Source organism: Vanacampus margaritifer, chromosome 15 (assembly GCF_051991255.1).
Source record: "Vanacampus margaritifer isolate UIUO_Vmar chromosome 15, RoL_Vmar_1.0, whole genome shotgun sequence".
NCBI classification, from domain to species: domain Eukaryota; kingdom Metazoa; phylum Chordata; class Actinopteri; order Syngnathiformes; family Syngnathidae; genus Vanacampus; species Vanacampus margaritifer.
Genome location: NC_135446.1, coordinates 8,339,045 through 8,480,999, shown reverse-complemented (window position 1 = coordinate 8,480,999; position 141,955 = coordinate 8,339,045). Strand labels below are relative to the sequence as shown.

The window sequence follows — 141,955 nt, the reverse complement described above, 5'->3', positions numbered from 1 at the left end:
TTAATTAAAATTAAAATATTTAATTGCCTGATGACCTAATTTTTAATAATCTTTTCTTTTCTCTTTTTAAATAATCTTTTTTCAAAAAAGAATAGATTATTAAAAATTTGGGTGTCAGGCAATTAATTTTTTTTATTGTAACTAAAACGCATGACTTCAATAGTTAACTCATGATTCACAAATTTTATATCTGGTCTAAATGTACATTATTTTCCCCCCTAGGTTTTCATATTCTTGTTAACAAAAGTGGGAAAAAATGTTAAACTAATAGAAATATTTAAAATAATTTTTTGACGTCTACAGCCGTCAATAGCAGTAAATGAGTTAATTATTTCACTTTTTTTTGTCCATTCACATTTCTCCACCAATTAAATCTTATAAATAGTCGCAAAATTAATTTCTTAATTAAATTCTCAAATTTAGAATTATTTACATATTGACGTCCCCCCCCCTTTCACAATTCGTCCACAAATTGTTCCACTCATAAACATTCCCACATTTTCACACTAGTTATGTCGTCCTTCCATATTCCACATTCTCTACCAACCCAAACCTTTCTGAATCAAATGTTGAGTTCATTCAGATAAGGTGGCATTCTCAAAATTTCCACATTGAATTCCCAAATTAACTCATTTACTGCCATAAATTCATTTTTAAAAAAGGTTATTAAAAATTACCGGCAAGAGGCGATTGAAATTGTTAATTGTAATTAATCGCATGACTTCACTAGTTAACTCACGATTAATCACAAATTTTACATCTGTTCTAAATGTACAATGAAAAAAATTATATGTTTCCATAGTCTTGTTAACAAAATTGTGTGTGTGGGGGGTGTTAAACTAATAGAAATAGTTCAAATTAATTTTTGACGTTTATAACCGTCAATGGCAGTGAATCAATAAAAAAAAAAAGAAGAAGAAAAGATTATTACAAAATTCAGGGCATCAGGCGATTAAAGTTTTTAATTGTAATTAATCGCATGACTTTACTAGTTAACTCGCAATTAATCACAATCTGTTCTAAATGTACAATAAAAATTTATAGGCTTTCATACTATTGTTAACAAAAGTGGAAAAAATGTTTAACTAATAGAAATAGTTAAATGAATTTTTGACGTTTATAGCCGTCAATGGCAGTGAATGAGTTAAAGTGGAAATCAACCTTAAACGTTTTTTGACAATAACATGTTATATGTGACCTCACTAGTCTGAACATGACATTCTGATTAATATTACATTTGTGGAATATGAGTCATGAAACAAAATCCAGCCATTTTTATCCATCTCAGGGGGCGGCCATTTTGCCACTTGCTGTCGACTGAAGATGACATCACAGTTGCTCAGGCAACAACCAATCACAGCTCACCTGTTTTCTGAAGCTGCACTAGGATTGGTTGTTACCTGTGACCTGAGCAACTGTGATGTCATCTTCAGTCGACAGCAAGGGACAAAATGGCCGCCCCCTGAGATGGATAAAAACAGCTGGATTTTGCTGCTTAACTCATATTCCACTAACACAATATCAACCAGAATAGCATATTTAGACTAGTGGGACTGCATAGAACATATTATTGTCCCAAAAAAATATTGGGTTGAGTTCCCCTTTAAGAACTAATTTACATATTTAGATCCACTTTCTAGTTTCATCCACTTTCCTTTTTTTTTTTGCACAGGTGCCATCAGAGACCTGTCTGTCATGCTGATGCCTGTGTGCGTTTTCATCTCGTGCCTGTTCTACGTCATGTTCGCCAGCCTGATGGGCGTGGTCCTGTCACTTCATCAACAAAGCCCAGCGTACACAAGAGGCAACCAGGCCAGGCCACCCCTAAAGAGGCGGGCGGTGGTGAACGTGCTAACCGTGGTGGTGCCTGCCGTCATCACCTACACGCCCGTTTGCGCCTTGCTCCCTTTTCTTTTTTTGACCATCCTTGGTCGCCTGGAAATACAGCCAGTGATGTGTTACGCGTATCAGTTCTGCCAGTTGTTTCCGAGGCTGGGCGTGCTCATAGGGCCTTTCTTTTACATGGCCAAGGCAAAACAAATCTTTTGCGTGAAGGGGAAGATGAGCAGTGCACAGAGAATTGTGTCATGAGCATTTACATTGTGCAGATAGAATAGCCCCAAAATAAAAGACTGCAATTTGCTTCTTATTTATTTTTATTTTTTTGGGGGGGAGGAGGCTATTTTATTCCGCTCTTAAAATCATTTTAATTTGTTTTTCATTATGTTGTATAGTTTAAAAAAAATAAAGTACATTCCTACTATATTAAATACAATTATAGCTTTTGCATTGGTACACCTAAAGAGAAACTTTATTTTATCAATCAAGGAGTTTTGTTTGTGAATACGTTCCACATTTACATTACTTTTATATGGGGTTCAGTTTCGATTATGACATTTGTTTTGAAAATTCCGTAAGATCAATAAACGTTAAAAAGAAATGTATATCTGGTGTGTTTGCCTGGCTAGTTAATGTGCAATTATTCAGGTAGGCCTATTGCAATAAAATGGGAATACACCACTTGTCTTATTGTGATTTAATAAATCAGTGTGATGCAGGAGGTTTGTTTGTTGTATTTTATAGTTTTGCCCAGAAAAAAACAAAACAGCATGAAAGGAACTCAATTCCTACAAAAAAAAAGTACTTTACTTCCAAATTGAACTTCCTCTCCTTACAGCAGAAACATCAACAACATTTAGCACATACAAACAAGACGCGTTTGCTTCGGATAGCGGGTTCGAAGCCAAAGTTTTTTTCAAAGCAGCTTTGAAAGCCACGTAGCATTGTTGATTTTACACATTCTAAAACACAAGGCAACACAATCACATTATGCTTTTCAAGATTAGAGGACCCAGTGATTGAACCCGAGAAGTTTGCATGAGTTGGATGGAGGTTTTTCCTTCCTTCTTTCTTCTTTTCTTTTTTTTTTTACTCCCCATGATGATTTGTTTAAAATTCTCCAAATGTCTTGTTCTTTCGTCTAGCAATGTGCTGCTAACATTGAATGGCCTTTTCGACTACACGCAGTGTTTCAAAGTGACCTCCTCACAAATAAGAACAAATGTGCACAGAACCATGTTGCATATTCTCAGTAGCAAATTTGAGATAGGCTGACATTTTCGTTCACAAAAGGCTGTTGTGGTATTGGGACATTCAGCAACATACAAACAGACCATATATTAAATAAGTGGAAAGTAGCATCCGGACAACAGAGAAATTGCTAACGTGCTTTTCAACCTGCACTTTGCACAACTCGTCTGTGAGAAAATGCTCAGTAAACATCGTCCTACTAAATACATATTGGGCTTTCAAGTCTTTTCCCATATATCGATTATTTTTATTATGGCCCCTTCTGAAGTGGAAACTTCCAACCCGCCAGCAAATCTTCACATAACGGCAAATTCTCTACAGTAAGTAAGTGATATATCATGACAGTATAATAATCCAGCGGTGCTCAAACATTCCTTTACAGCACATTCACCTAATGCATTTTCTTGAGACCAGCTCCAAAAGTCTTTAAAGTTACATTTCACACAATAGTTTTTGATTTTAACCGCTAATACGGTGCAGTTAATAAATTAGAATTACCCTGTGCACTCATTTTTTAACGTGAATTGGGCCAAATATGATATTAAATAAATACAATTTCACCAAGGGGAGTCATTTTATTATGCTACATCCCAATAAGAGAGTTGAAAGGAAAATTTTGTTAGCATTAGCGTGAAGATGCCCAAGTGACTCACTTTATTCTGATGTGTAGAAAGAAAGAAAAAAATTGTTCCATCTTGGTGACAAGAAATTAATTCAATATAAAAAAAAACTAACTATTGGAATAAAGTGGACTGGGGCAATTACAGCTGTTTATTTTGAAAAATATAATCGTATATAATTTCATGTACAGTAAAAAAATTGTTTGTTTTTTTTGCTAAATAAATCTTAGTTTGGTATATTGGGCAAAGTATGGGCATTACAACTATTTTTAAAGTCAATTACATAGTTATTAAAAAATAATATGTCATCAAGGGAAACGAAAATATTGTTCAATTTGTTCTGATACAAACCCAAAAGTTGAGTTGCCTGCAGATGGCCATTAAAAAGATTTTTTAAACATGATATTAAATAAATATGAAGATAAAGGGGAGCAAAATATTAGCGTATTATGATCTGATATACCGCCAACAAATGGATTTGCTAGGTACATTATGATTCCAAACTGCATGCTTCTAATAACTTAACAATAGTTGAAGCAGTTGAAACGGTGCAATAAATCTCAAATGATGTGGTTTGGGTTTTTGTGAGGGTCATATAATAACAATAATAAAGTGATTGATGGTGGGTGGGCTGTAAATTAAGGCCTGAGGCATCATGTCCATATTTGCATAATGAGAAGAGTCTTGAATGACTCCACCAAAGATGATGAAGAAAGAAAAAAATACATTTGGTGATGGACACGCTGTAAAAACAAAAAAAACCCTTAAGTTTGTTATCCAGCAGCACTGCAAGTCATCAGTTGGAATTTTTTCCCATAGTCAAGCCATGGTAGCGGGGGGAAAAAAGTGACATTCTGTCTTTCAATCCCACCGGAAGACACATTCACGCCAAGTGCCGAACTCAACAATCGGGATGGTTTTTCGACGACTCTTTCGGTGGGGTTGGCTAGTGAGGCCGAAGTGGGGGCTCAGAAAGGCCAGTGTAATTCGTCAAAGTCCCCTGACTGGCCCATGTTTACGTCAGTCTCCAGTAAGCTCATGATGACCGCCATGGCCGCCTCATCGCTGCTAAAGCTACTCAGGCCCGGTAATAGAATGCTGTCCAAGTCCAAGTGCTGGGACGGCTCGCCTGGGACATGCAAAAATACACACCCACAGGTCGGGTTTAATGTTACCTGTCTGGATACTATATGTCCACAAAGGGATGCTTACTTCTTTTTTATTATTATTCATTTGCATTATTTGCAGGTTTTTATTTAATTTTCCCCATGAGAATCAATGAAAACTTACTTACTAGGATCCACCTAACACTTTTGCATAATTAATAGTCATATATATCATGGCAAAAAAACATATGCACATTTGAGTCACAAAAAGTTTTCCTGAGACATTACATTTTTTTCTCATTTCGCCCAAAAAAAAAAAATATACATTATAGATTTTTACTTTTTATATTGTCTATTCAGTTTAAAATATATATTTTTGCATTATTAAAAATGTATATATTTTTATATTTCATATTTTTAAACAATCTAGTATTTGTGTTTTTATATGCAATTAAATGACTTTTTTAAATATTTGTTGAAAAAGTGTTTTTTAATTATTCTCTACTTCTTTTTTTTTGATTTCTTACATTCGTTTTCATTGATAAATGTAATTTCATCATCAGGAGATGAGCATTTTGTCTTTTCACAAAGACTGTATCTTAGGTAACTAAAAAACTAAATTAACATAATTGTCATTTTTCCTCTTATATACTATTAATAGCTACGATGTTCCTTTTCTAACGGGTTACCTGTCATTTCAGAAATGCTGGGAACTGCCTCTGTCTTCGACTCGGATGAACTTCCTGCTTCGTCCTCTCGGCTCGACAGCTGTAAAACAACAAGTATGAATTTTCGGCATTGGTTTTCGGCATGGCATTAATTCAAATCACTCACACTTCGGCTTGCTTGCGGGGATTCTGCTCCACTGTGGGCTGCCCCAAACGGACTGGACACACTTGATGGGGATGAGTTTGCCCTGTTCACAAATATGGAGAAACAATATAAATATTCTGCATATGCATGCACGCCTTTTTGGATGAAACGAAAATAACCTAGAATGTCCAACTGATTCATGTTTTTTTCCCCCAGTACTTATGTCATAAACTGTCAACAGAAAGTTGCAACAGAGATGCAGAGAGACTGGAAAAGTCACTGAAAGGCACTGAAGGGGATTTTGCCATTTAGCTCCTTGTTAGAGAAGTTGTGGAAAAACTACAGAATTATTTCAAAGTTGGCCATTCTAAAATTTAGAGACAGTGTAATCGCCTGTAAAGGTTAAAGTGCTTAATTTATTTATTTATTCATCCTGAAATGTTATCCGAAAGCCAAACATATCTAACTTAAGTGTCCTTTTGGAGTTATTATATTACCTGTAGGAATCAATGAGTTCATTTGCAATTTGTGTCCCGAGGCTGCCTGCGTAGATCATTTTGCCCACTCCACTTGTGAGGCCTGGAATAATCGCTAAATGTTTTGATTCCTCTGTGGGACAATAAGAAACCATTTTTAAAAAAAGATCAATAGAAAGCGCACGGTATTTTAAATGAGATTATTTCTGTTACCCTGGGGACCTTTGGAGCAGCCTGCTGCCTCATCATCTTTTGTGTGACTGGGCCCCCTGCTGGTGAAAACAGGTAGTTCATGGTCAAATGGTAGCAGTGTGATAAGAAGGAAAAAACAAATGTAAAACTGTGACGTCAAAACTTACGAGACAACCCGGTTTAACGACACGACAAACTCGACTTCTTTGGTCCACGGGTTTGTGAAACTAAACCACTGACTTTGGAGTGAAACGTAGGGGCCGTATTTTGTTTTGAACTTGTAGCACTTCGTCTCCAGCTTCTCTTTGCTGCGCAGAACTGCATCGACAACGGACAATGTCAAGAAATGTGCAAATACTTGCAAGTGTTCTCATGTTGTTTTTGACTGTTTATCCTGTGCAAAAAAAAAAAAAACTGTTAAAAGCGCCTTTTCTAATGTTAAGTGTGCACTTTGGCTCAATTTAAAATATGGGGAAATTGCTGGAGTTTGGCCCAGTGTTGCACTGATGATTCCGGAAAAGCACTGAGTGCAAAAACAGATTATTTGTCAAAATTGGAACTTTACTTTGAGTTCAACTGACATTTAACTTAAAATCAACAACAACTGGAGTTAGCCTAGTCTTGTTCTCAGGGGTTCAAAGTTAGTTCCATGTCCAAAAAAGTGGTTCAAATAGGCTATGGCTAAAAAGCTCGGAGAATACTGACTTCATTTCGTCAAATAGTGACTTAAAAAACATCATGTTGCTTTTTAATGCCAAAAATTGAAATGTAATCCACCATGCTCCATCACCTTGCCTGTGTTTTTCTGCCAGGTGTTGCAGGTCATCCTGGTGGAAGTACTCATAAGAAGACGTGCCCAAAATTTCTTGCGGGAGATAACCAATGACAGTCGTCGCTCTGTGGCGGAAACAAAGGAGGATTTAAATAATAATAATAATAATAATAATAATAATAAAACAGAGTTTGTTTGTGCAGGTTATTTATTGAGGGGGTATCTAGCATGGATTGATTGAGCCTCCAACATGTCCACATGCACTCATCAGTCAGCCACGCATATGGGAGAAGCCAATTCACTGTACTTAGGTGGTGAAATTATGTCCAAGAATAGAGGATATTTTCATGTGGCCGCCATCAAGTTGCTCCCTCTGAGAAACAACGGCAAAGACACAAAAATATTATTTTCTCTAGGAACCCTTGACAAAGTCACACATCTCTGCCATTGCTTTCTCAGTGGAACTCTGAAGTCAGGCTCATGACAACAAAAAAAGCTAAACGGGCCACCGAGTCCAGGGAAAATTTGAGAAGAGAAAAAAGGCAAACTCACTGTTGCTCTACAAAAGTGAACTTGCCGTCGATGGCACAGCGAGTCACAAACTGGGTGGGCTTGACTTTGACGTCTTTGGGGGGCTGGTGGGACGCGTGGCCCTGCAAGCGGCACATGGTCACCAGGCAGGTGAGGCCCGAGGCATCCTTCTCGGCGTCGGCCTCTGAGTCCAGGTCACTCCTGGGCCAGCTGCGCATGTAGCCGGTGCAGTGGAGGGTACAGTATCTGCTCGAGTCTGGGGGCACACAGTTGACAACTTCAACTACACTCAAATGGAGTATTTTGTAGCTTTCAAAAGTAATAATAATAATAATAATAATATTTAAAAAAACGTTTCTAAATGATTAAATACAAGAACATTGTACTTAAAAACATGATTTACTATTTAATTCAATGATTCTTTCTCATACCACTAGAGGGAGCCCGGGTACCATTCCAGATCCTCAATTTACATTTTTTAAATGAGCAAATGTCAGTATTGTCTGATATTGTTAATAAAAATTAATAAAATACCGATTAAAAATAATATTATTGTTTGTTATTTTAAAATATTGTGAATATTTTTTATTTTGAAATAGAATATTGTCATTGCAGTGCACAAATGTAGTTTTCACACACACACACACAAAAGATAAATTAATAATCATCATGATCTTTCCACTCCAACATTTGTCACCTATCAATACTATTATTTTTTATCATTGGTTGCATGTATTCTTTTTTAAATACGATTTTAGAATTGTGATAATTTAGGTATTAACAATCAATCACATAAAATTACAGGTGCTCTATTTCAACATTTATCATCCATGATTGGTCAACTATTGGAAATGCCTGCATGAGGTATTACAGTGCCCCCCCTCCCCCTTTAAAAAAAAACTATATATATATATACATATATATATATATATATATATATATATATATATATATACACTAGTAGTAGTACTATGACACTTTAAATCATTATTAATTGTATATATTGAACTTTTCAAAGTAAGTATTCAATAATGATTTAGGTAGGGAAAAAATAATTTTCTTTTATAACGGATTTTAAATAGCCTACTGTACATGCAACAATATGTAGATTTAGTACCACTATCTGCAGTTCTTATATTTCCCACTAGATGTCGCTGCCTCTCCTTGTCCGTGCCCAATTAGAAGTATGTCCTGTCGTTTCATTAAACGCCTTCTCGCTCGTCTTTTTATTTGTGGTTATACAATGCTATAACACTGACCTACTTCCCGTGTTCCTTCCTCTATTCAATCAACGCAGCCCACATTGTACAAAGTTAGGAAAAAGGAAACATCATTTATGACGAGTCTACATTTATCGGTCATTGGCTGCTTTCTTTCCACTAATCACTTGTGTGGGCTAAATTGTATGGTTGGGACCTTTACCTTGACTTGGTATTGCAAATACGTGTAAGTGCAGACAATGAACACAACATTCAGAATTTTAGCCTGACAATAGTTGCATATATTCAAGTCCATGATTGCTTCTTTTCAAACTAGTTCATGAATGGCCACGGTGGAAAAGAGAGCAAGGTCAAGAGAAGAGGTTTGATTTTATAGCGTCAGTGAGCTCCTCAATGTTTATTTCTGTCTTGCCTGAATCACAACAACAGCTTGAGCTGCTTTCAGCTGATGTGTTAAGTCAACGGGTGCAACTTTTCATTTATTCTTTTACATCTAAATCAGAATGTGTTTCATCAAGAGTGATTTTTTTTTTCACCACACCATCCCTTTTGGCAATACATAGAAAAAGGTTCAATGAGGTCCTTCTAAGAAAAGTCACTCCACATTTCCTGCATTCACATTGATCATAGTTATCTTTCTTGGATATTATAGTTGAGCCTTCTTCATGTCACAATTTATAACCATTGTACAGCCACTTTATAAATGCCGATTACATATGCTGTGCAGAATTCCAGGATATGAAAATCGCCCTTACAGAATACATTATTAATAGAACAAAATGTATTCCCATTACTCCATTCTACTAAGAGGTGTGCTTAATAATGGTGAGTTCTAATTTTAAAGATTAGTTCTTGTTTGTTTGTTTGTTTATCAGTCGGCATGTTTTTATGTGACACCTGTCCATGGACCTTGGCACAAAAAGGTTGGGGACAACTGTGCTAAAAAAAATCAATCAATTGACTTTGACTCATCAGCACATATTCCAAAACCGACTACTGGTAATCTAACGCATTACTTTTTCCAGTCAAGCAATCCCACAGCAGTTACTAAACTGCACACGCAAAATAGATTTACGTCAACTTAACGGTGGCGTCGGTTTTTCAAAGAGTAGTAGTACCTTTCCCCACCAAAGGCGATGGAGAGGGATTACAAAAAAGTCTTGTTTTTAACTCATTTGCTCCCAAAAACGTATAGATACATTCTATTTTAAGTATTACCAGTGTCCCAAAGATGTATTTATACGTTTTAATGTTGTTTTCTTTATGCTAGACCGTACAGAAGGCTTTGATGCAGCCTCTCAACTGCAGAGAATGGTTGAAGAAATGGTAGTTATTACAAAAACGGCCAGCAAGTGGCAGCAGAGCAAAAGAGATCAACCAGGGTCATGTTGAAACAAAGCTGTTCTCACCACAATTTGAAATAGATTTGTGAATAATGATGAAACTTAGCTATATTCTAATGCTAATTGCTGCAAAATAGAAACAGATAGAAATATGCTTTTTTTTTCCTGATGAAAGAAGAGACTCTAATCTTTCTTTTGGGTAGGTTCCATGTTTTTATAGCAATAGAACACAATATTCTGTGGGCCTTGCAAGATCAGTCAAAATTGAGTAAAACAGCCAGGAGTGAAGGGGGTTGCTTCAGTGAAAATGGCTGCAAGTAAATGAGTTAAATAAAAAGTAATTAAGGTATGTTAATAAGGATGTCTTTATTTTATTTTTAGTACAAACAAATTATATTTTCATTAAAAAATGCCCTTCCAATTACGTAACAAAACCTGGTGTCATTTTTATGTGAAGCAGGGTCGTTTGTATCTGCTAATGTACCTTTCTAGTAATCTAATTTAGTTCATTTTAAACTCAAGTAATCAGTAAAGTAACTAAGTTACTTTTTTAAGTAAGTAATTTGTAAAGTAACTAAATTACTTTTCAAGATAACCGTGGTAACACTGACTGACCAGACTACAAAAAAATTTCAGACGTTCAACCACTACTTTAAATTTAATTAAGAAAACTCATGGCATTTGATGGCAACAATGATGATTTTTATGCTATCTTTATTATGAATCTTTTTCCATCTACGTTGACCCACCTTTCTTAATGGAAGCAGTGGGTAGTGTGCGCTTGTCCTTGTGCTTTCCCTCCACTCGATTGTGCTTCATGCGGCAGAAGAAGGAGCGTTTGGCTCCGGTGGACAAGTGAGACGCCGTGACGGGCGCGTCCGTGTGGACGGGCACGCCGGCTGTACACACAAAAGTGCACATACAACGTTCCATTCAGCGCTCCTCCCACGGTGGACTTGACTCATCGTCATGACGACAGACTCACTGGCAGCATCGATGAGGCGTTGCTGGTGGTTCAACTCGGACGACGACAGCTGCTCCTTCACCTTGCTGATGTCTTTGTGGTGGATGAAGTCAAACAGACTTTGGCCTGTCAGCTCCACCTGTTGCCGCAAACAGTGATACATTCATTAGTGCTGTTTTGGTTGAGCGCAAACAAAAATGCATCTGCAATGGAGAGCCAACATATTGTGTTTTAATTAAAGTGATGTTTTGTTTTATTGGTATGTTTGACTGTATATATACTGCAGCTCAAAATAACACAATAAACACTCAAGTGATTATAAGTAGATGAATTAAAAATTACATTTCAAATTCATTTATTTATTAAGAAAAATGATATTTCAAATAGAGTAGAGAAATTCATATAATATATGAATCAATTTTTTTTTACACAAAAGGTTCCACGTCCAAAATTATTATTATTATTATTATTATTGTTATTATATGAATAGGGTGGAATGGAAAGCAACCATTATAATTTTTAGGGGAAATAATCACATTTAAACTTTTATCATGCAAACGATATAAAAATATCCAACATTTTCCGTATATCTCATTTTATTTTTATTTCATTTTCTGTGTAAGAATACAGAATAATAATTAGGGGCGTCAGGGGATACATTTTTTTTTATCGTAATTAATCACATAGCTTCGAATCTGTTCTAAATGTCCACTAAAATATTTTATATATTTTTTATATATTTAATATTTATATATTGTTTTCATACTCGCGCTAACATGAAAGTGGAAAAACGTTAAACAGAAATATGGCTGCATCTTTTAGTCATTGATACAGTAATTTTATAATAATTCATAAAATTTAGTTAAAATTAAAAAAGATGTACTGTACTGTAAAAAAACACAAGTGTGGTATTGATTTGTGTTGAGGTCATTCTTTCTGCCACTAGATGGCATCATTTCATTTGTAAGATGTTGGGGAAAGCTCAGTGCATTTATCTTTTCATATTAAGCTATCTAATCTTTAACATGAAGTAAAATGTGAAATTCTGCTCATTTTTAAAATTGTAAAACACAACTTGACCCCAGTCTCCACAAATATATGCATTATTATTAAATGTATTACTGCTAAATTTTGACGTGACGTAACTGCTGCGTTGCGACTGGAATTTCCTCAGTAAAAGCTTTCCAAGTCCTTAACTGCACATTTAAAAAAAATTGTGGCATTAAAGGAACTTGAAATTAACGCACTCATTTTTACATTCCTAATAATAATAAGAGTCTAATGGTTTTGACATATTGTCATTTGTTTGTCAACACTGAAAAAATGTCAATGTTTGTTTTGCCAACATGAACATGCACCCACCCTGCTGAAGTTGAGGATCTTGCAGACGGATTCGGAGATAAACAAAATTTTCGCTCGGTCGCAACTTACAACTAACAGGAAACCGTCTGCAACCTGGAACGGACACAAAGATGAACATCAACAAAGAGATGAATCGGGATTTGTTTTTACAATGAGAACAGATGATGTCAGTGAATTGAAGCACTAACCCTGAGTAAAAGGTGCCTGAGGTCATCATGAGGGAGGATGGAGGGCTTGCAGGCGGCATCGGCGAACGCGCTGCCTGACCCGGCTGGAAAGAAATGAGGGTGAAACTAAAATTCCCAGGAATTGCTTGTGGCGCAGCGTACCTTTAAGGGCTTTTAGGTGCTGCACGGCCTTCCGCAGCACGGTCAGTTTGTCCAGTTTCCGTGTCATTGGCTGACAGGCGGGAATCATGGCGGCTAACTCGTCGATGAGGTTGTTCATTTTGTCTCGCCGCCGCTTCTCAATCTGCCGGTGAGGTTGCCTGGAATACATACACAGTACATCTTGAGTAGAAGTAAGGAAGTGTTTTGCCCTTTATACAAAAGGCAATCCTATTTTAGTTATGTTGCTATTTTAATGCACAAGTGCCCCCTCTGGTGGCATCTTGGTGCCAAGAAATCAAAGTAAGTTAACCCCTTCAGATCAGCATTTTTTCTGCTGGACTTTTTTAAAAAATTTTTTTTAATGATTTTGATTCTTTTCCCACATAAGAATAGCATGGACACTTTTTTTTGGGGGGGGGGGGGGGGGGTTATCTCATGTTTTTATTTGTTATAGTGCAGTGGTTCTCAAACTTTTCCCCCTAACCAGCGCAAAGCATTTCTGATTGAAGAAAATAAATGAATAAATAAATAAATAAAACCGAGTGCTGTGCCATCATTGTCTGATTTATTATTAAAATTTGGAACACTATTTGTATTTATGTGGTCTCTACTATTTGGAAATAAAAAGATAAAACTAAATAAATAAATAATTTAATTATAAATAAGATTTGTTCACATACAGATTATTATCAACATAAAGTGTCATCTTTTGGGATCATAGTAAAGCTCTGTTCTAAAAAAGAAATAATTCATTGAATTTTATATAAATAAAGTGATTGACAGGTGATTCTAGGTGGCATATGACAAGGTGGGTTAAACCATTCTGGTATGGGGGGGGGGGGTGATGCTGGGTTTTTAGGACACTGAAATTCAATTGCCTACTTAAGATGAAATTCATTTTATGAATGTATATATATATATATATATTAGAAATGTTTACATGTACTTTTTAAATACATTTTAAAATCTTATGTGACCGCCAGGATAGTAAGGCTGTAATGTGTTGCAAACTTACCGTGCTTATATGTATCTTGTGATTGGTTAGCTAGGATCCAATCATGAACCAGAAGTGTTGACATCATGCAAATGATGTGTTTGTATTGTTTTAGACACGCAAATATGTCATGTCCACTGCAATCATCTATGGGTCCGAATTAAGGCATTAAGACAAACAGTCCTTTGTGTAAAATATGAGCCCTGGCTCATATTTTGGGTGGGTTTAAAAAAAATACCTGAAGCATTTAATTTTGGCTTGCTGATCATCTTCTGATCTGTAAAACAGAAGGGAAAAAATAGCTTTGAATGGTTTCGTTATAATAAGAGTATAAAGTATGAAAAAGAGTCATTCCAGAACCGTTGATATCTGAGCTGGATGAGCCAAATTGTTTATTATCCATTTTTCTTAAAAACACGCCAAAAATTGTCCTCCAATTCTGGAATGGCCCACAAATAATTCAAAATTTACCTGTCGGGGTCTTCATTCATTTGGAAGTCCAGACCCTGGCTGTTAGATTACAGAACATCTCAGTAAGTATACTGTCTGAGCAATCTTTTACAATTTGTGTGATTGTACTGGTCGCCTTACTGCACAAGGGCGTCCAACATGTCGTCCACATCACCCTTGCGCTTCCTTGGCAACTCGGCGGCAGGCAGCAAAGTGCTGGCTTGGCTCGGCCCTTCCTCCTCCGCGTTGCCACCTAGCAAACACACACACACACCAAGCTTGAGTCAGTGTGGGCAGCCTCCCGTGTCTATTAATAACACACAGCGGTTTAGAGGTGCAAATGGAAGCGACAAAACAAGTGGCAAACAAGCAGTAATATTATGTTAGTCGATGATTGAAGGAAAATGGCCGCTCGATGACCAGGTTTGTATTTCTATGCTGATACTTATGTTACTCTCTGTATAAATAAATGTAAATGTCGCACAAGAGCAGAAAATACATATTAAATATTATGGCAAGCCACTATAACTGTAGCATGGGCCAAAATATACACTCAAAAGTAACCCAATTATGCATCAAAAATGGACCAATCCACTTTATGGGTCAGTTTGACCCAACTTTGAGTCAAGAAATGTGTCTTTTAGTGTAAAAAAAAAACCTCATAAATATTGGTCAGATGCTTTACTTGGGTCAAGAAAATGGGTCATTTTGTATAAAACAACCCAGAAAGTAGAGGATCGGTCCATTTTTGACCCAGAGTTGGGTTATTTTTTTACCCAACTGTTTTTAGAGTGTAAGAGCATTAAAAAAAACTGTAGTAAATAATAATTCAGTTCAAAATTATTAATTATGCACTGAAGTATTAGAAATTTTACCTAAAGAAATGTTTAATAATAAATAGCGCTTAAAAATGCAAATATAGTCAACTTAAGTTACCGGTAAATATACGTAGGTGATAGGTGATTCTTTTGCATACCACTAGAGGGAGCCTGTGTACCACACTTTGAGAATCACCGCAGTAGACAATTGCCAATAAAAGGAATAAATAAGGCAATAAAAGTGAAGTCAGTCTAAATGTACTGTGTGTATATTAGAATAGCTTTAAAATGTAAATATGTAAATAGAATAAAATATGTCAAATGACAGGATTGTTTGTATTTTTTTGTAATAGTGCATATTTAAAGAGTGCCAAGAATCACGATGGTTCAGTGTACTTGTACCGCAAAATATAATTCCATTTTAAAAAGCACATTAAATAACATTAAATTAAAAGTAAAATTAAAACATGTGTAACACATTGTCAAGAATTATTGTAATTTAGTACATTTGTTTGACAATAAAAAATTAAAAAAAATCGGGGGTGGGGGCGGTGGGGTCCAGGGATCAAAAGTTCATGGAAAGAATGTTCTGATTTCTCCACACTGTTTAGTTTCCTGCTAGGCTAGCCCAACATACACCTTCCTTAAACACACACACACACACACACTGAGCTCTGCACAGCTGTCACGTGTTGTACTAGGTGTGAGCTAGCAGCACTTGCTAAAGGTTTGTGAGCCTCAACTATGCGTCAGTCCAGAAAGCACGTGAAGGTAAATTGGGTTTGGGCTATCATCTTACCTAAATCTTATATCACGCTGTAACACTGACCTACTTCCAAACTCTCACACTTTTCGGCAAAAAAAAAAAAAGTCTTGCTATGGAAACGTTAACCTTGGCTGACCCATACCCCCCCCGCCCCGCCCCCCTCATTCATCCCACCGATAACTTCACCTGCAACCAATCTAGCACAGATTATTTTCACTTTTCACCACAACCAATGACATGATTCTCATTAATCTCTCGTTGGGAATTTAGTGGGTCATCAGTGACGCAAAAAGAAGAACGTGTGAGCTCGCTGGCTCGCTTTCTTCCGCCCACTACGCCATCGCGCGCTCACACTGTCACATCCTGCGTCATCCGCCGTTTCCCTGGAACTCCACGCCAGCCAGGCTCAAACGTGCCGTGGGGACGAGCTGCCATGTTGTGATTGTAACGAGAGAGGAGAAAACACTACACGGAGCCAAATACACACAGCAAAACCCAAAGGAGATCATGCATGATATGAGCCGACTTTATATTGGGGATTATCACATCCCACATGGATAACTACAAGGTATTTGGTGGTGGGAGTCAACTAGATCTTTTTTCACTCACATTCATTATTGAAACACTCTCACACACACCTGAAATAGTTTTTGCTCAAAGTACACGTGAAATGATTTTACTGAAACTACTAATCTCATGCGCACCAGTTATTTTAGTTAAGGGTGCATTGTGCCGTTTAAAAATTTAATATTAAAGCTTTTTCAACATCACGCATGCTCCACCAATGCCCAGATGAGTACGAAAAGCCCTGACTGTTCTACTCCGACTGCACCTATCAGCTTTTATCTTCCCTTTTCCAGTTTCTTTGGGCAGGGGCAGAGTTTTGCCTACCTCATTTGAAATCACGTCTTTGTTTGTCAACCGTGGCTGTCGCTTTAAGATCGTGCACGTACTCGCACGCGGCTGACACAGATGCTGCAGTTGCGCTTTGGGCCAGAGGTGGCAGCCATGAGTAAAAAAAAAGGGACAAACTTCACAAAGATCCTTTATAGAAAAACTAATGAAAAAAGACTAAAATTACTTTTTAAAAAATGAAGCATTTTCGAGAGGGGATTATAACTTATAAAAACTAACAAACCCACTCTGGAAACTAATCAAAACCAACTAAATTAAAAAATGAAAATTCCAAAATTATTATAACCATTTGTTTTTTTCACTCACATACACAAGTGAAATGCTCTCATACACATTACTGAAAGGTTCTCATAATGATTTTTTTTTTCACTCACATATTTACATACACAAATAAATCGCTTTTTTTTTTTAAATCGTTTTTATGCCGTTTTACTCTTTCAGTTTTGAGATTCCCCCCATGACTCTTCACAGAACAACAAGCACATGTTTCTGAGGAAACCTGTGCAAATGTGGTGGAAACACATTGTAACCTTTGTCTCATTGTTGTCCCAGTATGGAGACATCGCAGAAACATTTGGTACACCCCACTGCATTTAATGACAACAACTCATACGTTTTTTAACATCAACATTGTGCTTCCTGGTATTATTAGAATGGCATTACAATCTCATTTCAACATGTCGTTATTAACTTTCAGGGACAGAAACACTGTGTGTGCGTGTGCGTGTGCGTGTGCGTGCGTACGTGCATGCGTGCGTGTCCTTCTACCGGAGGGAGCCTTCAGCCTTGACACATACAAAGTACAGTTTGTTCTAGGTTATTTCTGGGTGACACAAACACCAGCAAAGCCTTTCTACATGGTAAAAATGTCTTGCAAAAATACTTTTTAAAAAATTAAAATTAAATTAAAAATTAATCCCATGCTCAGTAATCTTTAACTGGGTCCACTGTAAAGCCTTTTGAACACATGAAAAACAACAACACAAGGCGGGGAAAAACACTGCCATAACATTAAAAAAAATAATTATTTTTTGAAATATTTTTATTAAGTGTTAACAATGTGTTTCGTTTTAATCTAATAGTGCTAGTTTCACTTTTGCACTCCCAAAAATATCTTCCTAAAATGTGTGTGCTGTTATTGAGCTACAAAAGAAAAAAACAACCAATTTAAAATACGTTCAAGTGTGGTTCTAAATGTTAAGGACATTTGTGATATTTTCCATCAGAAAGAGACCTTTCTTTTTTTAAGGAAAAAGTTGGAAAATACAGTTAATAGAGAAAACATACTGGTCGCTTAGTCAAGTGACGTTTTTGTGATTTAATACTCAGAAAATATGAAAGGGAAAAAAAACAGCCTCTTGTTAATAGCATTGCGGCAATACATAGCAATATGCATTACATGACACATTACTCCACTAATAAGTTTATATTGAACTTGGCTTGTTCACACACACAAAAAAATGGTTTTATGTATTATTATTAGACAATGTGTTTTTAAAAATATATATATTAGTTGTAGTGATAGTAGTTTACTGTACTGTATACTTTAATAATAAAAAATATCATTCATAGTCCTCATAGTTTGGTAAATTTATTGAAAAATACACACTTATTTTGTATTATATTTTTGTTATTATTAAATATTAATGCTTGTAAGACAAGATCGTCATGAGTTTTTTTCTTTTTTCTTATATTAATTATAAAATGCTGTAATTTGACTTTTATGTGTACGACTGTATTCTGTGTGAAGCACTTTTTCTCGGGGTTGGAGAATTCAAATCACAACTTCAATGTTGATTTATTTTACTGCCAAATGTATACAAGTGAACCTAAAGATGGAGGATTTTCATTACATTAGTCTTTATTTTTCACTATACTCTTAATCGAAAGCCATTACAAAATAAAGATGTCCCTATTTTAGGAGTCTAATCTAAATATGCACTAATTAAACCATAAATACTTGCTGCACCCACAAATTGTATATATATATATATATATATATATATTTATTTTTATTTTTTATTTTTATGAATTGGTTCTCGCGACGTTTTACAGTTTCTTGATTTTGTCTACCTCTATTGGCGGAAATGAGGAACTGCCGCTCAACTGATCTACTGACCCACTTTTCCCCGTGCCGCACGAGACCAACTTAAGCCCCTCGTGGACCGTTAGATAAAAGTATAAAAAAAATAGACTAGTAATTAAAAATAAGTAAGCGCGATAAACATCAAACGATTCCTCAGTGGTCGATTTATCATATTTAGCCATCTGATAAGGACGTTGTGTCGTCATGGTTACACTCACGTGCCGACGTGAGGTATGTCGGACGAGCAAAGCCACCACCCCTCCCTCCCAAATAGATGGTGCGTTCCGTGACTACTGAGAAGTCGGAAAGTTCCATTTAGCAGCTTCCAAAGAATACATAGTTATAGTTTTAAATGAGGGAAAGCGTTCATAGTAAACACTTGATATGCTGAACACCAATAGTATGAAAACTTATCTTTAAATTGGTAGCATTTCACATTTTTTTTGTTTTGCTACGAAATTGCTTCACACGGTGTTTGGTTACATTTTATATAATATATGCAGATGTGTGATTTAATTTGTGTAGAATTTGTTCATCTCTATGACTTTGGGGTAAATTAATGAAAGTGGAATTGGCGTTCCGATGCACTATTCCTAGGGAAAGTCATAATTTCGAGTGTTATAGAACGCAACACAAAGTCAAGCTTGTAGTACGGAATTAATGAATGGGTAAATTTGCCGGTTTATAACCGGCGTTTTTGTTGTTATTGTAGTTTTTGTTTGCGGTAACTTACACGAACGACGTCCAACTAAAATCAACACATTAGCTATTTTAAAATATATTATTGTTTTATGCCAGTTGTGGCGTTGAACACCACTTAGTTTCCTGCTCCCCAAAATAAGCGTCATATTAATCCGAAATAACGTCGTAAAGGTTTACACTTTGGCAATTAAAACTATTCCAAAGTGTTGAAAACGACACATGAGGGATAAATGACTCAAAGGTTATGGTTGTTTATACTGGGGTGCCCCTTACCTGCCAGGCAGTCCGCGGAACCCCCGGAGCCTCCGTCCGACATGGCCGAGCGAGAGGAGCCGATGTCCGGGTGAGGGCTTTACGGTGCACCGCGGCGCATGTGGAGGAGCCGAGCGTGAGAGGAGAGAGCAGCGAAAAGCCGGCGACTTGTATAATTGACTTCATTTTTGTCTTCCCCTCCCACCCTTCTTGCGTGTGTGCTTTTTTTTTTTTTTTCAAAGGAGGCGGTGTGGGTGTGGAGTGAGGTCGAGAGGGCCAGAAACGTGAGGGACGGGACAGCCGCTTAAACTCGTCGGCGTTCTTTTTTTTTTTTTTCCGCCTCCATTCATACCGATCGCAATGACGTCACCACTGTGCCATTCACTGCATACTTACGATTTTACATAAGAATGCTTTTTAGATTATTTAAGATTTTTATATTTGTTCCACAGGTAGATATTTTGTAATATTATGCGCATGAAACGCAATTTAAAAATCCGTATATTTACATGTTGATTAAATTTATTTATTATTACCCAAACTGTAAGGTGCTGTAATGATAATCAATAAACGTGATTCATTTAAATTAATCTAGTTATCCAAATTAATTTGAGTTTATGTGTGTTTACGTGCTTCGAGCTCTTCGTCGAATGCAGCCTCGCTGAATGAGAGGTCTCGCTCTGCCCTTTCTCCAGTCAAAACTCGCGCTCGTATTTTTGCCTCCTTTTACGAGCATAACTTGTTCTGTGGCAACGCTTGTAACTTAAATTACTTTGGCTTCAAATATTTTTTCCCCGTTGTCTGTGAAATGTGCTATATAAATACAATTTGCGTACTGTGCTTGCATCCAAAAGTATTGTCAGAGTGATGTATCTGTCCTTACGGTGACGATCTTGGTCCCTCACCTACATAGTGTAATTTGAGACCTTTGTACGAGACTTTACATAAGCGCGCCGGCTGCACGTGCCAGGCGGGCACGTGTTGACCTATATATTATATAACTTGTATAACTTTGACTCGTTAACCCATTTAAAGGGAAGGGCGTCTGGAGAAAGTACTGCGGCGTCATGCACGTTCGCCAGTGGAAAAACAACCACTCATCATGTTGTTGATTCAAAGATGAGAATGCACGTTCAGACATTTCAACTTGTTTTCCGCTTGAATAATGTAGGACATATTATTAGATTTTAAGTAACCAAAAAGAAACGCATACAATAGAACAACAATTCGCTATTACTCACCATGTAACAATGTCACCATGTCGCCAAAACTCAGATTTCTGGTTCAGTTCAAGGTTCTCCACACACACATATGACGTACAGTGACTCGTTTTATGCACTTGCCGGCACAATATTCGGTACACTATCCGATACAGGAGACGGAAGAAAGGTCATAATACTCAGTTTTAATTGACAATTACCATTACATGTGCTTCTAATATTTTATTTACCTTATTAGTACACAGAAGTCCAAATTATTGTTGTAATGTAATGTTATGCCACTACTGTACAGTATAACAAAAAAAAACACTATCATCACCAATGCATCAAAACATACAGCACTTAACTTTAAACATAAAACCTGGCAAAGCAACTATACCCCCAAAAAGAGTTTAGCATATTTGTAAGCATATTCCCCTTTTAAAAATGTATTAAGCATGACGTGACATTTGCACCAAAATATTTTGACTGCATTTTACATTAAAAAATGTATTGAAAGCTCATTTCAATACTTATTTTATTAAGTGAGGTCAACATTTTTTGTTTAAAATAACGCCTCTTAGCATATTTTTAGTAATAAAATGCACTAATAGTTCATTTTTATTGTATCATGTAAAATTATTATTTTTTTAAATGAAGCTCACAAATCAACTGCACTGTTAGCATAACTTGTTAGCATATTGTTCAAGTAACTGTACAAAATGTTAGCATATTTGTTAGCATAGGTTGGCATATTACAATTAAGAAGCGTCTCATATTATTCCACGAAATGATCTGAAACAAACGCCCGCTTCCCGAGCGCTGTCACTTTAAGTTTTCATTCATGCTAAACTACTTTCCTTTTATAATGGGTCACGACCTCTTTTGTCTGAAGAGATGTGCGTCTTTCATGTTTGTTCCACCCGTGTGTCACTTGCACGTGTTTTCCGATCAGAGGTATGCTAATTGGTGAATCGTCACGCAAATATTTCACCTGATCATTTTGCACCAGTACACGCTGTTCAATGTCGTTTCAAACATGATCCGTATTGTTATTAATTCTAAAAGTTGACAATTGTGGGGATATTACAATAGAAACTCAAAACACTCAATTTGTTGAATTGATTTTTTATTTTATTTTGCCATGTTATCAACATAAAAAGTTACCATGTGAATATATTACTACCAGTTCCCGTGTGACTTTTCACTGGGCTACAAGAAACAGTATATGAACACATCATCACACATATAAACTAACAACATTGTCCTGACTCTTCATGGCGATGATTTTTTTTTTAAGGTGATGTGACCAACAAACACATAAAATAAGACTCGTTTGGTCCTGTACTTACTAGTATCAAGATGTTTTATCAACATTTGTACCCATATAGGTCCTCTTTTCACTCATCACAATTCTTACAGTATATCCCCTTACATTTTCGTAAATATTATATTTTCATGGGACACCAGTGAACAAATGACACCAAATTTAACACACCTGCTCCCCATTCACACCTGGCGCCTTGCGATACTAATGAGTTACATGACACAGAAAAGACGAAGTGGCTCATTGGGGCCCAATTCGGACAGTTTCACTCATGGGTGTACTCACTTTTGTTGCCAGTGTTTTGGATATCAACGTCTGTGTGTGGAGTTATTTTACAAAGCAGTACATCTACACAGTTATACTAGCTGTACGCTGACTACTTGTGTAATTTCTTCAGTTGCTCCATAAGAAGGTAGAACATGACTTTTAGGATCAATTTTGTGTTTACTTAGAACACATTACCTAAAATATTCTGAAACTGAGTTGAAATGTATCATAATTATATTCAAAGGGGGTAAAAAGGAAATGATTAAGATTTGATCCAGGGACATACAAATAATAAATAACACTAAATATAAACATCGTAATCTATACATTGCTTACTGTACTGTATAACTTCTGCATTATTTCAACTGAATTAGTTGACGAGATCCTCAATTCTTTCTGAAAGCAGTAGCACCATCTTGTAGTGAAAATGGGAACAACCGCAGTATTTTTTCCTCTCGTTTCTTTCTTGTACAAGACAGTCAATTTTTAACACTATCTGCAGGTATGTGAGTGAGATTGTTTATGTGGTTCATGTTAAGGTAGTTTGAGGTTAAGTGCATCAAGCGTGAGCTACATCTGGATTCTTAGTCACATCACAAAATGTGATGATCTTTGGTAGCTTTTTTTTCTTCTTTTCTTATACGAGCTGTGCAACTTGGATCAGAAGTAAATTCAAAGATTAATTGAATATTTTTAAAAACAAGCTTTTGTTTAATACATATGGTGTGTCAAAATGCCATGAATGAAATTACTGGTAAATTGAAAGGTGTTTGTTATATTAATGTGTTGTGATTGAACACGCTATACACAAACAAGGCTTCTTTGTCTACTGTTTGCTTTGACGCACATCATTTTATGACGATCCTTTCTTATCTATGCCATAAAAAATACTGTCATTTTCTGAAACTTAACTGCTGCTTCATCAACTTTATTGCTTGTTTCTTACTCATCCGGGCTTTTTTTTTTGTCTGTAAAGCTGACCTAAATCCCACGTTCCTTTTTATTTTGTTAATTTCTTCCTTTTTTTCCCCAAAGAGCCAGCTTTGTCAACTTTTCTCAAAAAATCTTTCAAACTAATTGGGAATAACATTGATACAATATTATTTACCAGCTATATGTGAAGGCACTTCAAAGAAGGAAGTGATTGACTGGACCTCGTCTTGATTCAAATTCAAATGGCGGCAATATTGTTGAGCTCAGCGTGTAAAAGGGACGTGACACACTCGACACTTTCGATCTGTGGGGTCATCGAAGGAAGCACGAGGAAGATTCCAGCATGAGTTGCTCGGTTTTTAGGTGATAATAAACCTGTACTTGTATATGAAATAATGGAATTACATCCCTCGGTCCTTAAAGCCACTGTTTCCTCGAGCCTACTTTATTTACCCTGTAACACCTAAAGACTACCCTTATACACTCAGAGGCAACTAAAATCCCAAATCCTCAACTACAGTCCACCATTTATCAGTTACCAGTATATATATATATACATATATATATATATATATATAATGTATTTATTTATCCTGAGATATTTTCAATATGAATGAGAAATACCCTATTTCCTCAAATAGTGGCCTTGCATAGAGGCCTCTATTGGGCAGTAAATCCCAATAATGTTGCTTGCCGTGGGAAATGACCCAATATCACTTAATTGGTCTGAAAACTGATTTATTCACCACAAATGAAGCACCTTTGCTCGTCTATCCATTTCAGTTATGCATAAATGGCAGGCAGAACAATTAAATCCTCCACTATACAGCAAAAGGTTCAATTAAACCTGTGATCCCAACCTGCCCACCCATTGCCATTCATACAACAGACTACAGTAACGTATGAATAACTAAAACCTGCACTCTAATCCATGACTTCCTAGAGATGCCACAAGGTGGCGACAAAGCACAACTTTTCTATTTGAAAGGGCTTTCTTTGGCTTGTCAAATGGAAGGTTCTTTCCTCATCAATATTGTTTAATATTGTTCCTTGGTACCAAATTGCCAAAAGATTGCACCAAAGCACTACTTTTATATTAGACAAGGCTGTGAAAAGCAAGTTTTTCAGCAAATAAAAAAATATAAATTCCAGAAAAAAAACTGAATTACATTTTACATTCACATATTTCTGAGTAAATTGAGCCGAGAGCATCATTATTCCTTTATATCGCTTTTTAAAAAAACATTAAACATATGTCTTGTCGCACCAATGTGCAATATTACTGATTAAAATGCATATTTTTAATTTTTTAAATTCTTAATTATATACAAAGTTGACATCAAATTATTTCTCTTTAAACTTGTCTGAACGTGCGCTTCTACGAACAACATCGATCGCCTCAAAGGGTTACCAGTCTCATGCTTTTCTGCAGGGGAAGGTGTCTACTTATTGAAATATAAAATATATTAAAGCGGAGGCAACTATTTGAGGAAATTATAATGGAGGAAGTGCAAAACGCTGCGCATCATGCTGAAACCTTCCAGAGCGTATGTATGTTCAGTAGCAGGTACTTTTGGTTTTGCACACAAGCTAGTTTATAGCAACCAGTGTTCAAACTATCAAGCAGTGATTGGCACGCCTGTGACGTGACGCATGCACGTGCGTACGCTATGCGGACTTGAGCTGGCCTGAGAGCTGCGGGCTACACGCGGCTCGTGTACAGCATACGACGCAAAGCGACCAGAGGTAACGTGGTAACTCCTTCATTAACGGCAGAGCTTAATAACTTGGTGTGGCGAGGGCGGCATACAAGTCGACTGAGGGGCGCTTCGGCCATCAGCACCGGCGGGGGCCTCCAAGGGCCCGACCCTGTTACGTCCGAGAATGTCTTTTTTTTTTTTTTATACTCCCTGTTGGAGGCTGTCAGGCCTTCCCTGGCTTCATGTATGTGGGGATGGTGCCTCGTTGAGTCAGGCCCTCGAAGCGTTTGTAAGTGTAGTTCAGGAACACCCAATCCTTGGACTTGAAGTCTGGTTCTGTCGCATTGGCTAGCACAAAAAAACAGAAGCATTGAGGTTGACAGCAGCAGTAAAGTCATTATAAAACTGAATTGGAAAGGTGGAAAAGGGAAAAGGTTTCAGACCTGGCTGGAGGATGTCTGATTCCGGGAACTCATCAAAATTGGAGGTGTCGTCGATGCTTTTTATTTCAATGGAAATGGCCGCGGGACGTTCTCTGTTGAGAAATGCGTTATTATTCAGAAAGAGTAACAGGAGGGCGAATATATGTCGTTCAAGTAAAAAGTACCTGATGTGCTCCCAGTCCACGGGCTCGAAAAACTGATGGCTTTTGATCTCCTCCACGCTGCCTGCCCCAACTCTGTTCTCAGCATCTGTGCAATACCTGAAGCACAAAAACAGCACACCGATGGTAACTACATATGAAATTTGGAAGTGGCTGCCTCTGGTTCTAAAAGCTCTGGCACTATAAAAGTGATCTAAATTTAAATGTTTCTTAATGTCTCCAGATTTTTCCAAAAACTCAGCCGGTGGTTTTGAATTGCAGCTGCTGAAAAGATTAACCTGGCTCAGACCCACAAAGTTTGATCATTAGTTGAACATCCTTACAGAATATCAAACAAGGGTCCTGTATTTTTACTTAGCATTTCAGTATGTTATATCATTTAAGAAAAAGAACATATTAAGATGATTCATGTAAAATGCTTCACAGGAAAACCACACACAAGCAAAAAAAGCTGCCATCATTAAGCCAAAATCTATTTAAGACTTTATCACTGGGGAAGTCTATTTTACAATTGCTTGTGCCTGTTATCAGTGTGGTTACTAACTCATTCACTCGCAGCCATTTTCACTGAAGCAAATCTCTTCGCTCCCAGCTATTTTACTGGATTTTAACAGATTTTGTAAGGCCCACAGAATATTGTGTTCTATTGCTATAAAAAAACATGGAACCTACCAAAAGAAAGATTAGTCTCTTCTTTCATCAGGAAAAAAAAAAGGATGTTTCTATCTGTTTCCGTTTTGCAGCAATTAGCATTAGAATGTAGCTGAGTTTCATCATTATTCACAAATCTCTTTAAAACAGTGGGGGACAGCTATTTACAACACGGCCCTGGTTGATTTCTTATACTATGCTGCCACCTGCTGGCCATTTTTGTAATAAGTACCATTGCTTCATGCATTCTATTCAGTTCAGAGGCTGCATCAAAGCATTCTGTATGCTTTAGCATAAAAAAATAAAATAAAATTTAATGTATAAATAAGTCTCTTGGGAGCATGGTAATAATTAAAATAGAATGTATTTATACGTTTTTGGGAGCAAATGAGTTGCCTAACATTTTGTTCAATAACACTTGCAAAGAAACACTTTTCTGTCAGCACTCACATTCCCTTAAGTCCCTGTCATGCCATCTTCCAAAAAATATCGTTCTGGTAGAGGTAGAAATTTAAACAATTGTATTAAAGTGCTTTTGTTTTTCTTTTCATTGTGAACAAGAAAAATATATACATTTAAATGTAATTTCTGACTGGATGACAACACACAGCATCATATTCAGTCGCCATCCTTAGAAAGTCAAAAGCTGTTTTTAGTACTACTATATTCACTACTGTTTAGGTTTTCCATTTGCAATGTTATATATTGCACATACCGCAGTATCAAGTCCTTAGCTCTCTCCGAGATGGGGACTTCGGGTGGAAACACAAGGGTCTCCTTCCAGTTCATCACCTTCCTGTACGTCTCCTGCGGCGTCTCCGAGCAAAACGGCGGATAGCCTGAAAGGAACCTCATCGTTTTACACACGCCTGCAGTCCATGTCTTTTCCGTGTGCACCAAATATACAGTCTTACCTATTAGCATCTCATACATGATGACCCCCAGAGACCACCAGTCACACAGCTTGTTGTAGCCTGTCTGCATGAAGACTTCCGGGGCGATGTAGTCTGGCGTGCCCACTGTGGAATAAGCCTGAAAATCACAGTGACAACACATTAGGACCCCAGAGATTTTTCTTAAAGGGGAAGTCAAACATTTCTTGACATTAATATATGTGACCTCACTGGTCTAAACATGACATTCTGATTCATATTTTATTTGTTGAATATGAGTTATGCAGCAAAATCCAACTGTTTTTATCCATCTCGGAGCGCCCATTTTACCACTTGCTGTCGACTGAAGATGAGATCAATGTTGCTCAGGTCTAAGATAACAACCAATCACAGCTCAGCTTAAAAAAACAGGTGAGCTGTAGCCAATCACAGCTTATGTCATTTTCACTCAACAACAAGTGGCAAAATGGCCGCCTTCTTATATTGATAAAAGCTGCTGGATTTTGCTGCTTAACTCACATTCCACTAACACAATATTAACCAGAATATTATAACAGTGGGGCTGCATAGAACATATTAATGTAAAAAAAAAAATATATATATATATATTTTTTTTTTAATTGGTTCACTTCTTCTTTAAAGGAAAAACTCTGGACACCTCTGGGCTATACTAAATGATGGCATTACAGCATACACTCCAGCATACAGTCAATTGAGGGAAAGGTCTACTAAATCCAGTTAATTAGGTCTCCAATATGGCCAGTTACCACATTAATAGTTGTATGTAGTATATGAAAAAACAAAAGCTGTACCAGCTGCCGCCGGTTTTTCTTCCAGGTTTCTGCTTTCCGCTTAGAGTTCATGTTTTGAAAGGCTACAGAAACAAAGAAAAAAAATAGAACAATAAGTCTCATTTACAATAGCTTCCAAAACTGCATCAAAATGAGAAGTGTGATGCTAACAAAAGTCACTGGGTGGGTTGTGTGTCAGGTTTCTGTAAAATTCTGTTCGGTGGGCCTTTTTCAGTCCAGTACACAAGCCAAAATCAGACAGCTTCACGTGCCCCTGTGAAAGAAAAAAACAAAAAACATTTAGGTGACATCCATGAGTGCAAACACCTTGCAGAACAACATAGCGTCAGATCTCAGATATGATACAATGACGCAAATATATGAAACATGTGTGGCATCTACCCACCCTGGAGTCGAGCAGCAGGTTGTCCGGTTTGATATCTCTGTGGATGAAGCCCAGCTGGTGGATGGAGTCGATGGCCAGGACCGTCTCGGCGATGTAGAACTGGGTGGCCTCTTCGGACAGGGTGTCCTTCTTCATCAGCAGCGTCATCATGTCGCCTAGCAACAAGTTTACAATGTCTTATTTCTGGACGTCTTATCAAACATTTAGATTTTTCTCATGTTAAAATGTGTAAGTGTAAATGAACACCTCCAGGTAGAAATTCCATGAGGAGGTAGAGGTTCCTCTTGTCCTGGAAGCTGTAAAACATCTTCACCACCCATGCGCCGTCTGCCTCCACGAGAATATCCCTCTCTGCCCGGATGTGAGCAACCTGCAAAGGAAAGGAAAATTAACTCTTAACTCAAATGTAATACAGCAGGAGCAGCTTGAAATTGTTTACCTGTTCTTTCTCCAGCATGTCTGCTTTTCGTAAAATCTTCATGGCATATATGTGCCCCGTGTCCTTTTTCTGCACCAAACGCACCTATCAGGAGACGCACGAGCAACAGGAATGAAAGGCAGCAGCAACAGATTCCACCCCCAAAAAATAAAAAAAATTCTTAGTATACCTCTCCAAAAGCACCACGTCCGATGACTTTAAGGGACTCAAAGTCATCCAAGCCCAGCCGCGTCCTCTTCAGCCTTAAAAACTCTGTCTCCTTGCGAGCATGTTGTGAACGCCGCATCACTTTCTGCCAAATGAGGAGAACACACGCTCAAGATGATAAGCAACAAAAAGGCTTGATATAGACGTTAGATATTTGAGGTCTAGCAGTACTTAAAATATGCAAGCATGCTTTAACTCAAAAGTGTGTAGCAATGTTTGCAAATGCAAGTTTTACCTCCTCATCTGGTAAGCCCTCGTCATCCATGGCCTTCTCCAGCTTCTTTTGCCTAGCGACAGAAGAACAAATAACGGTGGGAGATGGATTTAATTCATGTTTGAATCCGAGACTAAAAGAAAATTTGTACAAGAACAATTGCTTTAATTTAATGTGAATAAAGTCAACTTTACTTTTAAAAAAAATTATTATGAGTGTGACCCTTGTGAGGAATAAGCGGTTTGGAAAATGATTGGATTTTTATTTGCAGGAATAGTTATAGATATATATATATAGATTGCCTTCTGGAGGTATTCACATCGCACTAGAGGTACGCAGGCTCACTCTAGTGCTGCAAGAAAGAATCACAGAATTAAATGTTCACATAATGTTAGTATCTTGAACTTTTTTTTTTTTAAATACTGTACAGTACATTTCTTCAGTTCATTTCAATTGTATTTTAAATTTTGTTATCATTTAGGTACAATTATGATTCGCATTTTATCCGCAATACATTTTATTTGAATTATTATTTAAGTGCAGTTTTTTGTCCTATATTTAAGCATAGTATTTATGTTAAACCGGTTCAAATGTTACAGTGGCTTACATACATCGTCTCTCGATAGCGTCAATTTTCACCTCTACTATCCTTTCAGATGTTGAATAAATGAGAATAAAATTTGGGAACAGGGAGGGATGGGTGAAGGAAAGGTTGTAGATCCTGACAAAGAATCTCTTTACTGTTGTGTTCGCGCATACAAGATCATCTCTGCGGTAACGTGATCATCCTTTGTTTGCAACCAAACATGCAACCATGTGTCGGGCGGCTTTGACATTTGACGCTGTAAGCAACAGCGACATCTTGCATTCACGGAGTTGCATGGTAATTGTTTGTGATGCTTCGGTACTTGTGTAAGTTGAGAGCCAAGAGTGTGTCGTTAAGCAGAGGGACAGGAGGGGTCGGCCTCACCTCATCTCGCGCTCCTCGTGCTGGGTGAGCAGCGTGCTGTAGAAGTTCTCCAGCGTCAGTTTGGCTACGGTCACCCTCTCTCGGGTGTGGTTGCTCATGGGGAGGGCGGTTGCAGTCCCTCCTGTCATGGCCATGCTATCCTGTCAGAAACACACAAAGAAACGAGATGTCAGTCCATGGTTCAAGTTATGACAAAAAAGAGAAAGTGTGAAGAGAAGTAAAAGAACAAATAGTGGTTTACCAACTGTATTTAATCGCAGGTTCACACTCGTATTATGTTGGGATTAAATATGACTTGTCTGCACAGTCAATAAAGGTTTTATTATGGAACATATTATTTGTACTTTCATTATTTCCTATGAGAAAATTTGAGTGGACCGGCATGGATTGCGTTCCGGGCAGTGGTGACATTTTAACAAGAACAGACAATGCGGCAAAGAAGGAAGCGGGTGGACATGTTCCATATGGTACATCATCAAAACGTTCCGTCAGGATGCCAGCAAAAAAGTATGAGTGGTCTTGATTAGATCAGAGATTTTTTAAAGGCTCTGCAGGCCAGAGATAGGAGATCATGTTTGGTCTAGTCCCGGCCACAACAAACTCACAAAAACAAGAAACTTCCTGATTTGCTTTGGGGAACAAAACAAAAAAAATATGTGAGCTACTGTCGCTCGAATAGGGAAGTTTGTAATGGGTGGAAAATAGGAAGTAAACATGGATGTTTTGATGCTCTATTTGAAATAACTTCTCTTCTAAAATGGTATGCGGTCCAAATATGTTTCACATTACATTTGGTGTGATGTTTCCATACCATACGTAGCATAGACAGAGGCAGACTCATGCACACAGTCCACCCTTAGAAGGACTTTAAAGAGACCTGCCAGGAAACTTTCCATTCCTGAATGAATGAGTCCAGTCATGACACTAAGGCGAGGAATGGGCTACACACACATGACTAATAAAAGAAAAAAAAACAGTTAAAGAGCAGAAATCATCATTCCTGTTGAATTAACAATGGCGATCTGTTTAGTTTGCAAATACATAAACCATAACCTTTGTTCAAATTAAAAGATGCCACATAATGCAAGAAATGTGTATCAAATCTTATATTACAGTGGTACAATAATGACGTACAAGGCCGCTAAATGGAAAATCCTGACATTTTGGATGAAAATGAGGCTTTTTTTTTGTAAATTACTATTATTTGTTGTAGTCTACATCACAATAATAGTCATTTCTAATTTGGTTATTACAGCTATGCTATGTGAGAGACACAAGTGATAAATTATTATAAATGCTCCATTTAAGACTACACATGATCTTTGTATAGGCAGAATTTCTGATAGGAAGGAAGGAAAGCAGATTTAAGTGATGGGTAGGAGGATGCAAGGATTAAAAAAAAAACAGGTGTCACAATAGAAAGGAAGGAAGGTTTCAGGAAATAAATGATGTAAGAATAAAAAGCAACTAAACTGAGGGAATTGAGGAAAATAAAATTACGCCAGGGGAAAAAAACTGTAGATGTAATATAATGAAAATAAAACCTACTTTTAGCCCATCAGGTATAGAGACATAATTGAGCTCGCAACCAGTATTGATGCCTCCTATTTTATTTTTAGAGTTAAGTCATTATTTAAAGGGTTATCTCATGCTTGCTGTACTCCATTTGCGCCAGTCTAACAGGTTCCATTAGCAAACACAGTAAAAATAGCCAGTACTTTTTAAAATAGCATGGACTCAACCTACCTCCGTGTCCTGCTCCAGAGTCAATTATTGGCTGGGCACCAGCCCCACGACCCAGGAGAAACAAAAATATACAATGATAAAGCACCCTTTCTGCCTCAAATGGGGGCAGAAAAGGCTGGAGGGTCCAGTTATTAAGCTAACTGTTACCCTTAACGGGAAACCTCTATTCAGCTACACTGGAAACATAGCTGATATCAAAACCAAAACATGGCTCACTTCTGCAGCCGCAGACAGCAGGCGAACATTAAATTATTATTATTTTAATTAAACTGTTCTTCATTAGTCCCCCTCCGGCGTCTGAGTGCAGCGGCTGTCCAGTTTATACGGTGAACAAATATGAAAAGGTAGCTTCAGCTTCCAAGCATCGTCGGGCTCATCAGTCGCTGCAGTTACGCAATGGCGTAGCTTTGGAGTGACGTCAAGTCAGACCAATCACAGGTGGAGACAGTGTAAATGGCCAATCATGCGGGGAGGATTTTTGAAGATGACAAGAGCGTCAGCCAATAGGGAGTTTGGATCCGTCCCTTCGTTTGGACGCAGATTCATCAGACTGGCTTGCGCTCATGAAAGAAGTCACTTGTTTCCCAGCATTTTTTTCCTTGTTTTTGTTCGTTGTTCCGGCATCATAATTGTATTTTCTTTAAACAAATAATCATGTTTTAAATTACACATTTTCATTGAAAATATACCTATATCCTTCAAGTTACGAAGCGATTAAGGACAATAAAAGCCGGTGATTTGAAGATTCACGTTGCAGGCTTTTTAATGTCTAACGTAAGAGTGACGCAACGAGGGATAATTTGCCATAAATGGCAAATGGAAAGTATCTGTATTTGGCCAATTTCATTCCTTTTTAATACCATGATGTCAGTATGCAGTGATGAGAAGTGGGTGTGACCTGCTGACAATTTATTCTGGGTGTGGTGCTGAACGCAGAAGGGCCTTTAAAATAAGTCTAACGTCAACACAGCCCACCGATCTATGATGCAGCTTCTATTTTTAATTTTTTAGCTAATAAACTCTGCGGCCTTGGGGCTAACTTCAATTTGTTATTGCAGGTGCCTCAAACATGATCTACATCACTCTTCTCCTTTTCCAGCTTGACATCTTCCCCACTGCTACTTATGTACTGCAGATAAAATCCAAAGTTAGGAAACCTAAATTAAAAAATGTCCCTTACTTCCTATTTTTTTCCTGAGCGGAAAGCATTGCTTGTAAGCGCACAATAAATATCCTCCCTTTTCTTGAATGTTACAAACTACAAAAAAACACTTTTGGATAAACACAATTGTTAACTCAAACTTTATTTAACCCAAATGCCCATTAGAGCAAAAAAATCAGCCCTCCAATCGTAAATATTTACACAATTAATTTACAAAACATACAAAAATGAACTGCAGCCATACAATACTTTTTTGCCCCCTCGAGTAAACATTTGAATTAGTCTACCAGTATGAAATTATCAAATATGGCTTTTTCCACCCGACAGACAGATCCACCATGGGTTTTGAGGCATGCATCTGAGTGTTATAAATAATAAGGTCAGTAACGTGTAAAACGGGACCATTTGGAGCAGGTCAGGATTCGACAGAAGTCTGGCTGGGCGCTCCATTGCGGGTGCGGAGCTGAGACTGGGCAATGTCCGCAAGGGCGCTCTGGATCTTCTCCAGCAGCATGTCGCCTCGGGTGACCACCTCTTTCAGACGGGCCGCTGCCTCGTAGTTCTCCTCCTCCAGTTGCCGCAGACTGGCCGCCTGATGAGGAGTAGCACGATTGTGTCACAATCTTTCAGTTCAGACTGTTTGTATGCCATTAGATTTGTGTTGGCGCAGAAAGCCAGTGGACAAACTAGAGATGAGGAAATACATGATATCACATCAAAAAGTCTAAAATAAAACATGAGCTCATGCATGAGAATTCCAGGAAGTAAAAAGAGGAAATACTCCAACGGTTAGGCATTCAGCAATTAGATGGAAAAACAACTCATCTGTCCTCGACCTAAACGGCAACAAAAAAAAAATGTTGACTATAACCAGATCAAGAGACTCATTTTGACAATTACTGTTGATATTTTGGAGCATTGTGCTAAATAATATTTAACTCAACATTGATGGGGTTTTTTTTATGTTCAAATATAGAATTGATTGTTCAATAAAATCTTCAAAAAAACTCAATACAGTTCTACTTACAAAAAAGTAGCCTATGTTAACATCACGCTTTTCAATTGTATTATTTTTGCATGGATGTCTTCAAATAATAGCAGTGACGTCAGGGCAGGCAAAGTAGGCACAATTGATGCGTTATTGAGACATTGACATTTTTGGTTGTGGTGTACCCACCATTGTTGTTGTTAACTTTTTGTTTCAATCAATTGTTTGAGATGAGGAAATCACCAGTAGGGATGTAACGATATCCAAACATCACAAAACTATATTGTCACGATACGATAATTATCACAATATTGTTTGGAGGCTGGCGATACAAAAAATAGTCACAATATTGTAAAAAACAACAACAACACAATATTGTGCTTTTTTTACATAACAGCAATGCCTAAAAATCACCTACAATCTCTAATAAGACTTAATAATGAGGCACTTACTTGCAGGCTACATCGAGTTCCTCCACATATTGACTCGGTTCACAAACATATTACGTTCGTCTTCATCTGATCATTAGCGTGGATTTTAAACATAAAAGGGCCAAAACATGCCTTGTGAAAATTAAACTGCACTAAAAAAAACTAGCCACCAGAGGGTGTTAGAACTGCACATAATTTTTTTTAAACAGATATGCTGCTTTTAATATCGTGACATGACGACAACGATATATTATGGCTGTCGCGATATCACAATATTGCGGTTATCGTTACATCCCTAATCATCAGCGCATCCTTCTACTTAAATGTCCTACTTTCATGATATGACATCACTATAGTGTGAACTTTTTACATTTGCCATTATTTCACCTGAAAGCCAAATATCCCTAACTTTTTATGAGTATTGTAGGTTTGAAAGTGACAACATTTTGGTGATTGTCATAGCTCAATTAAAAATGACTCATTACCTCGTCTATCCTGCAGGCAAAAAAATTGCAAAATGATCCTCCTGAAGGCACACCGCTACTGTGCTTTCACCAACCCTGTCCACATAGCGATTTAGTCAGTTTCCCAGTAGAAAAGTCATTCATGCAAATAGGCAGATCATTATGCAGCCTTTTTAAGTCGCTGTATTATTATTATGCGAACGTACGTACGCACAGTGTATTCGTGAATTCAAAACGCACTGCACAGTACGGCGGTAAGATAACGCCACACATTTTCACACCGTTCTTTTGAAGTAAAACGTCAGCTTTTGAAGGATGGGAGACCGACGCCTTAGTTACCGGATCTTCAGCAAAGTCGGGGACAAAGAATTACTCATACTTTTCACAAAGAAGGGTACATAAGGAAAGATTGGCTGTGTGGATGTGCTTCGATTAACTGGCTGTTTCATTGTACATGATGTTTGGCATTGCTATTGCTAGCTTGATTTTGTGAAGAATTAGGCTGTTTTACTGGGAGATATCCATTTTATTACATTCTTTCTAGGCGTCCGGGCAGGTTTTATAAATTGAAATAGTCTGTTTTTCATTGTGTGGCAAATGGGAGGCGGTGTGCACTGCAACGTGTTTACCGTGACTGGCAGAACGTGCACTGGCTGTGACGGTGGCCCAGAACTTTAGCTGAGTGGTAAATGTTGAGCTGCCGCACCGGAGGCGGTGGGTACGAATCCTGCTCAAAGTAAAATTAATAAATAAATAAAAGATTGCGGAGCAAAAAAATTTAAGACTTCAAAAGAGAATAATGTTATTGGCTTTTTTTCTACCCATACAGAGGAGGCATATGTTAAAATAGTAAGACTATATGGCCTCTTGGAGTAAACTCGAGGTCGGGCCGAGTATCCTCTTCTTTTGAAAATGAAAATATGGTCACCCTAGGATACGTTGTACTCGCCTACCAACACACAAATTTGTAATTGGTGTGCACGTCTCAATTTATGACTGCCTGCCAACCCAAAAGTAGCGCTCACTGCACGCCACTGAATAATAGTACATTTATGGGGGGGTTTTTCCCCCAAAAAAATATTCTCCAACCGCCCATTGATATTTAATGGAAACTTTTCAGAAATATTCCACCCATTTTCAACTCATTTCATGTTGTCATTTGAGAAATAACAGTCCTCAGAAAGAAAGAAAAAATCTTGTTTTTAACAAAAATGAGAAAAGTCCAAATTCATGACTTAAATAGAATAAATTAAGCTCCCTCTGCTGAGTTAAAGCTACGAATTTTTCATCTCAAGTATTTATGAATATCTGGAAAACTTCCGTGTCCGGTCTCCATGTTTATCTTATGCAAGTGAGGCTTCCTCCCACGTTCCAAAAATATGCTGTTAATTTAAGACTCTAAATTGCCCATAACTGTGTGGGAAACGCCTCTCCTTATTGTCTCTGTGTACTCATTTTGTCAGAAACAAAACTAAAGGAATAACCCGTTGTTGATGTAAAACCACTGACCTGCAGAGCTGCCGTGGACTCCTCGCTTGGCAAAGAGTCAATTAGCACGTCCACATCTTTGGCTGTTCTGGCAATCAGGGCTGCAAACAGCTGAGCGTATTCTAAATGTGGAATATGATAATTGTTCATTGCTTGATGAAAAATGAATTGGGAGAAATCTAAACAAACCGACAGGTGGAAAGTGATGAAGACCAACACACTTTACTGCCCCAACCCCTTAATTTTTTGGTAACTTTAAATATTTATTTTTCTGACTATTTTTCCCTTTAGCAGCAAAACAGGTGTATCCTTACAGTTAACATGATGCCGTAAACATAGCACTGAACTAATCTTTTTTTAATTAACTTATTCTCTGTTATCGGATTACATATAAATGTAGAGCTGAGTAAAGGCAACGTAGAGCTTTTGGAAACCGTAAATTGAGCACCTTCAGTTTGGTTTGCAGGCTGATCATTGTTTATCGACGTCTGAATGTTATTGAAAGAGGCAGGCGGAGCACATTGTTGCAGGACCCCGATAGCGTTACAAAACTGATCTGCAAGCTACAAACACAAACACATGGGTTATTAAAACATGTTTTTAAATCTCGTATACATCGAATATGTGCGTAAATACTTAGCAATAACGTACCGAATTGACAGCATCTTGTAACTGCGTTAGCCTATCCGCCATTTTTAGTCTTCTTCGTTTAATTAACAGTGAGCAAAAAAACAACAACGATTGAACACAACGCTGCCACCCTGTGGTCCACTAATAGCTAAAGAATATTATTCAAAATATATGCAATTGTTTATTTATTTTTAAATTACTTAATAAATAAAATAGTAAAACACAGAACAATGTTTCATTATTACTTTCCATAAGTTGACATTTTGTCACCAATTTATTTTGTGAGTCGTATTCGTAATCACGCGAGATTTCACGAGATGTGTATGCTGCCAAAATCGGAAGATTCGACAATAGTATGGTAGAAAATTGTCGTTTATAATCCCCGTTTATCATTTCACGACTCGGTTTTACACTAACGAACAAAGTATGTAAACCTTGCCACCGCGACGCGACTTTGTTTTGAACGTGATCACTCGTAATAAAACGAGGAGCCACCTTTTGTGACCCATTTATGTGGACGAGTTTGTGGCTGTAGCTAATGCTAGCTACCGAACATCAACAGGAAGTAGCGGACGAGCCAAAAGCTAATGTCTTGCACTTTGAGCTCTCCAGGTAATGTCCATCGTGTTTATTCCACCTAGCTAGGACCTTTAAGGACCTTAATATAGAATAGATCGCCTCGTTTATATTTCGAGATTCTTAAATTTGCGTGACAGCTTCTTTCCTTAGCTTAGCATTTTAACAACTGTCAATACAAATAATGCTTTTTAACAAAGCATTAACTGTGGCAGCACGCGAAGCGTCTGTTTTGCTTCATAATAGCTGAATAAAGATGGCTTATTTTCTTCTTAATAGGTTGCGTTACGTTAACATTTAACTTAGGCTACGATGTATCCAGTCTGTTTTGACAGAAGGTAGTGACATATATAACTATATGATCTAAGAATTAAAGTTGTAAAGACTGACCTGGTTTTATTAACTTCTGTAATCCTAAATTCAGTTTTAGAATAAGTAGGAAAATATAAGATTCACAAAATAGACTTTGAAAACAATACATAATAATAATAATAATAAAAGTCAAAATTGCATAAAATAAGGCATAAACATTACACTGTAATTTTCCAATTAAGTCAGCCCTGGAATGCATGTTAAATACTTCATTGTACAGGAGTCATCTATTTATCTATTAATTCTTTGGCGGCGACATAACCCAGAGTTGTACAAAAGTCAGAGCGTGCTAACTAACGCAGTAGTTAAGTCAAGAGACAAGACAAGAAAGAAATTAGAGAAGATTTCAAATCTAGTGAAAGCTCATAGTTTCTAATAATGTGTTGTATCTCCTCAGACATGAATTGTACTTTGGAGAAAGTCCTGGCTGATGCCAAATCATTGGTTGAACGGCTTTGTAACCACGACAACGCCGCAGAGATTTTAATTGAGCAGACGACATTTCTCAACAAGCGGGTGGATGCCATGAAGCAGGTAGAGCGTTTTGCTTAGGACATAATGACTGGATGAAGAAGTCTATCATCCCTGTTAAGTCTGTTTTGTTGTTTTTATTTCCCAGTACCAAGTAGAGATTGACACACTAAACCAGGTTGCACGTCATCGACCTCGATCCAGTCTGATCCTGGGCATCCAACAGGAAAATCGTCAAATCAGAGCTCTCCAGCTGGAAAACAAAGGTTTACATGGGGTAAAAAAATAAGCCATTTTATTATTATTATTTTGACTAACCCTGCTCTCACTATTTGTGCAGAGCTGCGGACGTCATTGGAGGAACACCAGTCCGTGCTGGGGCTCATCATGAACAAATACAAGGAGCAAAAGGGCAGGATGCTCATGGCCAAGAAGGGGGATGACCCCACCATTGTGACACAACTGAAGGAGCAGCACACAACGGTCAGTCAAGGTGAACTTAGCCCTGCCAAACCCAGAATTCTCATGTTTTAGTTTTCCTTCACAGGAACTCCAAGCACACGCCGACAAGATCAACGAGATGGCCTCGGTGATGAGGAAAGCGATAGAGGTGGATGAGGGACGGCTATGTCAAGATGAAGAGAAGATTAAACGGCTCGAGGTAAAAGCGAATGACTATTTCTCTCTGAAACCGAAATAATAGCATAGTCGTGTTTCTGTGCTGTAGCTGGAGAACAAAGGACTGAGAGAGCTACTCGGAATCAGTCGCGAAGCATTCCTGATCCTGAAGAGAGAAGACGCATCAGAGAGCACATCGCTCTTACCGGCACTGACCAATACTGACGTTAGCTTAAAAAATTACTAGAGTGAAGACTTGATTGACCATCCACTACCATGTGTTTGGGATGCACCAGTTTTCCCATGCATCCACCTCAGCCTAAATGCCAGTGCATCTACTGTATCACCCTCCTCCAGAGCTGCATCTGAACAATCACTTTGTCATTTTTTTTGTACTCCTTTTAGGTATGCCAGTGTGGCGAGCAAAGCCCGTGGCACTTGCAATAACTTGAAAGTGTGAGTGAGATTAAAAAAGTAAGATAGAATAAATATCTAACTGTCAAATACAGTATTTTCTCTTGGTTTTTAATTGGATTCTACTTTTTTCACAGCTTTTCTTATCAGACACTATTATAACAAGCAAATTTAAGAGAAAACAACTGGACTGAATGCAAGCTATCTGTTGGAACAGATGAGAATAAGTTAAATAAGTTGTGTCTCTATGAATGAAAAATATCAGGAATATTTGTGTGCAGTGCTTTACAGTGTAGTGCAAAACGGTATTTGAAATCACAGGACATATAGATTACTATACTAAAGTGAGAAAAAAAAAGCCCTCTCAGGGCTTCTTCACTTAGAAGCATTGCGTTTTGACAAATAGATACTGAATAGCCAGTTTGAAAACATGATTAAGTGTCCACCCCCATCTGCATTTTACTGAGCTGATCATTTTTGTCCTGCTGATAAGTTGTTAAATGTTTAAAAATAATAATAATAATAATAACCAAGACACACAGGAACAATTATAGTAACTATTACAAGCTTCAATCAAAACAAAATAAGTAAATGCTGAATTTGTATGCAGCTGTATGTGACATCATCTTGAAAATATGTAATTGAAAGGCTGTGTGACGTGAAATTGAAAAATAAGCATGAATTATATATATATTTTTTAAACTATTTAATTTGACGTATAATACACTTACGTAGTATAGTACTTATTTTGTATTTAATAGCATGTCAATTACAAGTACATTAACTATAAATAGCGGACACAAAAATAACATTAATTGCTTCATTATTTATAAATAAAAAAAAGATGAGAAAGTTTGTTTTGCGCAGCCGCCTAATAATCAGTGGGCGTTTCGGGCCAAAATATCGCGCGACCTTGGAAATCTCGCAGAGGGCGCGTTCACAGACCTCCGCTAGGGTCGAAGAGGGGCAGAGCGATCACAAGAACGTTGAAGTTGTCAAGCATGTCGCTTCTTCGCCCGCGGGTACTACTTTCACGAGAAAAACATAGGCGAGTTCGAGGTTACAAATGACTGACGGCAAATTTCGTGATCACGGTTTGCTCTGTAGTAAAATTAAAGGAGATCAACAATGTTTCGGTCGATCTGCTGGCTGTTGATGTTGCGTTCAGTATGTGAAGTTCAAGCTCAGGAAGAAAGTAAGTAAAGTAACTAGTCTGTTTTTAATATGCTATTTTGTATTATGGTCTGTAAATAAATTAATAATGTAATCTATTGTAAAGCGCCTTATTGTGCTTGTGTTACTGGTTGTTACTTGTAAACAGTACGTTAAAAAATGCAAATGTGAAAATATAAACTGTATACAGGATTGAATTATATATGTATGTTTTTTTAATTTTTTTTATTTACAGTATACAGTGTGTACATGCATACAGAAAACTGTTTGAAAGTTTGGGGTCACCCAGACTATATCGTGTTTTCCATAAAAACAACTATCGTATACAATACCAATAGATATGAGATAGAGATGACATTTTTTTCTGAAAAAAAACAACAAAACACACAAACACACGCAGAAAAGTACTGCCCTTAAGAACATGTAGACAATTTAGAATTAATGTTTATGTGACCCCATACTTTGGAACGATAGTGTATAAAAATACCTTCTTTTTTTTCTCTTCTTTTTTACAGTGATATAAACAGGTGTATATGTAGGTTAATATTCCTCCCACAAACAAGCCCTCATGACTCACGTGCTTCCACTTAAATCAGAATGGAAAAAAATTAGCAGAGCTGGAGTCTGACCTGCAAAATGTCAGCCGGAACAAGGCAGCTTGTGCAGAGAATTATCTTAAATTCTCCATGTTCTTCATTCTTTTTAAATGAAGCCCAAAGAGAAAAGTTGCATTAGTATGGTGTCGCTCAGCAAGTCAGTCAACTCATTATATTCAAACCTTTTCCCACAGCAAATGTTCATCTGACCTTAGATGTGCTGGCTCAGTGAACTTAGGATAATTGGAAAAGCAATGAGCTATGATTACAGGGAATTAGCAGTTTATTTTACTGTGTCTGATGCAATATTGTCCTCATTTACCCCAAAGGAGTTAGAATTCTTTAATGTAATTGTAAGATATGGACTTAATCCAATGACCGGTTAGCACAAACTAGCTTCTTTGGTCTGTCTGCCCTGAAGTGACACATGATGTTTTCCGCCTCCCTCCCCTAACGGCAATCATGTATTGGCAGAAACTCTGTAGTCGCATTTTTCACGGCTTTCATGTTGGTTAATAAGGTTTGAGATGGCCAAGTGCATACCGCCGACAATGTGATTCTTGTGCTGATGACTCGGACTGCTCTCTTGTGACAGACAGGGTCGTTTTTCTGCCGGGAGCCTTCCAGAACGTCAGCGTGTCGAAGAACGAGACGGTGCAGGCCGTGGCCACCAGGATCCCCGCCGAGGTCGCTTTCGCCACCGTGCAGTTCCACACGCAACGGCACAACGTCACGCTCTCCTACAGCACCGTAAGGCGATGACTATCATTTTGGGTTTTTGCTCCAACTGATTTCAGTTTCTGTCAAGCATTAAAGTTTGGTTCAATGCATTTACCGGACATCATCCGTCCACAAAGTGGGTACATGGATGTTTTAGTACTTGAATTGTTTTGCTCTGACCAACCAATGACAGGACAGAAAAATGTTGTGAGGTGAATATGAAATTTGAAATCTGGTTCAAGTCAAACACTCCGTCGTTGCTAATACTGCATATTAACTTTAAGTCACATTTGTCGGCACTGCTGATTCTAAAGGCTCTAGGCAGGTTAGATTAACATGGCAACACATAGTGGCTGAATCTAATTGGACAAAAAAGCCCACATTAACATCCATAAAACTGGAAGCAGTGCACTAAGTACAGAAAGTGAAAAGAATACACTGTTTGGAATAGATGTATAAAATTTTACTGAACAAATTTTAAAAAATTCTGTAAAGGCTGGAATGAGGCCCACTAGCTAGCATACAGAGAATCCAAACATGTATGCAACAGTATGGAAGTGAGCACAAAGAATGCCTTTACTCAAACAAAGCGCGTCTTCTTCTTGTAACAAATGGTCACATGCCGAGAAGGAAGAAAGAACAGCGCTGCATGTCTCTCATTGTTGTCTTTTCTTTACAATGTCACATTTCTCTATTTCAGCTCTGACGGGTTATAATGTTACTTGTAAAAATAACACAGGACATCAATCCGCATAAACCATTTCAGATAACATGATGTCCTGTTAAAGCAGTGTAGAAAATGAATGAGCATGACTCTTACATCAGCAACCAGATGATGAAGAGCGCAGCGGTCATGAGGAGGGTCCGACGGGGCGAGAACCCGGCGCTGTCAGTGCCACAGCTGCTCCCAGGCCGGTTCCAGATGGTTTATTTTTAAGGCGAAAGGAAAACAAATGAATGGGAATTTGTCGGGGGTTGAAAATGTGTGTTGACGCAAATGAAGGTCAGGGCTTTACGAGGGGGGAGAGCAGACCTTTTAAAAGGAAGTCCACAGGGGATTTTTCTTAGATTAGATCTGGATGAACACATTCTCCACAGCTCTAATTCAGAAATTGTGACATAAACTAGAAAATGACTCTTTCAAGATTAACTGCTACATTTAAAATCGATGCTAATTTATGTTCTGGTTCAATTAAAAAAAAACACCACCAGATGCTATTTCATTCAACCAAAGCGAATGGGAAAATTATTTCTTGTGACTTCTGTAATCACTCAGCACCTCTGTGGTGTATCGGATAAATTCAGTGGAAACCAGCAGATCGAATGGGTATTTTCTAGCCATTGCGGTGCTGCCAAAACAAGGCGGGCCCTGTACAAAGCCGGGATTGTCCCCCACCCCCATAGTGGGAATTGTCGTCTGTGGGCAAGCCGAGCGCTGCCGGGCTGCTCACACAGTACTCGCTGCTCACTCAGGAAATATGCAAACTGGCCCAAAACTGGATGATATTTTTGTTGTTTTTTTCTAATGAATCAAGGTGCCACTCAGAATGCCACCAGTTGCCCATCCCTGCTGTACAGTATTCCCGTGTGTGCAAAAAAATAAGGCCTGACCAATATGGATTTTTTTTTCTCCGGCTGAACATTTTGATCACTGTTTAACTCATTCACTGCCATTGACGGCTATAGACTTCAAAAATTCATTTTAACTATTTCTTTTAGTTTAACATTTTTTTTCCACTTTTGTTAACAAGAGTATGAAAACCTAGATTTTTTTATTGTACATTTAGAGCAGATATAAAATTTGTGATTAATTGTGAGTTAACTATTGAAGTCATGCGATTAATTACAATTAGGATTTTAATCGCCTGAGGCTCTAAATTTTTAATCTTTTGTTTTTCTTTTTAATTCATTCACTGCCATTGATGGCCATAAACGTCCAAAATTCATTTTAACAATTTCTATTAAAACCTATAATTTTTTTTATTGTACATTTAGAACAGATATAAAATTTGTGATTAATCGTGAGTTAACTAGTGAATTCATGCAATTAATTACGATAATAATTATAAATTATAATCGCCTGACGCCTTCTAATCCTTTCTTTAAAAAAAAAAAAGATTATTAAAAAATAGGGGGCGTCAGGTCATTACATTTTTTAATTGTAACTAATCCCTTGACTTCACTCACGATTTAAAAAAAAAAAAGGAAAAGATTATTGAAAATTAGGGGCGTCAGGTGATTAAAATTTGTAATCTTAATTAATTGCACGACTTCACTAGTTAACTCACGATTAATTACAAATTTTATATCAGTTCTAAATGTACAATAATTTTTTTAATAGGTTTTCACACCCTTGTTAACAAAAGTGGAAAAACCTGTTAACCTATTAGAAATAGTTTTAATTATTTTTTTTACGTCTATAGCCGTCAATGGCAGTGAATGAGTTAATAGACTGATTCATTAAAAAACCTATATACATTGAATGAAATGACTTATTTTTGGCCTGGACGCTTATAACAAAAGATTTGAATTACAGCTAGATACCCCCCTAGGATGGGACACTGCCCTTTTAGCACTGGCCTGTGCACGCCACTGACTAAAAGATAACATTTTAGGACAAAATTTCCTCTGGCAAATTTTTTGTTTCACATCAAATTACTGCTACATTCCAGTAAAGTTATAAACATGCTTGATTAATTTCCATTGTTATTTGTGTTAAGACTCCAGTGTTTGGTCTCTCTTCAACGGCGGTGGACACGGGCATCCTGTTACCTCTCCTGCCGGGACAAACATCCTTCACTTTGTACCTGTTTTCTGCAGATGGGAGCACAGTCACAGGCACGGGCGTTATTCTCCCTTTCTCCAGCACAGGTACGCCATCAACATCCCTTTTCACGTTTGGCTGTTAAAAAAGAAAGGGGAAGGGGGGGAGTCTGATTTTTGTTCCGCGTTGCATAAGATGTGAGGAAATTGCGTGTTGTCGTTTGTGGTTCTGCAAAATCAAGGCTGAAGCACTTTCACCATAAACTGAAGTGAGTCTGTTCATCTTGATTGTTGTGTGTGTTTTTGAAAGGAGGAAGCTCCAAATGTTGACTGATGGGTGTTTAGTGATCATGTGCCTGCCTTCCCGTATGCAGCAAGTCATCCTGACATGGCGCAACTACTGAAATCCCTCTTTTCCGCCTTAGACCCTGTACCCGGCGGTTGTAACATGGAGTTTAACCTGAACGTGGACCCCAACATCTACCTGCGCTATAACCTCTTTGAGACCACCATTCAATTCGCGCCGGCCAACCTGGGATATGAGAGGTAACCTCACAGCTTCCTGTGCAGCAGCTGACAGCTCACACGTGCGTCATCTTAAGCTTTCTTTTCCTTCTGTAATGGTCTCATGTTTGGCCCCTTTCCGCCTCCACCTCCTCCTCCTCTAACTGATTTTGTCGCTAGTATTCACTCCAGTTTGTCAGGAATGTCAACTGCCGCGGCTTGTAAAATCAGCTTTTAGTCGGCTGGTGCGCCGTTTTTTGAAGCTCAAGGAAGCACAATGTCAGATTGTTTTGTCACTCTGTGACTACTACCTATTCTTCTCTCTTCAGTTCACACTGATGCCATTTTAATGGCAGAGAGCATGCATGACAAATGCTGTCTGTTTTCAGCTCATTTACAACCAATAATGTGACATTAAATGTTGCAATAATCAGGGAAGCAAAACACTTAACATTCTATGCATTTCCAAAGCTTGTTTTTTCGGCTGTGATGACCACCTGTTGTTGACATGTGCTGATCAGTTTTGCAATTCTTCAGACGAGGCAAGGTAGCTTTCAATCAATCGATCGATCAATCAATCAAACTTTATTTATATAGCACTTTTCATACATTAAAATGAAACTCAAGGTTCTAAACAATTAAAACATCCATAACACAATAGAATAATAAATAATACATGGCGGGGCACAGAGAAACCATGTGAGGAAAGGCACCCACGAAACACTGGAGGTAAAACCTAAAAGACAACAAAATAAAAACAGTTAGACTAAAAGAAAACAGAATAAAAGGTAAAAACAAAGCTAAAAGACAATATGATAAAAGCGTTGTCTATATAGCACATTTCATACGCAAGGCAACTCAAAGACACAACACCTAATAATATTTAATAATATTTGACATCATGGATTTAAAAACATTGACATGCTGGGCTGACTTCACCTCATTTGCCAGCTTGTACCATTTGTGTGCGGCATAACAGCTAAATGCCGCCTCACCGTGTTTGCGTTGAGCTTTGGGCTGCAGACGTCAGAACCCGCCTGGGTTTGTATTCAATCAACATTTCTATCATGTATTTAGGACCCAAACCATTCAGTGATTTGTAGACCAGTGGCAGAATTATTAAATCAATTTTACGTTGTTCTTTAGCCAATGTCTACTTTACTTTTAGGATTTACTCAATGGTGCTCTACTCAAACGCCTTTTCTTTAGATTGAAAGGCGGGTTGATTTTTAGACCATGAATGATTATGGTTATTTATTTATTGTTATTTAGCGCATCACTGATCTAGGATCTTTGGAAAAAAAGTTAGGGCAGATGATGTTTAATTGTACTTGTCCAGGGGCAGCAGCCCTCCATCCTGTGACACGTCCACGGGGACCGACACGCGCTGGCGGCTGCAGTACGACATCTATCAGTACTTCCTGCCCGAGAACGACCTGTCAGAGGTCAGCCTCTTCCGCGGTGTCCAGGCAGTGGCGGACGTGGATGGCATGATGGAGAGCGGCAAACTTGTGCGTGACCCTGACGCGTAAATACTTCAAGTGATTCCACGTCCACGTATTGAAGTCTTCTTTCTGCCCCCCCCCCGGCCGGGCCCTGCAGATGATGACGCTGTCCTCGACAGACATGAGCACAGTGATGTTTAGTTCCATCCCCGGTCAGGGCGTCATTTACTCAGTCATCGTCCGAGACCCCGTCCTCAACACGTCGGCTTCTTACGTCCCGGTCCACACGTACGCCTGCAGCTTTGACTCCAAACTGGATGGCTGTCAATTGCTGGGTAAGTGTTGAAACCTTTTTGCAACTTGTTTTTTTTTTAAGTTTTTTTTTTAATGTCTTTTCAGGAAAGATAACTACAAAAATTTTCTTTACAATCACCGGCTTAGCAGGACTGTTCGTCTGCTTCTTTGGGCACCGATTCTTCAAATCTGGTGAGTGCTTTGACTTGACTGTAGCTTCATTTTAGAATGCAGTCAACACCCGCCCATTAGCCTTTTGCCAACCACAAGTTCTCATGTTATTGTTTTTTTTTTTGGTGCTAATATGCTACAAGATGGTGCCATAGCCTTGGCTAATAAGGAACTCAGTTGTGGCGAGTCTTCACCGCATGCGCATGTACAGTAAATACACTTTTCAAGTGTGTGTTTCTCTTTCTCGAGTCTTTATTATTTATTTAAGGGTTTAAAACCAGTGGGCAGTATTTTATTTTGAAATGGCTTGGTCAGAACCATCAAAAGCCCAAAATGGGTCACAATACTGCCTAGGAGGTAATGATATAGACAATTCTAAACTTTTTATTTATTTTTTTGGAGGGGGGGGGGGGCAATGTGGTAGATGCCACGGACTTCCAGGTTCCACACATCAGCGTCGTTCCCGGCCACTGATGGCCGCGTTCCAACACTCACACCCCTACTCCTGCGCCGCCCACTACACACATCACACACTCGCACCCGTCGACGGGAACGCGCAACCGAGGGGCGCAAAGGCAGAAGCGCAAGAACTGGGACGCGGCCCACACGTCGCAAACAGGAAACGGAAACAAAAGCTGATGTGTGAAAACCAGGAAGTCGGAAGTCCCGCCTCCTCCGTTGTCCTCTGTTTTTTGACTATTTGTGACAGGGCTTGGTCCCAATTCCCTGCAAATTAAGTACAGTACATCAAATTTCTACAACAACAAAACGGACTGAGGTTTTGCATAAATATTATGAATATTGTGTTTAGTTGAATTCAGTCCTTATTTTGACATATCTCGCCAATGTCATATGTTCTCCAAAATATCTATTTGGTCTTGGAAACATAAAAAAGAGAACAATAAAACTGAAAGCCATGAAAATAATTCTGAATTCTTCTGAATTTTGAAGAAAGCTGTTGTTGCGCACATCACCATGGTAACCACTAAAACCACCGTCAGTTGATGAATGACTTCCCCATGCGTGGATAAAATCATGTCGTGCTAATGAACCAACGTTTGCCGCAGTTGACCCGAAATATTTTCATTCTCTCATGCGGTCCCCTTCATGTGATGTAGCAATATATCCAAAATGAACCCATGATTATCCATCCATTTGTCTCATGTGACACTGTTTGTCCAAGTCTCCTCTATGTTATTGTGGATCTCATATCAGCCCTTCTGTTTGTTTCTTCTATCATCCAGAGCTGTTCTGCATGGGCTTCAGCTTTTTCGCCTTCTTCTTCTTCGTGCTCATCACCAGGACGACAGGATTGGATTACGACAGTGAGTTGTTCCGTCCATTTACACCTCAAAGACTGCGGGGCGGCGCGTTATGAACGTGTCACTCAACGCTTCTCGCAGTCCGGCTGGCCGTGTCGGCGGTGATCGGCGTGGTGGGCGGGGTCCTCCTAGTGATGAGCTGGTGGCGCTTCGGCTCGGTCATGTCGTGCGCGGTGGTGGTCGGCCTGATGCTCGGATTCCTGGTGGCCGCCACTGTGCTCTTCACTCCCCTCGGTAGGAACAAATCCCCCCCAAAAAAAATTAAAATCCTCGTGGCACACATGAAATCACAGTGGCAAACGGACTGTGTATGCCAATCAGAAGCCTGAAGAAGGTCATTTTGTAAAAAAGCACAATAATGGAAAATCAAAAAAAGTAAACAAAGTTGAATCAAAATATTTGGTTCTCCTCCAGGTGACCTCGATGTGTTCAGGCGCTCCAATGCCGTTTTTTGGGTGACTTTCTGCAGCATCATGATCATCGTCCCGATCTTCTTTATGCGCTGGCCCCGAGAGGTAACCCGGCGGCGATGTCATCGCTGTTGCGATTCAAGCATTTTTTCCCCGATTGACTCAAGTAGCCGCGTTCACTCACCAGGGTAACATCACAACGTGCGGCGTCATCGGCGCATACGCCGTCATTCTGGGGGTGAACGCCTACATCTACACCAGCCTTTCCTACATCACCCTCAACATCCTCAAGCGCTTCCTCAACAACAACTTCAGCGCCGCCTTCACCGACGTGCCGTTCCAAACCATCGGTGAGCTCATAAATGTCAAACTAATAAAAACTAGCGGTGTCAAAATTAGCGCATTAATTTTGGGTTAATTTAAAGTTCCTTTAACGCTACTATTTTTCTTTTACGCGCGATTAATGACTGACCGCCCCTTACTTGGAAAGCCTGCACTGGTGGAATTCCAGTCGCAATGCAGCAGAAATGTCCACGTCAAAATTTAGCAGTGATAAATTTCATAATAATAATGCATATATTTGTGGAGACTGGGGTCAAGTTGTATTTTACAATTTTAAAAATGTGCAGAATTTCAATTACTTCATGTTAAAGATTAGATAGCTCTTAATAGGAAAAGAAAAAGGCACTGATCTGTCACCAAAGTCTAACAAATGAAATTATGCCATCTAGTGGCAGAAAAATGACCTCAACACAAATCAAAATCACACTCGTTTACAGTACATCTTTTTAATTTAAATTTTATGAATTACAAAATTACTGTATCAATGACTAAAAGATGCAGCCATAATTCTATTAGTTTAACATTTTTTCCACTTTTATATTAACAAGAATATGAAAATTTAGAAAAAATATATTTTACTGTACATTGGAACATATCTAAAATTTGCAATTAATCATGAGTTGAATTGAAGTTGTGATTAATTACAATTAAAAAAATTAATCGCCTGACACCCCTAATAAAAACCAAAGCAAAATATTTTCAAAAAAAAAAAAAAAAAAACTAACCCACTCTAAATTAGCTCAATTTGAATAACAAAATCCAAACATATTATCTTGTCCAGACTTCATCATGATTACAGTGTGGGTGGTGCTGTGCGTCACGGGCATCGTCCTGCAGCTGTACCGGGAGCGTACGCGGCCCTTCTTCCCGCCCAGCCCGTACCTCATGTGGCTGCAAGAGCGCGAACGGCGCAAGACCAACGTGCTGGACCCGAGCCACCACTTCCCGCCGTTGCCCAACCGTCTCTTGGCCCGAGCACGGCAGCTCACAAGGCGGATGGAGCCAGCAGGAGAGAGCACGCCGCTGCTGCTGTAAAGCCCTGCGGACGGACACGTTCGTCAGCCTCATCGCGAGCCGCAGCGGGACTGACCGCTGGGTTGCGTTCAAGTGCCATGTAACGTCGGCCGTCAAAGTTGCGAGGAAGCCATGGGGGGTTGTTCCATGTAAAATCAACCCAGGACAATTTCAAAGTTCAGATAAAGAGTCTTTGAAGCTTGGGAAGTTTGTAGCAAAACAGCAAACGTGCCAAGGCAGAACTCGTGGTCAGGGGGCGGAAGAACGAACAATCTGGAAATGAATGAGCGATTCGAGGATCTTAAATAAGTGGCTGCTTGGAATGTAATGTTTTGTATTCTGGTATTTTCCTTCATTTCCAGCTACACCTCAAAATTTGAAGAAAATCTGAGAGGTGAAGGGGAAATTGTTGGTTGGTTTTACATAGTTTGAACCTGCTGTTTTGTTTACCATGCACAGATGAAGAACAGCAGCACTGAAAATGACCCAGAAAAAAACTGAAAGAAACGACAGATTGTTTTAATAGTTTAAAAATAATAATAGTGACAGTGTAGCTTTTTATGCTTTGGTCACAGCACTTTTCTGTTTGCACTAAAACACAAATTGGCACATTTTCTCTCAGCACTCTTGCATGGTTTTGAACCGAGTCTTAAATTTTAATTTACACAAATACTTAAAAAATGCACTAGAGACAACTTTAAAGATAAAAAAATGGCTGAGGTCCTGGTTATGTCAGTGAATAACAATTACTGACTACTTGGGAAACACTGCCAAAGAGACTGAAACACACTCTTCTGCTCTTTACAGTACTGTTTAATATTTCTCTATTTTTTATGTTGTAATGGACCTGATAAAAAAAAAAGCACTTACAGTACATATGTTGTTTATACACTGCTGTGCCATCATTTTTCCAAGGGTTTAACTCAGATTTCTGAGGCACTGAAACAACTGATGGACTTGTTCTGTTCATATTTTATTTAATACTTCAGATCAACATCCTGGCCTCACGATGTATAAAATTCTGATAATATAATTTGTAATTTTACATGTTTTGATATGTGTGTTCTTGTTCGAGTCTGTATTTGTGTTACTTTAGCGCCCTCTATTGACAAAGGGCTTATGCTTACCTTCAAATCTAAAGTTGCTCAAAGTCCGTTTTGAACCCACAAGGTTAGTGAGCGATTCCATCATTTTAAGCACATTTTAGTCCAACTATATTGTTTAAGTATATGCTTGCCTTCACTGGACGACCACGGTGCAGCTTCAGTCATACAAGACGAGAGAGAGAGAGAGAAATACTTTCATAGGTTAATGAAAAAAAATAACTCACTTTTAGTTTCATCAATATAATAGTTAACGTAAAAAAAAGGCAGGGTACATTTGCTCACATTTGTGTTCGCTGTCCTACTTCCCGCACCTGCACTCTCTTGATTGGCCGTGCTCTCAATTTTACAACTCACAGATATAGTTGCATACGTATGATGGAATCCCCTGCAGTGTCCCATTATTTCCACAAGATGGCGGAGTAGTACATTAAAACCAATTGAAAGGCTGTAAAGCGGTAGCTGAACTCCAGCTTGGAAAAGCATTTCCATTGGTAGAATCAACAATATGCATGTTCTTTTGAATCTCAATCTTCTGCCATCGATCAAAATTATTCATGAACTTTAACTGGAGAGAAATAAAATATGCTTTGTTGATATTGGGAGATTATAGAAACTGGACATGTTGGAAACACATTAAAATACATACAATTCTATTCCCTTTTTTTATTTAAAGGCCTAAATCAACCACAATGATTTGAAGTAAACACATAGTCATGATGGATTTTCATCAGTTTAATCAGAAACCACATGAAAAAGTATCTGGGTCAAGAAACACTATCAACATTCAAAGAGTGACAACAGAGGTTTCTATAAAGTGCCAAACATAGGAGAAGAAAGCATTTTAATAGTCTGTAAATACTCTATGAACATACACCACATAAAAAACTAGAACGTCAACACAACATAGAAATATATTTTTTAAAATCTATACTGCTTTGAATGTGCACTGAAAGTGATGACATGGCCTAGTAAAAGAGGGGGGGGAATAGTGTTTGCTCAGTAGTTTATCTGTAACCTTTTCCTCCTTTAAAAAGTGTTTGTACACACTGTGCAAGTTTCATAAAAAAAAAAAAAAAAAAAAAAAAACTTTTACCTACTCATCATCTCATACATTCTAATGCAATTCACTCTGATTTGTGATGAAGGCACATGACAGAGGACTTTATCTTGATGGCGCCAAGGTATCGTTATCAATCACTTGCTGGAAAAATAACATCATTCGAGTACCAGTTGTGTCATTAACTGCTTAAAAAAACGACACTATTTTGGTAGCCTTTTCGCCTTTCGAAGTTCACTTTGGACAAAGTATCTCAGAACGTTGCAACTGTTGCATGTGTAAAAATGTAAACATAAGTAATTGTTAAGCAGGTAGTTTAGAAAGGAATTATTTCACCACAAAGACAAAACATACAAACCGTCAACCCTTTTGGATGAAAAATGTTTTATATTCTATAAAACAGTGGTGTCCAAACTACGGCCCGAGGGCCATTTGTGGCCAGTCACCAGTTTTTTGTTTTTTTTTAACAGCATGTAAGAAAAAGTTTGAACACCCCTGCTATAAAACAATACATTTCCAGTAGACATGATTCAGTAAGGTTAATTTAAAAGGAGCTAAAACAAGTGCTGATTAGTTTTCCTCCCCTTCCGAGTCACCAGCCTGCTGGCGAGGACACCCCCCAAGCCCCCACACCCCCCCATCACGTCTTCTGCCTTCTCCGACAGGTCATTTCAAAATAAGGGTCTTCGCGCTTGCCTCTGTACTGAGGGATCTTCCTGCTGGTGCCGGGCTCTGTCTTCGCTTTGACATCCGGGGTGGTCTTCTGGGGGACCACGACGCGAGTCAACTCGGGTTTGATGGTGTTAGTCGAGGATGCTTTCTGCCCTGCCTTTTGTGTTGTAGCTGTTTCTTTCGGATTGACTTTAGTGTTGAGAGAGGGGGCAGCGTTGCCCCCAGGGTGCCGCCAAGGGGCAGCGGTGCCTCGGAGGGGGCTGGAATCCTTGGCCGTGGCCTTGGTTTTGGCTGCGGTGTCTTTAGGCAGTTGGGTGACAGATTTTGGCATAGCTGGGGAGGCTTGGCGAGCTTGTGGGATGGGCGTCGCCGCCGTGGCACGTGCCACAGCCCGCACCCTCCTCGCCGTCTCTAGACGGAGACGCGAGGCAGGGGAGCCGGGGCGGCGCTGAGCGAGGCGGGAGCGCTGGCTGGTGCCCGTTGGGGGCCGGGCATCTTTCGGGGCGGTGGCAGGGCGAAGTACGGGGGTGGCGATGGGGCTGGATGGTTTTGGGCATTTGGAAGAAGGCTCGGGGCAGACCGGACTCCTGGGCTGAGAGGCGGGGACCCGAGTGGGCGGTCTAAGCCTCAGTTTGGATGCAGCGAACGGGTCTCCTTGGGGCGTCACGGCTCTGCGTTGGACTTGCACCGGACTGGGGGCCTGCTTAGAGCCGCCCACAGGTGTGCTGGGCAAAGAAGTAGAAGAAGAGGAGGAGGAGGAACTGGTGGCTTTGGTGGCGATGGGCAGAGGTAGCTGGGTGGGCTTCCTGGGGGCGGGCGGCGTTACCTGGAGGTTCTTCTTTGGCGCCGTGCCAGCCCCTTTCCTGGCCAGCGTGGGTGTGCAGACGGGCGAGGCCGCGTAGGAGCGACATGTCTGACCCGTGGCGGAGGGCGATGTCTTGCAGACCGCGCTAGAGGAGGAGGAGGACGACGATGACGATGATGAGGATGATGAGGACGATGACGAGATGAGGTCGTCGACGGCCGCTAGGGGGTCCATCTTGGGAGGCGGGGCCGCGTTGCCGTGGTGACCTCCCAAGCCGGGCGGGCCCTTCTGGAAGGCCAGGATCTTCTGCTCCAGGGTGGTGAACTGAAGCACGCGCAGCGGGTCGTACTTGGTGAGGAAGCCGCGCAGCGTGTCCCAGCCGCCCCCCACGCGCACCATCACGTGTTTGCCGTGAAGCATCTGAAGACAACAACACATTTACGCTGACGTGTTAACTCCTGGCCCTTCGAGACATGCCAGTTTAGCACCGTGGCTCATGATGTAACCGACTAAAGCGGTCATCCGTTGGAGGATAACAAGCTTACCTGGTCACACACTGCTTCCAGTTCTTTAAACTGGTGCTAACATGTAAACAGTATTTATAGGGAAGAAGGTTGCACTCTGAGACATATCTGTCAAATAACAGGATTTCTTCACATCTGAAATTTCAAAATGCCAAAGCTGAACCCTAAATATGGGACTTCTCGGTAAAAACAAAATCGTCATGCAAATAAATCATAAATGTGTTTATTTTTCTGAGTATGCTCGATAAGGTTCACCAAATTTTTGTAAAAGTAGGTAATAAAGAGCAGTGATTCTTCAAGTGTGAAACGTACAGTATACTGCTAGTGGTTCCATGGGCTCCCTAAAGTTAAAACGTTAAAGTACCACTGATTGTCACCTAAGTGGGTCGAAATGATTTCTCCACATTGGACACATCGCCTGAGGGAGTGGTGAGCAGCAGCAGGAGCCGTGCTTGGGAATCATTTGGTGATCTAAACCCCCCCCCCCCAATTCCAACCCTTAATACTGAGTGTCAAGCAGGGAGGCAAATGGGTCCCATTTTTATAGTCTTTGACATGACCCGGCCGGGGACTGAACCCACGACCTCCCAATCTCAGGGCAGCCACTCTACCACTGAACCCTCTTGTGTGGTATGCAAAATAATCACAACGTTCTCAAACTAAGCTTATTACGTGGACAGTGGCTTAAACATTTATTTAATAACCAGTATTTGTTAAGCAGCATTCAGTTGTGCAAGTACAACACTTTTTCATTTAATCTTTAAGAACTGTTTTTAAACACTTATTTACTTACAATTTTTTATGCAATACATTGTGATTGAGTAGCATACAGTGTAGTTTTTCCCCCTTATATTTGAACATCATATTAATATTTCAAACTAATAATAGTAAATACTCATTTTACGAATAAAACTCTGCCTTTTTTTGTGGATTTAGATTTTTTTTTTTTCCCACACGCTAACCACGTGATAGAAGCTAAATGTCTAAACAAACCCCGCCTCCATGGTGATCCAATAAGCAGATGCTAAGACCAATTTAAATTGTTTAGGGATTAATTATATTTGCCTACTTTGCAACATTGGTGGATATATGCTTTGTTGTCTCTGGTGGTATACACACATACAACAAAATATGAAGACTTGGTGGGGTGCTTAGTGCCCCCCCGCCCCCCATTTGGTTACATTAACAGTTTACACTACAGTAAACTCGCTGTTATATTATTTTTATTATTTTTTAAACCAGAGCCAAAACAACATAGCAGACATCATGGAGTAAGCCGGCTTTCTGGTTTCAGGTAATTATTCACTCAGGGAATATCAAATTCCTTACGGAACAACGAGATCCTTCTCAATACACACTGCTCCTTTGAGAGTTTGGATTACCCATGCGGAATAGCCGATTACCAGCACTGTGTGTACGTGTTTGTGTGTGTGTAGAGGGCTCTTACCCGAATAAAGATGGTCTTGTCCCCAAGCCGGTAGCGACCCTCTGACAGGTACTCAATGGACACCCTGTTGGAGCAGTTGCAAGGCGGGCCGTCCACGCCGTGCTCCTGAAAAGGGACAATGAGCCACTGTGAGGAGGGTTGAGTTTGTGGAATTCACTACAATTAAAATAATAATTGTTAAAAAAACAAAAACAACGGTGGACGGCTTTAAGGCAACTTGAGCATGATAATGCATATGGATATCAAGATATTGTCTCCACTCTGCACATTTGGAGCTACTTATAATGAATCGATTCCACTTCAATGAGTGCAATTATTCTTAAAGGTTGCCAACAGTGTTTGCCATAAAACAAGACAGGAAACTAAACCCATCCAACGCAAGTCAATTTCTGTGCATTTCTTCAAACGGGCACGTGCCGTAGCGAGTCACAATGCGCCCGCGGGCGCGTCACATGGTCAGCTATGTTGCGTCATGCCCCGCCCCGCGGCGTGCCAGTCAAGCGGCAGAGGCGGCCGGCCACAATCTTGGCGCAAGTGGGCCGCACGCGTGCCACTAAAGTGACGTAGCTGCTTGACATCACTGAGGTGACGACGTGTGGATATTACAAATGAATTCAGTGTTCACGTGCGTAACAGACAACAACCAAAGAATAAAAGCGACCAAATTCATTTAATGATGTCCATTTTGCAGAAATGAAACGTTAAAACCTCAATAGTTAAAAATATAATTTTTGTCAATATTTGAAGCTAATCTTGGACAATCTGTAATATTTTAGCAAAATGAAATACATTGTTTCATAAACACAATACAATACAAATTTCATAATAAGCATAAACTTACTGTTATAAGTTCTTTTTTTTCTTTTTTTTTTTTTTACTTCATGTCTTGCTTCAAACCATTCCCAGTTGAAGTTTAAAAATAAAACAGTCCGCTATCTTAAAACTAACACACTATGCAAAACAGTTTGGGTTCTCCAATGAACCTAATATTCATGTTTTTTGGGGGGTTAATTTACCCAAACATGTTATGGACCCACTCACCCCTGACTGGTAGAGACCACCATGCTGGCAGCACACACTGAAGGTCCGGACGGCTGGAGGAGGCTCCTCGGTCAACAGCAGGGTCTCCTCCAGCTCAATCTCCTTCTCCAACTTGACCAGCACAGGAGGCTCCACGCCGTACCTGACAAGAGTTTACAAGCACACCATTAATATGGATGTTTCTCACAAAATCGCATCTCGGGAAAAAAAACGTACTTTGAGACGATGCGTCCGATTTGCAGCAGACAGAGGCAGACCTGCCTGGGCTCCTTGTGCAGCACTGGACGGCACACACACACAGACACAAAAGTGAAGATCCTAACTTTGCACGTGAATAATGTGAGGCAGCAGCTGTCCTCTCGGCTCTTGTTTAGACAACATCCGGCGGACAGAGCGGTCCCGACAGAGGTGCAACGCTTGAAAACGTGACATGGAAGTTAATGATTCCCCGAAGGGGGATGCCGGGTGAATCATGCAGAAGGGAACACAGATTTGGAGCAGAGAGCTGACGTATATGGATATTAACAAAACAGCTCGCAGCCTCGCTTTGCTAGTGTGATTTGTTTTGGGAGACCTATCACGAGTAATGAAGTCATCTGCAATCAAAATAAATAAATAAAAAAGTACTCAGCATTGATTGCCTTGTTGGACAGATCCTATTACGTCATTAAGACGTGAGGATTAAAGAACATGCTCCACTAATCACCTTGACGGAGCTTGTAGCATTAGGCCTCATTTACCAAAATAAGATCTCTTTTTTTTCTCTGAAGCGTGTTCTTAGAAAAATGTTAGCAAAACAACCCCCAGATACCAAATGAATTACATGAGGCTGGATGTTATAAAAAATAAAAAAAACACTATATATCAAGTACACATTGCAAATTCAGATCGATTTGCAAAAAATATTGTGTGTAAATGCCAATATATAGTTGACTTAATACCATTTGTGTAAAGTGTGCATATTTGGTTGCCTATGTATGATGTAATGTCACTTTATTTAAAAAGGGAAGTTAAACTTTTTTTTTTTTTTACAATAATGTTCTATTCACCTCCACCAATCTAAACACAGCATTCTGATTGATTGTTACATGAGTGCTGAACAACTGTGATGTCATTTTCAGTTGACAGAAAGTGGCAAAATGGCCGCCCTCTGAGATAGGTAAAAACAGGTGGATTTTGCCGTTTAATTCATATTCTACAAACGCAATATTCATAAAAATACTGTTTTATAGACTAGCGGGGCCGCATAGAACATATTGTAAAGATTTTTTTTTTCCTACTTGACTTCCTCGTTACAGAAGCATTTGTTAATGTTGAGCGATTAACTACCCAATACAGTCCTTAGCTTCATGATCGCGATCCTTTCCATTTTCAATTCTTTACTGCCATTTTGTGTCATCTTTTAGGCAATAAAACATTCCTTTCAGAGATGGAGTTAATTATTCGCAGATACTTGACTTTATTGCAAAGACATGCTTATAGTTTAAACTCATAATAATAACGAACTGTAAAATCATAAAATGCAATTATCTAGTTTTCACTTATTGACACTGTGTAATGCTCGAGTGTTTGCAGGCTTTGTTCCAAGTTGAGAAAACAGGCCACAATCTTATTATTAAAACAAAAGGGGGGGGGGGGTAAATAGGATTTTAGAATAAAATTTGTTGATGAATAAGCCCCTTTGTTCTTAATTTGCAAAGGCAACGTTTATTTCTATAACCAAATAAAATCCCTTTGATAATCACGCAAAGCATTTGCTGTGTCAAGAAAGAGTTTAGAGTAAGTTCTGAGATCTCAACCTGCAACCTACCGAGCCCTTCCGACTCAAAGAGGTACGTCTCTTCCACGCCGATGTGCCGACACCAGGACAGGAAGTTGGCCGTATTGTCGCGGGCGAAGAAGGAACCCGGAGATGCGTCACGCTTGCAGGCAACCCTCCTCGTGGGAAAGATCTGTTGGATAGAGAAAATGAACTAATAGTTGCGTTTCAGCTCAGCTCATGAAAGCTAAAACTAAAGAATTAGAACTAGATGTTGCGTTTCAATTTTTTAGTTCAGTGTACTTGACTATTGGCTACTTTCAAATGAGTGACAATTTGGTTCAGTTGTCTACGTTGAGTTTCATGGTTTGTAAAATCTGCATCCAAGCTTTTAGGTGAGAAGCTGTCTTTGTTCAGCGCTATTTTCACCGCAGACTCACCTTGCCGAGTGCAGAGGGGCAACTCTGGGCGATTTTAGTCTGCAGGACGCCGATCAGCTGGCAGAGCTTGACACCGTTGTTAAGCTCCTCCATGAAGAACTCGGCCCTCACCTCCTCTTCTGCAAAAAGCAAATTCCATTGATATTACACTGGTTTAAAAAAAAAAAAAAAAGAAAGAAAAAAAGGACATACCCCAAAATAAATCCACACTTTAAAAACAGGTGATTGAAAGAATTGGGGCCCTCCTATGGACTTTCATTGTAAATGAAGCCATAGAAATCTCATGGGGGACAAAGTCCACGCACAAAGTGACAATGATTGCTCTAATACTTTTTCTTTTTTTTTCTTACCAACACAACAAAAGTGACAATTGATTGCTCTAATACTTTTTCTTACCAACACAACAAAAGTGACTTGAAACTTAACCTCCCTGCACCTGACTTTTAAGCCTCCCGGGCAACTTTTAAAAGAAACAGTAATATGGGTCATTCCAGTCACGTTGCCGAGAACTCTTGCTAACCTGTGATGCACCGCCCTGCAATTCCTCGTGAGAAATCCTGAATGGGTGATACCAAAAACAACACTACTAAGGCCAGTTTCAATTTCCTCCCTGCTCCATTAAAAACTGAAAAGGGACAAAAGATGTCCGAATAATGGAGTTAACCAGGCGGAATGAGGAGTTTTTCTTCGCGCCGAGGACTACACAGAAATAACAACATCCAAATACAAGGCATGGCAAAAACTGATGCAAGTGTCGATTGGGCATCCGTATTTTTAAATAATTGACCATCAGATTGCCAACAGCTGTTTATGAACGCACCCAGCATGCCCGTGAGCCAGATGGCGAGATCCTCCTGCATGGGCACCAGGGTGGCTTCATGCCGCACCGCCAGCCACTGGTCGTACTGGAAGACGTTGGCGAGGCCGGGGCCGTGCCGCTGCGCCAACGGGCTGCGGGGGCTCAGCACGGGGGCGTCAAACTTCTCGCCAAACCATACCTGGCGAGGAAAGAGTCAGTCAGAGGAACATGCAGTGTACGACCCCCCACCAAAAAAAAGAAGCTTTAGTAAATCTTTTTATTCACATTCAATGCTAGAATTTTATCTTGTCATCTTTTGTGTCTGTAATGCACTATAGATTTGCCTTGTGAACAAATAGTGCGATACAAATAAACTTGCCTTGTCTTACAATAATGTCTTGTGTTTCCCTCAAAGTACAATCAGACAACTGCTATTACTATGGCTGCTGCTGCGGGTCATGTGACACACTGAAAGTCAATTGTTCCATTTCCCACAGAAGATTTGCCATTTGTGGGCGTTGAAGGGCTTTATTGTATCGTTTTCTGAAACCACAGATCAGGTTACCTTTTGGTATTCAGAGTACTGAACAAGCGTTTTTACAAAAGACATCTTAATCACTATAGTGATGAAAAGAAGAAAAATCCAAGAAGGGAAAACCCTGTATTTAGTGGTTTTCCTTTCTCCCACAACCCAGCAGTGACTCGACAGTGTTGTGATTTGAACTGCTCCATTTCCCCTGCAGTGGGTGGGATTTTTGTTCACCCCGTTCACGTGGAGGTCATGTCACCGCCGCTCACCTCCTCTCAACACCTGACCCCGGCACACGGCCTCTTGTCACACCTAATTATCCACAGTTAGTGGAATCTTGAGCAAGATTTGGAATTTGTTTAATGATTTTTTTTAACAGTAAAAAATGTGACAAATTATTTACATTCTATTTTAATTTCTCACTACTGCATGTTTTAATAAAGGATAGAGGCACGTAATTTCAGCTGTCGAGGGCGGTTGTCGATGCATCTTCCGCGCTAAACGGGGGTTCGTTGCAAAAGTCAACCTCACAGCTGCTGGAGCCTCCGAGACGAAACTCAAGAAAGAGCGGCGCGCTTTGCACTTGACTGCCTAAATGGGCGTCAAGCGATGTGCTCGTGGCGCCTGCGGCGAGCCACTGATCCCGGCTCCTCGCACTCACGTCCTCTCATATCCATCTCGGCTGCAAGCCTTGCATGCTGCAAGCTCTATGAATACAAAATCCTGCCTTCAATACATCCCTTCATTGTTTACAAGCTCCAGCAGCAGGAGGGCGATGGAGAAATCGCTAGCAGATGTCCATTAAGATGACTCATCTGGACAGATGTTACGCAACTTATTGCAAGACGACCCCGCCTCTCCATGCTTGAGGCTATAATCTCGATGTCCATTACATGTCACACAGCGACATTGGGCCATTCCTTCCACAGTGACCAGGGATTGTGTTGAAAACAAGGCAGAGTTTTGTCCAGGCCTTGGAACATTCAAGTTGGTTCTGCCGACAAACAGGAAACCTTGTGGGCAGTGGAACAGAGACTGAATTATGACTGCAGACTCTATTATGAAGAAACGTTCATCATTCAGGCGGGATGCTTTCTCTCATTCCTCAGCCTGGCCTTACTATAGCGATGTGTTGAACGGGTGTATGTACAATAGCAATCAGCCTAATTAAGAGTTGAGGAGCTTTAAGAAATTGGGACAAATTTTAATGATCAAATCTGAATAGAATCAAGTCAATTAAATTAAACATACAAAAAATATCAATGGGGCTGGGCAATAAATTTTAAATAATTCGATAGTACTTCGCCATTTTAAAAATCGAATTGTTGAAAATGTAAAAAAAAATAAATCGTGAAATCAAATTTTGTCTTCTGGATTATTAAAAGGTTGTTGTGTTTATGTTCTGTTACATTCAAATGTTTTTGTGAGTTGTAATTTTGCACATGTGGCAGAATGCTGGATGGGTGCTTTACAAGACATGTTTACAATACCTACCAAGTACTTAATTGTGGCATTTAAGAACAAACTATGAATGTTAAATTTATGTTAAAACTAATTTAGAATTAGTATACATTATTGTTGTCTGAACATTTTTGCACAGGAATTATTTTTGAATAAATGAAACCTTTAAATAAATGTTTGTTGGGTTTATTAGATTAAAAATAATAATCGTCCTAAATGACCACCCCAAAAAAATTTGAGATTTTATTTTTCTGGCCATATCGCCCAGACCTCCAATGAAGTGATACATATACTACCATTAGAAAAAATATATATACAGTGATTAAATAACAAATACTATAAATCATAAAAATGATGAAACAGAATCCTGGATTCCCAACGACTTAATTAAAATGTAATCACTAACCACCTTAGTGGAGGTAAAGTAAACATTAAATCCAACCCTTGCTTTTACACTCTTATAGTTCTCATAATTTAACTTACCCTATATCAGATGTGGGCAATCTCGGTCCTCGAGGGCCGGAGTCCTGCAGGTTTTGGAGGTTTCTCACTTCCAACACAAGCTGATTCCAATCAACAGGCTCATTATCAGGCTTATGCAGAGCTTGCTGATGAGCTGATCATATATCAGCTGTGTTGGAGAAGGGCAACATGCAAAACCTGCAGGACTTTGGCCCTCGATGCCCACCTCTGCCCTATATGCTAACTAATGCTATTATCAACCTCAAGGATGTTTTCTAAAGTTTTCCCATGCACTGTCATAGGTTTCAAAATGAAGTAAATTCAAAGTTATTTATACAATTAGAAAAGTTCAGTCCACTGCAGGCAACTGTAACTAATTTAATCTAATGAATTCATTGTCTAATTTTATTAGGTAAAACAAACAAAAAAAGTCCCTGGAGGCAACATGTGAGTTAGGCCAACAGCTGGGGTGAACGCCTCCGAAATGACCTTTCCACTAAAGGTGTAGCACATGCAGATAAAGATGCACAAACACAGACACATGCGTACACACGCAAACACACCTGATGTTCTAAAGTGAAAAATGTGACCTCGTATAAAAACACTGAATTGACCCAGCTGGACAAACACGCATTACATAACATAACTCAATGGGGTGGGCGCTACAAATTTGTTTGACGTGTTTCTTGACAACCGGCTAAGAAGAAACTAAGAAAGTAGCGTGCAGCATTAACACCAATGAATGGGAAAAAAATAATAAAATTAAATTAAATGGAGGCCGGCGAGAGAGAAAGAAAGAAAGAACAACATAAGACAACGAACCAATTTATTTTTTTCTGCACAAATCTCTATTGCAAGTAGATTAGTGTTCTCAGATTAGCCAATTGACCATTTTCTTAAACCGTGTTGTTGTTTTTTTTTTCCATTGGGCCCCGAGGAATGCCTGCTGATAATCCAGCGACTAAATCAACCTTAAAATGGAGAATTAAAATCAGCATGTGCCTGCCTTGGACATTAGATTTTATCCTCAGCGAGTTTAGCTGATGCTCTTAACTTGGGCCACTTATACCGAGGTCAAGTCTCCCTGGAATTGCAGTAAAAGGTCAAGGCAAAATGTGTACCCTAAACAATCCAATATCATTAGCACTTTTGTATGATTAGACCATGAAATAAAATCATTTTCCCCCAAAAATACAATTTTAAATTGATTTTTAAGTTAACCTATGGAACACACAATGACATTATTCAAATCAGGTTTTTTCTTTTGTATTGGTCTTTTCTCAAGTAGATTCTTGATTCTCGTCTCCTGGAGACCTTCTAAATGTCCTTCCATTCAAAACACTCATTAAGACTCATCAATCCATCATCTAGCGCTTGAAGCTATTGTTTCATCCTGTCTATTACATAACAATGCCAGCAGACTGACACACGTGACAAATAAAACTCCAACTCGCAGATGCGCACTTTTTAATGACACGTTCAGAGACATGCACATATGCTACTTGTGCTCCCATGAGCACGTCCCTTCCCGAGCGCGGTTGTGAACGGTTTATTGGACGCACTGCTGTTCAACGTGCATGACGCAACCAGAACCTCAGCTGCCTGAGTCATTACAGTCGATTATGGATCAATATCGCCCTAGGGTCTCTTGGATAACAGCTAACCAATAAATCTGGTTTAGGCTTCCTTTATTGTTTTTGTTGATGTTATATAACTATTAAAAAGCCAATCATTTTACAAAGACTTTATTCTTGTTTTGACACAGCCCAGTCATAATGTTTCATAATGTTAATGGGGGCTTAATCTGTGCCAACACTGGGATGCACATATCGCATACCATGAAGACCGATGCGAAAAACGTAACTCGACACTTTTGTTGTTTTGGATTTTCATATGGTTGACATTGGTTGCTGGGAGGGGAAGGAGGAAATTTGGGATTGCATTCCAGCCACCCCTCCCAAAAATGTGCAAAATACATTCCTCAGGGTCCCGAGAGTGGAACGCCAGGCACGCATAGCGAGAACACGACTGCGTGCCGTGACACAGGTGGGCTTGCATCAGTTGCTGGGTGAGAGACAGATGTCTATGGAATCAAAATAACAGCCAGGGAGATAGATGCACATCGTGTGCTGCTGACGTAATAAGAAGACTGGCCTAGCTGGGTGGTGCTCAAAAAAAAGCAGAAATGCTACTTTTGAACGAAAGAAAAAAAGAAGCATTGGGTTTTCTCCGTGCATTGTCCATCTGACCTATCAAACAGCATGAATTCTGTCATGAATTTACCTGGATGCCAGTCTGGACAGCCATGACTGCAATCACAGATGATTCACTTCTTCATTCTGTGGAAATATGAAGAAGAAGGAAAAAGATTGAATCACTTTCAAACAAACGGGAATTCGATCTAGAATAAACATTTGTCAAGGACGGTAACAATAGACACTGCACTGGGCAGCAGAAAAGGGCTCATTTGCATGAGACAGGACTACCCCTCAAAACAGACTCATTTCATTGCAAAGTGCTCTATAATTCTTGATCTTTTGGGCAAAACTGTCACAATCATGTTGTGAAGACACAGAGGACTTTTCGAAGCTGTAAAAAAAATATGTGTTCAAATATATACGTGATTGTAGGCACCTGTATTGCTAAAGTTAGGACCCTGCACATGTATGTACCATTAAGATTCTTCAATTGTAAAATCATGCTCCAATGATAACCAGTGCAACTGAATTCCAATTTCCTTATTTCTGATAGGCAAAATTCAAAATAAAAGCAGGCTGAATGTTAGACATCCTAGTGGATTGGCGTATGCTCGCGTAACAAAAGGTCCATTGTAGTTTGCCATCGTGGCTTCCTGGCCTAGATTTATCACGAGCCTTAAGTTTCTTCTTCAACGATTATTGTTTTGTTACTTTGCAATACTACAAATTGGGTCAACTAGAAATTCCATCAGTCACTCAGTTCATTTTGATTGCAGTTCACTTTGATTCCTAGTGGTCCATATGCTGCATTCAAGGATGGTCGGAAGTCAGATTTATCACAGTTGGTTTTTCCCAGTTCTGACCTGAAAGCGTTCGAGGCAAAAAATAAATGACAAAAACTGACAAAATGGCGGATGTTAGTGATAAATTTTGGTCCTCAAAACTCATTTTGACCTCCAGCAAACTTGCCTTCTGGCAATTTTGCTTCATTTTTTTTTCTTATTATTTTCCATATAATTTCAAAAAGTTCAGTAGCTCACCATATAATTTCATACTAGGGATGTTAAAAAAAATTATAATAGTCGATTCGGCAATATATCGTGATATTACAGTGCGCAATTCTTGAATAGATTCAATATGCGGCCGAATCGATTTTTAAACTTTTTTTTTTTAATGGAAATATTCAACAAAACATCTTACTTAGGGTTCACACATTAATAAGCATGGAAAAATGTTAAATTAAGCGTTAATATTTTTATTAATTAATGTGGTTCAAACAGGAAACAGATTGTTAATTACAGTGGCTCACAGTTATAAGCCTGAAGTTTCAGATAAATAAATACATTTTCATACAAATCTTACAGTGTACACGTTTACTGATGAGTATTTTCTAAATTTGAGGGTTTTTTTTTTTTTTTAAAACCCCGCAATAATCAACCTATAGAGTCGTATCGGGATTAATTGGTATCGAATCAAATCGTGGCCTACGAATCGTGATAAGAGTCGAATCGCCAGGTACAAGGCAATTCACATTCCTACGGCATACTACGTTGAATATTTATGAATGAAGAAAGCTATCTAGTTTTATCTTGTGTTTTATTATTCACGGCCTGTATTTCCAACGGGGTCGCCATTGTCCGTCGGTGAAGTCCGGGTACGTTTTTTATACTCTTCACATGTGGGATTTCTGGGTTCAAGGGGGCGTTCCCGTACACACTTCCTGGTTTGAAGTCGGAAAAGTCCAACTTCCGACCATCGTCGAATGCAGCAAATAGTCAGCACTTTATTTCTACCGACTAAAAAGTGACTCTCACGAGGAAGTGACGCAAGTTGGCCTGAGTGCTCCTCTTTTGCCCTTTCCCACACAGGATGTGAAGGATTACCCTCAACTCAACTGTCCCTGCGGGGGTGTGTATGTGTGAGAGCGTGTTTGTCAGGGGGGGAAGAGTTTCGTTGGATGGGAATGGGGGAGGAAAGCAATCACAGCATGATGAAGATCCTAATAACATTGATAATTTGGTCAACACAGCTGAGGCAACAGTCCCCCATCCTCCTCCACCACACACACAAACCAGCATCCCCCCCGCCCCCCAACCCCTCTACAAATGTCACCTCATATAACCTACAGAACAATCAAACCTATGGTCCTTCACTGGCAATACAGAAACATCTCCAAAAGCTCTCGTTCATTACACGCCTGCCTCGCATCATCCGACAGCAGCCCGGAGATGCAATCAGCCCAAGACGGGGAAGATGACAACACAAGCTCACTCACCTCAGCGAAAAGAACTGTCAAGGACCATGTGAGGGAACCCGGGCTGCACGACTCTACTCCGTGTGATAAGCACATTTCCCTCTCTCAGCTAAGAAGCGTTTGCGCCACGCTGTCCGGACAGAGTGGCGACACACGAGGGAGCAGCGAGGGAGAGGGAAGGGATGACAGGGAAGGAGGGGGCAGTTTTGGACGGATAGGAGCAGGAGGAGGTGCAAAGGGAGGGTCCTGACTAATGAAGTGCCTACGCTTGGCTAAAGCAGGACTACCCCTTCAACCTCCAGCCCACAATCCTGTCATGGCGGGACCCTCACAAAGCTTCCATTGTTTTCTTTCCTTGCCCCCCCCAACAACAAACCCCAAGCAGGCTGTCATAGGATGGAATGAGACTGGAAACAGAAGGTGTGACAGTGGGGCTACCTACATCCTTTTCAACCCCCCCCTTAAGTCCAGTCCACAACCTCTGGCTAAGTAAGGCACACAGTATATTCTGTAGAGTCTATTTGGTCCCACTCTAAACAGAGTAAAATGTACACGTGGAATTTAGAGAGTACATTTTAAATTAAATAAAAAGTTTGTAACTCCAAGACCATTTAGTCTCCTTTTGGATATATGCAAATAGTAGGAGTGGCATAGCTCAGGTGGTAGAGTGACAGTCTCCCAAGCTGAAGGTCGAGAGTTCATTCCTCAAACTTTGGGTAACTTTTTTTTTTCACTTGGAATTTCTGAGTGGAAAATCTTTAATAGTTTTTTTTCATGGGATTTTCATACACCCTAAAAATACTTAAAAGTAAAATTTACTCTAAATATTTTATATAGTGGGACCAAATAGACGAGTAAAATTTACTCTACAGAATTCACTATGTAAGAGTTTGCCAAACTCTTTCAGCTCAAGTCCCTATTTAAATATTCGCAACCATTCTTACAAAAAATATACAGTATAATGTTTTGCTATTATATATACACATTTACATAAATCAAAAGTCACAAAACAAAAAAAGGCTTTTGCGATGGAATTTTGGAATTTAAAAGAATGACATGGAGTGGTAACACTTTGAATCCTGTTCCAGGATGGTTTCTAAGAAAGAAAGAAAAAACTGCCAAATTACAACCCAAGACAAAACGCCCATCACCCCCTAGACACGCCTCTGGTTGTCATGGTAACCAGCCATATCCACAACCAATGAAGAGTGGCACTGGCTCATTTATAGTAGACAGAAGCATTGATCAAACCCAGTCACAGACTTAATACCGAGGCAACTAGGATGTGCTCTTTTCATTTCAAAAGTATGTCTAATGCAACACTACTCTTGGATTACCTCTCAATTTGTGAGGGGTCATGGAATAAATAATGTCATAGGGGTCAATAAAGTTCATCCACAAGACAGAACAGACAGTAAATTACAAGAATTTCAACACTATTCACGTATTGTCCAAAAATGTCACCAGGCCAAAGAGTGACATTTAAGATTTCACAGAGAAGGAACAATCCACTTCTTATCAACAACGCAGGCATTTGGTGAGAGGCTCTCAAAACAACATGGCAAATGTATTGCTCAACGCTCCAGCTGCATGCAGTTGGATCGTTAACAAAGCTGGGCGAGCGCGATTTGCTTCATGCGCCCACATAAGAGTCAGAAGTCACCAAGAAGGGCGACAAAGACAAAACTTGTGTTGTGGTAGCAGTGAACTTGGGAGCGGCCCTGTGGAAAGGGCAAGGCTCAACTCAACGCAAATTCTATGATGGTTGCCAGGAGGAGAAAAACAAAAAAAGTCCAACAATAGTAACCCTCTTCACTCATCAGTCAACCAGATCATCCAACACTGCCTTGCTTCTATAAGCAAACAAGCTTCTTCTTTTTCTCTCCCCCTTAACAAGAACGCTTAATCATTCTCCATATCCTGTTTATGGACAAACTAGTTATTCATTCCTCACTGGATTTTGAGTGTGGATTGAGCCGTTCTGAATCCAGGGATTAACAGAATAAATGACGCACAGAAACCCGGGATACAAAGATCGGATTTCGGTTGACCAACCTGCACTTCTTGTTACGATGGAAATGACGGCTTTGTTTCAGGTTTAATCCCTTGAGAAAAACTGATATTTGAGTCCTGGCTGAAAGAATCCAGCCCCATTTTAAACAGTCAGATGCATTTTCCAGATGGGTTATTATAGTGGGGAGAAAAAAAGGTTTTGGGTCTTTACTGTAAAGTGGCATTTTCCATGATACAAGTTGAGAACAGTGTGACAAACTTCAACCCTTTTGTTCTGTCTGGTCATTCTTCTCACGTCAGGCTCATTTTCAGAGTACCAAACTAGAGATATGATGTCCTTAAAGGGTCAGTATTTGACAGGTGGATTAGACCTAGGGGGAGCTTAAGGTCCACGGTTTGGGGGGTGGGCAATTCACTCCAAGGCACTGATATTGGCTTTACATCATTAGGGTCTAGGCTAAGTCCACGACTATGACAGATAAATGAGGAAATGTAGGGTCGCCATGGCAATGAGACATGTTAACTAGCTAACGGTTAGCCAGTCTGCGTGTTGAGTGACATCATCCGTTGGGCACCATGTCAGCTAGTGTGTAAGATTATTACATATTTATTTGGAAAATGACTGAAAGTGCACCGAAATTAGGAGTAAAGTTATCCAGGCGAATCCTTGAGGTGTCGTCAACCTTCGGCAATGTAATTATTTGATTATTTGTTTCAGCCCATAAATTTCCCTCCCTATTGAATTGTGGATTGATTTAGTGGGTCTAATGTAGACTTGGGGTCTTTTTATTTAAAAAAAAAAAAGGGAGCTCATTAGAGAGTCCTTTGTGCCTGAAATAAACAAGGATGTTGTGAACGTGTGTGCGTGGGGGGGCGGGTGTGTGTTGGGGGGTGGGGGGTTGACATCTGTCCGTATGCCTCCCACGCAGGGCGCCTCCCTTCTCTCGTCCCAGCCACTAATCAGTTAAGAGGATCAACGCTATTCCAGACAGCAGAACGCATCCACCTCCACGACGCTCCGTCATCACAACACACATCCAGCACGTGGCGCGCACACGCAGCCCGCGATGCGTCCGTGCGACTAAACGAATACAAAACCAGAACACATTATGTAAGGAGTTAAAAGTAGAACGTTCCGGACGAGTGTCCTTTTGATTTTACACCACTCTGCACCGGGAATGCCGGGGGGACTCCAAACATGAGTAACAAATAACTCAGAGTTGGCCCACGTGCCGTTTTAAGAATACTTCAAGCATTTTTATTTTTTTTTGGTATGCCGTGGAGACTCTCGGGAAATGTCATATTCCATCATTAGCTCTGTGAAAGTTACACAAAGCAAATATTAAAGATGTGCGCTTTGAACATTAACAGCATTTCTCCATAACCTTATATAATTATGAGTCATTTTTAAGCAAATCAACAAAGGCAGCTTGCATGACCCATTCCGCTGCGAGCACACAGCGACCTTCCCCTTGTGCGTCCGCATCATATTTTGCACCAAAATGCAACCCAATTAAGTTGAGCGGTGTTAAAAAGGTCTCAGCTTGATAACTTTATCAAACGATGAGGATGGGTAACATTTGAAAAGGTCCCCAGTTCCTGCTGGGTAAAGTGGCCAGAACCACGGCCAAATGAACCTTCTGCGTCCCTTCCCCATCCCCTGCGGCCTAAGGTGGTTCTGCTGGGCTCGACTTTCCCCTCGAGAATACCAACTCCGCCTCTATTAAAGTCCTTCCTGCTGAGCCCTTTGTGTCTGGACTTAATTATCCTGTCAGAGGAGTGTTTCATTTACAACGGAGCTTCCCCTCTCTCAATACAGATGGGGCCCGGATGAAAAAGTAAATATGTACAAGTGCTGTGAAAGAAATTCACAGCCATGCAGAACCCGTTTCCAAGGTAAAAGACTATCTCACGCTTCAAGAAGGATTGTTGGCCTCCACTCTCTTGTCCTTGTCTAAGGGCTCTTGCCTTGGAGGTGGAACAGTGGAGGTAAAGCTCATCTTAAAGGCTCGAAGGAGTGGGAGCCACCTGCCAATCCCATTTTGATTTGTTGATGCTAATCCGCGGCTCACAACACGCCATCGGGTCCACTTCAGGATTTTTAAGCACATCGGCGCTGACTCAGGATCAGCATCCGTTGTCCGCACCTTTCATAAGGCCTACCAAAGTACTACCACAACCGATTCCGATTCCAGGTCAGTTAAAGGTGACGGCGTCACTTTTGTCAAGAAACCGTATTTACACGGAACATGTTTGGTCAGCTTTGGTTTAAAACTCTCAGTTTCAGTACAGTGTGACCTCTAAGGTCAAACAATTCATTTGGGAACTGGCCCAAAAATTGGCCAAGTGATTGTTCGTATTTTGTTCCAAACGTGCTGCAATCCCTTCCCAGTCAGTTAACAGTTAACACAAATAAGCACAGCATCCTTGAAACTGGCCTGTCTGCCAAGGCGCATAGTCGGAGCTGTTACTGATGACCTTCTTCCCAAACACTCAAAAGCCAAACTAATGGCAATTACATCATCGCTGAGTCTCTGTAAATCAATTTCAACTAGCCGACCTCACAAGACAATCTAAAACAATCCTGATGGATGATCATGTGGTTGCTACAATAACAGGAATGCAAGTACAGTGGGAGTCATTTGTGTCACTCATGCTATAATGTATACAGTAATGTAGTGTGTAAAGCTCATTATTGGACTCCAAGGAAACAGTTTGTAGCCCCCCAAATATACATACATGTATCCAAGATGCAAGAATCAAGTGACATGCCATTCTATGCCTATATATTCTACGACCTTTAAAAACCTTTAGCCATGCTGCGCTTATTCAAGCCCATTGTGGTTTAAGCCTCTATGGGCCCCTCTTCAGAGAAGGTCAAGCCAGGCAAAGAGCCAGGAAAGGGCAAACGGTGACCATGCTAAGTCTAATTATCCACCTTTGTTGTTTGTCACATAATAACCCTGGTGGGAAGAAGGGTGGGACTAGAACAACTAAAATATATTCGACCCTAATCACTGCAGTCAAGCTATGGAGATGGTCAAATGACATTTTCAGACCAGGTAAATTCCAACCCTAAACTTGTTTGGGTTAGAAAAAAAATAATAATAATAATCGAGTCGGCAATATATCGTGATATTACAGCGCACAATTCTCGAATCGATTCGATATGCGGCCGAATCGATTTTTAAACATACATTTTTTTATGGGAATATTCTACAAAACGTCTTACTTAGGGTTAGGATTCACAGGTTAAGCATGGAAGAAATTTATATTAATAAAACATTAAGCCTTAATATTTTATTTCAGTGCTATTCAAACATGAAACAGACTGCAACCTGTTTGTTAAATGTGGCTCAGTTATAAGCCTGAATTTTCAGATAAATAAATACATTTTCATACAAATCTGACAGTGTACATGTAAAAGTTTAGTGATGACTATTTTGCAAATTTGAGTAAAAAAAATAAAAATAAATCGCAATAATCAATTTATAGATTCGTATCGAGATGAATCGGTATCGAATCGAATTGTGACCTATGAATCGTGATATGAATTGAATCACCAGGTACTAGGCAACTCACACCCCTATTGTTTGCCATTGTGAAATCACATCATTGTAAAACAATGCTAATCTGTGATGCTTCTATCAGAGAGAAAAAAAAAACAGCGCACCTGCACCTATTCCAAAACTTTTTTTTAAACCATCAAGCAGGCACATCAATTCAACAGAACATTCTGATTAAGTATGGGCATAAACATGTGGTTAGTGTGTAAAATTGATGATCAACTAATCATACTTCAAAGCGCTTGAGACAAAATGGTGTGCGATGTTTGGCTGCAACCAGCAGTGGCGCTATTGATACATTGCCAAGTAATGAACAAGAACATGACTATGCGATTGCTAAAACAGTAGTAAACATTCTTTAAATTTACATTTAAAATTATGTATGAAACATACAAACATGAAACATTTAAAAATAAATAAAAAAACATTTAATTATTTAATGACTTAATATTTAAGAATTATATTCAATTGATTGGCAATTACAATCCCTAGCTCAGATTATTTTGCTCACATCCTAATTTGTTTATTGGCTAAAATTGTAAAAAATAAATAAATAAATAAATAAATATTGGCCACCACAAAGTAAAAAAATATTGAATATTACAATGTTCTTGAGAAGCCCAGACATGACAAACTAGGACGATGGCAAAAAGAGGAAGAAGAAGTCACAGATAGACACACAAATGAAATTAGTTGAAACCGGGATTATGAGATCATGAGAGCAATTGAATTGCTATATTAAATTTGATATATTTGTGACTAATTGACCCAGACTCCAAAATAACTAAATTGGAAATATTTCAAAGACATGCTGTAATTTATCTGAGTAGAATTAAAGAGTTTTGGTGCATACATGAGGGCACTACCATGGAAAACCTCATTTTAATTTTGTGTGACTAAAACGAGCAACAAATCAGTGATGACGGCATCACCAAGTTTTATACAAATGGATGCACATGACTAACTGCAAACACCTCAGTCCAACCTCACATAAAAATTCTCTAGTAGCATTTAGTCAGCTCTTGTTTTAGCTTTAAAAAACGGAACCATACAGACAGAATAACAACCCCCAACACGCACATAATGAATGAGGGGTAATCTGCGATTTCATTATCTCCATTGTTTCCGCACGCAGCATCACAGCCCATATGTGCCACGTGTAGTTTAACTCATTAAGCTTGCTTTTGTCTCATCTGTTGTAGTCTCTCAAGATCTTGGCAGGCCCAAAAATCCAATGCCCAATGCCAAAGTTCAAGCAGATGGTGACAATAGAGACAGTCAGAATGATGAAGGCTGCTTAAGTGGAATTGTATTATTAATGATGCAGTGGCTAGTGTACAGCTCATACAGAAAAAACAATGCAAAACTTTATACTGTAGGTTTAATCATTCAGCTAATCAATGTCTGATGCTATAATGATGACACTTGTTGCAAAACATAGAGTCTGGCTACTCAGTGTTTTCAGAACGAGATTTCAATACCAGTGCCTTCTTCTCCTATCGGCTCGCAGAGATGGGAAAGTCCAGGAAGTAAAAACGCTGCCACCGTTTGGCTGTAGCCACAGCCCACAGGTGCTTCTGCACACCCGAGCTCGTTTACCTGCCAGTTGAGTAGAAGCACCTGTGGCTGAAGCCAAACTGTGGCAGGGTTTTTAACTTTCTGGACCTGAATTTCCCAAACTCTGTCGGCTTGTTTAACTGGTTTACAAATACCACGAATAACAGTGCTTCAGATGTCAATTGATGCACAATAACCTCTTGAATTTGCCATTAAGTTGGTTTATTAACAGCTAAGGAGGGAATACTATACTTTGAATAACTGGAGGAAATTGTGGGTGGCATAAATGTGCATTCTATTGGCAAGATGTGTCAAGCTTTGATGTTAGTCTGATTCCCTCATGTCCGCTTATTTGCAGGAAGCACAGGTAAAGCATTTACTTCAACCCCTTATCTCAGTTCTAAGGAAACTATTTCAACTTCACATACATGATATGATCACGATGGTACGGTGTCAAACTAACATTATAATAATCATGTGTGAGTGTGCAAAGGGCGTATACTGATGAGTCTATTTCCAACAATGCACAATATGACCAAAATAGTCCCATGACAAGTACTTTGTCCAAATTCAACAGCATTAGTATCTTTTACTAATACTTTTAGTCTGCCTCATCCCAAACATTCACATGATCTTATCAGCAAGTGCAGCCTCCCACGTTAGATGGACTACACTGATCCTCTTAACTATTTATTCCCATCAGCCAATCAAGGAGAAAAACGTGTGTGAGAGTGTGTCTAAACTTCAGGCTGTTGTTTAACAACACAAGCAGGATCGGGGCTGTAAATTAAGTTCCTACACTAATCAAAGAAGCATATTTTACAGTTTCAATACTATCTACCAAAGTTAAAACAGAGTCGTTTTATATATATATATATATATATATATATATATATATATATATATATATATATATATATATATATCTCAGGAAGACAGTGAACTATGATGCATAGTAGATAAAACACATGGAAAGTGTGGCCTCCCTCTCCACGAGGCATTTTCAGTGGAGAAACCCTGTTTTTAGTCAGCGAACTTTACTACAACTTTCAACACATTTCACGCACAAACATAACATTTTCGACTTACCAGCCGCACTGCAGTGAGAAGAGTCTTTTTGGGAATTCTGTCAATTTTCATGAAAGCTTTTCCTTGTGGAAAACTTAGACGTTAGCAAGCCAGTCATTTTTGTACGTCAACTACCACTGTTGTACATGCTTGTGCTGTTCGAACCAGCCAATCAGCGCTGCGGGCTCTGGAGGGGGCGGGGTCTGGTCACCTGCCTTCTTCTAATAGGGCAGTGGTGTCGGTCCTCGAGGGCCTGAGTCCTGCGTGGTTTAGAGGTTTCCCACGTTAAACATAGCTCATATTTAAGATCATCAGCAAGCTCTGCAGGAGCCTGATAATGATCATGATCATTGAATCAGGTGTGTTGGAGTAGAGAAACCTGCAGAAAAACATGCAGGACTTAAAAGGCCTTCGAGGGCCGGACTCTGACACCTGTGTAATAGGGGAAAAGATAACAGAATGTGAATATTAGACATTCACACCTCGACGACCTCTAAAATATTACCATCGTACTCTATTATATTTTATATTAATACATAATATAAAGAATTATTCAATAATAATAATAACTTGGATTTTTCTTGCGATTACTTTCATGTTCCTGCCACATTCCAAAAACATACATTTTGGGTTAATTGATGACTCCATTGTGTGAATGTGAGAAATTGAATGAATGTTTGTTTAGCAATATGTGCACTGTGTGATTGGCTGAAGTAGGCTAAACCGCAACTCTCACTACAGGAGAACAGAAAATGTTTTTCCATTATATCAAAAGAGACATTGACAGTTACGGGATGATTAACTGTAGGCTAGTTAAAAGCTAAATGAAAGAGAATAAGTATGGCCAATGCCAACAAAAGTAGAAAGGCTTTCCGGAGGTATTGTCCTAAATGATGGCCCATTTTACAACAAACAATAAGGAAAGTGAATACTCTGCTTGTCTGGTCTCGTGAGAAAGATGGAGGAGTATTGTGTGAGCCGCACCCTTGCCATTCAGCATAATAAATACTTTATGAAACAGTCCAGTCCCGCAGCTGCCCCTTTAAACCTCCTTGTAACTTGATATTTCACTGTTGTGAAAGAAGTAAACTTTTACAGCAGTTTCTCAATATTGTTGATACACATGCACGTGATGCTGAATTTGCAACAGTCTCATGTCATGGGGATTATATTTAATTAATAAATAAATAAATAAATAAATAAAAGGTTTCACAGTTATAAACACAAATTACACTATTCGCAGTATTTGTACGTATTTTTTTCTATGTAAATAAACTGTAACCCAGGGAAATTAAGTCTGGGTTGAAACCACAAGAATTTCAACACCTAAGTGACCATAATATGCATATATTTAGGATTATAGGATAAAATTATCTATGAGCATAGGCCTACAGATGCTTAAAATGTGTATAAAGTTTATTTTAGCATTTACACAAGGAAATCGTCCACAATTCACTCTCAGCTGGCACCAAACATTGAAGTGAGGCGTCATCTAGTGGTGAAAAACAGACAGCATCTCCACGCAAACGGCAGATTAATGAATCAATGCACTCACGGGGGGATACATTTCAATTCCTAGGAATATTATTTGTAGCTCTATAAATTATGAAATGCTGCATAATTTTAATCGTGCGATTCTGAGGAGGGGGGAGCAACATGTTACGTTCAATAGTTCATGTTGTGTGTGTGGGGGGGGGGGGGGGGTGGCACATCTGCCTCACAGATCTGAGGCTGTGGATTCGAATCCTGGCTCCGACCTTCCTTTGAAATGAAAAGCATACAGTACTGAACATAAATGATTGATATGCAGTAAGCATTTTCCCAGTCTGCCACAAGATGGAGCCAGAATCCACTCTATGACTCCTCTGTCATCTCCTCGTAAACTGACCCAGAGTTTGAGTTGAGGAGTGAGGACCCCCGGGGGAGGTGTAAGGACGTTACACGCAGTTAGCGTCCCACTGGGTTCTTTTGTCTTGGTGCTTTGCCTATACTTTGCGCCATATGTCACTAGTGGCCAAGCTGTCAGATCACATGAGGACCTCTCGTGTGTGATGGCCTGAGTGAATGCACATTCACCAAAGCTGTACTGTATATTATCACTTTTTACACGATTGGCAGTGTTTGGGGCTTGAACCTCCCCTTTCTTATAATGTATAACTATGGTATGTGGTACTTGCCTTGTAACAGCATAGATGGACGACACAAACTGACAAAATTAGGTATTATTTGCAAATATAGCTTTGTTCGTAAAATATATTCCAGTGACGTTGAATGACTGCAGAATTAAATATTCTTACATTACATTGCAGAAGGTACAACGTGTTGCCATTTATTGCACATGGCAAACGTGTATTGACAAATGAGTCAAGAAATGTGCAATAATATTCAAAATTGTTTATTTGAATGCAGGACACATGAAAATACATACTGTATTATATTTTAGACACATCTAAAAATGTTCAAAAATTAATCACAGGTCACATAGTGAGAGCCAATACAAAACTTCAATCACAAATTCAAAAATGAATAGAATATACACTTAAAAGTAGGTACACGTTAAATTACTGTAACATGAGGGAACCAATTGATGTAAAGTGCAAACAACGCACGTTTTCAAGGGTAAGCTATTACAAGAGACAACATCATGTAATGTTTTTTCTATGGTGATAGAACAGCGATTCTTCATTTGACTAGCCATAAAGAATACACTTCATCCAAATTATATTTACAATTCTGTACAAATGTCCGTCATGAACTGGTTGGCCTGCCTACATCATGCCCTGACAGACATGTCAACAAAGACTAAATGATGAAAATTGTGTATACTTAATTATCTTGTCAATCTCAGGTAGGACCTCAGATTCGCGTTGCAAGTGTTTTATTAACTGATCTTTCTTGGACAAAATAATCAGAATGGCGCCGTACTAACGTTACAGTACAATGAGCAAACTAGCTAACGTTAGCCTGCCCGACAGGCAAAACGTCAGTTCATTATTTGTTAATAACTAGCCCAAACTGCCCGTCCTGTTCTTTTTATTAATCCTAACATGTCTGCATTAACAGATGAATCAATAACACTGTTCTTGGAAGAATGTAAAAAACAAAAAAATCTGCTAACTAGCACGTTAGCTTGCACGCTATCTTAATAGCGCAGATTACTAGCTCGTATTAACGCTACACTTCAGCTTATTTCAATGATAATGATAACCTTACTCGGGGGTTGTTTAATCAACTAGTTGAGAGTTAAAATGTAAACACATTAGCGAGAGAAAATAAAGTTGGAGGCTGTGGTGGAAAACGGTCGAACAGCGTCTAGTCGGTGCAACCAAATTATGTTTCCACGGCGTTTCGAAACGTTATTTACTATTGCTCCACTTAGTAACATGAATATACTTATGGATAACACCTGGTTGCAGCTAATAGGATTAACCCAAAGTCTTCAGCAGCGCCGTAGTATCTTCGTAAAGTTAGCAATAACACGCTAAGCTACATTGCTAATTTAGCAAGCGGCGAACTCTTTAGCTACGAATTCGGTTGACGCCGGGGGTGGGTAGTCCAAACGGGCGGCGGCCGATGTAAACTCCGGTGCGTTTGCGAAGTAAAAAAACAACAACAACACACACACGCGAACAAGGGCACCACGCAGCCCAAACGTAACTTTTTCCATCGCGTGCTTGTCAATTCCTCAAAATGGGGTCTGTTAACTTACATCTCCGCCATTTTGTGACAGGTTTTTTCATTGAGCAAAGGGGGTACGCGTAATGGTTGAATGTAACCCCGTCAAAAAGATACATTTGGCAGTTACACTCGGAAGAGAAGGGGGTTGAGTTCAAGCAACTCCCCCGTGAGATACACGTTTTTAGGTGGGCCACGAATTGCACTTAATACACTTGTAATAATGAGTTGCTTTTGCAAAATCACTCCTCCTTAGATACCTGAAGACCTACATTGCAAAACGGGGGTTGAGGAAACAAGAAAAAAAGTAATTGGAATTAGGGAATTTATTACTTAATTTAATAACTACAATATTAGGCTTGGCAAGGTTTCCTAAAACAAATACCTCTCCTCAAAAAACACTGATATCTTAAAATTAGTTTATAATATCTACACTTACAGAGATCTTATTTTGAGCACATAGCCAATATCAAGTAATGCCATTTAACTAAAGTGTGTGCTTCAATTATAACTTTTGCCATTGTTTATATTTTCCCCCTGTCTAATCAAAATTGTGCAATAATAATACCCTATGTTAATTAGTGTTATATACTCCATGTCCTGCGGAATGTCATGATTAGAACAGCTGACAGTGGGGAAAAAACAATCACTTTTTTGTAAGCATGCAGTAGTACTAAGATCCCATGTTAATTAGACACTTTTGGACATAGTTTAGCTTTAGTTTACAGTGTGCATTTTTTAAATAGATCATGCAATAAGAATCCCCTGTGTTATTATTATTATTTTTTTAAATTCTATTCCCCATGGGATGTATACAAGTACATGTTTTTTGGCATAGTTTATAAGTAGTTTTCATTCTGAACTTAATTTGGATGTCTCAGTGGGGAAAAAAATAATCACCTTTTTTATGACGTTTGCAATAGTAACTAATGAGATTCCATGTTAATTAGTGTTATACCCTACCCCCAACGGGACATTTACAAGTACCTCCTGACCCGTTTTTCAGACAATTTGTCAGACGGTCCCTAAAAAAGAAAACAGTCTATTGTTCCAGCAGCCGCTCTGCCCTGGACAAACGGGGGCTGCAGTGCGGGGGTCGGCCACAGAGGGCGCTGCACGCACGGCAGGCTGGCCTCCGCGGCCTTCTCATCTTTTTGTCTGAGAACGGGATCCCTCTGCCGCTCTACAGTGTGTGTGATAGCCTCGGAGCCGCGTCCGTAACACACTGTCAAACCACTCCAAACGAGTACAACCGCGATCAAAAAGCATTAATCGAACACGTCCCGCTATGGCGTGCCTAATCCGCCGGTAGGTCGCTCGTATTTGGGACTGTTCGTTTGGAACTTAGTCCGGGTTTGAATCGGGCTCGCTCGCTGTGTGCATCAGTCTTTATTAGCGAGCTGCCGCTCTTCTTGCTACCAGCTATTTCTTTAACTTTTTTAAACACTCAGCCTCGCGAATGACTGAGCGCCGGCGGAGTATGGGATCGTTGGTGTCTTAGGAAGCAACCGAAGTGGGCTTTAACCGTTTTTGCATGCAAAAACAATGGCAAATTCGACGGGGAAAAATCTTCCAGATCAGCGAAGGAAGGGACAGGCTTTCCTGGATGAGCTGCGGCAATTTCACCAAAGCAGAGGGTGAGATTCGGGCGCCTTTATTTACACCAAATGCAACTTTCGATTCACATCGAACGGCACTCTGACTTGCGCCGAACTGTTATTGAGAGACATTTGTGCTCATTTGTGACGTTATCTCCCTAGATCGCCGTTCAAGAAGATTCCTATCGTGGGTGGGAAAGAGCTGGATCTGAACGCTCTCTATTTCAGAGTCGTCTCTTTAGGTGGATTTGCTAAGGTGAGTGGGAACCAAAAGTGGATTTTTTCCAACGCCGCTCCGAGCGGCGTGTGGACCACCCTACGACTCCCGTGTGGGCAGCCTGGGACGAGTGGATCCCTTCCGCAGACAAGCCGTTAGTGGGTCGGTGTTGGCCTTGTGCTAGTTTGCCATCTATCTCTATTGCAATGTGCTGCCTTGTGTTGTTGTGCGCTTTCCATTGAGTGCGGAGCGCCGCGAGCCAGAGCGCACTCGGGAGCCACTCAAAATTAGCGGGCACGTTTAACATCGATTATCGTCACTTGGAAAACCCCACGGAAGACGAACCGTGCCGCCGGACCGCCGCTCAGCGTTCGACTAGCCGGGAAAAGACTTCGTTTCCCCCCCTCTTTCCTCGCCATTTTTCTCGGCTTCATGGCTGCTCGCAAAATGCAGGCCTCATAGGCCCGCATAGTGAATACTGTAAACGGCACCACGCCGAGCCCTGAATAAACGCCTTACCACCAACTAACACATTCTTCCTCTCAGTGGGCACAGTTTGTTGGGAGTTTGGCGTCGTTTGCGTGTTAGGCTGGCGTGGGAAAAGTCAATTTAGCCTGTTAGCCGTGTTGCTAACTAGCTTCAACTGAAACGTTAAGTCTTCCAACACTTGTACACACACACACACACACAAACACGCACTAATGTGTCAAATGTAAATATATGCGGGACATAAACACATATGCGGCATTCTATCGCGCGGTGTGTTCATTCACGTCATAATTTACGCGGATGTTTTATATATATATTTTTTACAGTTATTGATTTTTCAGCACTCCTTATGGAGGAACCTGTAGATAGAAAAACAGATGGTTCCATCGTTGCCGCTCTTTCCCCCCTCACAGGTGTGCTTTTTTATTAACTTTTGTGCTCTTTCCCTTGTTTGCAGGTGTCTGACAAAAACCAATGGAATGAACTTGGGGAAGAGTTTAATTTTCCAAGGAGTTGCTCCAACGCTGCATTCGCTTTAAAACAGTACTACCTTAGGTGAGTAGCATGGTTATTCAGCTCTGTACCTCCCAGGCAGCATGCGTGAAGTGTTTACAAGGGCTAGGATGCAATCAACAGGCGTTTTCTCACCTTGCTTGTTACCAGTGGCTTTATTGTGCCATGACATCATGTGCCCTTTGAAAAACAATATGGCATGCATATTTTTTGGATCACACTTGTAATGAGCACTTCGCTTTCCCCCCCGCAATTGTCCGTTTTGTTGTCATGCTGCAGAGCTCCAAGCCACAATACTGTCAGCTGCCAGTGATAGGAGTCTGGCTCTTCCCAGCAGCTTAAGCAATGTGCTTGCATCGTATACAATCTTAATTCCCGTCATAGGCGCCCAGCGTCTGCTGGAAAATACACTTTTGCAAGCAGTGAGACCCATGCAGCCACTTATGCAATTCTGTAATTGCTTCAGAGGCAACTGTCTTTACATTTCTACCTAGTTCTGCGCTGCTAGGTGGCTAGGTATAACAGCTATTTTCCCTCCTCTTGCGGCTGATGCTCTCAGTTCCTTTTAAGCTCATACCCATCAGCTTTTATTTGTGAGACAAACCTCTGCTTTGCGTCTTTCTGTTTTGTGTGATTGAGAGTATTTTGACTGAGAGAGCAGAACATGCAACTTGGCAGAATGGCGGACAAGACAGTCTGTTGTGCTTTTTGCCAGCCTTTACAGTGCATGCCTGCAGTGATGGTGGGAAGCTGTCTAACTTGTAGGCTAGGTAAATATGCAGAATTCCAGTTTTGCATATGCAGAACCGGTCCACGCAGAACTACAACTGTCTTTTTAAGACTGATTTAAAAGAATAACCGACCTTAGCTGACCACAGAAACAAACTCATTTTTCAAATTATGTCGCTCCTAAAATACTCGGTGGTGGTGAAATAGGGAGGAGCAAACACAGGCTGACAGCTGAGGGAGGCTGCATGCAGAATATATCATTCTCATGCCACAACAGCCGTTGGAACTAATTTGTTGATTTTATCAAAGGAAGTTTGGCGTAGTGGATGTCACAGGCAGTGAGCAGCTCTGAGTGAACAAGGCGATGCTCGCCACCCGTTTTTGCTGACTGTGTATGTTCGCTTATTGGATAAAGGGGGAAAGTATATTTTCTTTTACCTTTTTAATGTAATCGCCGCAGGGTGAAGGTTTCCTGTTGGCCTTCATCCAGGTCGGAGGTTGTAGACGGGCATACAGGAAGTTTCTCGCTGAAATACATGAAAGCTTTGTTGATATTTGCCAACATCAGGCATTAACCTCGGTGAGTCAGTTGGACGACCACGTGTTGCTCCTGACTGCTTTGACATTTGCAAACCACACTGGAATCTTTCAATACTTTTAAAATTCTTTACAAGTTGATCAAGTTAGCTTTAGGGATAATCATTGGGACAACATTTCAGTGTTTTTGGATGTGTTTTTAATAGAGTTCTATTGGGTCTTCCTTGGTTTAAATCTTGGCTCATCTCTTTCTCTATAGGTACGCCTGCTTTCTCCCACGTTCTAGAAACAGGCATGTTCAGTTGATTTACGAATGTAAATATGCTGTACAATTACTGACATATGGCCAAATTTGGAGCTGAAGAGAATAGGTATTTTCTATCTGGAAGACCGTGCAGTCATCCGTAGACATTTGAGTCATTGTTTCCATTTTTGAAAGTGATTTGTTTATTTTCCAGCTAAAAGACACATTCCTCAAAATTTTGCCAGGGTATGCATACATTTCTGATGAACTACAACACATGTAGTGGTTAACACATTGGCTGATGTCGCCCTTATAGTCAAGGTATCCGGTTAAAATGTCAGCCCAGGGCAGGTCCTCTTAAACTCCTCTTGTGTGAAGTTTGCAAGTTTTTCCCATGCTTGTTTGGGTTTTCTCCGGTAGTTTGGCTTCCTCCCACATTCCACAATGCATGGCAGGTTCATTCAAGACTCTAATAGTTTTGAGTAGTTGTAATGGATGTTTTAGGGTCATATCAAGCAGATTAATGATGAATGGAGGAGCTGTGTTGTTTGCATCAGACCTCAACTTCCCATGATGTTGTGTACTTTATTCATGCCCAAGCCTGGTAAACTCCTAATGCTTATTGCTCGTTTTAAAAGATTCCGCCCAAAAAAGACCCCTGGCATTTCTGGTACAGTGATGCTTGTTGCCAAAGTTTTGAATGGTCAGTCGCACACTACGTCGCAGCTCTGACCTCTCACTCGCCGCAGAGCAATAAGCAGCGCACAAGTTCAGTGTCCATTTGATATCTGAATGTCAGCGGTAATAAGCAGAGACGCGTGTCAGAGACATTTCTACAACTCGTTTTCAAGTCGTTGAAGCGCTACTTCAACATCGAAGCCAGTGAAGGTGCAGTGTTCGTTTCGAAGCGGCCGAACTCGCGCTGCGGATCAAAACGTTGGCTTTTTCTATCTGACGGGATCATTTCATTTTTAAAATGAAAGAACAAGAAAAAGAGACGTTTCCCACCAGACCTGCTCGTTTTAAAGCCCTAATAAACCTGATCACAGCTGCAGTGCAATGACCACAACCCATGATTTTTTAATGATTCAGCATTTTAAGGTATTACTGTATAACATTGCAAATACTAACTCCTCCTATATGGTTGGTTTATTTGGACCAATCTGTTTTCTCAAGTTCTCTCCCCCATGACTGCTGTAGCAGCTGCAGAGTAGCTCACCCCTCTATAAACTTATGTAGTTTGATGGTTTTCATTTGGCTACACTGATATGAACATATTTCAGCCAAAATGTTTCACATGTCCTCAGTTTTGTCTTGTGTAATACTTTTCACATGGTTTTTAAATGTGATATTGCGCTGAGCTCCCCCACCCTCATGACCTGATTTTTTTTTTTGTTCAGTGAAACCACCCCATAATTGTCCAGACATGGGAACACACCTCCATTTGAAAATGAATAAAACATGCTGGGGAAATGAGCTCGCCAGGCATCGCCACGGTCTCTCCCAATTGTAAACTTGAGGACAAGTCAGGTGACGCGGGGTTAACCTCAGTTTGCCCTCGCTGCCGCTTCCCCAGCGGGAGGGCTGCAGGCCCAGAAGGCACTGACATCTTGGAACCTCTTGCGCGCTCTATTGGTAGCTCAAACACGGGCATTGTTTATACTAATGGAGCCCATGCTTAAAGGTTTCCTTCGTTAAGTAAGGCTTAGATGAAGTATTTTGCTATGCAATGGCCTTGCATGTCAAATGGAGCTTGTGAGGAAAATGTGACATTTTAAATGACTATTTATCAAATGGGGAAAATAATGGTAATTGCGTTCAGCAATACTCTGTCAAAAAGGAGAGCAATCATTAGTCATACTTTTTTTGCAACATTAATTGAGTCTTTGTAGGCCAATTGCCAGTTTGAACAGACCTGGGCTGCTGTTTTTTAAGCCTCAGTGAAGTTATCGTGAACCTTCATGGCTTCACCTTACTCTGTTTCCTTTTCACAATTTCACCTAGTTGTGTTTTGTTCTTTGGTGTCTTATCTCAACAGTTTGCTAAAAATAACTATTTTTAGTCTCTTTCTGTAACATCCTGAGATGTGACAAGAACAGCCAAAGCCGTGGCTAATAGCAAAGTACTAATTGCTGTAAAAGCAGTATTTAAATGATCTCAGCTGTTCTAAGATTTGTGTATGTAATGCGGTCACTATCAAATCTTTTTTAAATCAATGAATCTATCAATTATTCCATCGATAAATCAAGTAATCTTTTGTTGTTTTTGTGAGTTTTGTCCCATCAAGGCATAGCCCCAACTTGTTGCTCTCATAATTAGTTTGGCGCTCTTTTTGCTGGATGCTCTTCCTGACCACTTTTTTTTTGTTGCTTTTGCAACCAGACAGTGTCATAAAAAATGGACGCCGTATACCCTGTGGTAATCCAGGACCGTGCATATGTAGTTTTAAAATCACAACAGAGTGGGGGACATACAAGTCTGCCAATGTTGCACAAACAAACAGCAAGCATGCCTGCAAATGAACATATCCTTTGATAGGTGCAGATGCAACAGTTGACCTACCTGCAAACAGCCACTCAGCAGGTGTGTTTGCTTGTGGTGACGACCGAAAAGGGTTCCCAAATAGAGTGAGTTTTTGAATTTTTATCTGAAATGGTTCGATGTGGGGACCTGTCATAATCATGGCCATTCAAAGTCACCTTGTGTGCTCGTAGCAACATGCTTCACACTTTTGGCTCAACAGATTATTTTTCTTTTTGTAAGTGGTGAACAGATGCTCTTAAATTTAACAGTGTTCTTAACATATTGGAATGTTTTATTGTGATATTGGCCCTCTTCAACACCAGTGCATGCATGTGTACATTTTTCCTCACGCCAATCCTTTTAAACTGCTCTATTAAAGGCTCAACATTCTCATGACTAGGGATGTAACGATATCCAAATTTCACAATACGATATCACGTAATGAATCTCGCGATACGATAATTATCATGATATTGTGGTGGTGTTGGCAATATTTATGTATAAAAAAGCTTGTCAACCACTTATATCAACCACTGAGTTTTCTGCTATATCAATGCCAGTATGGTCGCTGCCCTCTGCCATCTTTAATTACTTTGTAAACAATGCACGGCGTATTTTACTATTGCCTTAGCAGTGTAAAGTATGTACTGTAGTTCATATTGTGCTTGGCTGAAGCAGGTGAAAAGCAACGTTTCTTGATAGAGATGTGGTGTTTTAAAGCAACACTAAGGAACTTTCAGTTTACGTTGATTATGGCGCCGCCATATGGACAAATTCGGTAACGTTATGCCTAAAGGAAGACCATGATCCTCATGAGGACAAGCGCGTTCCGTCATTTTTGAGCTCACGGCATTCAAATTGACTTCCGTCTTTGTAACGAATGGGCAAAGGGGGAAGTGACGTATGCCATAAAGCAGTCAGCACATTTGTAGTGTTCCTACCATCCTCCTCAAAGTTGTTTAGTGCCAGTAAAAATGATACAGACCCCCTCAGGCCATGGCAAAGGTACCATTCAAATAGTTTTAAGTCGGTTTCATCAGAAGCGTAATGAAAATATTTTACTAAGGTTTAAAACGTCCTTAGTGCTACTTTAAATATCGTAGTATGATGATGATGATGATATGGCAAGTTTAATATCGCAATATCACGATGTTGCGGTTATTGTTACAGCTCTACTCATGACCCCCACCCCCTCCCCACCCCGTTGAGCTCATCTTCAGTCACAGTGAAATTTTGCTTTTACTTCCTTTTGAAGCACCTGTATGTCTTTTAGAGAGATGGAAACATGCAGTGAATTATTTAGCTAATAAGTCGAACAGGCAGTCGTACCAGACAGCGTACTTGGGTGCAATCAAGCTGAGCGCCACACCGTTTGACTCTCCTAAGCCGACGTAGCAGTCCTTCTGTCGAAAAAGAAGCTAATTTGTTGTTCAGCATGAGGCGTTCTATCGACTTGACAAGGAAGCAATTTACGAGCTCTCCCCGCTCCGGACACCTTTCGTGACCTTTTCTGATTGTCATCATATTAATTGTAACACTTTACGTGGTCATTCTATCATGCTTGTTGCTACCACTCACTGTTTTACGGAGGTATACTTAAGTGTCATTCATTCTTTCCATTTTCAATTGGCCACAAATTTTTCATATTTCAATTTCAGGCACAGTTTTAGGTCAGAATTTTATTTTAGTAGGGAATTTTTCCAGTTTTAGTATTTAATTGGTCGAAAGTCATGTGACCGGGAAGTATCAAGCATTAGTGAAGACGGCGACAGAAAACTTTATGAATGAATGTGCAATAGTGACACCTTCGTATCAATACTTATTGTAAAAGGCCCACAATGATTTTTTTTAAACACACCGCTAGAAAGAATGTTATATCTCTCCTACCAACATTTTATTCGTGCAAATTGTTTTTTTTTTTTTTTTTTTAAATTACTTTAGAAGTGAGAAAGCATTTGCAGGCTGTCGAGTGCATGTCAATGCAACCAGTGGCGCTCTAATAGCCCCCATGTGAAAACCTATCCTAGCCAATTAGCAACTTCAAGAAAGCCATTTGCAGACAAGGCACATTCACAGCAATGGCTAATCCATCAAATCTGCAGTCATACTATATTTCAAATAAGGAATTACATTAGCTCATGTAAGGGTAAGGCATAACATTACAAGAAAAATGGTGGGAATCTTCCAAGAAGCCTTTAAAATGCACTTCATGAATTGATGAAAAGCCTTGTAAAATGTTTTTTTTTTTAAATGAGCGCAAATCACCCCTCTAATGCATGGCCTTTGAACTGGTTTGCATCAGCTGTGTTTTTCAGTCTATTGCTACAGACTATAGCTAGACCAACTTTGACGACCAGCTATGGATTAAGATGAGACCACGTCCACAAGTATGGCTTGAGATCTATCTATCATGGACAACCTGAGGGCTTTTAAGACTTTGTGTTTGTATTTTGACCTGCCCACAGGCGGTGTCAGCCACCACTGACAGCCTCATCTCTCCCTCTTGTCTCTTCGCTGGCCGAAGATTGACAGAGCTGCCTTGAAGTGAAGCTCGGGTTACCACTTTTTGTTGCTATGGCTAAATGCACAAATCATCGGCAGAGACTTTTGTTCATTGGCTTTTAATAAACAATAGCAATAAATTATATGGTAGAAAACTGCTGTGGTCCAACAGTTATGCTGTCAAGGAGAAGGTCAGCTCCACTCTGTTGTGAATCAGCCTTGTTAAAGTCTGACTGTATGGAAGGAAAAGGATCATTTTTAGAAAACGCAATTGTCAGCACTTGCTTTTATGTCTGACAACATGCGCTGGCTTTGGGCTCGAAAGAAAGAAAAAATTCCCCCCTTGTCAACAATCACTATGTTCTCAGTACTGCAGACGAACTTGCATCATTGTGAAAGCCTTTTTTAGATCGGCGTGCAAGGCTCCTCGCTCGCTCAGATGCAGATGTTTGCAGCTGTAAAAGATTTTAGTGGTATTATTGCGCCATCTTGTGCGCTGACCTTTCCATGTGTATATGCGCCTGTCATACATTATCAGTGGACGCCGCAGGGGCTGCATTTAGAGCACCAAATCAGTATTTTAGTCCTTAGAGTAATGTTTTGTCAGCTAGACTCTGGCTGTGCCAATAGTGGCTGTACAGTTTTACTCTGTGCTGTCAATCATCTACGATCTAATGTGTTATTCGGCTTTGGTGCCTGAAACCCATCCTGGGATTATTGACCAATCAGACTCTTCAGACTTTCTGTATGTCTTCATCCACATCCAGCAGGGGGCAGTGGACTCAAACACACCAGGGGCATTAAGGTGGTCAAGACTTAGTTTTGGTCATTTGAGCAAAATGTATTATTTTAGCTTGTTGCTGCCCACCTTTTTTTTAAATTTATTTATTTGGGGGGCGGTGAGCTGGTCTTTTTTATTGTTATTTTTTACATCATTACTAGTGATAAACAATGAATTCTCTTCATTTTATAAAATCTGATTAATCTATTCTCCAATTGATGTTTATCAACAAAAGCAGCTGTATTGTTTATTAGCCGCAGTGTTCTCATGATGCTGACATCACGTGCTACCATGTGGCGGGAGGGATGATGTTTTTCCCTCGCCACCCAGAAAATCGTTTAAAAGTCTAGGTGTTCGCCACTCTAACTGAATGTAGGTGATATGATCTTCTCTCAGACAGGCTTCCTGTTAGCCTCTTTGATCTGGAGCATGGTGTGAAGCTCACGTTTCCTGTTTTTGACCCTTTACCCTAAAAGTATTCAAATCAGTGGACTGGCACCTCCGCCAAGGCAGTGCAACCAAATTGTAACCCTTTGTGCATATAGTTTTAGCGCCGCCAAGCATGAAAGTTATTGTTTTGAATGGTTGTGTAATTTTATTATGCATAAGTCATGCTTTATTGCCTGAGAAGAAGGTTACGCTTGTGCCACTGATTGGTTAAAAATTTTTGATAAAAGTCCAAACGGAGGATCTGCTCAAGTTTCACTGTTGTGGTCCACTTGCATTGGGGTCAAAATCCTAATCTTAGTTTTATTTACCAGACTTTGCTGATAGTCATGCATTGTTCACTGAGATTAATGGAAAAATGGGAACCCGATGCTGCTATGTTTATTAAAAAAAAAAAAAAGAATAAAAACCCTGCCTTCTGCCACACTCCATAAAGGTTCCTGTTATTTCACTATAACCATGCTCACTATTGAATGCTATATACATATTTAAAAACCCATCTTTTAATGTGAAGAACTTAAAGGAAATACTCTGATTCATGGCCTTTCCTTTGATCGACAGTTTTACATCTGGTTGCTTGCTGCTCTTTCTACACTAAGGATATAAAACACCTGGGGAAAAAAGTGCACCGTTGCAGTCAGAAACAATGATTTATTCTCATCATGGATGCATGTATAAAGTAGGAGTGTGGATCCGCTCTCTTAAAAATGGCTCCCACCCATCTATAGTCATTATCTGCTTTTGGCCAGACAGCGGTTGATGACGCTGCATTCAGGAGCAGGGCCCTATCTCTCCCGCTCGCCTTGTTCGCTCTCTCTTTCCTCCCCACGAGCGGCGAACGCGGTGTATTTATAGTCGAGCGTGTCACCCGGCAGCCAGCGGATGGGGGATTACCTCGACCATGATGAACAAGCGGGGGGCCTCATTCAGTAACAGCCACTGGCTGGCCGGGCCGGTGACTCACGGCCACACAGGCAGGGTTCACCCTACTCTCACCGCAGAGGTATTTTGTGTGTGTGTGTGTGTGTTTTCTTGAGCATGTTGGCATTTTGCTTATCACAGCAAAGGAATGACTTAATTGCTCACGTTTGCCAAGTTCCTTGCAAATGTTTGGAGTTTGCATTACTTGCCTGAAGTTTGTAGTTTGTGTTCAGGTTGGAGGGAGTGTTGCTCAAATACTAGTTCGGAACGGTTAATCAAATTTAAATTGGCATTGCAAAGTAGTAGAATGAAGTTAACTTCTTTAAATAGCAAAGGCTGTAATTTGATAGGGGAAAAAAGCTTCATTTTGGGTCGGTACTTAGTTTTTGTACACATGAAGGTTTTATTCATTTATTTATATGATGTCTAGAATAGATCAGTTCAATGCTTAAGAAGTACAGTCCACTTTGCATTATTGTAATCTGATTTGTGACTTGCTGACTTGTGTTTACGCCACACTTGTTCGCTAGATTTTTTTTTGAAGAAGCCCCCCGTAAACGCTTAAAAGGCTGCAAGTCAAAGTGTTTAGTAAGTAATCAACTCTAAAACTGTCTTAACCCTAACCTACAAGACCAGGACAAAAATACATCTGATATTGATTGTTGTAATAAAGATTAATTTATTGCTTGTGTTTGGATGGAAGAGTCCCTTAAAACAATAAACGCATATTAAATTGTAAGCACAATATATTTTTTCAAAATTGTTCAGCACCTTGGATTTAAACTAAACTAAACTGAATAGCATTTCACCTCATTTTAGCTCACTCAAATACTGTACAAACACTTTAGCTCTGATTTTAAATGGCCAAATATGTTCTTCCTCCTGTGTGTAAACACAATTGCATTATTTACAGATTTGTCACAAATAAATGTACATATTAAATATAGTGCTTGTGATTGCAGATTTTAACATATTTGCACTTCACAGGTGCATTGATATTTCTGAAAAATGAATGGGTGGGAAATATGTTATATATTTATATATATATGTTTTTTATACCATTTGCTGGGGTAAATAAATGTGAAGGTAAACATGGCATTTTCATCGAGTGTAGTATCGCCTGCCTTAAAAAGTATTAAATCCGCATAACCAAGAACAAAGACTTAATTGTCATTAAAAAGTCCTAAATCAATATCAAAAGCCTTACGCATGTTGAGTAGGATTTTATGATCGTATGTAGTATTCAAAATAAATTACTATTCCTTTAAAAAAAAAAAAGTCGCAAAAGAGCAGATATACATTATTTATGTACAGTTGTTACAACGTTAGACAACATGGGTCATTGTGAAGTTTGTCTTAAAGTGAATTTTAAATGGAATTAATAAGTCTTTCGAAGTCTTGAATTTTAACTTGTAGCAACCCTGGTGATTGCAGATCGAATCTGAATATTTTTTTAATATGCTGCAATGAAACTTCTGTCATAAAGAGATGACTAGGAATAATTAGGCATAGTGCAAAAAAATCCTTGTTCCTTTAATTTTGAGCCCTTGAAAGCACCATGGGTTACTCAAAGTTCATTCAGCGATGAACTTTGTCTTGCTGTTTTCTCCTGTGATCTGACATAGTTCACTGTCTCTTGTCTTTACTCGGTCTGCCTTGTGTGCGGTTGTGATGCACCAGGGAAAATCTACTTTAAAAAAAATGCCCTTTTTCCTCCAGTGGTGAGTTTGAATATTCAATATATTTAAAGTCCTGTCCTGAAATCTTAAGGTGAGCTTTTTATTACCCACCGCACGGTGTCTGTCTCCTAGTGTCGAGTATGACTTTTCTTCCAGCTTCATCGTGTGTGCCACTTAGGCTTGGAAAGGCAGCAGGGCACACTTGGCTCACCACTTTCTTTTCTCTGCAGATACTTGGAAAAGTATGAGCGAGTCCACCACTTCGGCGAGGATGATGACGAAGCGCAGCCGGGGAACACCAAGACCTTTCTTCCTGTCGGCGCGATTCCCACTTCTTACAACTACCAGCAACATGTTGTATCAGGTAGGCCCAACACACTTTTAAGAGGGTTTTCGCTTCATGCTTAGCGAGCTCAGTCGAGCTTAGCGTCCGTCACTGGGCTTGCGATGTTTTATAAGGTAGATGGATTAAAAATCGTATTTGTGTCTGAACATACTTCTAAAAATAAATAAATAAATAAAAACGGTTAATCCTCATGCTGATGTGATTACAGTGTCGCATCACTGCAATGGGGCTCTGTGAAGTGTTTTGTGCGCTGGAGTGTAGCATTTTCACAACAAAACATGGCATCCCATTCCTTACGTTGCATCCACTTGGGCGACCCAACGTCCTCTATGGAGATTGCTTTTTGTTGATAATCTCACTACCGTCGTAACTTGGTAAAGCTTACTTATTTTTTGTGCAAGACTACTTTTATTGTCAATTTCAAGTTGAATAATGTCTCCCAGTTGTACTTTTTTTTTGTCCTCTGTGCTGTTCATGAGGCAACATATTGAATGTTGCTTATCACCTTTATTGCAGCGTGCTGTTTACTCCACATTTCACCTCGCAGTGCTTTTGCTGTGTTGGAACCACGCCTGTGAGGCACGCATTTAGTGAATGAGTGCTTGTTGGAAGTTGCTTTTGCAAATAACATTGATAAATCGTTTTTTTTTTTTTGAAGGGCAAAAAACATGCATCCTCGGGGTAAAAGCACATCTGAGTGAACATATTTCTAACTACACATTGCGCTTCGTTGGCTGAGGCTAAAACTGCAATGATTCACACAGACGCACACAATCCAATACTTTGGCTGCCGCTGAGCAGCTCTGAGGGAACTGACAGACATTATTGATGAAAGGATGAGGGGAAGTGCTTGTTGATTTTTGGCTTCCCTCAGTTCAGATTAGTGCCTTCCATATTTTAGGTCATTAGCCTATGCTCATTGTTGAATGGTTTTTGTGATTAGTTTTTTATATTTTGTGGGGAACATATTTTATGTACACAGCCATCCCTAAGGGGGAACCAGGGAAAACACCACATTAATTGCTCATTTATTCTGTTCTGACATTATCCCCTCTCGATAGATTTTATGGCAGACAGTTGATGGTTTCATTTAAGATTAACCTACTTTTTTTTTTCATTTTGAATATTGGAGGTATTAAAAATGTTTTTAGGAAAAGCAGTCCTGCATTTTATATTAAAAACACAAAGGGAATTTAATTAAAGGAATCAATTTAAATAATAAATTTGCTGTACTGTATTCTTGTGTTGAAGTTGTGCCTTTTAAGGGGAAGGACCTAGTGAGTGACAGCAGGAGCTATTGTTGCAGCCTTTGCGAACGGAAAATTTATTCTACTATACTACAATGTTGATTCCTCCCCAAGATGTGATTTGAAATTAATACTAGCGCTGTCGCAAATAAATCTTTTAGGAATCGATTATCCTCTTGATTGTTCCATCGATTTACTTGAGTAATCGCCGCTGAAAAACCAAATTTTTCTGCCTTTTTAGTCTAAAGTGACCACAAACCCTGGCCATCATCTTATTCTAGCATTGTTGCTGAAAGAGTGCGTCCATCAGTAACAAATGTTCGTGCGGAAACTCGAAAGTGGCCAAACATTGGTTCCATGTGCCGCTAATAAGGTTTTTAAAATGGTTAAAAACAGTTTTGCGGCATGCATTTTTGTGCACGGCACAACGGAGTTTGGCGACTTTTTCTTCCCAGTTCTTATTAATACCTAACTCCAGCAAGAGCCTTATTTTAGTTAATTGCACTAGATGAATCGTGCTTTATGCTTTCATAGCATTCCAAATGTAATGTAAATATCTGTAAATAAATGCAGTAAATCGGCTGTGCATTTCTGTTGAGCTGGTTAAAGATTTTGCTCAATGATGGGTATTTTCTCACAGGTGTTAATATATTCTTGAAAGGTGTGAGGGGTGTAATGGTTGTGTTTTTTATTGATGATCAGAAAGTGCATCCAAATGACACATAAATATGAGGACTGGGGAGGTTGTTTTTCGGGCATTGCGTTAAACCCTAAATGTAAAAGAAATTCATGCAAAATGAAATCTCTTTTAGTTTTAGCCCTGTAGTAACTTTGATAGTCCTTTGCATGAAGCCTTGTTGTACAGTCCCTCTTTTGTTCCAATCCTATGCAGGTGTTCAGGGTCGAACAGCAACTCGCAGGAATTGAATAGAGCAGTTGTAGCTGTAAAAGGAGCTCAGATGATTTACATTAACAGCTAAAGCCTTCCCCCTATTCAGCTCCTCTCAATCAACAAAAAATGTTTTTCGGTTGCGATTAACATCCCTGACACGTTTGCTTTTAATGTAAATCAAAAAAAGTCTTTCTTTGAAGCCAAGGCTGCTAGATAATAACGCTGATAAAATCTTGCCTTCTGTTGATAATATGTAAATGCACAAAGCCACCAGCCGACTAGACTAGATTGGTTCCTTTAGATGTCCTCTGCAGCTTAAAGCAAAAAGGAAAAAAAGACAGACTCAGCTGTACTTTGTTTGCTGCCGCTGCCTTGGCTTACAAACGCACTGACCCGTGAACAAGGTTAAAAACTTTATTTTGTTGTTGTTGTTGAAGGGGAGCATTAAACCTGGATAAGGGAAATAAATCAGTGCTTGACTAGCTGGCTGAAAGGCAGAAGTTGCACATTGAGGTGACACAGTGCCCCTTTTCTTCCTCCAGCTTTATAGTCACTAACAAAAGCCAACCCATTTGTGCTACACTTGATTCATTTTGGTTTGAAATGTGTATTTCAAGGCCTGTGTCAGTAAGGTGCTCTTGCATGTTGGAAATCTTGGGCACAAACTGTTTAATTACCACAGTTGATTTCTGGTGCCAAATTGCATCCTCATCAAGGAATATTAAAAACATCTTTTTTTTTGTTCCCTGTCCCCAGACTATCTCCGCCAAAGCTATGGGCTGTCTACTGATTTTATTCCGCCGTGTGACTACAACAAACTGGTGCTGTCTCTCCTATCGGGCCTGCCTAATGAAGTGGACTTCGCTGTCAACGTTTGCACTCTGCTCTCCAACGAGAGCAAGCATGCCATGCAGCTGGACAAGGACCCCAAATTGGTCACGTTGCTACTTGCTCACACTGGTGTCTTCGATGACTGTACGTGTGCACCATCGTCTCTCCCGCCCTTTCAACTTTTGGATGTATAGAAACGAACAATAACCTCATGCTTTTTATGTAGCGCTAGGCAGCTTCTCTGGGGTGTTTGGTACCGACTGGAAGGCGAAAACGGCCCGGGATTTTACCAGGGTAATGCTTTATCATATTTAAAATGATGCAAAAGGATAACAACATGATAACACAACAAGTCCACATGATACTGCAAAGATCAAGAGTAATTTTGTTAGAAATGGCTTCATAATACATTTTGATGCTTGGCTCACAGATTTTTTTTGTTCCACTTGCTCTCAGTTTTGGAAGGAGGTGGTGCAGGATGCCGAAGTCAGGGAGCTGATCTGGGACAAGAGCAGCACAGTACAAGGTAAAGCAGACGTGCTGCTAAATGCCACAGATGGCAATAAAAAGCTGCATTACACTACGCTTCAATGGGTATTCTCATGTTGTATTACAGTCAAACATGTTCAGATATGCAGCCCTGTTTCCACTATGATGTTCAGTATGATCATGCCGTTTTTAAATGTATTTTTTTTTGGTTGAGGATTACAATAAAACAAAAATCTATTTGATATTATTTCTTATTTTACATCCCCCGCAGCAGAATAAAAATGTGATGCTCCAGTCATTTTCTGCTTCTTACATATGCCACGTTCTGATTTGTGGTGCTGCATAACACTGTTCTTAATTACTTATGTTATGTTAAAACAACAGATCCCATCTCTCATTCACAAGTGGCTTCACAATTAAGGGAATTCTTTGCCCACCTGCTGCCTCATTCTTGTCAGAACCCTACCTCGGGATTACGGAAAACTGCTTTCCACATTGTGGAACATATACAACACATAAAGGGGCCTGTATTAATAATAATAATAATAATAATAATAATAATAATAAAACTGTACTAAAGTTTTCCCTAGGGCTGGTCGATTTTATAGTTTAGACTTTTATGGTGCAGGACTTTTTATTTACACACACACACACACGTATATATATGTGTGTATATGTGTATGTATGTATATGTGTATATGTATATATATATATATATATATATATATATATATATATATATATATATACTCACAGACACACATAAAATTGTTATTGACTTACCCATATTTTGTAAAATACAATGACAATATACCAAGAGACAAAACCGACTCAAACCATGACATTCTAAATATGAACTCCACATTATATTATAAAGAAGTAGGTGGCTGTGCACCCCATTGTTTAATATAACTTTACTAAATCCCCTAATGCTAATAATAATTAGTTTTTTTTTTCAGTGTGACGTAGCTTGTCATTTACTTTATCCTCTGACTTATTTAAGTTACATCCATTTTTTTCTCTTCAGAACAGTGTAATCAACTTCATGGCCCGCAGCAGTTCAAAGTCTGTCAAGGTTGAGAACAGATTTTTTTTTTTTATGCGGCTTCTGTAGTGTGTTCTTGCTGCCATGTACTGGTTGCACTAACAATATAGTTGTGACCAGGGAGAAGCTAGTTCACAAAAGCAGTCAGTCTTGTGAAATATTTCATTTTAGCACCATATCGCGTCCCTAGTTTCTGTTCAAAATATCCGGTCCACATGATACTGCATCATTTTTTGACCCCCTGCTGTAGGGTTACCAATGTCATACACTCAGCTGTCAGAATCTTGGCTCCATGGACTGTCAACCTGGCTTCGTGTACATTCATTTAATTTTTATTGCTTCAACACCTGCTCTTTCTTGACGTTGATGTTTCCTGTATATTTCTTCAGATGGTACATCAGTAGCGGAACGTTGGCAAAGCCTCTTCCACCCGCCGCGGAACCTGGGCATCAGCGACATGGAGGCCCAGCGAGTGCTGCAGGTCGCCGTCATCCTCCGAAACCTCTCCTTCGAGGAGGCCAACGTTAAGCTGCTGGCGGCCAACCGAACGTGCCTGCGCTTCCTTTTGCTCTGTGCCCACTGTAACCTCATCTCACTCCGACAACTTGGGCTCGACACGTTGGGCAACGTGGCTGCTGAGGTGAGTCTGTTGGGTAGTTGTAGTTTGGCTGCTGCTGCCCAGCATTAAAGGGAAGTTAATTTACAGTTGGTTCACAAACTGAAATGATATTATCACTTCAAGTAGGAGATGTGTGATAATACTTGCGTGAAGCAGTAACGAGGAGAACAAGCCTGTGTTACTATAGAAATATGCAGTGTTGGCAAATTCGGTGTTATAATTAGCTGAAGGAGCCACAATGTTCTGGTAGGAAAAAGGAATGACAGTGTTTTGCCCTAAAACCCAAGCAATTCCTGAATAAATAATGCTATGATCAGGAAACAAAAAAATGGAATCTATGTGATCTGCATGTTTTAAAGAACAAATGGTGCAAGTACTTAACTGATCGATGCCATCACATTTTCACATGCAATCAGTAGGTAACCCTCACATCTTGAAACCAAACATTCCAAAACTATTATTTCTACACTTTACAGCGCCTTAGTGAATGATTTATGTATGTTAATTTACTGCTATGCAGGGAAATAACTCTTCATCAAAATGCTATTTCGAGAAAATGTATGCAAAGAGCCCCCGATGCAATCATTTTAGAGCTTTGTCGCCAGTAACTACAGGGGCAATTTTTGCATCCATAAGACACATTAAATCGTGCTGCTTATTTGTTCTAAACAACATATAGTGCCAATGAATGCTAATGAAATGGCTGTTTTATGGAAAACATTTGTCGTTTTGAGCTGTAGCATTTAGCGTTCTTGCTTTGGTCACTGCTGTTGAACCAGACTTTGCTTCTTGCCCTCCCCAGTCAAGCCAGGTTGTGTTCATTCATTTATTCACTTGTAACGTTCACTCATTGGCTGTTGCTGAGATCATTTATTTTTCCCTTCCAGCTCCAACTAGATCCGGTTGACTTTCGGATGACCCATCTGATCTTTCACACCATCACCAAATGCTTAATGTCCAGAGACAGGTTCCTCAAAATGAGAGGTGCGGCTTCTTTTTCACTAGTGAATGTAAACCGGTTGTAGCCACAGCGACCGAAGCATCTTTCATGGAATGTCTCTTTTTGTCATGTAGCCATGGAAATCCTGGGCAACCTGAGTAAAGCGGAGGACAACGGTGTGCTCATCTGCGAGTATGTGGACCAGGACTCGTACAGGGAGGTAATGATGCTTCTCACCCTGCCTGACCTCATGCTCCTCATGGCCTCGTTGGAGGTGCTCTACCTGTTGGCTCAGCTCGGAGAGGTTCCCTGCAGCAAGATTGCCACTGTGGACCGTAGCATAGGTAGGCAACGAGACTGCATGGAGAGCTCAAGTCTTGAATGTTTACTTTGTTTAATTTTAAGATCCCCTTCCCCCCCCCCCCGGTTCACTATTCACAAATTATATTCACTTATTTTTTTAGCTTTTGCTTTTTCCTTAAAAACACTTTCAACATTTTCAGTATTGATTTAATAAGGTAGGAGACAGATAAGTGTTGCATAAATGTCTGCAGGTGTTTGACAACATTCCCAGGAAATCACAATGTCTCATCCCTGGTGAGCTATTTTTAGAACAAGCCCCTGAAATACTCGTGTGGTCATTGCTACCATTTGGTGGCCCCTGATTTACAGTTTGAACTATTAACATAGGCAATTCTAAACTTTTTTTTTTTTTTAATTTTGTGAGGCGGGGCCTTTATTACTTATATTTTTTCACAATTTCCTTTCCCTTCCACTGCAATTAACTGGGGATTGCTGTGTTCCTTTTTTTCTTGGTTTTCAGTTGACTTAATCGTATTCTTTACAACCATTGCTTTGTGGTCCAAATGAACAGTGGTGGAAGTATGCCTCATTTTGTTATTGATCATTTCACTTTATCAAACAGAAGGTTTCAAATCTTAGCAGACTTGTGGTCATTTTGTATGCAAGTTATGTCGTACTAATTTCCATCCCAACTGGGAAAACTCCTACCCCAGAAGTATTTTGGATTGACTTCTCACTTGGAGGAATTAGTCAAGCTTGATCCCCCAAATTGATTCTGTTGTACTAAAACATGTCAATTTTCCTCTACCTTCCTGATCAGATCTGCTGGTAAGGTTAGTTTCTCTCGACCTTCATACGTTTGGACCAGATGCCCTGACAGCAGTGCGGCTGATCGAGCATCAGGCCAATGCCGAACAGGCTACAGAAGTTCGACCGCAGCTGGTCGAGCAGGTACCTGCGGCCGTGCAGGGAGCGCCAGCCACTAGTGAGTGTCCTTCACACATAAAGTGTGACACTAAAGATTGAATCAACATAAAATAAAGCCTGTTTATTTTACGATTGCTCATTAAAGTCCAGATGTCGGCATGCAAGAGGAATATTGGTGCACAATAATTAAAAAGCCACAACTTTTATGTTGAAGCTTGATTAGACTTTTAATAATCTGATTTGAAGTCATACAGACTGAATTCCTTTCAATTTACCAAGCAGTAGATCATTTTACTTTTTATAAATTACATCTTGAATTTTTTTACCAATTTTTTGGAGACTAAAACTAACATTTAAACTAGTCACTTTGCAAGTGTTTAAATGTGTTAAATTGCTTCCCGTGACTGAGTTCCACTAATCTTAGTTGTAACTCAAACTAATGTAGTTATTAGTTTATCTGACATCTAGTGGACAGTCTAGGGATGGCTATTTTTGACGGTTTAATTGAATCAGCATACTGAATTTTTATTTATAGCCACCTCTTTCATCATTAAATTGGTTGTACGTAAGCATAAACATTTTTACCTTTTTGTTTTTCTGCTCTTCAGCAACTCGGGCTCCCGTTCAGTCCACACAGCCACCACCTGGCATAGTTGAACTGGATGGAGAAAAATTTACATTGCAATGGTGAGTCATCTTTAGAGTTACTGCACTGTTTATGGTCAAATAAAATAAGTATATTTAATCCCAATGTCTCTAGCACGTGTATGCAGTGCAAAATGTAAACAATGCTCCCTGGTTTGTTTCTCCAACAGGCTAAACGCACACTTTGAGACAAACACTGAGGGCTCTGTCTCCCGGTCGGATATGTACTCAGAGTACCTTTCCACATGCAGCAAAATGGGACGAAGTAACATCTTGAACTCCACTGGCTTCCTCAAATGTCTACGGTCAGTCTTTTATTTATTGTGTTTGTATCGTGTCTGAATAAGTGGTTGTGCCATAAAGTGAGAAAAGACAAAATCATATCTTCTACACGCTTTAAAAAAAAATACGGTTAAAAACAAGCAATAGTCTAAACCTATTGGAAGTCAAATAAATTATTCACTATCTAATTAAACTTTACAATGGAGAGCAAATGCATATTTAAAATGAAGCACCTCCCAGGACTATTTAACATTCGAGCCCTTTTTCGTCGCCCATTGCAGGACTGTGTTTCCCAATCATACGATGCGGCGGCAGGATGAGACCAAAGCGAATGGCCCAGTTCATATCCTCCTGGTGGGGATAAGGCGGAGGTCAATATCGCTGCCCGTCCAGCTGTACTACCAGCAGCCTCAACCGCAGCAGGTGCCAGGTGCAACGCCATCTCCTGCAGTTAGAACAGAAGCCCCTGCAGACTCGCAGGCTCCACCTCCAGGTAGAACTGAAAATGTAATGTAAAAATATAAATTTCTGGCCGCTTGGCACAAGCAGCCCTGGATGCACCGCCACGCCGGGTGGACTTAGACGTTTGACTCCGCCCAAACGGATTTTACAAAATGGTTTGAACCATTTTTTTTTTTTGAAGAAGAAGAAAATTAGCAGACTTAATGATGCATCATCTTAGAACGTTAAGTTATTTTGATTTTTTTATAACTCATTATGGAGCATCAAAAATTACAAACACTGAACCCTTCGTCAGCTGGGCTGGAGCTAACTAATCAGTTTGACGGAAGAGGTCAATGTGCAGTACTACATGTCCCCAGCAGCTAGCGGATCCCTTGACCGTTAAGGTTAGTATTTGGGTTCCGGTAATTTTCGTTGTTCAATAATGTGTTCAAACCATACTGTAATCGTGATGTGGTTAGGGTTATAAGATGGCACACAAAGCTGCCAGGGCAATAGTTAAACAAAGAAAGATAGAAGGCGCTTCGAGGTTGAGAATCTGTGTGGGCGGAGTCAAGCGGTAGGTCCACCCAGCGTGGCGGCATACCTTGAACTGCACTCTGCATCCAGGGTTTACTCACTTAGAATGCTGATTTTAAACAAAAGGGCCACTTTGACATTCATGACCTTTTAAAGATTCTGAAATCAGATGTTTGTGAACACTGATTTTATTTATTATTATAATTAATTATTTATTTGTTTTTACAAAAACAAAAGCTTGGTGATAGAGCAAAAAATCTTGATTTTTGTGATCGTTTGCGGCATTATGAATCACATCTCCACATTCATAACCAAAACTTGCACCATCAGTGCTAAATAATGTAGAAATTAGAACAGTTTAACTGAATTATCTTCATTATAGATTTTTTGTTGCAAATTGATGTCTAAATACTAAGGGTGGGAAACTTTGAATGTCTCACGATTCGTTTCCGATTTTTGGGCCTGCGAATTGATTCAGAATCGATTTTCGATTCAAAATGATTTGATTGACAATGATTTTTGCTTCAACCTATAGACGTGCAAGGAATTGTAATTAACTACTCCAGTCTGACTCGTTAATGCTAATTAGCGCGCTACTAGCGGCACTTTTATCACTCAAAAGAACAGCTCCACGCTGGAAAAAACAACTTTTATTGGAATAACTTGATCTCTCCAATGTGGCTACAAATTAACAGTGTATTAGACCGTGTGGAACCACACTGCCCCTCACTGGCCAAACTGGGTTTAACATGAACAGTGTTCCAAATAAAGGCACACACAGACAAAGGCAAGACAGTATAAAATAATTTGAATAAAATCGATTTTGGAACATTTAAAATTGATTCTGAATCGTACTAAATGAGAATCGCGATTCTTATGAGAATCGATTTTTGGGCGCACCCCTACTAAATAGCCTAACCTAATTAACCAGTTCTGTCTGCTTTGTGTGGTCAGGTACAACTCCTGGTAACCTACCACATTTAGGCCGGCCATCAGGTGGCGCAACTCTTCCATCTGGGGCCACCAATACGAAAGAGATCCCGAGTGCAAGCCAGCCAGCTACTTCCCAACACCCGGTGGCCCCGCACGTGTCTCTGCAGCTGCCTTCAAATACTCAAGCAGTAGTCCAGCAGCAGCAACATGTCCGGTCTGGTCCAGTGGTCCAGGTTTCAACATCTGCACCGGCCTCCCAGAACCACAGCCCCCAAAACGCAACTGTCCCACCTGCGGTTCAGCAGCACTCACCCATGATCCCCACCGGAACACCAGTCACGCTTTTTCAGCAGGTACCCCAGGGCCACATCCTCACCGCCAGGGTGCAAGGTGTCTGCCCCCCAATTTCCCAGCACCCGTCCCTCACTCAAGCGCCACCTCTGTCTGCACCACAGGGGACCTCGCCCCACGTAGACCCTCAATGCGGTGTGGCTTCATCCGCACTCACTTCTTCCATCCAAGCGGCCACTTCCACGGGGTCACGCGTCACATTTCAGAATATTGCCCCCAAACCACCGCCAAACCAGTCCACTGGCCCAGCAGCCACGATAGCCAACCAGCAGCCTCAGGCACAGAGTGTGGTAATAGTCAGTCCCAGTCCTCAACAAAACCAAGCGTACACCCCCGCCATACACCAAATTGTTCTTGCCAACCCCGCCGCCATTCCTGGTGCCCAGTCTATACAAATAGCAGGGCAGCCCGGAGCTCCTTCCAGTACGTTGCCGCCTGCCACGTCCCACCCGAATCCCCAAGTCCAGCCCAATCAAACTGTCAGCCACGCACTGTCCATCAAACGGCATCAACAAATGATTCCGCAAGCTCCTCCCTCTCAGCCTACCTCCTCCGAGTCCAGCTTGATCAAACAGCTTCTGCTTCCAAAGCGAGGGCCTTCCACGCCAGGTGGAAAGCTCATCCTTCCCGCGCCACAGGTGCCACCGCCCAACAGCACGAGTTCACAGGTCATCTACCAGACGGTGGCCCCTTCGCAGCCTCAGCAACTGAACGTTCAGCTGGTTCCCAGTCAGGTCCAGCTCTTGCCCGGCCAGCTTATTTCGACGAGTAGTCCTGCCGCAATCATCCAGGCCCCCATGGCGACTGGACAAGTCACCTTTACTGTGGTCCCGAACACTGGCTTTAACACCTCCACCACAGCTGTCGCCGCGGTCAGCCACGGCGCCGTGGCCCCGAGCGTCCCGTCACCTCCGCTGTCGGCGGGAACCGTGCCCCAACAAGCTCCTGCGGCTTCGTCGCTGCCGCCGGCTCCTCTCAGAGGCGACAAGATCATATGTCAAAAGGAGGAGGAGGCCAAGGACGCCGCCGGGTTGCACATGCACGAGCGGAGAATCGAGGTGATGGAGAACTCCTCGATGACGGACGGAGATTCCTCCAATGGGAAAACCAGTAACGGCGATGTCGGAGTAGGTGCCAAGCTGCTAAACGGTCGCAAGTGCATGGAGTCTAATCTACCTCCATATCACTCAGGGAACAGCCAGGGGACACTAAATGGTCCGGCAGCGGAGAGTCCCCCCGCTAATGGGAAGCAGGGCCTCGACGCCGCCCTGGAGGGGAAGCCTGACCCTAAAAAGACACTGGTCAACGGCGTGTGCGACGTTGACCGGGGTGACAGTGGCATCATTAGCAAAAACATTCCAAATCATATTGCTTCCAGGCAGTACTTGGGGAACGGGGAGGTGGGCTCCACTGAGAAGAGTCAAAGCTCAAGTCCCTTTGCTCCCAGTCCTCCCCTCCAGCAGGACACTGCCAAAGCCCAGCAGGCAGAACGCCTGGCCAATGGACCTCAGGCAGTCGGTCCCAGACCACCCTCGGAATTGACAAATGGACCTTTAGGGCCTGGCCACGCCACGCCCGTGCTAAGGCAGCAACTGCTGCCCAATTCCACCCTGCCGCCCACCATCCCCGTCGCCTCCCAGAGCGCGGCCGCCTCCCCTGCAAACGGAGTCGCGTCGGAAGCCCGGGGCGTCAAGAGGCCGGCCGAGAGCGAGGAGCGCGCCGCCGCGTCCTCGGGAATCCCCAACAAGGTGGGAGTGCGGATCATCACCATCAGCGACCCCAACAACGCGGGCAGCAGTTCCACAATGGTGGCCGTGCCCGCCGGAACCGACCCGAGCACAGTAGCCAAAGTAGCAATCGAGAACGCCAGTCAGCAGAGGAACTGCTCACCCGCGCAGGCAGCTGGCTCAACGGTGAGTCAGTGGGAAGGAAATGTCATGTCAGTTTGCTCGTGCTTTGGTGTCACGTCTGCTAATGCATTCCTGTCTCGCACAGTTTTGAGTATTTCTCAGTTGTTTTTCAGTCTGTCTAAAAGCACTTTGTAGCAGGCAAATTAAGCGTGATTTTTAAAATCATTTCATGTTGCAAGACAATTACACCGTTGGGCAGGCAGTCGGGTGTGATGTGGAGGTTAAGAAGGTGAAGCCAGTTCAGACCATTTGGCTCTCACTGATACAAACCTCCTACAGAAAAGCAGCTGAGAGAACAACTTATGCCTCCAGAGAGAGCTTTAGGTTACATCTCAGCGTACAAGACACTTGAATGGCAGGCATATTCAAGACTCAAAATTACTTTCAAGAGTAAATTTGCTGAACAATGACTTCATTTGCGGAAATTTAAGCATTTTGAGGATCATGTTTTTAATTCCAGGACGGTTGAATGTAGGAAAGGCAGTTTTATTGATAAGGCAGATTTCCTACACAAGACAACTCGACTCAATGTGCTTCACAATGTAGGGCTGCCTGCAGCTGTGTAATATCCTGCTGAAAATTGTATAGAATAATCATGTCAACTATATTTTTACGTAATACATTACTTCATAGTACGTTTCCTTTTTTATGTCGTTTTTATTTCTTAAATACACTTTGAGCTTAGCAGCAGACTATTTTATTTAGGGAGGCACGATAATGCTATTTTCAACCGATACGATGAACCAATCATTTAGAAAGTGCCGATGTTGATAACCGATAAGTAAGCCGATGTTTCCAAAATGAACTTGAATACAAATATACTTTCGAGTCCTACCATAAGTCCAACAAGTACAAATACATTGAAAAATTGTGTTAAACACCATCAAGCTGAATATGATTGATATCTCTGTTTCAAAGATCTTGATTTTGTTAAAACAAAACAGTCACGATTTAAAAATGCAACAAAAAACTGCGAGGGTGTTGTGGAATTTCAGTAGTTAGGCGAACGGTCTGGATGGAAAACAATTTGTCTTTTGGGTTTCTTTCTATTTGAAGCTTCAAATATACACAAGTCTTACAGAGCCGTTAACAAGAAGTGAGGTGTGAGAGTGTACGCAGTCCATTATCATGGGAAGATTTTTATGCAGCCTGGTTAGTTTTTAGTCATTTTATTGTCTAGAAACATTTTTCAGAGGACAATTTCAAACGGATATAAATGTATTCTTAAATGTAGGATTCATTGCAAATTGTAAAACAAGGCATTCAATTAAAAAAAAATAAGTCACTTTTCAGGAGACCCAAAAAACGGTATGGTTGTTCAACCATTAACATTGCATTACAAAAGACAGTGAGCCATTTTCAACATCCCCATTTTTTAACTGGAGCAATAGTATAGATTTTTGAAAATCAAAAATCAAATTTACCAAATTGTGATTTATGAGATTTTGGTCCGACGCCAGTGATATGTACGTTGTGGTAAAGTGTGAATTTTAACTCGCTAACTGTGATGTGAAACCCGTTTCTTTTTAGCCTAATTCCTCCAAACTGCTGAAAATCCCTCACTTTTTGTGCATAATTGTGCATTTTTTTTTCACATGGACTTCCCTAATGTTATGTTGGCTGCATCTCTCCCATAGCCCACTGTTACCCCGTCCCCAGCCCCCACGACCCCGCCTGCAACAGCAGACCGCAACAGTCCTCAACTCCCCTCAACGCAACAAGCCCCCACAGCACCGCCCGAGCAAAGTAGGAAAGCGGGACAGAACTTCAAATGTCTTTGGCAGTCCTGTAAACGGTAAGATTGAGTCATAGACTCGACAGTCCAGATTTGCGTGCGCTGCTTCAAAAAGACTTCTAATTATTCGTGTTGTTCTCCCGCAGGTGGTTCGAGACGCCATCCCAAGTGTTTTACCACGCCGCAACCCAACATGGTGGAAAGGATGTGTATGGCGGCCAGTGTCAGTGGGAAGGATGTGATCCTTTCCCGCGACAGAGACTGTCTTTCATCACGCATCTACAGGTATGATATAGCTCCTAACAGCACAGAATTAGAGTGAGCATTTCAAAACATCTTCTCCAACTCAACACACTTTTGTACACTTTAAATTAGGAGAGTATCGTGATACAGCTTAAGTTAATAATTCGACACATTTAAAGACATGTTTAATGATTGATTGACGTCAGAAAACTGCCCATCTCTAGGCTTGCATCATTCAAATACAAATGATATATAACTGCGTACCTTAATTCGTTCGGTGCTCCCGACAAATCTCGACTTGATTTGTCGAGATTGCATATTTCTTTCAACACTTTTCACGGCGCTGTTAACTCATTCACTCCTAGCCATTTTCACTATAACGATTTTCACTGATTTTGCAAGGCCCACAGAATATTGTGTTCTATTGTTATAAAAACATGAAACCTACCAAAAGAAAGATAAGTGTCTCTTCTTTCATCCGGAAAATAAAGTATATTTCTATCTGTTTCCATTTTGCAGCAATTAGCATTAGAATATAGCCACGTTTCATCATTAGAAGGTTTTTTCAACATGACCTGGTTCATTTCCCATGCTCTGCTGCCACCTGTGGGCCGTTTGTGTAATAACTACCATTTCTTCAACTTTTTTTTGCAGTTGAGGCTGCACCAGTGCTCTAGTATATAAAAAACATGTAAATACGTCTTTGGGACACTTAAAACATTTAAAATAAAATGTATTCATACGTTTTTGGAAGCAAATGAGTTAATTACACTAGGCGAGTGTGTCACTATGACTTAACTGTGGTATCTTTTCTTCATCGCTGTCATATGGAGTCGCGAGGTTAATGGTTCTTGGTGGAACAGAATTGTCAACAAATCGTTTTTCGGCAAATCTCTACAGTTTTGATTAATGTCACTCTTGTCAAAGTTGTCAAACCCAAATGAGTTTGAGGCAAGGGATGTGGACGCTTGCTAAAATGCTAATATGTTCATGTCCAGAAGGAAGACACGTCATGACACGCTTGCCGCAGCACCTCTAAAATAAAAGTAACTACGTTTCAGCCGTCAAGACACCTTTATTGTGACGAGGTTCGACAACAATGCCTCTAACTTTGCACAAAATGACATTTTCAGAGGTTGTTTTCTGGAAATGTGAACACGACTGCACAACATATTGTAAGCTTACTTCAAGCCTTGAAACTTGCATTACCAGCCAAATTAGCTAGTAAATATTTGTGACCACCCGGGCGGGTGTTAATTTATACTGTAGAGTTAGGTTTAAAAAATCGGATAATCAATATCGAATCGATTTTCCTTTTCGAGCATGATATAGATTCATAAAAACGTGAATCAATTATTTTTAATATATTTTTTTCCCATGAATTCATAAGAAAATTTAATTTTGAAGGCCAAATTTATTTTTATTTTTTTAATCTTACTGTTTTCTTGACGTTTACTGTTGACATGAATTTTAAAGTATTTTCTGACATTTATGAAATACCTGACTTATTTCACCTTCAATGTTTGAGCAACACTTAAGTTACTTTCATTAATAAACTAAATAATTTAACCAGTTACTGCCGCCACAGAATTTAATTTGGGCCTGGTTGATTTCTTATACTCTGCTACCACCTGCTGGCCGTTTTTGTAATAACTACCATTGCTTCAACCATTCGCTTCAGTTCAGAGGCTGCATCAAAGCCTTCTGTATTATGCACTACCATAAAAAAATACATATAAATAAGTCTTTGGGAGCATGGTAATATTTAAAATAGAACGTATTTATACGTTATTGGGTGCAACTGAGTTAATCAATATCGAATTGAAGTGAATCAAATCGCAAAAAAACAAAATCGAATCAATTTAGGACATTTGAATCGATTCCCAGCCCTATTAATTTAGAGCCCTGGATATATTTGTGGTAGTCTTAGTTGTTTGAAGTTTGAAACCACTGTCCTAGATGATAGTTTAACCATTAAAACTTTTTTTTTTTTTTTAATTTACTTCCCCATACTTCTAGGATAAGCACTGTTCTCGAGAGGCTTTGCTGGCCGGACTCAAACTGGAGGAACAGCAGGCGCAAAGCCCCAACTCAACTTCTTCCCAGTATGTATAACGCTTACATTATACCAACATGCCAATTGAATGACAGCTGAGAATTGCTTTCAACCCAAATTTTGAAATGTGCGTTTTTCAAGGACGCCGCCGGTGGCAGGCAGCACTCCGACCGCGCGGCCACCGAAAGCAATTGTCAATCATCCGAGCGCAGCTCTCATGGCCCTCCGCAGAGGTTCTCGAAACCTGGTCTTCAGGGACTTCACGGTGAGTGCCATCAGCCTGACCTTCAACCCTTAGTTCAGGGGTCAGCAACCAGGAGCCATTTTAAACCAAATAAATAACAAAAAGAATCTGTCTGGAACCACACAACATTTGAACTTTGTGATGAACAAAACAGTGTGTTTGTGTTATTGTAAGTTAGTGTAGTTAGTCTAATTGTACTGGGCCCAAGAGCTACCTAGAGCTGTAACAGAACAGAAAAATATGAGTGCAACATCCAATTCATACACATTCATTTTCTTCTACCATTTTTGTCTTCTGTTTTTGGATTTGTTTTTGTCATTTTTCATACTTTTTTGTTTTTGGGGGGGTTTTTTAAAGACTTTTCTGCCTTATTTATGGACAGCAATTTTATGGACATATTATGGTAATTTTTCCTCCTTCCTTTTTTGGGCATAATATGGCATTTTTTTTCTCCCCTCCGCCCCCTGTCTTTTTTGCTATAAATTTTCTGACATTTTTGACATTTTTATGGTAATTTTCAGGATTCTTCTTTTGTGTTTTGGAATGTTATGGTTTCTTTTTAAACATTTTCTTTTCCGCTTTTTCTATTCAATTCTCTGCCATTTTGGGCCATTTTAATTGCCACTATATGGTATTTTTCTGCTTTTCCTCTTTCGTTTTGGACATTTTATGGTCAATTTTTGGACATATTTAGGTAATTTTTAAAAACTTTTTTTTTTTACATACCTTTTCGTCCCTGACAACTTAAAAATTTGGACTGACATTTTTTTAATATTTAATAATTCATTTTTTTAAATCATAATAATGAATTCATTTAAATAATATTTTATCTAAATAAATATATAAACACAGATGTATTTATTTTCAAGATATCCACATGGGAGGGACCAAAGAGCCGCAGGTTGCATACCCCTGCCTTACTTACTAAGTAAGGCTTTTTAAATGCCTTTGTCAGACCCACAGTCTTTGTAAACAACAATAGTAAATTCAACATTGTACAGATGAGATGCAACTGACATTAAAACGTACATGCTACCTGCAAGCCACAATCACTGTAAATACTTTTTTCTTAGCATACTTTCTACTATATCAAAAAAATGACTGAGGGATCTTGAATCTGATGTACATACGCCTTAGAATGTGTTGCTTTACTTAAAACTGCACACACACTGCGAAAGAGCTGAAAACATCTGTCCAACTATTATAAAATGTTCCTACGCCTTGTTTTCCCCTTCCTAGGATGAGAAGGAGGGGCCAGTGACCAAACACATAAGACTAACTGCTGCCTTAACGTTAAAGAACATCGCCAAGCACTCGGACTGTGGTCGCATGTGAGTATCTACTTGATAACGCTGCTTGGAACCATGTTTGAAGACTGAATAAAATGGTACCTTGACTTCTGAGTGCCCTCAACTTACGAGCCATGTGTCTGTGGGATTGATTGCCGAAAGGTGCCCCCAGATAACCTGATCACAAAAACAAAAAATTTATTGAAAAGGAAGGAAGGTTTGTGAAAATTTGAGAATAATTTATGGTCCACACCCTAAAAAGTAGATGGCACAAAATGGCAGCAAGACACTACATGAAGCTCCTTCAACACAGTTACTTGGCACCAAGAAGTCACAAAATGGTGCCAAAGATGTACTCAAATTGTTTGGTTATCTGGTTACGGAACAAATGATCTGGTTATGGAGCCAAAGACTGATCCATTTCTGCTTTCAGGCTGGTAAAGAAGCACGAGCCGCACCTCTCCGTGCTGGCACTAAGTAACATGGAGGTGTCCACCACGCTCGCCAAATGCCTTTATGAACTGACACGTTCGCTCCAGGCCTAACGCCAAAAGGACAAACTCTAGAAACCCCACCGACGTCCTCGCGCGTCCACTGCGGCGAGAGGAGCAAGCCGCCGGTGAGCCGTCGCGGGTCTGAAAGGAAGCAGAGCGCAGGACTGAAGAACCTCCTTCTGCCGCCAGATGGATCCTCAACCCCTTCAACCTGTGTCTGAAGGCCCGCCACGTGCCCTCAAAACACATTCAAAAACTGCCACGGGGTCTTCCACCAGCTGCCCATCACAGGGAGCTTTTTTCCAACCGCTTCCCTGAGGGACTCCATCGACGAACCCCCCACACCCCACCCCCCCCCAAAAAAGGAGCACCAAATACGAGCACATTTTGTCAAAGTTTTTTCTTTTTCGCCCCATGAAACTGATGAGCGAGTTCCGACTGAATAAAGACCATCGGGTTTTGGGGGTCCCCATGTGAGAGGGGGTGGGCTTTGGAAGGCGTCCCACAAGGTTGGGATGGAGGAGGACTCAGCTGGCAACTGGCGCAGACTTTTTTTTTTTTTTTTTTTTCAAACTTGGTAGCTTGGTTTTCTTACTTGAGTCGATATATTTTCACTTATTTATTAATGAAATGAATACCATTACAATTAATGAAATAAATCTTGTAAATATGTTGTGAATATATATAAAGAAGATCCTCTTTCATGATGATGCAGCCACTGGAGAACTTGCTCTGTGGTGTTAATAGAAGCATTACTTTGGTAGGATTGAATAAAGTAGTATGTATTTTGTTTGTTTGTTTGCTTTTTTTTTTTCTTTTCTTTTTTTAAATGATCCCTGGTCACTTGTATCTAATGTGATTCTATACTCAGCAGTGGATGAATGTACTTTAAACCCTGTAAATACTTCTGCAAAGGTACTGATGCTGTAAAGCCTAGGGAGAGGGGAAAAAAACAACAGTTTTTTTGTGGAACTGTGACATTTTGTATTATACCTTGTAGAACTCATTTTGCTGGCTGAAAGAGTATGGAATAATATATCGTCATTTTGTAGAAGAAAAAAATATTGAAGGTATTTTCCCTTTCTGTTCCTCACACCTTCCCCTCAATGTGCACACACACACACAAAAACAAGTGACATATATCTATCCACTGTAAGCGTTTTGTCATTGTACGGGCACAGTGCGCGTACCAAAAGTTTTTTTGTATTTGTAAATTGGTTTAAATACATGGAGTTTTTATACAGGTTTTCTCCTGTGTTCTTTGCTTTACGTGCAGGTATAATATTTTCTTCACTACTTTTTTCTATCTTAATATAGTGTGGAGTTTTATTGTACTATTTTTTCATTCTTAATACCATGCCACATTCCGGCTCACGTCCTCAAGACTGTCCTCTCTACCGTGTGTTGTGTACTGTCCTATTAGCATCTGACCGGGGGGGGCACCCAACCATCCTCATTTCTGCCGTGTCTGTAGGATGTGTGACTAAACATAGACCTAACAGTCTGTTAGAGATTGGCTTTATTTACTTTGGTGACTGTTTATAGTTTTTAAATAAAAAACACTGAACATTTTGCATTTTCTGTTTTCTTATTCGTAAAATGTGTAGAATGTACACACTATTGCACTTGACTTACCCCGCATTCATTTGAAAGGATGTGCATCACTGCTACTTGGAAGATGAGTTTTTCAATTTGAAACATTTTCTGCACCTACAGTATTTCTTTCCCGAGTCAATCATACGGATTTTCCATTGTCTGGTTGGCTTCTTTTTGATAATTGAACCGTTAATGACTTCATGCTCCAATTCTTGCAGCTCCTAAAATAAATTTATTTGGCACAGTTTCAGATTCAGCTGATGTATTTGTTTTTAATTATTAATATAGGCAGCATGGTGAGAGTGGTTAGCATGTCTGCCTCCATTTTTGAGAGCCAGGGTTTGAATCTCTTTCTGAAAATAGTAGCAGGGCTGTATTGATTTGAAAGAACCAGACTCTAAAAACATGGAAATGGTCAGAACAAGTAGCTTGTTTATGTAATGTCTGCTGATTCATGTAGCCCCCCACACACCCCCTCTAGATTGCTAAAAAGGTTGCATGTATAAAAATATATATATACAAATTCAGGGTTGACATTATTTAAACTGTCTGCGACTAAACAAAAAAAATGACTAGGAAGACATCAACAAAATCAAAAAAGATGATTTACAAAATAGTTTATCATATGTAAATTGTCATCAAGAGGGAGCGACGAGAAGATACGCATTTTTTTTAGGGGGCCGCGGACTATTTTAGTTTTTAGTTTTTTTTGACTATAATTTACACAAGGTTGTGATTCTTTAGTATATTATGCATGAAATTGAATCATTGGGCCCTTTCTGTGTAATGCTCGCTGTCTCCAGTCAGGGGAGCTCCTTGTGAAAACTACGGACCGCACCGCGAGACATGTGGCCGAGAATATATGAAATCACTGCTTGGTTTTTAGCCTCAAACAAGTACAGTACTGCAATTCAACGAGTAGCTTAACGATCCGTTAGCATTTGCTTGGGGGGGAAAAAAAGTTTACACCAAGGAAGCGTGTCGACGCGTAAAAACACGGCACGGAGGCACTTTAGAGGTGAGTAAGACACTGACTTGGCTTCTTTTGCTAACTAGCCTCAAGCGTTAGCTTGTTATAACGACGTAAGCAGGTGTTGTGTTGTTATCCCAAAGTAGCTAGTTAGCTCGAGGAGGTAAACTTAAGCTAAGATCACTACTAGCCACCTAGCCAATCTACGACCTTCACTGCATTGAGAGTCGCTAATATTAGCCGCGATTTAGCCTGGAGTTGCTAACTGTGCTAATAGCCACGAAGCTATTTAGTAGCTATTTTTGGTTTCTGATAGCATTAGCTCACTTGCTAACCAATAACAAACAAGTATGCTCATTTCGACATTGATACAAAAACAAACCCGAGCCCCAAATAGGCATGAATCAGTTATGTTTTATTCGTTAAAATGAATTGTAATGCTAGCTTTTCGTCTTGTAAAGATAGCGGAACAAACGAAAGCTAGTTAGTTAAACAACTGTGTTCATCGTTGCCTAGAAGCCTCATTGATATAATTTTAAGTGTGATAATTTGAGGTTGTCCTGTCACTTCCTTCCATCACGGTATTATTATAAACTTCAACAGTATGTTTGTGTGTAATTGACTTTTTCAACTTGACTGTATCATTAACACATGGAATGTTATTGTTATTATTATTATTATTTTTATTATTATTACTAGGGGTGTGAATTGCCTAATACCTGCCGATTCGATTCGTAACACGATTCAATTCAATACCGATTATCCCGATACAAATCTATAAATTGATTATTGCGCTTTTTTTAAAATCTCAAATTTAGAGAAATACTAATCAGTAAACTTTTACATGTACACTGTAAGATTTGTATGAAAATGTATATATTTATCTGAAAATTCAGGCTTATAACTGAGCCACTGCATTTAACAAAAAGGTTGCAGTCTATTTCATGTTTGAACAGCACTGAAATAAAATATTAAGGCTTAATGTTCCATTAATATAACATTCTTCCATGCTTAATGTGTGAATCCTAACCCTAAGTAAGACGTTTTGTTGAATATTCCCATTAAAAAAATGATGTTTAAAAATTGATTCGGCCGCATATCGAATCGATTCGAGAATTGCGCGTTGTAATATCGCGATATATTGCCGAATCGATTTTTTCTAACACCCCTAATTATTACTATTATTATAAAATGTATTATTGATTACACTCATTAATAATAATGATATTTTTTTATATCATGTAATCAAAGAGATGATCTGACTTTAATGTCAGATGATCTGATTTTAACCTGTCCAAATATATTTGCCCAATATGGTTCCGTTGCAGTTGGCAATTTAACAAAATTTCCCAAATATTTTGCGAAGTTCTCCACACAACGCCCTACATTGACAATGTGATTTTTTTCTCTTCAAGATTAATTAAAAAAAATAAAAAGTTAAGTCTTCTTTTAGTATTTACACAATCTTTGCTGCAAAGCTCAAACTTGAGCTCAAGGTGCATCTTGTTTCCATTGATCATCCTTGAGAGCTTCCTGCATCTCAAATGGAGCCCACTTGTGGTAAATTCAGTTGATTGCACATGATTTGGAAAGACACACATCTGGCTATATATACAGTAAGGTCCCACAAGTGAGCATCTCAGAGCACAAACCAAGCATGAAGTCAAATAAGTTGTCTGTAGATCTCTGAGACAGGATTGTTTTGAGGCACAAATCAGACCACAGTGGCCTACATCATCTGTTTAATGGAAGAAATTTAGAAGCACCATATCTAATTGAAGGCGAACAAAACAAATGAAAAAATGCTTACCGGTGCATGTTTGTAATTCATCCAAAATACTCCAGGCTGATTGCCACTTTTGTCATTATTGCTAGTAGTAGCTAGTAGCTTATTATGAAAACTAGTCGGATCGTAAAGGTAAGGGAATGTATGTCAAAATCTGATGTCTGACATTATACCAGCAGTGCATTTAGAGATGAATTACAGTCTAGTTTTCAAATTAATTTCCAACCCCATCTTAAATTGTGCTGTGACAGGTGCAGTAATGTTTTATGTGCAATGTGCATATGTTTGTATTATTAAGTGGTAGACGTCACATTACATAATAAATTATATGAACTGCAAATGGACTTGTAATTGTTGTTGATAGCTGACCCTCCTCCTTCTTGTAGCAGTGATTCGGACAGCCTGGGGCTGGACATGACTGGAGCTGAAAGCGGTGAGTCTCTTGACACAGTCGCGTGACGCATTATTGGGTACGTTCTGATGTCATCCTGCGTTCTCGTGTAGGTGGCCAGGGGTCGCCCCCTGATGGGAGTGACGCCGAGGAGGCTGAGCGATGTCCAATCTGCTTGGGTGTCCTGGCCGCAGGAGAACTCGCCATGCCGGACAGCTGCTGTCATGTCTTCTGCATTGGATGCCTCCTCACTTGGGCAGAGGTGACGTTCAACACTGCTACGTTTCCTTTACAACTCTGTGGAGTTGCGCAGTAGTAATACAGGCGCAGATATCACATTTTTGCTCACAACACAAAGCAAAAAATGTTTTACACAAATCTAGCAACCAATCCACCATGTCCTGTTACGTGAGCTTTCACAATTATATTCATAATTTAATATGTACCTGTAGATGAAAAAATGGGTCTCTGTTGCCAAATGCTGGCAAGCTTTCACAACAGAAATTATGTTTCTGGGTACAAACCAACGCAATATCGGCCACTGCTAGTTTATATTATCCTGGCTTCATAGAATTTGTTAGAAATATGGAATTTATGCAAACTGTAATAAAAATGTTTACTGCGACCGTTGTGAAGACTAAGCGGTCCGGAAAATGGATTGATGGATGTATTGTAGAGCGTTCTGAGTGCTTGCTATTGTTCTTATTTATATAATCAAATATGATTATGTTCCTATCAGTTGCAGATGGTACCTTCTTGTCCAGTGGACAGACGGCCATTCAGGAATGTTTACAGATGGGATGGAAGCCTGCGCTGTGTGCAGGTCTGTTTATCCTCAGTTGACACCACATTTCCTCTGACTCTTCCCTTCCTTTTATCTTGCAAGATGAGTGACAAATATAATATTGGTGCAGTAGTTTGACGCTGGTGTTCGCATTGTTTAAAGATTCCAGTGAGGCGGCGTGTGGCTGAACCTGAAGCTGAGAGTTGCGTCTGTAGAAATCCCGGACATAGTGTCTGTCTCAAGTGAGTATTGTCATAAAAAATAAATCTCATTCATCTAAATGTTTTTAGACAAAATTGTAATCTTTGGAATTTTCTTCCCTCTCTCCCAGATGCAAACTCAGAAAAAGGTCCAGAGGGCAAAGGGCAGAGAAGATGGCGAATTCGAAAACGAAAGGACTTGTGCGGAAATGTACATTCTGCCTTCATTATGCATAATATTCAAGATAGATTTTCATCCATTTGTAATCTGTCAATTCCTCCACTAGGCAACGACGATGCCCCATATTCAATAAGCCAGAAAAGGGTAGGCTTTAGATTTTTTTCCCCTTTGGTACTGTGCTGTTATTTACCCCCACTTTTTTTTTTTTTTTTACGTACTATATCGTTTTCCAGGTGAGAGGAACAGAGCACTGTGCTTGGCCATCAGCTCCCTTTCTTTCATTAGAAACGTCAACACAGGACATGTAAGTCAAGTTTCCATTATTCATAACATAGATATTGACATTTTGCAAGAAATTTATGTTGCCGATTTAACAGTAACTTGAATAAGAATTTAGGAAACTATTATCATTGACCTCTGATTTCAAAACTAGTAATCCATCAATTTGTTGTGTATATTTCATAATCTGATGAGACGATTAAACATTCATTAGATTTCACCATCAGAACGGCCCTCTGAGGGGAGCTGCAACTACAAAATGCCCTGTAACAAAAATGAGTTTGACACCCCTGATAAAGTATTCATGAATCATGACATGATCATTCTCTTGCAGTACAGAGCCTGTGTTAGTGACGGAAGACATGTTGTATGAAACAGAACAATGCAAACGGCAGGCACAAGCGTGCCCGTGGTTCTCTCCTGCTGCTCCCATTACTGCGAATGGAACATCAAGGTAATTGAATTTCACCTACCACTCTCGTATTGTTAGTATTATAGACTTTGTCAAGGTGTGGAAATGCTTATCAGGGCTCATTTACAGCTGATAACACATTTTCCTGCAGGTTCGTCCCTGCTAATGGCAACCACAGTCCATTTACATTTGGGCTTTGTTCATCTCCAATTACCTCCACTTCATCATTTGGGCCTGGTCATTTTGGTGAGTGTGTCTGACTGGTTAAGAATATTAGAGAGTGCTATTTTTTAGCAGGATGAACCACTTTAACTGGCATTTTCATTCATTTTTTGCCGAAAGATAATTTCAGATAAAACATTTACAAGCGTGGTCATGGTACAATTTTAAATAGTATTGGAATTCGCCATTCACCATATTTCACACAGTTTGTGTTGTTACAGTTTTCCAGGGTGTGGTATGCGCCATTACCTGTCCTAAAGGAGGAGAAAAGCGAGGCGGAAGAGCTTCAAACTCCAAAGCGGCCACCAAAAAGGCTGAATCTCTACCATCCAGACGATCAGGACGAAACAGTAAAGGCCAGATGGAGCCTTCAGTGTCTGACCCGCCATCACCTCCACAGTCCAGTGTGTCTGACTCCGACTCATCTGCCAGCCAGGCCTCCAAGCCTGGCATGGCATCTCAGGTGCCGGCCAAAAGGAAGGGTAAACGGGTAACAAACCGAAAGGCCAGTGGCAAGAGGAAAAACACAAGAAAAAAGCAGCCGTCCGAATTTGTTGAGAGTCCGTCAGTGAGCGAGGATGACGAGGGTGATGGCGTTAACAACACTGACGAGGAAGAGGAGAACGACGAAGTGAAGCCTGAGATGAACAACTCAGATCAACCTTCTGATGCAGAAGGAAGTCTGAATGCAGAGCACACTGACATTGATTCACTTGATGGGCAACAAGCTGCAGAATCTTTAAGCAGCAATGTGGAGCACGACACGAACGACACACAAGATAAAGACTCTAATGGACAACCGGAACCTGACGAGAACAGCCACTTGTCTTGTTCTTTGGACTCCCCTCCAAAGAGCCCGGAGTCTGAGTGTTCTGACAAACCTAGCGCAGAAGAAGAGCAACCCACTGTCATTTCCATTTCAATTGAAGACAATGAGAAGATCACCGCTTCGCCGCCATCTGAACCAGAGAATTCTCTGCTTAACTTAATGTCTCCTAATTGCGACAATGTGATTGAAGAGTACTGTAGAATGGAGACTGGTGAAGAAGGGTTGGAAAAAAGCAATGAAGATGACGCGTCACAGGATCTGCAGACAGAATCACGTGAAAGCGCCAAGCCCGCTGAACCCTCCGAAGAGAAGGTAGCTGACCAAGAAGCAAAAGCACCTGAAGAGTCGAAAACACCTGAATCAGAAGCGCCTTTAGTAGTAATCCAAAATGACGATCTATCCAAAGATGATACTAATGTTGTTCCGATGGACTGCAGTTCACCCATGAGTGAGGCTGTTGGCGGCACCATTTTTGAGGAAGCCAAAGAGAGCGCCGCTGCAGAAACGTCTGTCTCCGTTAGCCACGAGAGGCCCAAAGACCAAGCGGAGAATGACCCGAGCCACGAGAGGAGGAATGGCAGACAACGACGCTCTCGCTTCCACTCCCCGACCTCCTCCTGGTCACCTAAGAGGGACTCCAGCCGAGAAGTGTCCAGGCGCGAACGAGAGCGGGCCAGCAGCCCGCCCTCCAGCCACTCCTCCCGCGCTCGCAGCAGAGAAAGAGAGCGCGAGCGAGACAAGGAGAGGGACTACTCCAGGAGGGAGCGTAGCCGAGAGAGGAAAAGGAGACGATCCAGGAGTTGCTCCAGATCCAAGTCGCGGTCTCCATCCAGAAACAGGTCACACAGACGAGGATACAGCCCTGAGCAGCTGCCGTCCAGAGATCAGTCGCCCTGGGGGAATGAGCGAAGGGGTGGCTGGAGGGCAGGGCAGGGCGGTGAGGGACGGCGGAGTCATGGAGGCACTGGTCGCGTTGAAAACGGCGTTCCTTCAGAAACGTCACCGGAACGCCAAGCTTGGTCAGAGAATCCCGACTGGGTCACGGAAAAAACTCGCAGCGAAGTTGAGAGCAGGAATTGGGATCTTGGAGGCGGCTCCCGCTGGGAAGACCGCGGGTCGAGGGGACGCGGCGGCTACGAGCAAGGCCGCGGCGCGGGCAGGGGAGGTGGCAACCGCGGTTTCCACAATCAGCAGCAGGAGGACGACAACCGTAGGCAGCCACGGAACAACTCAGGAATGGGCAACAATTCAGGGAACGACGCCTACAGCCGCTTTAACGAGAATCGCGGGGGCGGCCGCAGGAAACAGGAGTCAGACGCAGGCGACTCTATGCTGGACCGCTCAGGCTGGTCATCAGCGTCCAGCTGGGCTGTGCGGAGGACACTTCCTGCTGATGTTCAGGATTATTATTCCAAGAGGGAACGAGGGGGAGCAGGGAGCTGGACTCGATCTGAAGAGGAGCAGCCCGCCGCAGGTAAAGTGAAATTTCCTTTACTTGAGGTGCTCCTTTCAAATAGTGAGAGATTGCAACAAGCGGCTGATATTAGCTGTGGTAGATTCCTTTTTTTTCTAAACACATTAAACAAGACAAAAATGCGGACTTTTGCCACCATACTCCAAATTTGTACACCAAATCAATGTCTGAATTCAAAATGCCTCCTCAAAGCCTCTTGACCTTATATTTCTAGATCCCGCTAAGAGTGAACTTGCACTTCCAACCGCACCGGACAACGCTCCGGCGCCTGTGCTGACCGCGATGCCTCAGCTGCCACCTCCGCAGCTGAATGTCCTTCATCACCACTTCCCCCTGCAGGGCCCCCGCGGCCCCCTGCCAGTCAGCCTGCAGCCCTCAGCGGCATACGCCATGCCCCCTCCCATCCCCGTTCACCTCCATCCCACCGTACCGCTGCTGCAGGTGCCCGCTGTCAGTGCCCAGGGGCTTCCGCCGCCTCCCCCGCCGCCCCCTCCCATGCAGCAAGGGGGCCAGACGGCAGCAGCTCAGCCTGATGGGCAAACAACACAGGTACTGTATGATGGTTTTAAAAGATGATGCCTTAAACTGCGGTTGGAGCAATTTACATGTTTTTTCCTGGTGTTAATTGAGGCAGTTGTGAAATTCTGGCCATTTACAACATGCATGTGGATGCTGTGTTCAAACCAGAGTTATAATAGTTTTAGATTTTTCATTATAGTTAGTTCATATATCGTTGAACTTTTTTTTTTTTTATTTAGTTAGTTTTAGTAAGCTTTTAGAGCGTTTTTTTTTCTTTTCTTTTTTATTTTTCTGAAAATACTTTTTATTAATGTAGTATTAGTTTTATTTTATTAAAAAAAATGTGTGTGTATATACAGTGTATATATATATATATATATATATATATACATACAGTAATTTCTGGACAATAAGGCGCACCTGACTATAAGCCGTGCTAGCTAAATTTGGGGAATGCTCAAGTTTGTTACACATATAAGCCGCACCCGACTGTAAGCCGCCGGGTTCCCACTACTTTTTTTTTTTTTCCATAATGAGGGCGCAAATTGTCTCGCTCTTGTTCTGTCTCTCCTACTGTATTTGGGCTCACTTGGTTTGTTTTGCTCTGCTTGACGCTCTTGCGCTTCCTCTATAGTGCGCCCCCTTGTGATCTGATGGATAAGCCGCACCTTTGTATTAGCCGCGGGGTCGAATGCAAGTAAAAAAAAGTAGCCTCTTATAGTCCAGAAATTACTGTAATGTAAATGTATTGTTTACGATAGAAAAAGCCTAATCAGATGCAAATTTTAATTTTATGTGCAAGAAAATCCCTGATCCATTTTTATTTGCTGGTTTACCCTAGATGCTGAGCGCTATGAGTGCTTATGGAAAATCGGGCCTGCTTCCCACTCCGACCAAAGTAGGCCAGCAAGCCGTCAGCCAGGTGCTGCCTTCTTCGACAACGCAGCCAGCTCAGCATTACAAGGCTCAAGCTGACAGCTCCAAAAAAGAAAAGGTAACTTGACATCTGCCTTTTGTATTTGTATTTGATGTGGATTTCTATACTGTAATGCAATCCTGTTTTTCTGCTTCAGAAACAACAGATCCAGGAGAAGGCTGTAAATGAAGTGAAGACGGCCATCAAACCTTATTACCAAAAGAAGGAAATCACAAAGGAGGAGTATAAGGAGATCGTCCGCAAAGCAGTAGAGAAGGTACACATTTTCGAATATTGCAACTCTAGCAAGCAATTTAGATCTTATCTTATTTAATATTTGTTGTTTTATATGCCCAGGTGTGTCACAGCAAAAGCGGCGAGGTGAACTCAAGTAAGGTGGCCAACCTGGTAAAGGCCTACGTAGACAAATACAAGCACGCGCGCAAAAAGTGAAATGGCACCTTGACGTGGCGCAGCGCTGCCCTCACAGACCCATTGTGCAGATCAAGTGCAATTTCCTCTAGCTGGAATTTAGTCTTCAAAATCCACTATGACAGAGAGCCATGATTTGTTTTTGATATCTCTATCTTTTAATGAACTATATAGATTTGTTTTCTATAGATTTTCATATTTTGTTAGAAAAAAAGACCCAATCAGAAGTTGGAATGCAAGAGCCCTTTATATTGCATAGATTCTGACCTGCAGAACTACTGGAAGTGGAGCAGGGTGACATGTTGGAGTTGGACAGGAGGGAGCTTTGATAAATAAAAAAAAAAGTCATGTCTGCTACTATCATTGAGAGAATGTTCTGGCTGGTACAATAAAATTTCGCTTTATGGAATCCTGATTACACAGCCAATTAAATATGATCTTTTTAAAAAAAAAAAAATCTATTTTTCAGATAAAAGACTAGTTCTGACATTATGAATTATGACTGGCGCCATGATTGGCTGAGGACGTGTCAAGATAGCCAGTCGGCGGCGGCGAGTCTGTAATATAAAACGTACGTCCTGGGAGCGGACAAATCAGGTTACATGAACCCCGCCTGAATGTGTAGTGAATGTCAATGAATTAAGATGAACTGTGCAAAGTGTCCAGAGAGTAGTGAAATAAAGTAGCTGCTTCCTGATTGGCTTTGAGTTTTATTTACTTCCATTCAGTAGATTCTGTTGAAAAAATTCTGATTGAAGTGGATAGTTTTCCTGCCAGATTGCACTGTGGTTGGGAATCAATGTCTAAGTTAAGTATTAAGGTGAATTCACAATAAATTATCCAGTTAACAGTGGTGCCTTGAGATGCAAGTGAGCTGATTCAATTGTTTGTTTATTTATTTTAGATACGAGCTGTCAATCACTGTCAGGAAGAGGATTCAAGTCGTTTAATGACACTTCCAGGTTGAGGTTTACTGGCAAATTAAATGCAAAATGTTTTCGGCGGGCTAATGAATAGTATAGGTGCCGCTGTATTACCCCTTTTAGTAACAGATACTCGAGTACAAATGGAGCAAGAACGAGTAATATACTGCCCCCAGGTGGCCCAGGTGCAAACACCAGAAGGAGCAGCACAATGTCTGTTGAACTGAAGTAAAAAATGTGGCAAAAACTTAAATTCTTTACATTCTATTTAATTCCGTCACTTGTTTTTAGAAAAGCATTATATTATGGAGTGATGTTTTTAATATTACAATGCATGCACATCAGACATTTTCTTATTGGCAGATAGGAACGGATTAATGGCTTTTCCATTTATTTCAATGAGCAAATTATTTTTTGAGGTCATGGAATTAATTAAACTTGAATCTCAGGCACCGCTGTTAGTAACCTTACTCTGCAAGATGAATTCTCGCGGAATATGTGAGTTTATAAACTCGAGAGGCGCTTTGTGCATTTTTAACTGGTAAAGATGCCCCCCCCGCCTTTTTTTTTTTGACGAGAACAAAGACAACATTTTCATCCATGGTCGTCATTGGTCAAAACAAACATGTACAAGATGCCCGCATCGTCCAATCAGCTCGAAGTATTGTACAGAATGTCCCGCCTTTCCCAAGCAAATCACTGCAGAGCAGTCCCAGATATTGTGGAGAATTCCCTTGAGTGAATCACAATATCGATCTGGCTACTGCAAGGTTACCGCTATAGGGCCCGACCGATTAATCTGCTGCCGAAACAATTGGCCGATTATTGTACCTACTTCTTTTCTTTTCTTTTTTGAAGAAATCCGAAGTTTCCGACTCTGTGAAAGTACCCTGAATGTACTATTTTGCTTGCGTAGCGTTAGCAATTAGCAAGTGTGTAGTGTATGTTAGTAGGTTATTCTGCTGTCCCTAAAACGTCCTTTAAGATGTTTAATGACACCTCAGTTGGAGTTCACTGTAAAACTAAGAACACGACGTTAAAAATGTCATCCACTGTATATTTAAATACAAAACATGCTTCGTTTTTCAAATATCGCTAGCCTAGCAATAATGCTAAAAGCGAAGGGAGGAGCCTATTTAAATACTAACAGGAAGTTAGCGTCGACGTCGGGAGTTTTTTTTCTTTCAAATAACGAATATCCACACAAATGCTGTGGGAACACATACGCGCAAGTGAGATAATGCTACGCAAACAAGGCACAAATTCTTCCCAATGTGTAAAAAACGAGTTATTTCAATATAATTCTATCGCAACTTTGTTCTGTACAGTACTCAGTTTATACACATGGACACGGCACCACACTGTCCTCGAGGCCAAACCCACAGGAACAGTATTTGTTCTTACTGTTTTTTCGGTTGCTTTTATTTTAGTTTATTCTATTCTTATTTCACTTTCTTATTGTTTTAATTTTTCATTGTCCTTTCAAGTTATTTTATAAGTATTCAAAGACTTTCTTTTCTCGAAATTCAAGGATGCAAACATCTAAGGATTTTTTTTTTGTCTTAACACACATTTCTACATGACATGACATGAAATACAATCCCAGAGCTCAGTAAGTCCCAAGACTTGTGAAAATAACACAATATAAAAATATAGAAAAGAAAAGGCTAATGCTTTACAGCAAACAAGTAAGAATCTATACCAGTGGTTCTCATCCGCGGTCCTCGAGTACCCCTATCCAGCCTGTTTTCCATGTCTCCCACAGCCAACATAGGTGTGTCAAAATGATCAGAAAAATTTATATAGGTCGGGCCAACACCGCTGTACTGTATAATGGCAATGAAGCTTCTCTGATGACCACCCAGGGGCAGCATTGCACCAAAAACTTATTTAGTGGCTACACTCATATTGCCACTCTAGGATATATTTATCTATCTAGGAAATATTTAATATTGATGCTGTCTATGCAAGTATTTGGTAGGGCTGATGAGATGAAATATAATTATGTTAACAGTCCATTCTATTCAGGTAACTGGAGTTACTCTTTCTACAAAAAATAAATAATAGCGACCTTGATTATTTATTTTTTATTTGGTCATTTGGGAAACTAAAAACCATTAGAACAATGCAAGTGCAAAAACAAAACATAACAGGCCTTGTTATAGAGTAACTTTGAATTTAATTGGACATTAATTACAAGATATACATGGTGTTTCATTGAAACAATAATGTAACACTGGTGGGCAAAGCCGTCTTTGCCCCTGAAGCCCACAGATGGTTGACAGACTCTCCAACCAGAGGGGTCCAGAAAGGGGTGCAAGGTGGCTTTAACGTTCTCAGTGGCCTTGACATGTAACAGAATTTGCACAAAATTGACAGCAGAACATTTCAGTCAGTCTGGACAGATGAACAGTCGAAGCTTTGTCTTTGCTGAACAGAATAATTACAAATTCCCCGGCGTGGGTTGTGTTGGTTTTACACCTACAATGCTTCGTAAAAAAAAAAAAAAAAAAAAAAAAAACGGGAAAATAGCATATATACAGTTGAACTCGATGTATATACATATATATACAGATACAATATAATATAAATATAGTAAAATAGTTAAATTACATTGATTTCACTGTCTTCCATAAATAGATGTTGGACAACAACAGTTTGGTGTTGACTTAGTTTTGGAAGCACAGTCCGCCGCCGTCTGTGCACAAGACTTTTCTTTTGGTATGTTTGCTTGTCAGCGTGACATTTTTCTTTTTACATTTGCAAGTTTGACAGGCGTTTTTACAACCACTGTATGTGGTCAAATTCAAAGTATTCTCCCAGAAAGAAAACAAAAACATTTTGGCCTCCTCAGACACATGTGCATGCTACTCCAACATCAGCAGGTTTTTAAAGACTACAATTTTTTTTAATCGAGTCCAGTGAGTTACTCTGCAGCTTCCAGTATTGTATGCTATTAAAAAAAAAGAAGCAGGTTTTGTTGTCTTTTGCTGTTTCTCCCCTTTTTTTTGTGTGTACAAGGTAAAGTCACAATTACTGGGTGTGTGCTGTCATTAGGCCCTCGTCTGTGTATGGAAACAAGTCTGGTTTTCCAACAGTGTGCTGAACAATAAGTGCTTTTCAGTACAGTATACAAACACGCTTAACGGGTATACGTTTGGCAAAAAAAAAATAAAAGTTCAGATGAGCGATGTGTGGTTCGCACCGTTGTGTCAGCAGGACTTGTGTGCGATCACAGCCGCACTCGCGCCAAAAGAAAACCGTACCTGAGTGTCAGCTGCTAATTGGTTTTTCGGTTTCAACTCCCCTAGCAACCTGAAACTGTATCTCATCGTTGCTTTGAGGCACGTCAGATTTTTCAACTGTACCAGAACTACAAAAACAATCAAATTATGGGTAAGCACAAAGAAGTTATATGTAGGCCCCTCTATTTAAAAAATAAAATAAAAATAAAAAGCGGGGGGGGGGGTGTAACCATACTTGTGGTGTGAAAAAACAGCAAACTGTACAAATCTGGGTATACATTCTCTTGGAATGGCATAGTCTTTGTCTCAGTCAAAACCAAGCATCAAGTCTTTGTTTCGAAATTTGATCTTCATTAGTTTGGTGACCTCAATCCAGTGCCGACCCTTAGTGTCCGTCGGGTTGCTCCTTGTTGGCATTGTGGACCCAGTCGAGGATGATGAGGCTCATGCTGCCGATCATAACCACTAAGCCGCACAGCAGGAAGGCGGTGGCCTAAGGGTGAGCAAGAGACAAAAAATTCCAGTTGAGCTTGTTTGCACTTACGTACGAAGGAACAAGGAAGGGAGTTTTGCAAACCTACCCCGATCTTTTGCACGGATTTCATTGACTCCTTCTTGACTAGTTTGATGTAGAAAGCCGAGGGCAAGATGAAGATGAGCATGGCGGCGGCAGATGCACCTGTGTAAGCAAGAATACTGAGATTTAGAATCCAACAATACTTCTAAATCATTTCTTTCTGAACAACTCATTTGAAAAATAATCATGTGGTCTGATTAACCCAAAATAAAGTTCAGATGCTCTAGTAGGCTTTTTTTTTTTGTAAATACAAGTGTAAAACCAACTATGGTTGAAATCTTTCTTGAGATAATGGAGTCTCGTAAAAACTCACCGATAAAGCCGAAAATGTCCCTAATGGTGGGCACGAAGATGACCAGGATGTTGGTACCAGCCAGCAGCCCCACGGTAATGATGGTGTGACGGATCCAGCTGAACTTGGACGCGCACAGGAACTGGTTGATGGAAGTACGGATCTGCAGGAAGATTAGATGGGTTCACAGGCATTCGAAAACGGAACAATTGTTGACGTTTTTGTTGTTTTAACACTTACAGGGAAGAGTACCACGGGTACGGTGAAGGTGACGGCGAGGAGCACGGCCAGGCGAACTATCAGCAGGAGCACGTCGAACTTGTAAAACTTGGAGTAGGTGTGCAGCAGCTCAGGCTCCACATGCACTGTGAGTGAAAAGAACGCAAAAGGGCAAGATTGATTACTACAGTCGCCACATGAGAGTCGAAAGATGCCTTGAAAATACTAAAAGAGAAAAAAAAGAGTCAGTAAAGAGTATGGATTAAAGCATGGATCATACTGTATTTCAAAACAAGCAAGTTTTGCAATGCATTGAAGAGAATTTGATGGCTGAAGGCCGTGTTAAATTTGCGGAAGCCGATTTACAATGATCAAGTTTAACTCAATTGGTCCCAAAACTATTATTTATTCACTTCAAATATTGGATCTATCTATCGATGCCAGCTACGAATCCTGACTTAGCACAATAATTTAAAAAAATGACGGCAACACTAGATGTGAAAAAGTAAAATTCACTTGTTGCCATTCATACAGAAAAGTGGCTTTGTTTTCAACTAAACACGCCCAAACTACACTAAATTAGGACTATCATTATTTCCATCGTTTGATGGCGTGAGATTTTTCTCAAGGAAAATACAGGTTTAGGTGCAATAAAGCTTATGAAACACTGCTCTAGTACATGCTGCGACACCTCAGCTTTTAGTTCCACAGAAATTTCTTCTAGTGATCTTGTAAAACCAGCTTGAGCGCATATGTACTATCCTTCTCACGGTGAACAGGAACACAAATATTCGAGTGGTATGTTGGCATCAGGTGGCCTTTTACACATTGTTGCATAACTCTAAACCTGAGAATCTGGTTCCACTGTCATACTTGTTTTATTTCATTTGGATTGATGAGGCTACTCCCCTTAAAACTTTGGCTAGTAAATAGCATTTGGGACGATGACCTTTTGTAACTTAACCTGGCTTTAATTAACTTCCCAGCTATTCAAAACATACAAAATATTGTTCTACTCATGTTTACCCAATTGGACCTATTATACTCGTTCGTACCTAGTTTTACGATATTTCTAACTTTTAAACAATGACAAGCAAGTTTGTTTTTGGGAAAAACGCACCGCCGAAACTACAAGTCCCAGAATGCACTGCGAACGCTGTACTCGCGTAGATAGCTGCGCGGCTGTTCGTTTTTGTTGGTAAAGTCATCCGTTTCCACTTATGTTGCTCGTTCAAATTGGGTTTTTACACGTATGGCACTGAGTCTTTCGAATTTCCTCATTATTATGTATTGAAAATTGTATCTTGTCGAAAAACGTCGGCTAGTTAGCTCGTTAGCTTATCCGTCAAAACTCCTGTTGATGGTGACTTTGAATGGACAAAACGTGGCGCTTTACATGCTTTTACTTATCATGAATGAATTTCAATAGTTAATGGATAATAGTCGATGACTCCTTTTATTTGTTAAAGATTGCAATCCTTGCAGTTTATTTAATTTTTACACACTACAGTAGTAGACCATCCGGCTAATAAGGAAAACAAGTTTTCCAAGGTGATAAAGTTGACATGTTTCCAATCAACACATTCCGCAAGTCATTTTCTTCAATTTGCTAGCCCAAATCACATTTTTTTCTGTATTAGCTAATCTGCTGCCAGCGCCCGGGTTCACCCAATTGTAGCAACTCACCGTTGAAGGTCAGGTATCCGAAGAGAGCCGCCATGAGGTACATGATGAACATGGCCAGGAAGGACACGTTGGCGACTCCTTGCATCCTTCTCTGGGAACGGCTGTGCGGACGGGTGGGAAAGGGCCGTGTTTAAAACCATTTTTGACAACAAGAACGAATCGACCTGTGCGGTCAGATAAGGGAACAGCTGCTGTTTTTGTTACTTAACATGAAAGAAACTTACTCTTTGAGCTCCTCGTACATGGGCAGGATAGCTGGGTGGCACACAAAGGCGAAGGTCAGGATGGGAACAGCGTAAACAGTCTAGGGAGATGAGAACAAAAAGAAGAGTGAAAATTCCAGTCTTATAAGCGTTGAAATAGGTTTACTTGTCATTAACGTTGTACCTGAGAGTTGAAGACAAAGTATTTGGGCGTGCAGGCATCGCTGTAGTCCACCGCAGAGGCGTTGTTTGGAGACACGGTGGTGTTGCCGTCGAGGAGTTTACTAGATGTCTCGTTCACAGCGTGGACATCACCAGGAAGAGGGCAAGGGATCTGGAACTTTTTGATGATCACCTGCAGGAGCAAATCATCGTTTTAGATATGACTCATGTGTAAAGGTTCCGAGTCAGTAAGTAATGCTTGTTTATGGGATTTCCAGCTTGGAAACAACAGATGTGGAATGAGGAAACTGCATTTTGTACTCACCACAATGAGGAAGAACACCATGCAGAGGAGAGACAGGCCACTCGTGTATCCAAGGTAACCTAATGAGAAGCACAGCGTCTATTTAAAAAAACAAACAAACTGGAATGCCCGCTTTTGTTTTTATTAGCATGGCGATACTTACCCAAGTTCCTGAGCAGCGAGAGGGGCAGAATAATGAAGAGTGACACAAGCAGCACCAGGTAGTCTCCATTAGTGTACCATTGGCTGGAAAAGACAACAGAAAAAAATACATTAGTCACCATTTCCAACAATATTAGTTGATTTTGTCCAACTCATTGACACTGAAAAACGTAATATGTTACGTCATTATTGTGGCTCTAGAGAAAGATTTTAATAATTAACCCTGGAGAACCCACGGGGTCAAATTTGGCCCCTATAAATTCTGCTACTCAAATAACAAAGACCCTTTTTTTTTTTTTTTTTTACAAATTTAACTTCAAAAGTCCAGAGTGCCACTTCTGACCCCTGCATGGGGCCATCTAGTGGATGAATATTGCACTTACACGAGCCAGAGTGGTGGTGTCAAGATGGCTAAAATGCAACAAATAAAACAAAAAATATATATTGTTCAATGTAGCCGTGTATTTGATTGATTATTTTCTTAAATTCTAAATAGTTTACTGACAGTTTTTGTTATTCTGATTTTTCTAAATGATACCCCTAAATCCCAAAGGGTCAAATTTCGCCCTAATCCTAAATTAGGGAATAAATTTAAAAAAACATTGAAAAAACATATATTTTGGTGTTCAGTGAATTTATAGCAGTCATTTAATGTTTAATTCATAATTTTCCAAAGAAGAAAAGGGTTCTTGGGTTCTCCAGGGTTAAGCAAAACTGTAATGCCCTAAAACGTTAATACCATTGCCACCATAGGCACACTTTGAGAATGACTACTCTAGATGTATGCACAAATGCATCTGTTGGCAAAAATAACGTATCCGTCAACCATTGCGGGAGGGATGCGAGGCAAGGCGAGCCGGCCAATCCCACGTACACACGTACACACGTACACACGTACACACGTACACACGTACACACACCCTTGTCTCCATGCGGCAGCAGCTGCAGATGACTAAAAGGGCCCTTTCAAGGACTACTTGGAAAGACTCCATTCCCCTTGCCACTTAGCCACGTCATCTTAAAGTGCACACAAGCTTTTCTTTCACTTGTATATTACATCATTTATATGTTTAAATACTTCATATGAATGGACATAAGCAGGATTTTGTCTGCCGGTAGATTTGAAATTAGCATACTGTCTGATAAATGTTTGGTTTTGACTGACACTGTATCAGCAGTAGTGTAGAGATGAATTCACTATTTAATGTAGCAAAGTGAATCCAGAATCACTCAATAGGTCCATTAAAAAAGAAAAATACTAGTTAATGTATTTTTAATTAAGAATGACAGTGACATGCTCTGACACTTTTTTTTTTTTTTTTTTTTAAAGATTGATAAACACTGGTCCATTATAATGTTATTAAAACTACATTTTTGCAGTGAAAACATGTACTCACCCATCGCTATCTGCAAAAGCCTGAATGACAATGGGCAGCTCGTACTTGACAATGTAGAGGTAGCTTGACATGGCTGAAACGACAAAAATAAAGCCGTTTAAAAAAAAAAATTGTTTAGCCTTCAAGTGAAAGGATTCAAAGACACATTTTCCCTGGAATTGGCACATGCTTGCCGAGTGACTCAAACTATTACTGGAAGCTGCTGCTACCTTCCCCCCCGCTTCTTTTTCCTTTACACGATCAAGACAGTGCTTGTGCCAAAAAGCTCACCTCCGATATTCTGCATGGTGATGGAGCAGGAAGCGGCCAGTTTCCCGGGCATGCCGAAGGCTTTGTAGCCCAGTTGCTCATACACCAACGCACCTTGAAAGGCAATCGGAAGGGGCGGAGTTAAAACTGCGGTCAGGGATGTTATGTCTGGATTGCGAACTGCGGACTCACCTCCTTCATTGGCCGTCTTCAGCAGCAAATGCACAGAATATAATGAGAAGATGGCAACAGCCACAAGAAGGATGCTGTAAACATAAAGGGACGATTAGTATAATTCGCTAAAAATTAGTTTTATATGTCTAGATAAATATACTTTTGTGTCTTTTGCGTGAATTTGGCTCATTCTTTATTTTTGACTTCTAGCTCAGCACACATTTTGAGGACGGCGAGAGTGAGTCATATTAGCAAGTTGCATCGCAAAGATCTTCCCGTATTGGAATTATCTGAGGACTCTTCATGTGCCCCGGGGTATTAATAGGATATGGAAATTAATCTGCAGGTCACTTGAGAGGCAGAGCTTCCTACTGGAATATGACCATCTTTAGATTGTGCCTAGGGGTGGACTGGAACATTTCTAGTAAATTTCCACGGGAGTTGAAGCTTGGGAATGATGGAAATATTCCAATTTGAACATCAATGCAAAATACATGGCTCTCCTTGCCCATATACGAGGGCATTACAGTACTTTATATTCTCAATTTTTGTCTTCATTTTAATCAAGCGGCAACATATCTGAAGCTTGTGCGTATGGCATATTTTGGCTCTGAACACAATGTAAAAAAAACGGACCAACTGACAGGCTAGTAACTGGGAAAACTCTTTTTCAATTTGTTTTAGTCAGGATTATACTAAAATAGTGATTCTCAAAGTGTGGTACGAGTACCGCTAGTGGAACTCAGGCGGTTCGCCAAAGAATAATTTCCTAAGAAGTTAGAACAGTGTAGTAGGATTAACTTTTTAGTACAATACATTTGCATTTAATCTTTAAGAACTCTTTGTATCTAGGTCAAATTTTGGTTAACTTCTGTGTACGATGCATTTTTATAGAATCCTATAATCAAGCACGGTGTTCAAAACTATGAGCGATGTTACACAGTGGCTCACAGTGTTTAGCAAGCTGTACTGAAATACATTTCGCCAACTCATTCACTGCCACCCCTGCAAGGGGGCACTGCACATTTGGCATCTGTCACATTCAGTGGCAGTGAATGATGGAAGGACTTTGAAAATTCCCCCAATTTTGCAACCTTATTTGTACCTCCTGTTTTATAGTACGTGTTATCCTATTGCATCAGCCGCTTTTTGTAATCCCTGCTGTGTTCAGAAGCACACCCTAATAGATCACTGCCTTTACTCCCATTCATTCACTCAGCCGGATTAGTACTGCTCAAATTGTGGCCACTCCCTTTGCTTACAAAAATTCATGCGCCTGGGAAATGACGTGCGACTTCTCCCTGATTGTTTGAGTTAAAAAAAAAAAAAGACATGTTTCAACACTGTGTTCCTCTATTTTATCTAGTTCAAACACGATAGTAAATAATTATTTGTACACTGTTGCATTGATCTGCCGCTCGAGGTCATGCACACTGGTGAGAAAGCACCTGCACTGCACTGAGCCGTGACCTTGACTTCTACAAAAAAACGTGTTATTTAAAACCCGTGGGCAGTATTTTATTTTGAAATGGCTTGGTCAGAACCAACAAAAAGCCAAAAAATGGTCACAATAACGCCTAGGGGTTAAAAAAAAAAACTACAAAAAAACATGTTATTTAAAACCCGTGGGCAGTATTTTATTTTGAAATGGCTTGGTCAGAACCAACAAAAAGCCCAAAAATTGTCACAATAACGCCTAGGGGTTAACAAAAAAAAAAAAACTGAAGTCGCAGCAAGCGCATGTTCCTACTTTTGATGGCACAAAGAGTCCATAAAGGTCATCTACTCACACAAACAGCGCAATGCCAGTGTTGGCCATGGCGTAGGACAGACCCAAGATGCCACTTCCCATGATGGCGTTGCCCAGGTTGAAGACGGACATGCCAAAGGAGGCATTTCCTTGGTGCTGTGGAAGGAAAACAAACTCCCAAAATTAGGGAAGGGGGGACATGTGGACTCTTCGCTTTTCACATCAAAAAGGCGGAAACGACTCTTACATATTCGGTCTCATATTTCTTCTTGCCAGGGTTTGTGTCCGGGAGGAAGTTTTCACTCTCTGGATCTAAGTCTGCATATTGCCTTAAAAATGACACACACAAAAGACATTTAGCTTCATTTACATAGATGCTAAATTATATTTTGGTTTATTTTTGTGTTTGGAAGTATTCCTCACTCATTCAGAGGGACCTTCCTCGGGCAGTCTGCGTAGTTGTAGTCGTTGCTGTTGGTGCTGTTGTCGTCTTCTTCACGAGGCAAACGGCTCATCTCGGTTTGTTTCATGCTGCAAGGGAAGAAATGACTCATTTGATTCCAATCATCTGCACCCTAAACCTGGGAATAATCAATATTACAGTGTGCCCGCTCACTGCCGGGTCATGTGACTACTTTTCAGCGAAGGGAGGGGGGAGCAAGAAGTGCGCGGGGGAGGGGGATTGTGGGTAGCGAAGGGGGAGGGGGGGTTGACGCACCAGCAGTGGAAAAATACCAGACCGGCATCTGAGTCCACCCGACATCACCTCAGCCCCTCAATAGACACTCAATGACAAAAAGCCGCAGTGTAGATTTTGCGCAAAATTATTTGGAAGCGTTTAAAAAAAAAAAAAAGTAAAAGGGCGTGTCTAAATTATTTCAGCGCATAATTAGGACTCAGATTACAATGTGGTAACTAAACCTATAAGGTTAATTTCATTATAAAAATAGGACAATTTATACAGTATATTTCATTTATAAAGTACACGTATGTGCATCCCACCTAAGTAGGCCACAAATTGTGTGCCCAGATCATTTTAATCACATTATGTGTAATGACTGGCTCCAGTGGAAACAATGGCACGTGTTGTCCGTTTATGGGCATGGCCCTCGTCTCTCTTCTTTTTTTTTCTTTCCACCCACTTGAACCCCGATGCAACATCACACTCTGATTAGACCTTTTTTCCCTCTTCAACATGCCACACATCATGTTTAAATTAATATGTATTAAGTCATGTCTGCAGTGTGTGTCATCATTCTAATACCGCACTGACAAGACGTCCTATTATTTATTCATTTGTTCCGAGGCTGACCCAGTAATACATAAGAGGCATTCAATTGGAAATATTTTCATATTTCCCACCGGTCTAATTCAAAACGATGGTTTAAATTAAATAATAATAATAATAATGTTAATAATACCTTAAAGAAAGTTAATTATAAACACATGACTAATGGTTGTTTTAACCATTGTCTTCCTTCCTGTCAAGAGCAGGACATGCCGGCATTCTTACCTTTTTGAGAAGATGTGGTTGGATGCCGGTAAAATCCCTTAAAAAAACTAATCCGGTGGATTTGTTTGGAATTATCACAAAAAAGACTCCAAGAGCTCTTTGATCCTTTGAAATGAATAAATGAAATAAAACTCAGGATGTTAGGTTATAACCAGAAAATTTGATGTACAACACAAATTAAATAATTCAAATAGCAAAATTTACTACTAGAATACACAGACTGATGTGTAAAACTGAGGTTTTCTTAGGTCAAAATGAACCAAAATTACCCCCAAAATACGATGCGCACAGAAAATGATGAGTGTTCTGCTAAAGCGAGGCATGTGGACTCTCCCTTTTATAAAGCATTGCATCAGCCGCGAAACAGTGGAGGAGGTGGTAGGGTGGGGGCGAGTGAGGAGGGAGGAGAAAAAGGGAGGGGCGACTGTGCTGGGAAGGAGGGGCGAGGGAGGGAGGCATTTTTACGCACGGCCTGTGACGTCGGTTCTGTATACAAACAGAACACACTGTGACCTGGAGACATTCCTCTTTTGGAAAACGACAGGAATGCTGGAGTGCACTTTAACACAACGGCATTCATGAGTTTAAATCATGAGGGAAAAGAACATTATCATGCTACATGGGTATCCAAACATTTTTTATTTTATTTTATTTTTTTAATTTAATTATGAGGTGAGGGTGAAGTAGTGAAGTATCGTATTTGTTTATCCCACACTTGTTTGGCATAATTTTGTGAAATTGTCACAGTGAACTCTTAAAAGACTGAAATTCAAAGGGCTCCGTAAGAGAAATCCAAATAAATTCTCTTTCAAGTTACTTCATGGTTCATTTTCCTTCATTTGAGCATAAATCTAACCCATAAAACCAAAACATTTTACGTATAATAAATCTGCCTTTTGTAATACACATTAATCTATTGCTTGCGTTTGTTAAAAAATACATGAAAAATAATCGCACATTAAATCACAATCACAATATTAAGGTAGAAAAAAATCACAATTAAATCATTCAACCCTAGTCAGTAGATGGAATTAAATTACAAAAAATGACAATTAGGTTACATTCCCCCCACAGATAGATTAGCCTCGTATTAAAGGTAAGGAGTGACCCAAGAGGCCGGTCGGGGTGGCTGTCGGTCCACATTAGGCCTGCAAGAGTAGCGCTTCAAAGCAGACCTCCCAGTCAGAAGCAGATTACGCACAAACGCTGTCATGTGACGTCGGTCATCCTGATCCTCATTCACACACTCTTCTGCTCTTCTTGAGTCTCAGGTGTCTGGAAAGATTCTGCGGCTCTGCTTTCTAGTGTATTATTAATGCAAAGAAGACTATAAAATGGGTTAATTATCAACTGGCATTTCCACAAGACACCGTTGACTCATACTAAAAATGGAGGCAATAATAATAAAAAAAAACGTGATTGAGTGGTGCTTTGAGACTCGAATGATATAAATAACTTCCAAGTTTTTCCAGATACGGGCCGTTGTTCTTTTTTTGCCTTGATGTCGAAATGATGACACAATGTCCTGTGACCCCCTCTGTGCAATTACGTACTGTATGTTATTACAGAAACCCTAACTACACCGGAAAGGCTTGTTCCTCTCCTCAAGTAGTAATAGTAAAGGGTAGAAACCATGTTCATTATTTGCATGTTACATGTTAAATGGCATGACAAAGCAAATATGTCCAAGACAATCCACAAGCAAGCACAGTTCTCGCCCTCGCAGCTATTCTTAATTTTATAGCCCACAAATGTGTCTGCTTGTTGTGTAAAAGCCTTTGTTTGGGACTTTATCTCTCCGACCCAGTACACCTAAGTCGGATTTAAAAAACAAAGTGGAGCAGGCCACTTGATACTAATACCCTTTCACCCACATATCGATCACCACAGTTAGAATATTAGATAGAGTTTATCACAAAGGTGAATCCAAAGCAGGAAAAGTGAAAATAAAAAAACTCCTCTACCTGTGAAGATTTTACTACTTCCTTTCTCAACAACTCTGCTGTTCTTTTTGTGACTGATCCCTTGCGAGCACTACAGGTCACCACAAGTGCTGCGTCTGCACACTTGAGCTAATAATGCTGACAATGTCTCCCTGGCGAAGTTTATGAAGAAACGAGGCTTTTAGCAAAATGTCGCATGGATGCAAATGATTGTGCAGAAGCCATGGCGGGCGGGTAAAAGAAGTGCCTTCAATCTGTTGGCGCACAACAATGCGGCTTGACTGACTTGTTATGGGTGTGCCCGGGGCTTTGTATTGTCAATTAGCGTCGAACCATTTCCACTGGACTTGTACTGTGGAACAGAAACTCAATTGTTGTGAACTATTAACATTTTTAATTCTTTATTTGATATATTAACCATGTTGAAATGTTTTATAGATGTGAAGTAGGTAAAATAGTGTTGAACTCAGTATAATTTGACTTTAACCTAAGCTGGTACACCTTGTTTGGTCTAAAATTCCCTCTCAGTGTTTACGCACACACATTCTCTTCGTGGGAGCGTACTCTACTTCGGGGGAGCGCACACACCCACACACACACCACTGACTCTGTTCGCATCATCACTCACGGCCACTCTAGATTTTGTTTTGGCAAAAAGTACCCTGAGAGTATATTTTGTCTAAAAATGAAAACAGGTGCAGTCTGTGTACGAAAATAATATTATGTAACATATTGTGTGAGAACCAATCTGTTCTACTCATTCTTAGTAGGAGGAGAGAGGCGGTCTACTTTACTATAAGAAGCCATCTTCCCCGAGGGAGGGGGCACATGGGCACTCTGAAAATTCCACCTCATACGTGATGTTCAGTGTTGTTGCCGTGACCGGAGAATTCTCTGTTTAATAAATCATCCTTGCAAGGTTTTTTTTCTTACAAGAAATCGGTCTTCAAATGTTTTGGAACACGCAAAAGAGGACAAATAACTAGCCTCTTTCATTATGTACGCCATAAATTATGAATAATATTGACCAGATAGATACAAACAAATATATTAAGTATTTTTTTTCAATGACTGTAAAATCTGAATTAAAATGAATTTACTAAATAGATGAAAGCAACTAGCTGAGTACCACACATAGGCAAATTGAGTGAAAACAAACAGGATTTGGGAAGTAAAGTACCAATGTTTTGTTTTGTTCTCCTTTGTTAGGGCGAGCTGTGCTAGCATTTCTCAATGGATTTGGAGTAAACGGTGCTTCATTTATATAGCGCTTTACATTCGACTACTCATGACATAGCATCAGGAGTAATTGGGGGGTCAGTATCTTGCTCAAGGATACGTTGACATAGTCACAATGGCATGGGATTGAACCCACAACCTCTGGGTTGCGAGACTCTCTAGCCACTCTAGCACTGAGCCACGCCGTCTCCATGATAGTCAATATACAAACGCCTGGATACTATTTTTTGATCTAATCACCTTATGATGGTTGATCCTGAAAATATATTTTTTTTGTCGGCTGGGGGAGCCAATGTTGCACTGATGGTTTAAAAAGTGCTGAATGCAATAATGAGCTTCTCCATAGATACCAAAATTATAATTAAATCCAGACTAGTATGCATCTGTTCATAAAGTCAACCATTTTGAAATTGTACCTAATGGTGTGGATATTGAGTGTGTGTTAATTTTGCTTTAATTAACCTCACAGCCAATCACTTCGGCAGACGCAATTATGTTGCATAACTTCGCTGAGCAGATAAATACTTCCTGGAATATCGTATCGCTCTCCCACTAAGACCCCCCTGCTGCATCAGTACAGATCACTTTATCACCACCATCCCACCAACCACCACCAGCACACCAGCCCAGACTGTAATGCATTCTCCTTCTAGCACAAAATGAGGGATTTTCTTGCTCTTCAACCTTAGTCACCCTGCCCCAACTGTGAGCTTTCTTGGAACACTGCACCTCCACTGAGGATTTTCATTACAATATAGACAGCGGAGGTCTCATGATCTCCAAGCTTTATTAGGAAAATAGAGGTTATTGGGTTTGTATCGGTACAAGGCGTGGGCTAAAATGTAGGGAAAGGTGCATTAAGTACAGCATGTGAGAGAGGAACCCAGTGACATAAAAGTGAAGATGAACATGTTGCTACTTGGATCATTGCAATCATTTATAACTAATTTCTGCACCCTAAAAACAGTTGGGTCAAAAAGGGACTGACCCAACTTCTTGGGTTTAATGAATTGGGTTGTTTTGTACAAAAATGACCCCAAAAAATTGGTTTGTTTTTGTGCGTTATTCATTTAAAGGAATTGGGTTACTCGTTGAACCTAATTCATTAATTCGGTTATTCATTTAACTCTCATTGGGTTATTCGGTTAAACCATAAAGTTGGGCCAAATCAATAACCTACAAAACAACCCAATTTTGGGTTATCCATTTAACTCTCATTGGGTTATTCGGTTAAGCCATAAAGTTGGGCCAAATCAATAACCTACAAAACATCCCAATTTTGGGTTATTCATTTAACCCCAAAAATTGGGTCAAATTAATAACCCAATTCATTTAACAGTCATAGGGTTATTCATTTAACCCATAAATTAATAACCAGACGACGAGAATAACACAAAAAGTTTGTGTCAAATGAATAACCCGAAATTGGGTTGTTTTGTAGGTTATTCATTTGACCCAACTTTATGGGTTAATAACCCAATGAAAGTTAAATAAATAACCAAATTAATGAATTAGGTTAAACGAATAACCCAATTCATTTAAATGAATAACCCAAAAAGTTGGGTCAGTCTCTTTTTGACCCAATTTGGGTTATTTTTGACCCAGTTGTTTTTAATGTGTGTGTGTTTGCCCATACGTTTTACCGCGTCGTGTCTATGTCCGTCTAGTTTTAGGCTCTGCGTCAGGCCACAGGAACACGCCCGCCATTTTTTCCACGAGGAACACAAAGGAGGCTGGTGGGCATCAGACTGTAAAACAAACAAGTCGCCATAGAGGAAGTAGGTTATCTTTTGGAAACCTTGTCACGTCGCACATCCCTCCGCTCATGCACAGACGCACACACTCACATGGACGCTCGGATGATCCTGATGGGATGTGAATCCCATGGTCGCTACGTAAACATTCGTTAACTAAACATGGCCGTGTAACGTAGGTGAGAAAGTCCGTGGAGTTAAACAAGCATCACAGGATTAGCTGCCGTGTTTGGACCCATCGTGAGTAAACTGACATGTTGACGTCCACAGTTAGTGTCAATATGTTTGCATCGAAAGCGATGTTTCAAAACCTTGTTGAGCCCTATTTTGCCAAATGGCTCAGAAAATCTTATGCAACAAAACAAAACAAAAAAATCACAAAATACAGCCTATATACCAACAGGACAGCATCGTTTTCATTTTGAAAACTAAATTACATGTCTCTGAAACTTTTTACAAAGAAATGTCTTGTAGTGCATGGAAAGAGATGCTTCCATCTTTAAACCCGTGTCCTCCAACCTAATGATATCACATTGTGGCGCCCAGCGGATGCACAAAGAATCTCGCCCAGTTTTCTACATGAGTTATTAAATTAAGCATGCCCTGTGTCCAAATGTGCCAGAGCATCTCTTGATATGTGGGCATTACCTTAGTAATCCTCTTAGTGGTGGGAAAGTGGTTTAGCGGGCGCATTCTTTATGACGGGAGCACACATGGGGGGTGGGGGAGGGGTAGCCTTAGGGGCCCCAGCGGGGTAAGGGGAGGCCGCCCGTCTCGTTCTCCGAAAACTTTTCACCCGGGATGGCCCTGGAGCCGCCCTGTGAACCTGCTGACTCCCCACTCCCCTGTGCTGTAGAGCTTTATACAGTGAAGCTTAGACAAAAAGGAGGGAGAATTGTGTCAGAGGTCACACTGTAACTATGATTATTTATTACTTATGCTGCATTTTCCCCCTGTATTTCCTATAAGGTCAGTTAAAAAGATTTGTCCCACTTTCATCTACCACACCATTAGATACAGTATCAAAAATTATTTTATTAGTATTGAAGTGCTCAACTTTGACTGTACTGCCAATAAATGTTATAATTATATTTGCCCCCGGTGAGCAAAATGACATAAAAACCCAAATTGAAGAAAGGACCTATTACATTTTGGAATGCGCCCAGGATTTTACAAAGAGGCATTTCTGCTGTAATGTACCACTGCAAACTACGCCCACCCACAGTAATAAACACAATAGCTGACAGTGTCAATCAAATTAAGTGGATGTCACTAAAAAGTTCACATGCCCATGTGAAGTGGCCAGTTAGCTATACAGTGAATATACTGTACAGTAAAAAGTCTACACACTAAAGAATAAGACCAACATAAAAAGTTTCACTTCACAAAAATAACTGACATAATGTGGTTGGTTGCACAAGTGTAGAAATCTTCTTATAAATGGCAATTCTGAACACTTCCCAACTGCATTGTTAGCACTAAACCTTCAGGCTTCTGCCAGAGGGCAAAAAAAGCCTACTAGAACAGCTGAACATTTGGAGAGTTTAATCAGAGGAACTACACTGTGTTTTGAAATCATTTTTGCAACCAGCCATATCAACAGGGCTGTGCATGTATATCCTCTGTATATTCAAATGTTTGACTTAAGTCAGGTCAGATTGATGTCATGGCTCCAGTTATTCATGAACACAACTAGTGGTGGGAACGTTTTCGGGTGCAGACACTGCGTGAGGTTAATTCAGTTTACAGTCCAGGGCAGGGGTGGGCAAACTCGGTCCTACAGGTTTTGGATGTTTCCCTTCTCCAATGCAGTTGCTATATGATCAGCTCATCAGCAAGCTCTGCATAAGCCTGATAACAATCCTGTTGATTGGAATGAGCGGCTTTAGAGCAGGGAAACATCCAGCCCTCGAGGAGTTTGCCCACCACAGGTCCAGGGTAATGTTAGGGCACGGCTGCGGTATTGGATTTATAGCGCTGTAGTGGCCCAGAGCATTCAGAGACACACACTCTCATTTAAAAGACTGTGAGACTCGTGACTTGTTATTATCTTTCATTTAGCCTCGGGGCCTCCTCTTATCTGATGTGGGAGCTTCTCCTCCCTTCCCTGTACTTTTTTTGTCCCGTCAGCCACGTCTCTATCATAATCATGCAGAGTAATAATGACAAAGCATCATTTGACTTGAGTGCTGGTGTCAATACATTCGTTTAAGGCTTGTCCCTTTTCTCTGTTCTGACGGC

General features: G+C 40.2%; 9 protein-coding genes across 14 annotated transcripts; 4 read left to right on the top strand and 5 right to left on the bottom strand.

The window, feature by feature from the left end:
- Positions 1 to 2,624: 2,624 nt before the first annotated feature.
- Positions 2,625 to 20,036, bottom strand: LOC144035125 (basic helix-loop-helix ARNT-like protein 2). 2 transcript variants are annotated; one of them, XM_077544576.1, is made up of 17 exons: positions 19,823 to 20,036; positions 14,404 to 14,515; positions 14,284 to 14,322; positions 14,051 to 14,089; positions 12,819 to 12,976; positions 12,678 to 12,760; positions 12,490 to 12,582; positions 11,149 to 11,266; positions 10,913 to 11,062; positions 7,622 to 7,856; positions 7,088 to 7,194; positions 6,465 to 6,615; positions 6,319 to 6,377; positions 6,127 to 6,238; positions 5,651 to 5,732; positions 5,506 to 5,584; positions 2,625 to 4,839 (listed from the first exon to the last, which is right to left on the bottom strand). In XM_077544576.1, exons 1-17 carry the CDS (start codon positions 19,863 to 19,865, stop codon positions 4,679 to 4,681), a joined length of 1,821 nt encoding a protein of 606 aa, XP_077400702.1. In that variant the 5' UTR covers positions 19,866 to 20,036; the 3' UTR covers positions 2,625 to 4,678. The 2 variants fall into 2 exon arrangements, with proteins under 2 accessions (XP_077400702.1, XP_077400703.1); XM_077544577.1 differs by having other exon boundaries at positions 6,319 to 6,374; positions 19,823 to 20,034.
- Positions 20,037 to 22,119: 2,083 nt separating this feature from the next.
- LOC144035466 (serine/threonine-protein kinase 38-like) lies at positions 22,120 to 32,524 on the bottom strand. Its single transcript, XM_077545182.1, has 14 exons — positions 32,149 to 32,524; positions 30,403 to 30,542; positions 29,454 to 29,505; positions 29,181 to 29,303; positions 29,012 to 29,095; positions 28,819 to 28,942; positions 28,573 to 28,727; positions 28,338 to 28,440; positions 28,188 to 28,249; positions 27,397 to 27,514; positions 27,198 to 27,321; positions 25,835 to 25,930; positions 25,671 to 25,762; positions 22,120 to 25,575 (listed from the first exon to the last, which is right to left on the bottom strand). Exons 2-14 carry the CDS (start codon positions 30,534 to 30,536, stop codon positions 25,451 to 25,453), a joined length of 1,392 nt encoding a protein of 463 aa, XP_077401308.1. The 5' UTR covers positions 30,537 to 30,542; positions 32,149 to 32,524; the 3' UTR covers positions 22,120 to 25,450.
- Positions 32,525 to 33,436: 912 nt separating this feature from the next.
- On the bottom strand, positions 33,437 to 37,427 carry med21 (mediator complex subunit 21). The gene is made up of 4 exons (XM_077545639.1): positions 37,333 to 37,427; positions 37,130 to 37,244; positions 36,703 to 36,803; positions 33,437 to 33,902 (listed from the first exon to the last, which is right to left on the bottom strand). Exons 1-4 carry the CDS (start codon positions 37,372 to 37,374, stop codon positions 33,726 to 33,728), a joined length of 435 nt encoding a protein of 144 aa, XP_077401765.1. The 5' UTR covers positions 37,375 to 37,427; the 3' UTR covers positions 33,437 to 33,725.
- A 204-nt stretch (positions 37,428 to 37,631) lies between these two features.
- On the top strand, positions 37,632 to 39,856 carry fgfr1op2 (FGFR1 oncogene partner 2). Its single transcript, XM_077544269.1, has 6 exons — positions 37,632 to 37,923; positions 38,657 to 38,793; positions 38,879 to 38,996; positions 39,071 to 39,213; positions 39,278 to 39,391; positions 39,458 to 39,856. The coding sequence occupies exons 1-6, from the start codon at positions 37,899 to 37,901 to the stop codon at positions 39,593 to 39,595; spliced, it is 675 nt and encodes a 224-aa protein (XP_077400395.1). The 5' UTR covers positions 37,632 to 37,898; the 3' UTR covers positions 39,596 to 39,856.
- An 824-nt stretch (positions 39,857 to 40,680) lies between these two features.
- tm7sf3 (transmembrane 7 superfamily member 3) lies at positions 40,681 to 51,561 on the top strand. The gene is made up of 12 exons (XM_077544268.1): positions 40,681 to 40,957; positions 42,127 to 42,281; positions 44,972 to 45,122; positions 45,440 to 45,560; positions 46,858 to 47,029; positions 47,121 to 47,298; positions 47,363 to 47,449; positions 48,673 to 48,753; positions 48,832 to 48,984; positions 49,165 to 49,265; positions 49,348 to 49,510; positions 50,284 to 51,561. Exons 1-12 carry the CDS (start codon positions 40,891 to 40,893, stop codon positions 50,535 to 50,537), a joined length of 1,683 nt encoding a protein of 560 aa, XP_077400394.1. The 5' UTR covers positions 40,681 to 40,890; the 3' UTR covers positions 50,538 to 51,561.
- Positions 51,562 to 52,339: 778 nt separating this feature from the next.
- Positions 52,340 to 75,420, bottom strand: gas2l3 (growth arrest-specific 2 like 3). 2 transcript variants are annotated; one of them, XM_077544266.1, is made up of 9 exons: positions 75,296 to 75,420; positions 64,902 to 64,957; positions 60,188 to 60,365; positions 59,368 to 59,486; positions 58,979 to 59,120; positions 57,385 to 57,448; positions 57,169 to 57,310; positions 56,128 to 56,232; positions 52,340 to 54,576 (listed from the first exon to the last, which is right to left on the bottom strand). In XM_077544266.1, exons 2-9 carry the CDS (start codon positions 64,923 to 64,925, stop codon positions 53,320 to 53,322), a joined length of 2,031 nt encoding a protein of 676 aa, XP_077400392.1. In that variant the 5' UTR covers positions 64,926 to 64,957; positions 75,296 to 75,420; the 3' UTR covers positions 52,340 to 53,319. The 2 variants fall into 2 exon arrangements, with proteins under 2 accessions (XP_077400392.1, XP_077400393.1); XM_077544267.1 differs by lacking the exon at positions 75,296 to 75,420 and adding an exon at positions 67,092 to 67,257.
- A 4,064-nt stretch (positions 75,421 to 79,484) lies between these two features.
- Positions 79,485 to 112,503, top strand: arid2 (AT-rich interactive domain 2). Its single transcript, XM_077544565.1, has 21 exons — positions 79,485 to 80,586; positions 80,710 to 80,803; positions 81,711 to 81,808; positions 92,360 to 92,493; positions 95,371 to 95,589; positions 95,672 to 95,739; positions 95,902 to 95,971; positions 97,369 to 97,619; positions 98,486 to 98,582; positions 98,673 to 98,882; positions 99,662 to 99,826; positions 100,377 to 100,455; positions 100,584 to 100,718; positions 100,977 to 101,188; positions 102,631 to 104,873; positions 106,508 to 106,665; positions 106,752 to 106,890; positions 108,868 to 108,953; positions 109,046 to 109,169; positions 110,388 to 110,479; positions 110,871 to 112,503. Exons 1-21 carry the CDS (start codon positions 80,495 to 80,497, stop codon positions 110,980 to 110,982), a joined length of 4,878 nt encoding a protein of 1,625 aa, XP_077400691.1. The 5' UTR covers positions 79,485 to 80,494; the 3' UTR covers positions 110,983 to 112,503.
- An 816-nt stretch (positions 112,504 to 113,319) lies between these two features.
- scaf11 (SR-related CTD-associated factor 11) lies at positions 113,320 to 122,619 on the top strand. 4 transcript variants are annotated; one of them, XM_077545634.1, is made up of 15 exons: positions 113,320 to 113,545; positions 115,673 to 115,716; positions 115,788 to 115,936; positions 116,414 to 116,497; positions 116,621 to 116,700; positions 116,790 to 116,869; positions 116,946 to 116,983; positions 117,073 to 117,143; positions 117,453 to 117,572; positions 117,682 to 117,776; positions 117,974 to 120,055; positions 120,270 to 120,604; positions 121,416 to 121,568; positions 121,648 to 121,767; positions 121,848 to 122,619. In XM_077545634.1, the coding sequence occupies exons 2-15, from the start codon at positions 115,698 to 115,700 to the stop codon at positions 121,941 to 121,943; spliced, it is 3,522 nt and encodes a 1,173-aa protein (XP_077401760.1). In that variant the 5' UTR covers positions 113,320 to 113,545; positions 115,673 to 115,697; the 3' UTR covers positions 121,944 to 122,619. The 4 variants fall into 4 exon arrangements, with proteins under 4 accessions (XP_077401760.1, XP_077401762.1, XP_077401759.1 ...); XM_077545636.1 differs by having other exon boundaries at positions 115,670 to 115,716; positions 116,420 to 116,497; XM_077545633.1 differs by having other exon boundaries at positions 115,670 to 115,716.
- Positions 122,620 to 124,921: 2,302 nt separating this feature from the next.
- On the bottom strand, positions 124,922 to 135,118 carry slc38a2 (solute carrier family 38 member 2). The gene is made up of 16 exons (XM_077545637.1): positions 134,779 to 135,118; positions 133,689 to 133,796; positions 133,513 to 133,594; positions 133,306 to 133,421; positions 131,534 to 131,607; positions 131,363 to 131,455; positions 131,093 to 131,165; positions 129,697 to 129,779; positions 129,555 to 129,613; positions 129,252 to 129,422; positions 129,089 to 129,168; positions 128,865 to 128,965; positions 127,200 to 127,324; positions 126,981 to 127,122; positions 126,672 to 126,769; positions 124,922 to 126,583 (listed from the first exon to the last, which is right to left on the bottom strand). The coding sequence occupies exons 2-16, from the start codon at positions 133,793 to 133,795 to the stop codon at positions 126,476 to 126,478; spliced, it is 1,512 nt and encodes a 503-aa protein (XP_077401763.1). The 5' UTR covers position 133,796; positions 134,779 to 135,118; the 3' UTR covers positions 124,922 to 126,475.
- Positions 135,119 to 141,955: the final 6,837 nt, after the last annotated feature.

Coding starts and splice junctions, on each gene's coding strand:
- LOC144035466 (XM_077545182.1), bottom strand. CDS start 30,536: ATGGCCATGACAGGAGGGACTGCAACCGCCCTCCCCATGAGCAACCAC. Junction 28,441..28,572: donor ACCTGCTGCTCGACTCCAGG/GTGGGTAGATGC, acceptor TTTCTTTCACAG/GGGCACGTGAAGCTGTCTGA. Junction 25,576..25,670: donor ATCAGACATCCTCCAGCCAG/GTCTGAAACCTT, acceptor TTTTTGTGCTAG/CCAATGCGACAGAACCAGAC.
- med21 (XM_077545639.1), bottom strand. CDS start 37,374: ATGGCGGATAGGCTAACGCAGTTACAAGATGCTGTCAATTCG. Junction 37,245..37,332: donor TACAAGATGCTGTCAATTCG/GTACGTTATTGC, acceptor TTGTGTTTGTAG/CTTGCAGATCAGTTTTGTAA. Junction 36,804..37,129: donor GCCTGCAAACCAAACTGAAG/GTGCTCAATTTA, acceptor TTCCACATTTAG/AATACGCTCAGCTGTTTGCA.
- slc38a2 (XM_077545637.1), bottom strand. CDS start 133,795: ATGAAACAAACCGAGATGAGCCGTTTGCCTCGTGAAGAAGACGACAAC. Junction 129,169..129,251: donor ACTTTGTCTTCAACTCTCAG/GTACAACGTTAA, acceptor TCATCTCCCTAG/ACTGTTTACGCTGTTCCCAT. Junction 126,584..126,671: donor AATCCGTGCAAAAGATCGGG/GTAGGTTTGCAA, acceptor GCTCACCCTTAG/GCCACCGCCTTCCTGCTGTG.
- arid2 (XM_077544565.1), top strand. CDS start 80,495: ATGGCAAATTCGACGGGGAAAAATCTTCCAGATCAGCGAAGGAAGGGA. Junction 95,740..95,901: donor CGGCCCGGGATTTTACCAGG/GTAATGCTTTAT, acceptor ACTTGCTCTCAG/TTTTGGAAGGAGGTGGTGCA. Junction 110,480..110,870: donor CACTCGGACTGTGGTCGCAT/GTGAGTATCTAC, acceptor TTCTGCTTTCAG/GCTGGTAAAGAAGCACGAGC.
- LOC144035125 (XM_077544576.1), bottom strand. CDS start 19,865: ATGTCGGACGGAGGCTCCGGGGGTTCCGCGGACTGCCTGGCAG. Junction 12,977..14,050: donor GCCAAAATTAAATGCTTCAG/GTATTTTTTTTA, acceptor TATGTATTCCAG/GCAACCTCACCGGCAGATTG. Junction 7,857..10,912: donor CACTGCTTCCATTAAGAAAG/GTGGGTCAACGT, acceptor GTGTGCCCCCAG/ACTCGAGCAGATACTGTACC.
- fgfr1op2 (XM_077544269.1), top strand. CDS start 37,899: ATGTCTTGCACTTTGAGCTCTCCAG. Junction 38,794..38,878: donor GGGTGGATGCCATGAAGCAG/GTAGAGCGTTTT, acceptor TTTATTTCCCAG/TACCAAGTAGAGATTGACAC. Junction 39,214..39,277: donor TGAAGGAGCAGCACACAACG/GTCAGTCAAGGT, acceptor TTTCCTTCACAG/GAACTCCAAGCACACGCCGA.
- scaf11 (XM_077545634.1), top strand. Junction 120,056..120,269: donor AGAGGAGCAGCCCGCCGCAG/GTAAAGTGAAAT, acceptor TTATATTTCTAG/ATCCCGCTAAGAGTGAACTT. Junction 121,768..121,847: donor TCCGCAAAGCAGTAGAGAAG/GTACACATTTTC, acceptor TTATATGCCCAG/GTGTGTCACAGCAAAAGCGG.
- gas2l3 (XM_077544266.1), bottom strand. CDS start 64,925: ATGGCTGTCCAGACTGGCATCCAG. Junction 59,487..60,187: donor CTGGCTCACGGGCATGCTGG/GTGCGTTCATAA, acceptor TGCTTTTTGCAG/AAGAGGAGGTGAGGGCCGAG. Junction 57,449..58,978: donor CTTTGAGTCGGAAGGGCTCG/GTAGGTTGCAGG, acceptor TGTGCCGTCCAG/TGCTGCACAAGGAGCCCAGG.
- tm7sf3 (XM_077544268.1), top strand. CDS start 40,891: ATGTTTCGGTCGATCTGCTGGCTGTTGATGTTGCGTTCAGTATGTGAA. Junction 47,030..47,120: donor TGATGGAGAGCGGCAAACTT/GTGCGTGACCCT, acceptor CGGGCCCTGCAG/ATGATGACGCTGTCCTCGAC. Junction 47,450..48,672: donor GCACCGATTCTTCAAATCTG/GTGAGTGCTTTG, acceptor TCTATCATCCAG/AGCTGTTCTGCATGGGCTTC.